Source organism: Apus apus, chromosome 3 (genome assembly GCF_020740795.1).
Source record: "Apus apus isolate bApuApu2 chromosome 3, bApuApu2.pri.cur, whole genome shotgun sequence".
NCBI lineage: Eukaryota > Metazoa > Chordata > Aves > Apodiformes > Apodidae > Apus > Apus apus.
The window spans coordinates 33,815,574-33,959,752 of NC_067284.1; the positions used below are offsets into that span (position 1 = coordinate 33,815,574).

A 144,179-nucleotide genomic window follows, 5' to 3' on the forward strand; every position below is an offset into this window, starting at 1 on the left:
TCGGAGCGGGGGGCGATCCTCCTTCCCCGCCACCCCTCGTACACGCCGGGTGGGGAGGGCTAGTCCCGCTGTGGGGCAGCGCGACCCTCCCCCCCCCCCCCCCGGGGGCACCGGCGACCACCACCGGCCCGCGTAGGAGCCCCCCGCAGAGGTGGGGGTGACCCTTCGCGGGTGCACCTGCTCCGCTGCCTGCGTGGCGTGCGGGTGCAGCGGTGGCAGCCCTCGGGGGGCGAGCAACCTCCAACCCTCCCACCCCCACACCTCAGGAAATTTAAAATAAAAGGGACAGCGGGCGGTCGGGGGACTCCGGGGGAGGGAAGGGGGGACTCCGGCGTCGGGAGCTGCCCGGTGCCTGACTGCGGCTGCCGCGCCGCGGGGGATTTTTGCTTTGGTTCCCCTTGCTGCTGCCAGGCTGTGCATGGTGCCTGCCGCCGCCGCGGCGGGAGAGGCGGTGGGTGTCCGATGAGCTCCAGAGAACACGTTTTTTTATACAGAAATGAGTCAGGACGTGAAAAATGGCGAAACATGCAAAGCTCCCAGGCTGCGCTGCTGTTTGAAAAAACCGGGGCTTTGCAGCGGTTTCGGCGCACTCGCCCTGTCCTCAAAGGGCCGCGGCTCATCAATGAGCCGCCGACGGGGCGGGCCGGGGCGGGGCGGGGCCGTGGGGCCGCTCCCGAAGGGCCGGGGCGGGCTCTGTGCCCGCTGCCCCCCCATGCAGAGCGGCCCGCGGGGCCGGGGGCCACGCGTGGGGCGCGGTGCAGCCCTCGAGCAGCCGGCGTTACGGCCCCGCCGTGTCTCCCGGGTCCCTTAGTCTCGGTCCTGTGAGGGGCAGTCCCCAGTGCTGGCAGCGCGGGTGTGACAGGCAGCTGGGGCTGCCTCCCCGAGCTCTGCGGATGCACGGCTTCTTGGGATCCGCATTAGCCAGAGGATGTATGTCATTCCTGCTTTCCTCCCCTGACATCTCCGACGGAACTGCTGTCCCTCCTGGCCTCTGTTTCCCTACCTGTAAAGTGGGTCTGCTGCACCCACCGGGGGACCAGCGGCAACGCGGGGTGGAGGTGCTTGGCACAGGGGCATCCTGGCATCTTTGCAAAGCATTTCTCTGCTAGCAAAGATGGGGGTCTTTAGTCCCACTGACGGCAGTGGGAGAACTGGAATACCAACGACTAACTCATCTCTAGTTTTCACCGTCAGCTTCATGTGAAGCGCTTACTGGTGTAATCAGAGAACAAGGCTACTCAAATCAGAGTTTTGATGGGGTTTTTGTGTTGTTGTGTTTTGTTTTGTTTTTCTCCTGGTATTTGGGGAATGAAGGAAACCAGAAGGCCAGCAAAACCATGGGGAGACACCTTGGTGTCCACACTGTAGCTAGCCACAGTTGCTGGGTGTTGGGGACATTACATTTCATCCCTTTGGAAAAGAAACTGATGCAGATTCAAAGCTGGGAATAGTCCACAAGAGTATAATCTTGTGTGTGTGTGTGTAAAATGTTGCTTTCATTACTGGTAATGGGAACAATACCTCTATAGCTCAGTCCTGATCCTGAATCCGTTACAGAAAGCTATTCAAAAGGAAGAGACATTTCTGAATGTGCTCTGCCAGTGAGTATTGCTTAAGGAGGCCTGAAGCTAGGTCTGCAGTAAATGGCAGCTGTGAGGCTGGGACAGAATTCCCTAGATCTGCTGGTAAGGGTCGGTACTGCTTACCCTGGGACAGAAATTGTTCCTGTCACTGAAACAGTGTGGTCATGTTGCCTGTAGTTTCCCACAGAAGCACAAACAAAACTGTGCACGGTTATCTCTTCCTGCTTCTGCGGGGAACACTTTCCCTTGTTGATTTTTGCGAATATTTCAGTGTTAACTGAGACAAATCCAACATCTTCCCCATTTGGCTGTAAATTTGCTAAATAAATGCAAAGAATGCCTATTACTGCTCTCAAGAGAACTGTTAATATGCACCATTTTCTTCTGAAGGTTTTGTGTAAAACTACATTTCTTCTCCAGTGACTCTGAATAAATGCTTTTTTTCTTCCTGATTGAAAAAAAAAAAACAAACCCAAAACAAAACAAATTTGATTTATAAGAATATTTAAAATTGCAAATAAAACACATTTTACTGTGTTCAAAATAAAAAGGGAAATGACACTTCTACTGCAGTTTTAAAGATCAGTCTTCCCCAACTCTGCATGTAGAAAAACCCACTAAAATCAGTAAGGTGTGTGCATACACTCCACTGGTGTTTGTTCATTCTTACTATTTAAAATTAGCTAAAAATGAGCCACAACTCTGCTATTTTCTTTTCTTTCCTGAGCTTCTGTAGCCAGAGGTAGTTTGGGGTGTGATGGTTCTTTATAAAATATCCTTGCCAAATCCTTAAAGAAAAAGACATCACCCTTCTGCATGTGAACTTAGAGACCATATGCCCTAGATGTGGAGTAGCAGACTTCTTATTACACTACCCTTCCAATTTCATTAATAAGTGATGTGTCTGAACCTATTCATAGTCATTGCATCAACTGACTGAGTAATTGTAAACAGTGTAACTGCATGTTCTGGTGATCTTTTACTTACAGAAATTATATGAGCAATTTACTAGAAGTAATTAGATAAATGGTAAATATACAGGGAATTACTTGATTTCCTGCACCTCCACTACAAACACAAACCTCAATATGGAGTTAAAAGCATGTGAAGGAAGTTTCAAGAATCCTAGTTAAACATCAAATCCAAGACAGGTTGTCTTCATCTCTAATGGTTTTCTGTTGTGATCTGCTGGTTAGCTGGCATGACTTGGGCTGAATATTGCCAACATCAGTTAACCAGGCATAACCAAGTAGAAAAGGAGCCGTGAAGGAAATTTAGCTGGGAGAAGAACAGTAAGCCTGAACTCTGGGATTTTCCAAATGAATAAGAAGGAGTTGCATAAATTCTTCTTAGACCTTGGAAAATGCCAGCAGCAGTCCCTACCTAGGTGTTGTTCCTGCTTTTGCTGAGCTTGTCAGAGAATCCTGGAAGGACTACGGTGAAATCAGTGTCTAATTACTTACATGATCACACACACATTTTGTTTTCTATCACAAGTGTTATAAATAGCCACCTTTCTTTCCCTTCAGTCTGAAGGCATTTTAGAATGCCAGAAGCATTTTTATAAATGCATGTTAATATGTGCTTTTTTTGTTGTTTACTTTCTGCATTTCTCTCAGCTTGTGCAGCAAAAAAAAAAAACAAGCAACTTTCACTTTTTTAGTTTCACTTTTAGACTGTAGTTACTGTAAAGTTTCAAATGCAGTTGTGGTAGTTTTATCATTGAAAATCAGATGGGTTTTTTAAATATTTTGGCCAGAAATGTTTCCAATAAATATTGTTAATGCATTTGAAGCAAAATATAAATGAGTGTTTTCCTTTAGTGTGGACTTCCTAACCTAAGTTCCTTGTAAAAGATAAGAAGCTTGATTAAAAACTCTGGGGAAGGAGGCAGGAGGACTGGGGTTTAATGCCACTTGTATCACAACCCAAGTCACTTAAAGCCACAAGTTTAGCCAGATTCCCCTGCCCATGGATATAAATTATGTCAAAAAATATGCAGGGGCATTTTTGTTCCAGTGAGCTGTAGTGTGTGGGCACCAGGCTGGGGCTGCACTGCTGCACCCTGAGGGGTACCTGCTTCCAAGACAGCTGGATGTGTCACACGTGTGTGGGGACTCCAGAAACAGCAAACATGTGGGTGTGAGTGGCACCCACCTGCCCTACTGAAAATGGACATAGCTTGGACCTGGTTAGGCCAAAAAAGATGGCAAACTGATGCAGCGGGAGATGTGGCTGCCTCCACACCATCATATCCATGTCTTCTTGCAGCCAGGCTGAAAAGACAGAGAAAGGATAATGAGCTGAGAGGAAAAAAAACATTTCAGCAGCTGGAAACAAGACACCCCTTAGGCTAGGCAGAGCCCCTCCTGGCCGAACACAGAGACAACAATGGCATGGGCTGTGATCCCCCTGCGCCGGCTGCAGGACCAGACTGCTGATCCCTGTCAGACTTGGCAGCACATCCATGTGTTAGAGACATGAGGAGGTGCTCTGTTGGCTCCTACTCCAGCTGTGTAGATGGCATAGCCTACATCTTCAGCTTTGCACATCTGGTTTCACCACATGCAGTTGTAGAGCTCACTAAACCACTGTTATCTTGTAATTTTGCTGGAGTCCCTGCACTGAAAATCTGCAGTGTGTCTGGAATAAGACAGCAACAATTCAGACTTACCAGTTGACTGCATTATTTATTTTTGTTTATTTATTTTTAAAGTGTAACTGGCCATGGCCCAGGTCTGGTAGGAGTAAGAATCCAGTGATAAGGTTAGACTGAATAAATTGACATTTTCTTTAATGTGAGGGTGGTGAGACACAGGAACAGGTTGCCCAGAGAAGCTGTGGATGCCCCATCCCTGGAAGTGTTCAAGGCCAGATTAGATGGGGCTCTGAGCAACCTGATCTAGTGGGAGGTGTCTCTTCCCATGCAGGGGGTTTGGAACTAGATTATCTTTAAGGACCTTTCCAACCCAAACCATTCTATGATTCTAAGATTTATGTGAAAGGGACTAGCAACAGGATAAGAGATCTATTCCCTTTCTAGTGTAAATCTAGAATTTCCTGATGGCAAAGTCTTGGATTACCCTGCTGGTTTAAACAGTAAGGGAAAATCAGGAGAGACTTGTGTTGCTGCTGGGAGAAAGCTGGAAGTTATAGCTATATAATTCAGAATTAAAGGAAGGGGCATAACTGGATGAAATTAGGATCTTGAGTGAGGGAGCAAAGGTAAACCCTACACTCTTCAGCAGAGGCTCTTTTCTTGTGGTAAACCCTTTTTGTTTGTGTATGGCTTGGAAGGAAAGCAATGCCTGAGGCCTTCCAACTGCAAAAACAGAGTGCTACAGGAACTAAACATATGTTGTACAAAAGCTGTTATTTCATTTGTTCTGAAATGGCACTGTAGAGTAGGTTCAAAATGAGGCTTGGGGCAGGTGGCACCAGCTCCTGAGACACCAGCAGAACCACCCATTGAGTGGGCTGCCCAAACACGGGGGACTCAGTGGTGTTCTGAGTGCACTGCCCCCCATGGAAAATAGCCCCTTTCCATGGAAAAACCTGCAGCATCACACAGAACTTATTTTTCCTTTTTCAAGCAGAGTACTAACAGTACAAAGCATTTGTTTCATATGCAGCTCTGTCTTTTTAACCTGTAGCAGGGCACTGACATTGAAAGCAACATGTGTAGTATTGACATTGTATGTTATCAGCACACCTGGGGCAAAACATCCTTTCCACCTACTGCCATCACACAGGATATTTCTTGTGGGATTTCTTGCCTTTATTTTATTGATAGCAACTAGCATTTCAAAGGCAACTGTGGTGTTTATTTATTTATTTTAAAGACAATGTGATAAGAATATTAGACAAATTTGATTAATAACAGAGGACAGAACAAATAAATGTAAACATAGGCAAATAAGTTTATTTTCTGAAGTGATTCATTTAAGCACGCTAATATGTCAAGAAATAGCAATATGCCTTTCAAAATGATGAAGTAAACCCTATTCACAAAAGAAGTGATTTGCTCTATGTACATGGTTTACCTAGAAGGGTGTGGTTACTATAATGTATGCCTGGCTGGCAAGCAGAGAGGCTTTTGTTCTGTAGCTGCTGTTAAAAGTGTCCTCTGAGGGAGGTGCACCTTTGCACCCATTTAACAAGATTTTGGCCTGCTGCTGTTTTTTTGGTCCCATTTTTGCTTTTGTAAATGAAAAGCAACTCCAGTGACGTTTCTTGAGGTCCCATTGATATACATGGAATCGTCATAGGATCACAGAATAGGTTGGGTTGGAAGGGACCTTAAAGATCATCTAGTTCCAACCCCTCTGCATGGACAGGGACACCTCCCACTGGATCAGGTTGCTCCAAGCCCCAGCCAACCTGCCCTTGAACACTTCCAGGATGGGGGCACAGGCAAGGGGCTAAGCACGTGTCCCTGAAAAGAGAGCTTAATCCATAATCCACAGTAGTTTAGCTGAGGGCAAACACGTGTTTAGCCCCTTGCCTGTGCGATGCAGAACAGCAATGTCCCATAGACACCAACTGTCTAAGTTCACCCTTTTTTCAGGGTCATGCCACTGGGGAGGCTTCATTCCTCCTTACAGCAGTCTTCTTCCCCTCTCATTATATTGACTTGGTACATTAGAAGGAAATATATTTGATTTACACCAGTTTAAATAAAAGGGTGGGCAGACTCAGTCTTGTGAAGCCCATTATCTGTAAAATGCATTAATTTCTCCTTCTACTGGAAGATATGTAGAGAAGATGTCTTGTCTTCTGTGACCTTAACTCAGTGTTTGCAGTAAGTTAATCCCATCTTGTAGATTTGTCATGGGCTTCTCAGTGGCATGGGCTCTTATGCTTCACACACAAACTCTATTTCTCACTTAGTCCATTACCATCTTATTAAAATCCAATATTTCACAGTGTCTTGGCCCATGCAAGGAGGTTGGAACTAGATGATCTTTAAGGTCCCTTCCAACTCAACCTATTCTATGATTCTGTGATTCTATAGGCTCTTAACCATCCCCCTCCCAAACCTTCTCCCAACATCGGACTACGTGAGTACTGTGAAGTCAAATCAGTCCCTCCTTTCCTTTTTTCATGTTTCTTCACACCTACCCTATCTCTGTGGAAGCCTAATATAGGCTGGATGGTAAAGCTTTAAATTTCTCACTATATTTACTTTGCATCCTCAGGCCCTACATCACCCCTTTCTGTATTAGTCAGTAGGAGGTGCCAAAAGATTGGCAAGAAAAGTAATTTTTTCAGGCCAAGACAGAATTAATCACCTCCATTTTATAACCTGCAACCCACTGCTGTGCAGGAGCTAGTCAAATTATGTTTGCAGTAAGGTTGTGTATACAAAGAATGCCATGCTCCTTCCTGTCTGCCTTGTGCCCATAGGTGCTGCCATTTAATTCAGTTCATTTACTGCTACATCACACCATTAGTTTTTAAATACATTTGTTGGGTCCTAACTAGAAGAAGGCTAAGTGATTAAACAGATGATTGATGTCACTAAGACAACTCTGAAGAAATCACTATGTTATTACTGAGCATTTGTGTCCAACAAACTTTGTGTATCCTGTTTGAAAATGCATTCACCAAAGGTTTTTTAGCAATAACTCTTCCAATTATATGTAACATTGCATCTGCATTCATTTACATGCACTGGTTTTCCAGGGTTGGAAGTGCTTTGGAGACCTGCAAAAATATTTCCTTGTAGGTATCAATTGACAATATTTGGAAGCCTGTGGCTTGAGAGCTCAAGAGATAGGAAAAGGACAGTCCAAAGTATTGAAAAGGCTTATTATGCTCAGCTTCCTGAGTAGGTAGCACCTCATCAAGGGCCGGTGCTTGGTTTTCTTTAGGGATTTGAGCCTGTGTTTGATTTCTATGGCAAGGTTAGCCTGAAAATTAACCCTGGTGGCTAATTATAAAAAGGAGTTGATCCAGTGGACCCATGACATTAACAAGCAGAAAACCAGGTCTGTGGCCAGTGACTTGCTGACAGTGCTCGGCTCTGGGAGCTCTGCAGTGCAGGAACTACAAAGAGAAACCGTGAAAATGAAAACAACTTTAAAAGACAGGTGTCAAACTGGAATTTTTTGTGCTTTCCTTTACTTCTCCCTTTAGCGAAGGCTGGTGAGTTATATAGAAAATGATACTTGGAAGACTCTTTCATACATTTCTTATTTAGATACCCTGGTCTTTTGCCATGTACACTCTCATACGTGTAAAATAAACCATTAACATTTGCATTCACAATTCCAGTGCTTTCATTATGTTCATGACTAATGACTGCACTTTCTGGACACACTGGTGTTTGTACCTCTGTTCTTTAATGTTTTATTACTTCTGTTTTGTGCTTCCCATATGTTTCAGGGGAGAATTCCCTTCTTTCTTTCACTGGTCTTGTTTCTGCTTGCTCTATGTATGCCAATTAAAAATGAAGGCTATGCCTCTGCTTCCCCTCCCTATGGCATAATGTGGTTTTCTCTAGCTCTCACTTTTTGTGAAAAGTAGGCCATCTACTGTTGCTTTCTAGTATGGATTAAACATAGCCCAGCAAATGACCATACATATACCTTCAAAGGTGGACTTTCCAAGTGCCTGTTCTGTTTATAGGCACTTCTTATTTTACAGACATGTTGGGATGCAAAAATCTCCATAGCCAACTGAAATCTTATTTCTTTTTTTCCTTCTTTTGAACAGTAAACAACATATTTGGGTCATGTGTTCAGCTGCCATAACCTTTCAGTTTTCCATTTTGTAAAGTAGTTGGTGTTTAGATTTATGAAGCTAAGAGTTTTTCCTAGATGGATGCTTTTCATAGTTATATATCAAGCACCTTTCCCTTTTTCCATCCTCACTGAAGTTGGAGGGCAGGAGATGACAAGCTAATGATTTAGACAACTATTTAGTGACAGTTTTTGTCAGTTTAACACATTTATGTTGTATGGTGGTTGTTCTTTTTTTTTTTTTTTTTTTTTTTTTTCAGTGTGGTTATGAACAGAAAAGTAACTTTAAAAATTGAATCTTGGTAGTACCCATATCTATTCTCCATATGTCTTCTGAGTCATATCTGGATAGTGTGCTGACGAACACAAGCTCCAGTGTTGTCATCAGTGTAAAACACAAAGAGCTGTGAAAAGGGAGCTGGCCCATCATCTGCCTGTTGTACCACCAGGTCAGCAGCTGGGTTCTGATTCCTCAGTTATTTTTGGAGGTGCTACAGAAAGTGAGCATCAAGAGTGCTTAACTTCATGTCGAAGGGGAACTTGCTGTGGGGGCAATTATTTGGACTTCAGTTTGATGGGGATATTATTGATAGATTAGAATCAGATGCAGCCAAAGACAGCTTTTCTGGTCTGTACCTTTAGGTCAAAGGTAGATATTTCTTCTTTTCTTCCCTTGAAAACTGGCTCAGGGACTTGTCATGCAACATTATTATTGGAAAAAATTTCCTTTATATAGTCACCTATTAGTCATAAGTCTGTAATAAAATATTTACTACTTGGTTCATTAAGAATAAAACATTAGTATAACCACTTTATTATGCTCAGTCCATTTTTTGTTCATTTGCAGTCATATGTGATTTCTTAGCGCCTTGCCTCTATGTTTCCATATGGAACTTCAATTGCATTTTTTTATTCCTGTCATAGGGAAATTGCAATTTTCAGGGATACTCTGTTTTCTCAGTTAGAAATACATATATGACCACAATTCCTCTGGTGAGTGATTTCTTTAAATACACCTACTTTACATAAGCAAAATTACAGAACAATTCCATCTTTTTCAGTATCTGACTCTTTAAATCAGTCACTAAAAGAGAGGCAGTCATACACTGGGTGTGATTGCTGTGCAAAGGAAAAGGAAAAAGAAAGTAGGTAGAAGTAGCTTTAGTAACTCTGAGAATGATAAAACGAGATGGATCTTTAGTGCTCTGTGGGTAGAAATATAAGACAAGTAGAGGCAACTCACTTTTCTTCAGCTGGACAATTAGGGAACCAGCTAAATTGCTGGGGGATGTGTATGAATAAGTAAAGAATCCATCCTGACTGATCTATCACTTGTCAGATGTTGTTTTAATTTGATGAGGAGGCCAATGTCTGCTTACACCCCCACTCTCTGCCCAAATGTAATTGGAGAGCAGGTCTCAACTTTTAGAGTGAGGTACTAGAAGTCAACAGTGGCAACACAGCAGCTAAGGGCCTTTATGGAGCTACGAAAAATGTCTTCTTCACAGAAGTGAAGGAGCTATCTGATTACATGGGAAAAGGCATTAAAATTAACCTTGGGTGCCCTAAATATCAATGTAGTAAGTTAAAAGACACACACACACACAGAAATTCTCTCCTCTGAGGTGCCAGTGCCTTCTAGAGGTCAAGAATGAAGCTGAAGGCATTTGGTCTGGGTTAGTAGAAATATAATTCTGGAGAATATAAGAAAAAACTGAGAAATAGAAATAATGAAATAGAAATAACGATATCCAAATGGCCCATCTCTAGTTTTAAGACTTAGCCAAAGGAATGTCATGAGCTGATTACAGGAGCTGCTTCTTCAGGCTGCTTAAACATGGGCATAAATCCTGTACCAGTTCATACTCCACAAGTTCCTTTGACTATGCAACCACAGGGGATAAAAACATTCAGCTGAAGTAGATATGTATTAAACCTTTTTCACATTACCAGAGGCTGCTTCTGCTGCAAATAATCTGATTTTTTAACCTCAGATACCTCCCAGCTTCACAAACAATAGAGGCAACATTGCTGTCTCTGTTTAAATGTACAGCTTTAGGTACTCCTGATAGTATTTCAGCACCTTTTGTAGAAAAGAAGTCACATGATTTTGCTGAGACAAATTTTCCTGTGATTTTGCACAGTGTTCACCTTTGCTCCTCACCTAAATCTCCATCCAAATCTAAACATTACAGAGATGGCTGGACATTGTAGTAATACAGTCTGTACAACCGCTATCTTCTGCCAGTATATATGCAGACAGACAAACAGACAGACAGAGCTGCTTCTAGCATCAGTCTCTAAGATGACATTTGCTTTTCTGTGAAGTCTGTTTTATTTAGCTGACATATCAGGAGATGATCTGTAAGTAACTGTGACAAGGAAGGATCATCTTGTCTGAACATTTCTTCCATTCTCTGCCCTTGCTTGAAGATATTGAGGGCTGGTGATAATGTGGGAGAAATTATATCTTGCCAAAAAAGCTTTGAAACCTTGCCCTAAAAACCATGGTCTTTTTTTTTTTTTTCTTTTCATAATAGCTCCTCTGGAATTCCCCAATAAGAAAACATACTCTTAACCTTCCCAGTGACATTTTAGTTGTACTTGGCAATCATAGAGTTCATAAATATTTTGGCTAATATTCTAGCCCAGCTGGCTATTTCTCTCCCTCTAGCACGCAAAGATTGATAGCCACTCTTCTGGTCTTCCTCAGACAAAGCTGGTATTATCAGAAAATCACCCTTTTTTTTTACTGCTTTACTAAAGTGTCAGAATTCAGGGATTCTCTGGCTTTTTTACATGCTTTAGGCTACTCTTGAGATAGTGGGGTTTTTTTTCAGCAGTTTCTAAAGGCCTCAGGGACATCCTGTCTTCTATTTTCAGTTTCCTCTCCAGGTTTTAGGGATTACCCTAAACCTACAAAAGCTTGTAGCTAGTGATTCACTATTGCTTGAAAAGGCAGGGAGTATTTTGTGACTATTTACTCTACTCTGTCCCATTCCAGTCAGGCAAATGCAGTTTTGTTGGATTTGACTTGCCCAAAGAGCACTGGCCTGTAGATTTCCCTGACCCTGTGGTGACTATGCTTTCTTCCTCAGGATAAATATCTTGGGATTTCTGTAGCTGCATGACAGGTTGGAATATTGATTGTTTTCAAAACAATCCTTGTCCTTTGCTTTCATAGGACAAGGTCATGGTTGGCTTTGGAGTCATTTACCCCAATACGCTATTAGCAGAAATCTTGTGTAAAGAACGAGTCATACAAGCTTCACATGGTTTCATGTAAGAGATAAAGAAAGATGTCTGTTTTACGTGGAAAGTAGCAATACTAAGAATATTATTTTTTTCTTTTTTTTTATATGAGTGTTGGAAAAGCCCTGTTACTCTGTATTCCTTTCCTTTCTGTGAGAGATGAGCTGACTGTGGAGCATGACCTTCAAGGTTACTATAGGCAACAGTGAAACTCACAAAAGATTCATTTATAGAATAAGTGTCTTCCACTGGTCTCATTTCACAGGGGAGCAGCACAAAACACACCAGCTACTTCCCTTTGCCTGAGGAAGATGCTCTCCACTTGCAATTATCTCCTGTGCTCTCTGAATTAGTAATGCTGATGTAGGTCCTGAGTCAGGGAAACTCTTGTACACTTATGAACCTTAAAGAATACTCTAACCTGAGGCTTTCAAGGCTTTTTTTTGTTTGTTTTCTTCCCCTCCATCAGGAAAGCTGTGATGGGCAAACCAATGTTCTCCCCTTCCTACCCTATTGAAATTAAGGGATCTCTCCCCTACCTTTAACTGTCCTTTGTTAGAATTCCTTCTATTCTGGTCTTCTGTACGTCCATCAGCATCTAATGGCTTTGCAGTACTAAGGCCAGACTTAGGTTTTCATCTTTACCAAAATTAAAGTTGTTTAGCTTGAAAACTCACTGGAAAGCCAGTTAAGGAAAACAGTGCAAAACATGGTATAAATTATATTATTTTTGCTCAGTCTGACTCACATTAATTTAGCTTTAATTACCCATTTGGGATAAAACTTATATGAACCACACATTTGAATTTATTTTACTGTATCAGTTTAACTGAAAATATAATTTTTAAACTAAACTTTTAATAAAGACAAACTTCACCGGTGATACATAAATAATACTATTTACATTAATTTAAACTCCCCAGTAACATACAATTCTCAATGTACTGAGTTAGAAAAACAGGCCAAAGTACATGAAGAAGTTACTAGATGCTTCTTAGAGATAAGAAGTGGCTGACTCAAGTGTTGCTTCATTCCTGTATTGAGGTTTGAGTATACAAACTACAATTTTAAAGGCTCTCTTAAACTTTAGAGTGGCAGAGATGGTGCTTGAAGGTATGTAACAAATCAGGGAGAGGAAGTAAGAGAGTAAAGTGGTGTAAGAAACAGGTTGTAAGATACTGATGGAAGAAGATGTACACACCTGTATATATAAGTATAAATGTCAGTTTAGACAGAATTCAGACTCGGAATCTTGAATTGAGCTGTTAGTTCTTGAACAGGCTCCTCGCATGATGTTGTAGGCCTGCTCTTTGCAGCAGAATCAAAAGGATTATTCTAGTAATCTATCTGAGAGTAGGACAAAGCCCAGAACACCACTCATGAAGCTCAGACTTCAAGAGCAACAGTCAGCAGCAGATCATGCAGATACAACTTCCCTGAGAGCTCAAGCGTGATCTTGGAGTTGCTGAGCTTACATGTCAGATGGAGAGCTTAAGAGGACGACATGCTGCCATTGGTCTGTTGCATGACCCAAAGCATATCCTCTATCTCCAGCAGGTTCAGCTTAAGGACTGTTACAAGAAGTAATAACATTTCTGTTCCTTGGAGGACACTGCAAAAGTTAACCATTAAAGTTCATGAGAATCACTGAAATGATCGTGATATAAATCAAATGGAAAGTTACTGAAGCAAAAAACTCTGAGAAATATCTTTCTTTAAGAACAGTTTCTCATGTTCCACTTCCTTCTTTCCACACAGTGGAGGTAAACAGGAGCAGAAACAGCCCTATTAATTTTTCTGATCTCTACAGATTCTTATTCCATAGTATTTAGGTAATGTTCTAAAAGGGGAGCTGTATTTGTGAGTTTTTTTAAGCCTTCAACATCTCTGACCTGAGAAAGTTCAGCTTGGGCTTTATATCAGATGTTTAGGTCTGTTTCTTCCTGGAATACAATGCAACATGAAGGATAATGGTATCAGTGTCACCCATACAAGTAAGACCCCATTAAATAAGCTGGGCCTTCTTTCATTTGAATTAATCCAAAGTCTTTTTTTTCTTTAACACTTAATCACCATGAATACATAAACTATTTGTGAGAAAATCTTCCTTGTTGATTTTTAATTTTCTTATCTTTCTGTTGAGGCTTGAGAGATCTCAAAAAACATGGAGAGCCTCTAACAAGGGAACATATGTTATATAAAAGCAGCAAAGAAGACAAAACAAGCAAAAATTTGAGCAACCTGGTCTTGTGGGAGGTGTCCCTGCCCATGCAGGGGAGTTGGAACTAGAAGATCTTTAAGGTCTCTTCCAACCCAAACCATTCTATGATTCTATGAAAAATTCACATGAAATTAATATTCTTCTCAAACAGCAGAGAGAAACATACCACCCCATATTTGTTTCTTATTCTTTCAAAACATATTGTACTGCAATGCTCAGAACCTCCGTTACAAATGATAATGGTAATAATATTAATGTGGGTCCTTATCTGAGACCTGCTGAAGTCAGTTAAAGGCCTTCCATTGATTGCAGGGGATATTAGATCAGGCTCTTTCAGAACATATTTTGGTCAACTCTTGTCCAACCGTTATTTCATATAGGAGAAAGGGCTTTTATCTCCCTTCTGCACTCTGGGCTTCTATCAGCAGAGTGACATCCAAGTGTGTGATCCAAACATGAGAAAAGCCCAGGCTGTCCCCACAGTGAAGCACAGAGGGTGTGGCAGTTTCTAAAGACCCTTGACACAACTGTACATGGGAGAGAAAGACAGAGTGAGGGAAAATAAATCACAGAACAAGACTGGAAGGTAAAGAAGTAGAGAGGTATAAAAGCAATTCTTCAGTTTTTCTAAACCAAAAATAGTCCAGTCATGTTAAGACGTGAGCAGGTGGGAAAGTACAGCTTTGCAGTTTTAAAATTGTGTATTGTTTTTCAGCTGTAACACAAAAGAGAGTTTGAAAAAAGGGAAAAATGTTCCAGCAGGTTTGGAAGCAGGAAGGAGGCTATGCCAAATTATTGCTGATGTTCAGTCTTTACAGGTGTGCTTTCTCCTTCACCTTGGTGGGAAATCCCCTCATTTAATCTCTGAAAATGGAGCGGAATGATTGGAAGCAACTTCCTACCTGGTGTCTGCTTTTCAAGGCACAGTGAGGTGACAGGAATTAAGACCCTGCAGGTTTCAGCACATGGATGAACCCATCTCCAGCTGGCACAGCATGGCTGGCAGTGGGGTCTGGGGGGACACAACAGCCCTGCCTAAGGAAATGTTTAGCAGAGCAGGGGCCAGCACAAGCTGTTTGCAGTGGCTTGCTCTTCCTCTGAGTACTTTCTCTCACGCTTCCCAAGAAACCTTGCTTTACTCTTAAAGTATGACCCATGTCCCATGTGTTAGCAGGAAGGGCTGACTGTAAGTGGAATGGGCATTTGCTTCACAATATAAAGAATAAAGGGGATTCATGGGGAAAAATGCCTTTGAAACTGTATCCTATCATTTCCCTATTATACAAAAAGAACTAGATACTAATAGCTCTAGTTGCCCATTTTACTGCCTGAAAATCAAAATAGCCCCCAAAATTGAAAGAACAAGCACAATCCTAATGTATTACTTATTTATGATCTTAATTAGCAAATTATTTCAAAATATTGGAAAAATGTTATCATGAAATGTCACCTGCTGTCAAAATACAAATACTTTACAATGTATTTATTTATTTTAATATTTTGAACTTTACTAGCACTGTCAACTTCTATGTGTTATTTTAGTTTTCTTCTGCCTTTTCACTTTTAATTCATTCATATCTTTATTTTTTAAAACCTTCACATCAATGGAAATATGGTGTCTGTATTATGTTTAGCATTAGAAAGAACAGTAACTTTGTACTGCCAAGCTGACATCATGAAGCAGAAACATTCCAATATTTAGTATTTCAATACAGTTGTTTTGATGTTTCCCCAGAAACCTTTTGGAAATTGACGTATACAGCAAATCTCAATATTTTGACTCTTTCCCCCAAATTTGGAAATGCAGTTTCTTCTTACCTGGCATTAAGCTAATTATCAGCACTATTTTCTTCTTAGTTTTTGTGGGCTATGTAAGAGATTAGACATTCTTCTTGTATTGTGTTTTCATTCCTCTTACTCCATTCATTCTCATCCCAATGCTATAGCCATAAACCCAATACTAGTTCTCTTCCTGGTGTATTCTTTCCATTAATTTTATGTATTTATTTTTACTATTATTGTTTTTCACTGTTTTTTACATCCACTAAATAAAGTAAAAGAAATGAAACATTTGACTAAAGTGAACTAAACAAGTTAGAACAAGCCTTAAGAAAAAAAATCTATTAAATCTCTTTGATTAATTTCCATCTATTTAGATTTTTACTGTGATGAAAGATATAATTAAAGATTTTTCACCAAAGGCCTGATCCAAAGCTTGTGAAAGGTAATAGGTGCTATCACAGTTTCATTAAAACTAATTAGCAAGGCTCCTGTATGAGGAGGAGTGAGATTTTGAGCATGGTAACTTGTCTGAGTTTTGCAAATTCAAGCTTTGTGTTTTGAAATTAAAATTCCTGTTCATGCAAGTAGAGCCTGTAAGAAGTAATGAAGAGAAAGCGGAGTAGAAATCTTGAAATGTTTGTTCAATTAAATTATTTTCATGTGAATGTACTGATTTTTTAAAAGATTTTGCAAGAAATTGCCAAAATGGTCTATAATTTCAATTTTCATGTTATTTTTATCGATGTGCTAAATATATGGGACATTCTGTACTTAATATTTTAGCTTTCTTATCATAGCATTAGCCAGAACTTCAAGGCCTTAAATAAATGTTGTGACTTAAAACAAAAAAAAAACTATATTCAGAGCATATTTCAATCTGAAAAAATAAATCTAATATTTAAATTTTTCTGCTGATTTGGGATGAAACAAAGTGTTGGCACCTTGGAGCCTCACAGGGCGTGACAGTTCCAAGCTGCACATGGGTGGCCCACTTTCTTTAGTCCCTCGCACAGCTTGTCACAGCCAGCTGTCTTGCTGAAGTCGGTGGAAATTTTGCCATTGAGTGAAACAGAAAGATAGATAAGAACTTTATTTTCTTTTAAATAAATGCACATCTTTTTTAGCTTGTCATTTTACCTCACCACCCCCTCTGCCCTTGCATCTCCTCAGTCATCTCTCATTTTGTACCGCTGTGACCACACCTGACAGACCACCATGGGCTCTGTGCAGCTTGCTGTGTGCTATGGGTTTTTTTCTCTTGGGCTCAGTGTGTCTCTCTTTCAGTAAGAAATGCCTTATGGCTATGCCCCTCAAGGGCCTATCTCTCTCTGATCAAAGTATGTTCCTGTTATGTGAATTTAAGCTGATTCTGAGCAGCCAGCAGGAAGGAGAAAAGAGGAAGGACGCTGGTGTGGTTATGGTGTTAGCCAGAGCCTCTGGGGATGAAGGTGTGTTTCCCTGTTCTGCCACAAATGGCTGTGGTGGCCTCAGGCAAATTACCTAAAGTACTATACAGGTCCCTAAAATGTTACTTGGGCAGCAAAATAATGCATTGAAAAACATGGACCTAAAACTGTGGCCTGAAATTCATCAGACTCCTAAGGTTTTGTTTCTCTCTGCACATATCGGAAATGCTTCAGTGTGGACATGACGGAACAGCTCAGTGCCTCGCTCCTGCCTGAGCTTGCCTGGCCAAAACTCCTTGGCACTTCTCCACCTACCTCCTGCTGGGGACAGGATCTGGCCAGCAGGCTCACCTGCTGCTTTCCACCCAGCTGGGTCCCAGGCGAGGGGACAGCCGATGTCCTCAGTGCAGGTTGTGGTGGCTCTGTTAAGGCGAATCCCCTGATCACCCTGCCCCACTAGGAGCATACCCAGTGCGCATCAGCCCTCAGTGCTTGGTGCCAGGCTACGGCTCTTCTCAATTAATGGGGCTGGATATGGGATCCTCAACGTCAACCATGTAATGCAGTGAATCTATGCCTGTTGGGCTGCTCTGCTTGCTAATGCAGACACCAAGTGGGAATTAAGCATGGAGATGCTCAGCTATGTCCCTTTTGTACCCAACCATCTGCTGCTCTGCAGCTCAGGTCCCCACCCAGGACTGAGAAGGTCAGTGCTCTTCTACCTGTCCTATGTGTACTTACTGGATTTTACCCCGTGGTTGTGGGTCAAGTGTTAATCTTGCTTGACTCAAGATTACATGAAAAGATAAATTCTCTCTTACAAAGATAAATGTTAGGCCAAATTCTGTGCTTAGGTAAATACATCTAATAATAAAGATCTTGAAATCTTCTTTCTCTACTGAAACCTTTGTAAAGAGTCAGAAAACCTATTAATCTGCCCCAATTTTCTTTTCTTTCTAAAAGACAGGCAAATACTGTTCTGTTTCTTCCAGCAAGTAGGCTGGGAAAGGATGTGAGCTCCACAATCTGTTTTCAACGTCTTACGGATTTTACATTTTCCTGTTTTTCTTAAATGAACTCTTCTCCACACATACTTTCTCACAGGTGTATTTAACTGATGTACATTTGACCTCCCTTCTCACCCCTGTGTGCACCCTGCCACTGTCAGGTGGTTAGTCTAACTTCTCCAAAACTGTCTTTCTGTCTATATTGTTAAAATATTTTATTTTCATATCCTGACTCTCCTGATGGTAACTTGGAAAAAATAAGAAACACAGCCTTTCTTTTATTAAGAAAAGGTATGCCTTTTGAGCCATGCTAACTAATCTTTGATAAAATCTTGAGGAAGACAAGACAACTGGAGATTTTAAGTCTTGTTAGCCAGTGAGGGGGAGCTAAAGAATGGAGCAGAGCTGTAAATAAAGAAAAAAAGTTAAGATGTTCTGAATTTTTAAATCTTATGCAGTAAGTCTTTCAGGGAAATGAAAACTGAGGTAGAAATCTGGCATCATAATGGTTGAATGGCTGGTATCCAAGTGACACTGATTTTCCAGATTTGTTTTTAGCTCCAGGAAGTACAAGAAAACTTCAAAAAGGTAGGTACCCTTTCTAAATACCAGTCAAAATGACTATAGTATATTCCCTGGGCATTCCTTGACTAACTGTGTAAGAGTAAAGATTGTTTTTTTCTTAGTTCCAGGATTGTAGCACAGATCATGAATGAACTGGATTAAAACCAGCCTTCACTTTTTTTTTACCTTCTCCCTTTTAGAGAAGAAAGATCTGTATACCAAGTATCTAAACAGGTGCATAGAAAAGCAATATATAGTTTCAATATGAAAATGACCACCTCTCTGCCTCAGAGTCCTGTAACATATACACACTATACTACACAATCTGTCATATGTTGTGATTGCCACTTCCAGAGATGCGAGAGTCATACAAGGTGCCCATGACCTTCAGGCAATTTTGGATCAGGCTCTTGGTTGCCTTTTCTGAGTTGAGCATTGGCTCACTCTAAATCCTTGAATAAGTCACTTGGGGAAATCTTTTCTAAAAGTCCCCCACATTTTGGGTTCTTCTTTTTTTAGATAGCCTAATTTAGACACCTGCTGGTAAGTGTTTGAAGCCAGACAACCGTAAACAGAGGCATGCAAAGTCAGTGAATACTTTTTGAGCCCTTTCAGCCTTTACCTCTGTATGGCTGATTAGTTTCTGGTGTGATTTGGGAGGCCCAGATGAGTTACATCAGGGCCAAATTGTGAAATGTAAGTTTTATGTGTAGTTTGTTGAGATTTGTTTTATTTTGATTTTTTTTAGTTTGTTTGTGTTTGCTTTTTTCAGAAAAGCTGATCAAGATCTTCAAACTATAAGGGATAAAGGTAAATCCTCAATCTACTCGTTGTCTATTAAATATGGCCTGCTTTGATGAGGTCTTGTGTCTCTTGACAACAGATGAAAAACGTGTATTTGTTACCTTCCATACCTTTCAAGAACTTAAGATTGATGTCAACTGCTCACTTCAGAATGTTAGTAGCAACAAGAACTCCTGAATTACAATTTAGTTAAAAAATTACAAAATCATAGGATTGTTAAGGTTGTAAGGGACTTTAAAGATCATCAGGTTCCAACCTCCCTGCTATAAGCAGGGACACCTCACACTAGACCAGGCTGCACAAGCCTCATCCAGCCTGGCCTTGAACACCTCCAGGGAGGGGGCATCCACAACCTCCGTGGACAACCTATTTCAGCACCTTACTACCCTCATGGTGAAGAATTTCTTCTTAATATCTAACCTAAATCTATACTCTTTCTGTTTAAAATCATTATCCCTTGTCCTGTCACTATACTCCCTGGTGAAAAGACTCTCCCCATCTTTCCTGTAGAAAGACAGGATAAGGAGAAAATACATTTGGTGGTCACCTTTTTACTGCTAAGCTTATCTTTGTCAGAGGGATTTGAACGCAAAATCAACAAAATATTGAAAACAGAAAAATCCACAAGAAAGAAATAATCTGACTCATGAAAGGGATGCCCTTACTCTCCCTATTGGTAAAAATGAATCACTTATGCGTGTGAGAGCTAGGTGAAAAAAAGACCAACTGTTAATATTGCTTGCTTTTTCCTCCCTTTTATCCTCTTCTTGCACCTACAGGCTGTGGTTGCTATGAAAAATAAATAACATTTTCTGAAGTGATACCCACAGAGGCAGAGTCCCCACAACACTCAGCCAGCTAACCTGGAAGTCTGTCTAGATTCACTTATTTTGTTCATTTGTCCAGGCTTTGGACCAAAACCCATGAGACTAATTTTCAAGATTCATCTGATCTGATCTTCCTGTCTACTTAAAGCCAGGATCTTGCTGTTTAGGAAATTCTTGTGCAGAGCTAAGGTGTGGTGGTGGTGTTTTGCCTGAGCAGGCCTTCCAATCTTTGATACAGAAACTTTGTGCTGGCCATTTTAGTTTGCCATGCTTGATCAAACCTTCTTGTGCTTTTTTGCCTGTGCATATACCTTGTCTTTTTTCTGTGCCATCTGTGATAGTAAAATAGAGATGGAGAACTAAAGGTGAGTTGGCTCTCAAGTTAAAAAGTATAGATATGATTCAGTGACTAAAGGAAATCCTGCCCCAAAGCTTGATTTTGGTGGCTGTTGGCCTATGATATGAAGGGCTAAGAATCTGATATCTACCAATGTTTGGTAAAAACATAAGCAAACACAACTCTATTGATTAGATATTTTTTTCAATAAAAGTTGTCATATAAACCAGTAATGTAAATGTAATTTTCTTTCTTAAGAGACTGCTGTAAAACTGAAATATACTCCCAAATAAAATAGGGCCAATTCACTCACATAATACAGACTGACATACTAACATTTCAACAGTTGGGGCCAGATCCACGACCTCTTATAAATCAGGCAAACTTCCCTTTTCCAAGCAGAGCTGTACCCAGTTTTCCTTCACTGAGCATCTGGACTAATGTTTTTAAATACCTGAATGTAAATTAATGATGGAAGTGTGGAGCCATCCCCAAAATGCTATTGACACTGAAGTAATTGCAAATGCAATTGTCAGATTATTGTCCAACCTTTTCTTTAAATACTTCAGTTACTCTGCTGGGGAAGTGAGTAAAATCTTCCCGAATCTGCACAAAAGGCTTTATCACCCATCTGGCTACCGTTATCACTTGCATTAACTGAAGTGGTCTTTCAGTCAGATCCATAGATCCATGTATCCTCTTCACAATCCAACATGCCTCTTCAAAACTCCCTAGCACAAGCAATATCCTTCAACATCTTATTTAACAGGAGAACCAAGATGGCTGCCAGGGTTTGCAGGAGGGTTGAGAAGCAGAATGCACCTACTATGCAATATGGATGTGACTGGGATACTTTTGGGGCCCACAGTATCAGCACAGATAGGGAGGACACCATCAGAAATCTACCCAGCACAGTTGAAACCAATATTTAATTTTTTTTCCAAGCCTTGTTGTTGCCTCTCATCCAGTTTTTGAGGCACTCCAGTTATGGGTCTGCTGCACTGCCCAGGTCATTCCTCCTTTTCTGTGTTTGTGGCGTTCTGCTCCTGTGAGGAGCATTGTGCAGGTCTCTTCTTTGATTTTCAGTGCACTACATCTTGACCATTCTTCCCATTTAAAAAGATTAGTGTGAACTGTGATCCTTTTCACCAAAGTATTTGTGGCTGCCCACAAGTTTTTAAAGTATGATTTATATTGTACTGTGCGGAAACATTAAATAGAACTGGGTTCAGAAGGCCCATGGCAGAATCACATCCACTTGAGATACTTTCTTTGTGTGGTAGGAAATAACTGGTAAGTAGATTTGAAACAATTTTTTTCAGCCAGCACTATCTACCTGATGGTGACTAGATATGCAATATTCTGCTCCTTCCTTCTGTGCTATGACTATTACCTATCAAAGAAATAAATGTTTGGTTTGAATTGAGCTGTTCTCGACACACCCTTGTTGCATGTTTTTATCACTTTATTATCTTATAGGCACTTGACACGGATTGTTCAGTAATTCGTTCCAGGATTTTTACAGACTGGTAAGTTTATGATGCTCGGCATCTTTACATCTTCTTTTCTCCCTCTTTAACAGGCCTCTGTCCTTTTTTATTTTCTGGAGTCTCCCTTGTCCTCCCCAGGTTCACACAGGCAATCACAAATATTTGGGAAAGCATCTTGGTTACTTTCATAATCAGCTAGTCTGGCTTCTTCCAAGTTTTTCTCATTTTGTCTACAGTAAATTCTAGCTCTGCTAGCTAGAACCTTATTCAATTATCTAAGCAGGTTCTTTAATCTGCTTTTTCTGTCCTCCATTTGCTACTCTTCTGTCCTTGATAAAATACATTTTCTTCCAAGTGGCTAATTGTAACTTACATTTTATGTTTGTATGTGTCTGAACTCATGCTTGCTTTCTTCCTACACTATACAATGGATCTCTACATTATTTCACTCTTCTTTCTAATAAATTCATAGCTACTTTTTTCTTGCCTTTTATGCCTCATGATAATTTAAACCTGTTCTCCATCTGAGGTCTTCTGATTTTCCCCACTTGATCATGGAAATAATGCTTATAAAATAATATGCCTTTCAAGAGTGCTTGCTGTAGCAGTGGAAACCCTAACCTGAAGGCCAGGAAATACAAGTTTAAGTACTACTTTACTTGCAGAACAAAGTTTCAAAAGCAGTGGAAATTAAAGTGAATGGGAAACAGACTGAAATCATTGTTCAAAAAGAAAGTGACCTCTTCATCTCACTCCAAGCTGAAATGCAGTAGCTGTATCTTATATGGCATTATGAACTAACTCCAAAATATTGGATAAAATACTTCTGTTTTTTAGTCTTTGTCTTTTAGTATAAGGAATTACAGAACAAATAGTGACTGATTATATTATGAAAACAATGTTAAGATTACAACATAAAAAATGTATAATTTAAAAAAAAATATTGTACTGTAGGTTTGACATAGAAATATCATAGCCGTATCATGAGATGGGTTGAGCTGATCATGCAGCTGACCTAAAATGTTTGAAAAGTGTTATATGTACTTCACAAATAGCTCCTATGAATTCTTATTGTCCCTTGTACGATAATGCACCTTTCTCTTTTCTTTTCAGAAGCCTAGGCTTTTCTAAAGAGCCTGTGTTTTCTTTTAAAAGCTGCCTTGATATGCCTTTGAGCATGTTTCATTTGCTGTTTTGACTGGCTTGACTTCTCACTTCAACAATGCAGCTGAATTACAAGTCTTGCATTAATTTTAATTCATCCTTTTGATAACATTAATAATAAAGAAGTCAGTCTTATCAGGGGTGAGGATCAAGGAGGATTATGAAGCTGAAGCATGTGGGATAGAATAGAGCATGAATCAGGTCTGCCAGATGGAAAATGAAGAGATGAAGAGAGAGGAGTAGGGGGTGGGTCATGAAATAGAGGAGGAGGATGAAACTGGAGAGTATACTGTTACTATGGAACTTCAAACTTTGTGAGAATTCACAAGCTACTGGACTTGCCCTCAAATGTCCCAGGCTTCTCTTAGAGACATAGTGAGCATAGGCACTGCACTTCTGGTATTGATTACAATAGAGAAAGGTGGCTAACGTCATTACTGCAAAGCATGAAATTGGGAGCAGGTCACATGTGGCTGCTGTGGGGAGATCATAGCATGAGTTTGTGCTGGAGTTTGAATTCCTAAGTACTCCAGGATGCCTAGAATAAAAAGAAGAGGAGGTTCAGACACAGGATTCCTCATGACCTAGCTCAAAACCCTTTCCACAGGGAAGTGGTGGGATAGCTGAAGGAAAAGATGCTTCACCTCCCACCTGTCACCACATCCTCCCTCAGGACACTTCTTTCTTTTCTCTGTAGATATGTACTGAGCTTCTTGCCCTTGGTCACATGTAAATTACTTTAAATGGCCTGAAGGAGCAGGAGAATTTGCTGCAGTAGATGGGTATCATACAAACCAGGTCGAAGACTAGCTATGAATTTCTGGATGCTGTTGGGGACACATGAACTTGAAATAGAGACTAAGTTATTAGCATGTCACTATTCGTAAGGGCATTTTCAAAACACTGCAGGGCAGTTAGTGGCCAATTCCCTGGGAACATCAATGAGAGCTGGACACCTGACTCTCAGCTGTACCTCCCTTCTGAATCATTTACACAGTTGACAGAAAATTCAATTAGGGAAGAGGTAGATTAAGGAGTGTTGCAGGGCCAAGTAGGAATAAAAGAGGGGGAGGACAGGAACAGCAAAACCTACCCAGATCTTGGGTTTAAAGGAGTGGCACTGGCAGGGGTTGGCAGTCAGCAATGGGAAGTGTGGGAGTCAGGAAAACACTTCTGCATGCATCTGTGGATAGAAGTGATTTTTTTTAAATGAAGGAATATTTCATGCAATTGCAAGTTTCATGCATTAAAATGAGTTTTTGCTTCATTAAAGCATTTGCAGTGTGGCTGGTCAATCAGTATATATATAGAGGTATATATATATATAGGTATTCTTTGGAGTCCAAGCAGGTTTTCTCCAACTTCTAGTGTCATGTTTAAAATAGCATGATGGCTGTTACTATAACACAGCTTTATCGTGTGCACTATTTAAGTCTGCCAAAATAAATGGGGATGTAAAGGAAAGAGAGGGACGGTGGCTGACTGAGTAATGTTCAAACTGTCAAATTCCTTATGAACAAATTAGCTGATCGTAATCTAGTTGACATTGGGAAATCATCCAGGATTATTTTTTTTAATATGAGATGACTTTTTATTGGAACTGAAACAACTGTTTCCTTGGCTCTGATTACATCCTTCCTCTCCACAGAGTTCTTGGTATGGCTAGCAGAGATGTCTAATTCCTTGTCTTAAGCATCCTGCCCATGCACCAATACAAAGAGTTGGGGAAGGGGTTAAGGAAAAGCTCTTTGCTGAGGGCAGCCCAGAAAGGAAAGCCTACAGTAGGCTGTTGTGGATGTGTGAATGCTAAAGTGTTGCTAGAAGGCTAAGCTAGAGCTGGGCCATCCCACCATACAACACCATGCAGGATATTGTCGTGATCTTTCTGAAATGATGTCTGTCCCTTCCCATCTACTTGGAATAATTATGTGCTCATATTTTGTCCTCCTTGAACCTGTTAGCATCCAACACTTGACAACAAATGCCTAGAAGATAACTTCTGATGTGGAAGACTTTTGTTGTTGAATTACGTGGGTGAGCTGTGCCAGTTTTCAGTCGTCATGGGAAATCTCTCATGTGCATATGATGTGCTTAAATGTAGCGCTTGGGAGAGCTCTTCGGAAGTCTGCTCTTAAGTTTTGTTCCAGTTCCAGCAGGCTGGTCCACCAGCTCAGCTTTCTGGTTGAAGAATGAACAATTTGTTATTTCAAATACCTTTGGGTTATAGATTAAAAGTGAGGTTTGGCTAAGTATCAGTGGATGGTTGCTGGATGCTGGGGAACTAAGAGGTCACAACCAGAGGGAAGAGAAGGAATCTCACGTCTTCTGCTCAGAAACAAAGAGAAAAAAGAAAACCCTTGAAAGGGGAAAATTAAGAGTTACAGCAGCCACATATTAGAGCTAATTGCCGGGACACTTTACGAAATTTGATTTCAGTGTGGGGGGAACTTAATCTGCTCTTGGCAACAGGGTAGAATGCTTAACTCAACTTAACAAAAATACGTTTTTCGAAAGAGGAAACAAGACTGACAGAATTTTGGCATGTCAACAAAAGGCAAGAATACAAAAAGAAAAGGATTAGTGAAAATGAAGATCAAGAAAGGATCAAAAATATATTGGCTTGGGTCCAGGAAACATTTGTTACATTTTATAAGCAACGCTATTCTTCCCAAGTGTGTAGAACAGAGGAACTAGCTGATCTCTACCTAAAGCAATCTTGGCCACCCTGCGTGCTAATGAACAGATGTCCCCACAGGAATCAGAGGAGCGTTGATCTCCGTACTGTAACTGAAATGGCATAAACTGCCAAGTCCACATGCACTAAAAACAAATGGAGAATTTAGTAAGGACTTGCACGATTATATTGATTTTAAGTAAACAAAAAATGCCTAATACATTAAATATAACACAATAAACTGGTTTTACATTTAGTAAAAGCTTTTATCTTCTGTTTCTTGCAACTCAAGGACTTGAGCCATTCCGTAAAATGACCAGACAACAGGCGTAAGAGAACGGCGATATTTTTTTCCATGTGATGCCCAAGGGTATTGTGACAAAACCAATGCTGTAGGCTATCAAGAAGGCAAAAATACAGATTAATTAGAAAAGATCATTCAAATTAGTGTAGGATGGGTGTATAAGGAGGTTTCAGATTGAGAGACCCCTAAACTGCTGTTTATAGATTGTTGATACATACCAGAATCACATCAGACTTGTTCCTTATATTTTCCCCTTAACATTTTAGCTTGTGACCAATGCAGATGTTGAATACTGAGATAGATCAGTCTTAGGTCTGACCCAATATGAATATTTTTACACTCTACTTTTGCATTCCTATGACCTGATTGTATTTCTGGCATCTTTTTCTAACAAACAACTTAGAAAAAAAACTACTCGTAGCTTCTATTCCCAGCTGAGACTTGATAACTAAATATATAAGCATTCCTTTATGATCAAACAGATTAGCTCCAACCAGGCTCAGAGTGATTTAGCTGGCAGTTAACCTCTTGAGTATTGCACTGAAATTGACTAGGAGTGTACACATAATCAACAATGACACAAGCAACAAATAACCCAAGACCATTTTTTTTTTTTTTTTGAGTAGAATAAAAATTTGGAGCAGAATTACTGGAAAAAATTATCTCACAATTGGTGTTTCCCATCCAAAATTTTCATATTACCTATGTGTAATAAGATGCTGAATTAATAGACTGAAGAAATTCTTCTTGCAGCCTAAACTAGGAAGTATGTAATTTATTTTATTCAAATAATTTAAATGCAAAGCAGATTAAACTTGAATAACTTTCCAAAACTATTCAAAGCTGTTACAAAACTGTATAATGTCAACTTTCAAAAGTGTTGCCTGCAAAATTTGTCTGGATACCTTGAGACTGCTGGGACATTTTTTTTTCATGTCTAAATTCAGATCAAGTGAGGAAAGAAAGGTTTAGGACAGAAGACTGGTAATTACAGAGCTGAGTTTTTCACAGCTTAAACTCTGTCCACATGGACACTGCTGAATGTGTCAAATTACTTTGCTTTAGCTCAACTCAAGCAACACACAACTGTCTTTTTCTGATATGGAAATACATTTTTTTTTTTTTTTTTCAGTTTATATTTTGTCATTTGGAAAGGGATTCATGCTTGACTGGGAGGAACGTTCTCATACCTGACAGAACGTCCACTGAGCTATTTTTATCTGACCAATGATATTGGTGTAAGCAAGTGACTAACCATTCCTGCATAAGTAAGGCACAAGTCACTACCCAGAGGTCATGTTAGTAACTCAAAGACGTAATCTGGTGGCATTCCAGTGGTCTTCTAGCATGAGCTCTGTTCCTTTGGTCCAGTTGCTGGGAGATGACTGCCACCACTGGAATTAGAAGCAATTTACAGTCTGAGGTGGTGTAGTCGAGATCTTGATGCTCTGTACTAGAAATCAGCTTCTAAGATACAATAAAGAAGAAATAAAAGCAATCTTAGCCTCCTACAGACCACTAATACAGCTGTGTAGAGGCTTAAAAGAAGAAAACTAAATTGCAGGGTTTTACATGAAAAGCTGCTCAAGACATTTATTTGGGGGGAAAAAAAAGTTTTGGAAACAACTAGAGATTGTTTGCAGAGTTTTAAACAACGGCAGTGAATCATAAGAAGTCACTTTCAGTGACTCATAGTGTGGTCAGAGTTTTCATACGTCAAGCAGGTATTTTTTCTCAAATACCTTCTGGTGTTTTGCTTTTTATTTTCAGTTATTCAGGATATTACTCTGACTTTAGTCTTCTACATCAGTCAATGTCATAAGCACATGTGGTTCAGTCTGTCAGACTATCTAATCGTGCAAGGCTGTGTTCTGTCCCCCTCTCAGGTCAGGTATTACAAGCTTTGAATAGTCAAAACAAAGAGAGCTGAACTCACCATTGGATTTCAGTGTTTTGAGAGAGAAATCTATGTGTAGGTGCCCAAGAAGCACTCTCTTGCTGTTTGCTATAGGTTGTGTTGGCTTCTTCCCTTCCCAGACCCTGAGTTCAGCTTCTCTACCTCATGGACCCTGGGCCTAACTCCATACCCACTGAACCACCCTCATGTTTGACTTCACTGAGCTTTGGATCCGGATTCTCATGTAGAGTGTAGCAGCAATATTTTTCATAGTCTTTACCACCTATAACATTGCCAGGATGATGTTAACTGTCTGCTGGAGCAATGCTAAAACTCTTGACCAGAGGGATGCAGTTGTGCTCCAGACTTCCTTCTTAGTTCATAGACCACCTGTACATTGACAGTTCTTAGAGGTTCAATAACAGTATGGTGGGTAGGATTTAATTTTCCTGTAATGCATGATTTAGTGTGGTACTACTTCCTTCAGGATATAAGCCTAAAACCACTCCACCCCATGTTTGATAACACCTGTTAATTATTTGGTAGAATTTTTTATTTTGACTGTACTCAGTCTCTGGGGAAGAGTCTTGCTGCTATTTTAAAGATGATGTTCCATTTGGCTTGTTTTTTAATCTTCTTTTCTATATTGTATGTGATATGCTTATCTTTGGATTTTTTCATTTTTTTAACTATTAGGGCTCAATTGTACCTAATAAATGTGATATCAGTGTTATTTCTTATATCTACAGATACATCTGGAAAATGTGAACATACGTAAGAAAAGTGCTAGAGAGTGTTTCTGAACATTTATTTCTTTAGAACTTATAAAGTTTAAAAATAATTGTTTAAGTTGCTGTAGATCTTTTTAAAGAACTTAATTGTTTGTAAATTTTAAGGTACTGACTTCATTTTAGAGTAATTCATTGCTGGTTTGTTGATGTGGGGAGAAATACTCTTACCAGTACAATACAGTCTTTTACCTATAGGGCCTGACCCTTTATGCATGATTTAAATTTTCAATTTAAAATCAGTAAGATTAAAACTGTAGTGCAGTTTTGCCAGCAGTTGCCCCCACGCTTCTCCCTCCTGGCATTCTGGGAGTAAAATCCAAGGGTTTGATGTAGGTGGAATAAGGAGGTCTTGGGGCACAGCTCCTGGGGCACCAAGGTGTCTCTGCTCTGTGGAGCTGCCGGGAGCAGGAGCCAACCTGCAGCAGAGCCCAGGAGGGCTCCTCACTGCCCTGGTTAATGCTGATCTTGTGCACAGACACTATTGCCATCCTGTCCGACTCCCCACGCTTGCACGGAGTGACATGTGGCTGGACTGGAGGCAGCAGTCATTTTGAGTCTACTCTTCTGGCATATTAGAGTAAAGCTGTGGAGGTACATATGAAACAGAGCAGTCTACAGATGTGTTATCTCTTTTCTGTTGTTTTACAGACTTTTGATCCCCCGCTGACTCATAAAAAAAAAGAGTTGGCAGAGAAGCCACGATGGACCGTGTGCCCCACTGGTGATAGCAATGAAAAAACAATGGTCTTGGACTGGAAGTTTGTTTCAGCCTTGTTTCAGAAGATACCTTTCTTTATCAGTCCTGCCTTTGAAACATATATTCTTACAATTAATGTTGTTCCATTTTTGTCTTGCTCGAATTTTGAAAGTCTTACTTTGGTAAATATACATATATACACACAGAATATTAAAATACTACTGGGACAGTCATTCTTTTTTAAATTTGACTTCAGATTTTTTTTTTGTCAGTAGCTTGGAGAAAATTTATAATGCTAATCAAACTGAAATTATAATGAAATTTTCTGGGTGCCTATATTACGAGTGGTGTAATTCTACATTGTATTTGCATATGCAAGTAAGCATTTGAATGTTTAGAATTGCTGCATAAGCATATCAACATATTCCTTAGCTATTTTGTACACATACTTAACTGCACTTAAAAATGCATTTGGGATACTTCTTCATGCATACGCTTATAGAAGAGCCAACTCCAAGCTGAATATTTCTGGTGATTGCAGAGAGGTTTTGTATGCGTAACTAATAGGTGGTTCCATAAGCAGAGGAATTGCTGGCATCCCACAGATTTGAACCCTTAACCATTTTCACAACAATAGCCCCTGCCCAACAGTCATTCCCTCAAAATCTCCCTTGTGAAGTAGGTGTTGACACAGTGTCTGACCTTTAGGTACTGATGTCCTTGCTGGCCTGCCACTACATGCAGGTTCCTTGGCAAACAAGACAAGTATTTTTTGTAATGGCTGAGTTCTGCTTACTTTTCCTTTACTGCAGTATTAATGTAGGATGGTGGTCCACCTAAGATTGCATTCCATGAAACACTTAGGATCATGATTATCATCGAGATACGTGCCACACTGAAACTGATAGAACCTGGCCAATGAAATCAGAAGGTATGGGGCAGGAGACCTATAGATGAAGAGATAGACCTCTGTTCAGAAGGTACAATCAAATCCTCATTTCCTTAGGAAATCAAGCTAAAAAATGAAAAGAAAATGTATGACATTTGACTTACAGTATCTACTCAAACTTTTCAACAACTGTAGGACTGAGTTTGCCCCCAGCTCTGTGATGGCTCTGGAAACCATGTCCTGATACTAAGTTTTCACTGAAAAAGCAGCTGCAAGCAACAGCACTCCAAATAAAGAGCAGTAAATATAGGGGTTTTTTTTCTACTTAGTATTAGAGAAAGTCTGATGTAACAGAATAGGGAAATCTTACAATCACACAAAGCTACGGGCTATAAATACATTGTTTTCATATAGTGTTTCTTCAGGTCTAGCCAGAATGACCTATAATTCTCTTGGCTTGGGTTCTTTTTACCTTGAAAATAATTGTGAAAACTTTTGTTGCTTTTGTATCTCCTCGGCCTAACTTTAGTCTTTCTTTTTTTTTCTTTTGTCTTTTCTTGCTTCTAGTATTCAAGGTCTCTTAGCACCTGTTGACTGTCTCATTTCCCACACTTTGTGTCATCATGTGATAACACCAGCTGAAGGGTTTCTTCTAAAACAACAACCACAAAGGCAGACTGTGGTTTTGAGAAAGGCACATCTTGCAGAGGGTGACATCCAACACTATTGTGATGCCACCTGCAACTATGTTTGAAGTGGTCTCAAAAGTAGCATGAATCATGACTGACTTTGTCTGAGTGTCAGAGGTCCAGTGTAGGATGCAGAAAAGAAAATTAGCTGGCCTGAAAGAAGTTAGTTACTAGCCAGCCAAAAGGAACACATTTTATGCGTTGAAGTCAGTTGCCTCCATTAAGGTAACATGAAGCCCTAGCCTTATCTTCACATGCCATGACACCTATTCCTTAGCTCTTTCCCACAAACTACAGCACAAACTCTGTACCACATTCCCATCCTACCTTGGGATCCTAGTAGAATCTGTATCCACAGAAAGTCTTATTGCTTGGAGCTGCCCCTCATTCAAGTACTGTGAATGTCTTCCTTCCTAAAACCTCATCCCCTGCCTTCAAACATATTCAGTGAAGAAGGAACTGACATCTTCTGCCTACCTGAGAAGAAAACTCACTATCATCATGACAAAGCTATGACTGGGCAGTCACAGTCAAGAACTTCCTCATTCCTTCCCAAACAGCCAGATAAAACTGAGATGGTAACAGTAGGTGACTCTCAGTGTTCAAGTACCTCAGCCTTGAAGGGCTGGGCCTTCTCACATAATGACATTTATCCTCCTCAAATGAAGGGAGACAATGGTTGGTCCCCTCTGTGTACCTGAATCTGTGAAGAAAATTCAGTGCTGTGAAAATCGACTCTATACTTGAATTCATACTGAAATGTCATCTCCATAGCAAATCTTGATCTTCCCCCCTCACAGTCCACAAATAAGTTTTAGACAGCTCCAGAAGACAGCTGTTTAGATTTGTGATCACTTAGTCTCCTTCAAAATTATTAATCTTCTACTAAATGCTCAAGATTTTAAATTCTTAAAATGCTACTTTGTCATGTCACTACATTTACTGTGATCTCACAGTTGTATGCACCAAAGCTGTGACTGTTCCCTCACACATTGTTCTCACTTGGAGTAAAACCAACCTACTGTCAGTCAGGATGGCCACCAGCTCTCCATCTTCTCATCCCATACATACAGCTCAGCCAGCTGTTAGCCAGCTTTTAAGGATAGCTACCACATCACATATTTACTTGGGGGAACAAACAGGAAACCAAATACTCAAGAACTGGGATGCAGGTTGGAACTGTAAGAGCACACATCTCAGAGATCCTGAGGCCCCAGACTGCAGTAGGGTGTACTAGATAAGTTTATTAGACACACAGTAGTTGAGACAAATACCAGGGAGAAGTGAAGGGAGGAGGCACACAGGGAAAGTTGCTTGAGTGACAGAGGAGTAATTGCAGATGAAGAAACCTAAGAGAATGTCAGCAACCTAGATAATGGTCACTGAGCTTTTCTTACGCTTGTAAATAAAAAAGGTCAATAAAACAAGGTCAGAGCTCAGACTCATGCATCCTTCTGCAGTTGCTGATACTTTTGCAGCTGTATGTAGCACTCTGCCCATCATGGTTTTGCTCCTTGTGAACTAGCACTCCCAGCTGGAAAATGTAAGGACAGCCTGTTACATGAATCTTTTCCATGAGGAGGTTTGGATGAAGTTAATCTGTTTGAGATGGGGTGGTGCAGATTTTTGGACCTGGATTCAAGCCATGCTTTTTGTCTTCTGGGACAAAGCACAGCCTCCAGTCTGTTTTACAGAATCACAGAATTGCTGGAGTTGGAAGGAATCTCTAGAGATCATGTAGTCCAACTCTCCCACTCAAGCAGGATAACCCAGAGCACTGTACACAGAACCACATCCCCGGCGGATTTTGAATATCTCCAGAGATGGAGACTCCACAGCCTCCCTGGGCAGCTTATTCCAGTGCTCCATCACCCTCACTGTAAAGAAGTTTTTTCTTATATTTAAATGGAACTTCCTATGTTCCAACTTGTACCTGTTGCCCCTCGTTCTGACACTGGGAACTACTTAGTAGTATACATGCAGCCCAAAATGCCTGTCATAGAAAGGGAGGCAGAACAGAGAGGCCAGGGGTTTTTGCATGCAGTTCTCAACATTTTTTTCCTGGCTTTGAAGCATTGAACTCATGAACAATACATCTAAATACATCATGTGCCAATTCAAATAAAAACTGATTTGGATAGTTTGTGTAGGAGGTCAGATTATGTGATAACATTAGTCTTTTATTGATTTATGATCTGTAAAATGATCGGTATTCCTGGACAAGACAGAAAAGGAAGTTTGTCAGAAAGGAATAATAAAATTGCAGGGAAACCATGTACAGGTAAGTTTAATTAGTGTGAAGATGATAGCTGCCTCAAGGTTAAAAGGAATTCCATTATTACTGAATGTGGGAGCTAAGGAGAAAATCAGCAGGAACCTGTGGGGGGGGTCATAAATGAACATAAAGTATTGTCTTCCAGCACTCACTGGTGCCACCAGGAAAAGCCTCACTGTCTTCACTGGCTGTTGAATGAAACATAAAGAAGTGCAATGTTTCTAGTTAAACAAATCACACACTATTATTCTTGATAGATTGGTTTTTGTCTTTGCACACAGACCAGAGTTTTCATTAATCTTTTTGTAAATGTTTTCTTGCTTTTGTGGAGATCACTGTTTCACGCGCGGATTTTTTGAGGGAAGAGATTTTGCTTTTTCAGAATCAGGTGGGTTGTGAGAGCAGAGATGGAAACACTGAAATCACCTCATTTTTGTTTCTTAGTGGGAGGCCTGTAGGGAAGAGCAAAAACAAGTTTCCTCAACCCAGACAAGTTTAGCAAGATAATGTGAGGTGATGGCTGAAACATATTCTCTGATCATCTGCAGGCCATGCATTTGGTAAGTATAGAGCCCTTAGTGTAGATAGTGCATTAATGTTCCAGGAATCATCCCACTAAAATTGCATAACCGATCACACAGTATTCAGGAGAAAAACTTTACACTACCGTTTGGGGACACCATTTGAGAAATACTGTGATGTGAATTCTCACATCCATGAATCAAAGAACGAAAAAAAAAATTATTGCACATAGCTAATTATTTTGATGGATGGTGGCTTAGCTATAGTCCTTTATCAGAAAGTACTGTCATAGGTCATGATTGCACTGTTACAACGTACACAGCTGCCTGCAGATCACCCACCCAGGCTGTCCCACCCCTCACAGGCAGACATCTCAAGGCCAGTGTCCTTTTTCTTCTTGTGATCCTGCCTGACTCTTGTTCCAGTGAGTCATGGCAACACTGTTGTTATATCTCCAACCACCTCCCCACTTGAAAGGCTGGGTGCTGGCTTCACTTCCTGGTTTTCTGGGACAAGTTTAGTTTATGAGAGGTTGCTGAACTACAAACTGCTAAGATGGAGCTGGGGTTCCCTGCAGCCAGTAAGGGTGAAGCCAAGGCCACTGACAAACAGCAGGAAATCATCAGCTGAAGGCACAGCAAAATCTGTTAATGTAAGAGCTCTGCAATGTTTGCGAATATACCTGTAGCTGTTTATACTCACAGAGGATGGAAGGAAGGAAGGAAGGAAGGAAGGAAGGAAGGAAGGAAGGAAGGAAGGAAGGAAGGAAGGAAGGAAGGAAGGAAGGAAGGAAGGAAGGAAGGAAGGAAGGAAGGAAGGAAGGAAGGAAGGAAGGAAGGAAGGAAGGAAGGAAGGAAGGAAGGAATTTGGAAGAAATTCTTTACCCACGAGGGTAGTAAGGCACTGGAATAGGTTGGCCAGGGAGGTTGTGGATGCCCTCCTCCTGGGGGTGTTTAAGGCCAGATTGGATGAGGCGTTGTGCAGTCTCACCTAGTGTGAATTGTTCTTGCTCATAGCAGGGAGGTTGTAACCTGATGATCTTTAAGGTCTCTTCCAACCTTAACCATTCTATGATTAGATGGATAGATGGATGGATGGATGGATGGATGGATGGATGGATGGAGGGGTGGACGTACAATGTGCTCTCCAGAACAAGCATGGCAGTCCAGCCTCCCTTGCTGCTCATGCCTTCCCAGCCCCTGCAGAGGACCCCTGACTCCTACCAGCAGAAAGCCCAACAACAAGTAATTATAAGCTAATATTGGCACACCCTGACAACTGAGATCTACATTTTGAAGCCCACACTCACTTTTTTCCACTCGCCTGCTGAGATGTGCTTGTCTTTCTGTACTTTGTTTTTCATTAGACCTTTAACACTCAAGTCAAGAAGGGAAAAAGTAATTGTAAACAACTACATGTGTACTGCATAGAACTGGTAGAAATTACTGATTTTTAAGTAGTGATTTAATCAGTTGGCTTTTAAAAGGTGGCTATTTAAAGATTTTGAATTCCTATTATTACAAATGCCCCTTTTCCTTGAAGATTCAGTCATGGAGAAAATGAGTATAGTAGAATCCATTATTCCCTCCTTCCCTGGGGCTGCAATTATAATGTTAGACCAGATAGTACCTATTACCTGCCTGCTTCCTGTTATTTTTGGAACAATCTTAAACATGGTGAAAGTGCTTATTCAGGGTGTGGGAATAGAAAGGTTTTATTTCACCTTCCTCTATACTGAGCCAGTATTTTGCATGACAAGCTAAGGACCAAAATCCATTGAATTTTGCATGTGTCTTACAATAATGTCAAATAAATTTGGAAGAGACCCTGAAATAACAAGAATACACATCCTGTGGGGATCTGGAGGAGATACTGCATTATCATTTTCAGCAAATGCTGTACACCATGTGGCAGTGCTTGCAAACAGCACTTTTTTCACTTACCCCCACAAAGTATTTACTGTTCACACAGTTAAGTATGTTAGGTCTGTATTAGGCTCAGACTATAAATAATCACATTGCTTATACCCTGAACAGATTGTTTGTCTGAGCTTTTTCATGGAATAAAACTTGTTACATCGAAGCAAAACGTTCATCCATTCAACAGCTAAAATAGTATAACATTCTCCTTGCTGGTGCAGAGATCACATTTAAACTATATTGAAAGTGTCTATATTTTACTTTTTGCTACTGATATAAAGCACAATTTTAGCTTCCAGTCAGAAGGACAGGGCAGCATAGAGTCTAGCAATGTGGGTAAAACTCAATTTTATTGACTCAAAATGTAGTTTTACAGATTTTGCCCCTTCTGAGGGAAATATATGCAACCATTTTGACCTCCCTCAAGTATTATTTTCCTTTCTTCCTGTATACAGCTTCCTCACAGCTAAAATTTAGTCTTCCATTCTCATTTGTTTGCTTCCCCCTGTTTATTTTCAGTAGAAACACATCCCCCAAAGATTTTGAGTCTTGGAATAGCTTGTAACCATGTGACTAATTAGGGCTTCCTCAACTTACATGGGTGAGTAATAGCTTGTTTTCTACTATTTTACACATAGCCTTGGATTCTTCTCAGAATGAGTGTGTGGTGTAAAAGACAGGAAAATCAGCTTGGTGTAAATACAGGAAAGTCAGTTCCCCTGGGTCTACATCTGGAGAAAATTTACTTTAAAAAAACACCCAAACCTGCTACTTGCATCTAACTTATGAAGCGGAAGTTTTAAATCCTACAAACTTTATGTGCAGCCACATTATAGGTAACTACAGATTCATGAAATTATTCTCATTTCAACAACATTAATTTATTTCATGAACCTACAGAAGTAATATAACTTATACAAATGCAAGACTGCTATAAGTTTAAAACTGGACTTTCAATACACTGACAGTCTTTTAGTTGGTCATAAATATTCCTGCTCTAGTGGTAGGTGTCCCTGCCCATGGCAGGGGGGTTGTAACTAGATCATACTTAAGGCCCCTTCCAGCCCAAAACCGTTCTATGATTCTGTGATTCTATGTGTTTATATCCATATTTGAGATACCACTGCTTTCCTGCTCTTGCTATTGTGTGGCAGTCTTGGAGAAGAACCATGCAGTACTCAGTAGGGCACAAATATAGAAAAAATAAAGATGAACTTTTTTTCCAGAGAGCTTATAACCTGAAACAAGTATTTTTTTCTGGTTGAGAAGTAGCTACCTTTCAACCTACAAGAAGTTTTTTTTCAAAAAAATTCAAATAAATGGATCACAAATAATTACTTTTTCTTCTTCTTTTTGAGGGATGATAATTTTTCTTGATATGCACTCAAAGCTAATGTGTCAAGTCTGCTTTAAAATACTGGAAAGCATCATGTCTTTATTCCAAGGTGAAGGAAGTCTTGTACAAGCACATAGTATTTGCTAAGCCCTTAAACTTTTGTATATTGGCAGGCTCCCTCACCAGCCAGGGAAAAAAATCCGGTACCACACCCAATCCTCTTAAGGCCCTTCCCTCGGGCAGAGTTTATTATCAGAAATGCAAACTTTACCAAGCAGCACAGCACACGGTTATTTCCCCTGACTAAAGCTACCCCGAAGGGCCCCTACAACCAGGAGTCCATGGATCCAGCTGAGTTGCTTCATCCTTAGCAGAGCTCACTTGATCCCTTCCCTTTTGGTCAAATAAAGGCTCAGGACTGTCTGGTTCCAGGGCTCCTCTCCCACCTCCTCAGGCTCATAGGAGCAGCCTCAGTTATTTGCCTCCTCTTTGCTGTGTTTTAGTTTTTCTTTTTTTTTTTTTTTTAGTCAATCTTGTGTTTTCACAGATAACATCCATTGACATTTTCTCACTGCTTGAGAACATAGATAAGACATTTTTTATACCTATTATTATCTTTTGTTGCTCAGCTCATGTCTCCTCTAGCAGTAACAGAGTGTCTCTCTAAAACAATTTATTCCACGGGAATTCAATGTACCATTTTGCAGTTTTGTTCTACCAAAATCCTCTCCTTTATATATTTTGTTGTTCTGGTTAGTGTCAAACTGATTCATGAAAGCCAATGCAATTATCTCTATTGACTTTCATGAGAATTGGACCAGGCCCCAAATGAATTTCTATAAAAAGATTACCAGAATCTTTCAGTTGGAGACTATTAGTAGAATTCTGCTGTAGCACTTACTGCAAAAGAAGTGTGGATTTCCACATGAGCACAGCTGAATTAAAATGCAGTAGAAATGTTGTTTCTGTTGGTAATAATGCTTATATAGATTCTGCTTGTAACATTTCCAACCATTCCAAATTTTCTTTTAACAAAGTTAAGTGACCAATGCAGAGTGGTGGCATTGCATCAGAGCTGTAAATTATTATTTCAAATTTATGAAATCCAGCAAAGCACTAATGCATCTATCTCATGTTCTGCCAGCATAAGGTTTCTGAATGGCAGGTAGATACTAAAAATTATTGCTCTGGGGTTAAATTCATTCCTGAATAAATTTCATTGAAGTTACTTTTACTTGCCTTGCCAAAGAAATTCTACGGATTTAATTAATCCACTCTTAATACTGCTGAGTATCAATTATAAAACACTGAATAGAAGTAATTTCATTATCTCCTGAACAACCTACCCTCAACTTCAGTAATGTGGGTAGACTATGACTATTTACATTAAGTCCTTCAGACTCCAGGAATAGCTTCTGCCAAATAAAACCAGCTGTACCACAAACAGCAAAAGGTTTCTTCTACATTCTACCTGTTGTCTTGCAACTACCCTTCATAGCAGAAACCAGAGCTGTGATTGCACCATTTGATTCCATTGCATCTCTGTGGCACCACCATTGGGCCCATACTGTGGCTAATGCGAAACTCTGCATACCTGCAGAACATGTAACAGTTCCATTTTAGCTGTTTTTCTGTCTGAGGGAGCACGAGTTTGAGTCTCTTGGTTTCATTTACTGAATTGAATGGAGATGGAAGGAATACATGTAAACTGTTCTTCCTTACTACAGAAGTTTGGGAAAACCCCACTCATATTACTGACATAGCAGGTAAATTAACTTAGCTCTTGACTTCCATGAGTGCAGAGCAAGGAGAGACTTCATTGCAGCAGGGAGAGCGCCGTTCACAGGCAATGTAGCTATTACTGTAACTCAGATGTCTTGGCCTCCTCAGAAGTCTGCAGGAATGAATAATGCAAGGCACAAGTGATTCACTATGAACTCCTGAGGGAAATGATTTTTATCCATAGCAGAGGGATAGAAAGAACCATTGCTTTTCATGGCGTCCATGCATGATTTGGGAAAATTTGCTTTAATGACAACTGAATTTGACTTACACTGTAACCTTGTGTCTTTCAGGGGATTCATTGCATAATACATTTGATAATTATTTTTGGATACAAACATAAAAAAATACGTGGACTTCAATGCAGAGATGACAGTGCATTATATGTCTAATCAGCAATAAAATAACATAAAAATATAATTTCAAGCATATTAAGAAAAATTTAATCTAGTTAACCTGTTCTCAATGAGAGCTTAAAAAGTGAGACAAGTCCCCTTTTAAGAAGGAGGTACTTTGGAGGTAGAATAATGTTTAAATACAAGAGCTACATCAGTTAAGCTTTTGACACCATTATTAAAATATTGATTCATAAGGCCTAAGCCGTATTTGTTTTTATAAATAGTGCAGATATGAAAACTGGGGACATGAGTAAAATATCTCCAGTTAAACCGAAAGCCTGTCATCACCCAGGAGGCAGCTGCTGCAGCAGCATAAGACCAAAAGCTTACACGTTCCTTTTCATAATATACGGTGTGCAGACTAGGGAACTTTGGGCTGGTACTGCTGTGTTGTTGCTTTTTTAATTGGTGTTTCTCCTTTACACTTTGTGGCTAATGTTTTCCTATTATCAAGGTCTCGCATATTTTCAGCACCCACCCAACTCTGTGGTATTATATGTATTTTTTGAAGGTCTGAGTGACAAGTACATTGATATAAGTGAATCATCATTTTGCAGGCATAAAATTTTATCAGATTGGTTTTCAAGTAGATTTATACATTTAAGACAGTGCATCTGCCATACCAGATTAGCTCATGGAAGATAGGACATTTGTTCTAATAGCAAGTGATAGAATTTTATACTTTAAACATGTGAAGCAAACTAGATAGTAACTGAGCATCTTGTTAAGTAGTTCCTGGTTATCAGATAAAGTAAACAAAGCTGAACTAAAAGGATGTTATTGTGCCAGATTAGGCCAAGTTTCCATTCGCTGCTAGTGTCACTGCATTATGCTCCAGGACTACTTTTGACTCTAGGATATACAAAATATAATCAGATGATAAAGCAAGGAAAGCAAAATAAGAGAACATCTGACGTGCCATATAACCTGTGATTGCAGGATGAGTTAACAATACATACTGTGGGATTCTTCACTCGGCAGTACATGAGAATTAATTGACACATAAAGAGGGACTTGAGAATTTAATGTAGAATGACATATGTTTGAAGTGCTCCAGGCCCCACGGTATGAAGGGCAGTAGGCTGTGCGCACTGCCAGTAAGGCTGGCCTTGAAATAAGCCTCATAAACATCACATAGCTGAGGTTACTCTTTCAGGATACCCCACAATTTGCCCAGACCCCCTGTGTGAGTCTGTATTTCAAATACAATGGATACACATTCACTCAGTTTTCCACAGTCACAATTAATGTATGAAAATCAAATGGTAATTCTTCTGGACGTCTTCTGGAATTTGGAATTAATTCTTCTGCTGGAAGACTTTGTTGTGTTTTCTATGTGATTCCATGTGTTAGGAATTTATTTATCTTTTCCAAAAAGTAAGTCTCTGCAAGACTAGCCTGTGGAGTTTTCTCAACAACATATTCAGTCTGTTCTGCCCAATGTATACAGTTGGGTTTGCCAGAAGCAGGTCTCAAAAATTTAGAAGTGCAGAACACCAAAACCAGAGTAATTGTAAGATAATGCTAAGACTTTAAAAAGCTGCCTTCCCAACAAACCAACCAGACTTGTGCTTCCCACAAGCACAAATGTGTCAGCATTTGGCTTTAATTTAAAGTCTATATGAAGAGATCAGTAGTGGAATGTCCCGGTTAGATTTTTATCACTAATGATTTTATCCAGAAAAGTGAGGGATTTTTTCAAACTGTATTTGACCTGCTTTGATTTGGATTTGTGGATGTTTGTGTAATGCTTCTTAAAAATATTTTCCAGAACCTAAGCTTTTCTTTTTTCTGCTGAGGCAGTAAAAAAAGATCCCGCTGGTATTACTGGAAGCTTGACTGCATCCTCATGTTCAATAAATACATCTCACCACAGATGGACTGGTGAAGATGTAGGTTATGGCAGTAGCTAGGATCCATGACAAACTTCTCATAGTGCTTGCTAAATTGATGTATATGATCATATACAACAGACTGCTGCCACTGTGAGTCATTACAATGAGAATATTCAACCTATTCATAATGACAGCCTTCTGTTTTCTCTCTTCCTTCTGTCTGTAGCTCCCATTAATTTATCCTGTCAGTCACCTGTAACAATTAGAAGTAGATTAAAACACTAACATGAAGAAAACTTGCAGAACTGCTACACAGATTTAAAATATTTACTGTGATCATGTTTAAGTGTTCTTGACATTACACAAGTATCTAAATTGTTTGAATCCTGATAAGTTTTTTGCCTTGATCATTTCTTCTGGCAGTGAATGTCTAATTCTGTGCTGAATGAAAATTTTTTACTTTTATCATTTTAAAATTTGCCTTCTTTCAGTCTCAAGAAATTTCCTGTTTTACTATAAGGGGAAAAAAACCAACAATGGCTACTTATGAGCCATTCCCTAGGGTACCCTTTGGTCATATCCCATTTTATACATCTCTTCTGTAACACAAATTATTAATCCTTCTAATCTTTCTTCATGTAAGAAATGTCCCATGCCCCTGATGATCCTCATTAGTCACTACAAAATGTTTTGAGGAGTACAGACATAGCCAAAGTCACTGGATTATTTTATCCCTTATTGTAACAGTAACTTTACATACTTGTGAGAAACACAAATGGCTCATGGTAACCATCCCAACAGGCAAGAGTTTCAGATCAAATTGCAATTACATTACCTATTCATCTAATTTAGCTAGTTCCTATTGAAATTATATAAGGTCTTGACTAAGATAAATCACTAACTCACATGCGAAACTTGTTGTTCTGCAGACTGGTCCATTCTCAAAGAAATAATGAACATATGTAACAAGCTCATTCATACTATGGAAAATTGGAGATGCTTGCTATTTACCATATGTACAAAATGATTATTTATTAATACTCTTCAATTTCTGACTCCTAAATCAGCTTCTGATCTGGGTGTTGTAATTCTAAACAAAACCAGACATGTATTTATTGGCTGCAGTTCTTTTGATGTAATTGGATCATTTATCAGCTGGAAAAGTGCTTATTGACATTGCCAAAACCTATATTTTAAAATTTAACACCCACACTACATAGTGTGGTATAACATCTGGAATTATGCTGGTTTTTCCCTGGTCCATGTCTTGCTTAACTTTGGTTTGAAAGGAAGCAATATCAAAATAGACTGAACATTTTTTAACTGAAAACTTTAAAGCTATTAAAAAGACAAGTAACTTCACTTTAAGAAGAAATAATATAATTCAAAAGACTTTCTGCTTACATAAAAGAATAATTAAATTTTCTATCAATTGATTTGTAGTGTTTAAAACAAACCTCTAGTGGTTCTGGGGCTGGGGTTGCCCAGGAGACATGAAAGTCTACATAGATTCAATAATCTTCATATTTCCACAACTTTAATATATCTATCTATCTATTTATTTATTTATTTATGCTGATTTTGAAAACAATGTTACATTTGGATATCAAGCAAATGAATTGTGGACAATACCTGTCAAGGTCGCAGTCACTGAAAACCAAGAGAAATAACATAATAAATGTGAACATAAAATTCAAACATGAAAAAACTATTGTTTGACAAGCAGCTGGTAATTTGTGTAAAAGGCATAAATAGGAAGAATAAAAGAAACATCTTTGCAGTAGGATGGTCAGGTGTGAAATGAGAAATGTCACTACTTGAAGGAAAAAATGCTAAATTTACATAATTAAAATTTACTGGAGTTTTTAACATTTGCAGGCTGGCAAGAGTGCCATTTCCAAGGTACAGCTGTTGGAGGCAGACTGGCAGGACTCCGTGAGGGTTGTAGTGCTACTCTATCCTAAGTTACTTCACTAAAGGTTCAGGACATGCTGAGATCAGGTTTTGAATTTAGAAGTGTGTCACCTTGGCTGTGTGATATTAAATTATAATGTACGATAGCAATTCTTCCCTTTTGTCTCTTTGACCCATATCAAGAGACTGGGACAGGTAAGGATCAACACAACTTCTGTCACACCTCTGCTGTAGAGAACATTTGGGTTGCTGAAGGTCAACAGGACTCCAATATTCATTAGAAATCTTTGTTTCCAAATCCATTTTAACCTTAGTACCATATGAAAGACATTATATAGATACTAAGTTTGTGCAGCTGCATGTCCTGTTCTGTACAAATTTGTTAGAAATATGCAAATAACCTAAGGAAAAATATGCACATTTGCATAGAATTTGTATACGAACACAAACTTTGACTTGTGTTTAACACATCCTGCCTCTGGCAGTGACCAAGAAGGATGTAGAGTGGCAGATAGTGACAGTTTTGGCATGTGGATGAGGATGAGACAATAGTTAGGTGGCAGTAACAAAACCAGGGTATGAGTTTTTGTAGGGATGTGTGGCTACATGGTGGGATACCAGGGGACAGCTGGGGCATGCATGTCGTTGGAGGAGGTGGAATTTCTGGCATTGACAAGACCAGATAAAAAGATGGTCAACAAGATACTAAAGGTCTTGCAGATGGAGACATCTGACTTGAGAAATATTAATGGGATCTCTCTCCCATCTCCCTCTGTCACCAGACCTTAGAGTCTTCTCATCTTGCTGTTTTCTCTCTGACCCAGCAAGAGGAGCAGCTGTAGGGACATCCCTTGAACACCTGATCCCGTGGCACTGCAACAGCACTTCCAGACTAAACCTCATTTTTTAGACAATGCCTACAGTAATGTGTCAATTAAGTCAAATAAGGTCCTCCATGAAGCCTAATGCTTTGACATCTTGCTGATTAACACTGTCAATAGCAATGCTAACTAATACAGTTTGCATTTACCTACAGCCAGCTCACTTAATCCCGACCACTGGTCAGTCACTGGATTGTAATGGCTTTGGTCACCAACAAGTCAGGTCACTTTGAGCTGTTTCAGATTCAGAATTGAAAAAACTTGTAGTTCATTTCAAAACCTTTCAGCTGCTGCTCCTATGCTGGTACAGAAACAGTATTTTGAGGGTGTTTATTTGAACAAACACTTCAGTGAACTTCAGCCAACCCAGAAAGCTACGTTGTCATCAATGATGTAACTGTTCTGAATAATCCTAAATATGCTTGCATCTGTGCCTATATGCCTATGTGCACATACGGTTGCAACAGTTTGCCACGTTTTAAGTTTGAGGAGCGAATGATCACGTAGCAGGGAGGGCTACACTACAAACACCATGACTGCACTGGGCTGCAGGATCAGGCTGATGGCAGCGTTGGCAGGATGGTTGGGTACCGACCCTCAGCGTCGGGCAGGCGAGGCGCCCAGGTGGCCCCCCGGTCGCAGCCTCCCCTGCTCCTCGCGGGGCTGACCACAACGCCGCCGGAGGGCTCAGCTCTGCGGCCAGTTTTGTTCAAAGCCTGTTATCAACGGTCCGGACGAGGGGACCGAGCGCACCCTTGGCGCGTGTGCGGATGACACCAAATTGGGCGGGAGCGTTGATCTGCTCGAGGGGAGGAAGGTTCCGCAGAGGAACCGGGGCAGGCTGGATCGAGGGGCCAAGGCCAAGCGTGTGAGCCTCAACAAGGCCCAGCGCCAGGTTCTGCACCTGGGTCACAACAGCTCCCAGCAGTGCTCTAGGCTTGGGAGAGCGGCTGGGGCGTGCCCAGCGGGAACGGGCCCGGGGCTGCCGGGGGGCAGCGGGCTGCAGGCGAGCCCGCCTGTGCCCGGGCGGCCAGCAAGGCCAGCGGCGTCCTGGCCCGCGCCAGGAGCAGCGCGGCCAGCAAGAGCAGGGACGGGATCGAGCCCCTCTGCTCTGCGCCTCCAGCGCCGCCTTCGCCTCTGGGCCCCTCGCCACGAGGAGGGCCCTGGGGCGCTGCAGCGTGTCCAGAGAGGGGCAGCCGGGCCGGAGCGCAGGGCGTACAGGGAGCAGCTGAGGGAGACCTCACACAGCCACCTGAGCGGCGGCTGTACGGAGGTGGGTGCGGCCTCCTCTCCCACGCCAGCCACAGCGGGACCCGAGGGAAGGGCCTGGCGCCGCGGCCCGGCACGCGCAGGCTGCGCCCTTCCCGTGAAGATCCGGGCACCTCCCGGGACGGGAGACCCGCCCCGCAGCCCGGCCGGGCGGGAGGAGCCGCTGCGCATGCGCGGCGGCGCGAAGCGGGCGGAAGCGCGCGCGGCGCGCCTGCGCAGGAGCACTCCGCCAGGGCTGCCGGACACCAAGATGGCGCCCTAAGGCTGCCGCGCCAGCGCCACCGCGGGCCCGGGAGGCGGCCTCCCCCGCCGCCATCATGTCCCGCCACAGGAACGTCCGAGGCTATAACTACGACGAAGGTAGTAGCGAGCAGGAGCTGGCGACAGAGCTGCGGGGACCGCCCCGGACGCCGTCCCAGCCGCTGGTCCCTTCGCGTCTCCCCCCCCCCGTCCCGTCCCGTCCCGCACCCCTTCGCCCAGCCCTTTCCCCGGCGGGCCCGTCCGCGGACGCGCAGGCGGGAGGGTGTGGCGGGGCCCGCACGGCGGAGGCGAGGGCGCGGGGGGCTGTCAAGGCAAGGGCGGTGGGAGGGCAGAAGCAGCCCCCTCCCCTCGGCTTCGCGGGGGTTGGCCGAGGCTGCGGGGCAGGCCGCGCCCTCTGCCCCCCGCTCCGTTCCCGCCCGGGGGGCGGCCGGTTCGAGCGCACGTGGCGGGGCAGTCGCTGCCCCCGGGGGTCTCTGCCTGCTGCCCGTGTGTCCCGGGAGCTCCGGCACAGAGAAGAGCGGCCCTGGCCCGTCGGCCAGGCCATTGCAGGGCTTACCCTCGTTGCCTTAGACTGCCGAGGTTGACCGCTTTTCAGGCGGCTGTGAGCGACTCGGAAACCAGCTTCAGTACAGTTGAACCCGCCCTTCTTCAGACTTGTACGAGTTTGTCTAACTCCAGCAAGTTGTTGCTGATGCTCACCGATAGTATAGATAAAGCCGTTTCTCAGTGAAAAAATGTAGTTCTTGAAGACGGAGTTGAGCACCCTTAGGTGTTAGAACCTGTTTTTCAGACACCTTTCTGTCATATTTTACATAAGAGCTTGTTCATTCCATGCAAGCTCGTGGTAACAGCTCGTACCTGCCATGCTGCAGCTCTCTTAGTGCCCTGTCCCATTAATTTAGGGAGACTGTCAATTGCAGGTTTTTTTTTCTCGGTGGTTTGGTTTGTGTTGGCTTGGGTTGTGGAAAAATGGACATACTTCCAGCTGATACTGATATTTTAAAGAACCCTTTGGTATGGGAGCAGCTCTTTTGTGGCCTCACATTGTATACAAAAATTGCAGGAAATACTTTTGCCTGTCTTGTGATCTGGTGTTGAGTGGACAGGTGCAATGTGTGTATGTATTATAATAGCAGAAATTGTTTTTTTCGCTGTGATCTTGGAATTTTGGGGGAAGTTATGTAAATCCATGTGAACCATGACATCTCTGTGGCCTACCTTGCAGGTGTTACTAGTGCAAATTTAACTAATACAGACAGAATCTTAGACTGAATAGGGGATTTTACTGCTCAATTATTTCATCCTCTAGAGATTTTCTTCATCACGTATTGGTTGAAATGGTGATTTCAACTGAATCTGTAATCATGGAGATGGATGTCCGGTCTGTAGAATTCATTTCAGTGTTTGTACACTCATTAGAATCTCTTTTAATAAGGTAGCTGAGTTACATAGTAATTTGCTGTAGCCGTATGAGGCTTAAGTTGCTGTTAATGTTTAAATTGTTACTGTTGCATTGCACAGCAGGTTTAATTACAGCTGCGTGTGTGTGGCTTTATGCTGTGTACTATTGTTTTTTTCTATATACTGTATACTGCTTTACACTATATACTACTTTTGTCATCATGTATAAGGATTTCTGTTCTAAATGAAGTCTTTTAATTTACTGTAATGCCATATGTTCTCTTAATGCCACAATTCTGTATTGCTTTGTCTGTCCCAATTATTTGTCTCCTTTATAAAGTAAATATTTGCAGCATTTTTTTGGTTTCCTTTTCTAGGAAGGCTTCCAAAGTCTTAGATCTTGTGGCCTTTGTTTGACCATATTCTATTTCTGCTCCCTCCTTTTTGAAGTACTGTGACCAGAACTGAAGGTGATATTCCAGCTGAGAGTATGTTGGTGAAACAGCAGTTGATACTGTGGAATGCTTCTGTGGCTTCTACACTGTTCTCTGTAATTTCTGTCATTTTTAAATGATTATTTTAATGGTCAATGCAAGCTGAGCCATTTTCACTGAGGTTTCTTTTTCCTAGTCTGGAAGTTTAGCTAGTCTGGGCTATACAAGTGAGTCACGTAATGCCCACTGATAAGATTTGCCTTGATTTCACTTGCTGCTAGCTAAGAATGTTTACTGTTCAGAGAAGTCATCTTGGAGTTCTCCTTGACACTCTTCAAGTGTTGGCCAAACTACAAAAAGTGTTCTTACTGTGAAAAAAATGTATAGCTCTTTTCTAGACTTTTTATAGATTTATTGGTCCTAACATGGAACCAGGAGACAATGTGTTCTTTTGAACATGTTGAGAAGGTAGATAACAGCATGCGCTTTTATTTTAAAGACAATCAAAACAAACCTATAGTATGTTTTATTTATCCCTTGATACTTAATTTCCAGAGTACCTTCCTGGGGCTTTCACTAAATTTTTCATACACTTGTGACAGTCCTTTTAGCTATTGTTTTTGGTTGGGTTTTCTATTTATTATTATTTAAATTTTTATTACAGTGGATGATAGAGTTAAGTTTATTTTGATTTTTCTTGTTCCATGTTGAGAGATAAATTTCATGCCCCAAATTCTGAACATTTTATCGGTGGATACAGTGTTGCTAATGTCCCAGTTCTGTGGCTTTTTGGCTGAATCAGTTTTGCATTATCAAAGGGAATTGTGAATTGTGTTTTTGCCTTGCTGAACTTGAATTGAAAGGTAGATGGCTGTGAGAACAGACCAGAGAAGAAAGGTGAGGAACGGGTAGCTATGGAGTAGAAATGCTGATCCTGAATTGTTGGTTTAGAGATTGTAGTTGAACTGTTTGTGCTTAAGACTCTAGAGAGTTCAAGCAGGAATATGCAGAGAAGTGCCATGGGTAAAGATTTGTGGAACTATAGAAAGTTGGGTTTGCGCTATGGGGGTAGCCTTCCACAGGAGATGCTGAAGATGGACGTATAAGGCATGGCAGCTATGCAAAATTTCCAGTTTTCCTAATGAATAGAGCATTAAATGTTAAATTTCTATTATTGTAAGTTAGAATTTCTTACCTAGGTAAGTAAAGAGTACTTCACTTCTGGAATACTAGAGATGCATAATTTCTTAAAACCTTGTGTAAAAACTACCCTTTGAATTATAATATGAAGTATTTAGAAATTGTGCCGCCTAACCTTACTGTTTTTGCTTCCTAGATTTTGAAGATGATGATGTGTATGGCCAGTCAGTAGAAGATGATTATTGTATTTCTCCTTCAACAGGTTAGTTCAAGTGATTGCATATAAGCATTGTCCATTGATTCCTACTCTAATAATTATATCTGGAATAAAACAACAATATTTAAACGCTAGTGAAACATTGAAAAGTGCCTGGTGGCCATAATCCTGTTAAAGTCAGGTAGTGTTAGGCATTCTTGCACTTTTAGAAGTCACATTAGAGAACTGGGCACATCTTCAGTTGTACAATATATTATCTTGGGTGATCAGAATGTACTTGATAATGTAAAAATCCGGTTTATGGAAATGGGTTAGCAATCCTGAAACATTTGGTGTTTTTTTAAAATTGTTAGTAGGATCTAGCTGAGCTTAACAGTTGTGATTCTGCATGTGATAGTTCATGTCTTTTACACAACTGTGAGTAACTTGGGGTAGGAGTCTTATTGTGGGATACAGCACTGGTCCTCACTCACTTCTGTTCTCATACAAGATCATGTGGAGCTAATAAACCTTCTGGCATTTGTAATGTTGCTGAGTAGGTCTAGAAAGAGTGCTGTGTGTGCTCAGGTAAGACAGAATTGGAGGGGCCCAGCCCAACTGAATTAATCCCGACTGTTGTGTTCTCCAATCAAACCTCTGGCAATCCTATCAGTTCTGGGTTTCCCCAGATTTGGTGGCAGTGTTTCTAGAGATGGGTAGGCCCTGAGAATAGTATGGCTGGTGTTGGTGTGAGGCTGTGCCATTGCAGGTAGCTAGGCTGGATCTAAACCCACTGCGACAGTGATGTAGTCTGTGACATCTGGCCACAGATACTTGAGTCAATTGGCTCTTTAAAAATCTGTTCCTCTGTCATCCTTTTGATTTTAGATCAGTGAATCTATGTGTGTATTTTTTATCATTTGTAGTCACATTATCAGATTTAAATTCTGATTATCTTGTATTCAGTTTCTAAGTTTAATGGATAGAATTGTTCAGACCTTTTCTAAGAATTAAGGTAGCTTTGAATTTTGTTATGATAATGTGCGACGTGTTTACTTTCTAATCAAGTATAAACTGCTGAATTGCAAAACTAATTCTTGTTTGTGCAGAGTAATTTTCCTAAGAGTTATTTTTACATACACTTCATTTATAAAATAATCTGGTCTAGATTGTGTAGCAATCTTTTAATAGTTGCTTCAGTTACAGTGATTGAATATCAAATGGTATGTGTTAGGGGAACATTTGCTAAGGCTACACTACTTGACTTCTGGATGTACATAGGCTTTCAGTATGTATTTCAGAGCTGGGGAAGAATATTACATAACATAAATTTGTTTTCATTATACTTCATACATTTGTGATAGTTAGTAATGACTGGGACTCATGTTCAGCAAGAAGTGCTATTATATACCTTAATGTGTTTCTAAATCAGAGTGGCATTATGCACTTTTTGGAAGTTTTTTGTGAATACGCATTTTAACTCATGGCCTGCATTTCTAAAGAAATTCCAAGAAGAGAGAATGTGTTCAACTTTATTAAATTGTTATAAGTTGTTTGACAGTGCCATACTGTAAAAGCAATGTTATTTCCATGCTTTTTTGTGGTTTGTTGTTGGTTTTTTTTTACTGGTATCTGAGGTACAAAAAAAATTATTGTGGAGTCAGATTCTGAAGACATTAGGCCATAGATAGTAATTAAGTACAAAAAAACCACTGTCGTCCAAACCTAGACTGTTTTCTTTTGTTTGTATACTGAACTTTGCAGAATTACTGCATTACCTGGGTACAAGGATCATGCCCAGCCTGTGGTTTTACTGTGATGATGGCTTATTTATATCCTAGTGTGAACTGCTGTATGCTCTGTACAGTCTTCAGGTAGTGGTCATTGTACAGTAGTGTCCCATCCTCCCCCTGAAACCACTGCAACAGGTCAGCATCCTAACTTTTTTCCTTTTGGGTATGTTTTGTTTTTAAAAGTGGAAAAAAGTTTTTCCTTTTCTTTTAATACTTTGCTTTTTGTCTAATGCAGCAGCTCAGTTTATCTACTCAAGACGAGACAAACCTGCAACATTTGCTGAGCCACTAGAAGAAGAATATGGCTATGAAGGTACAGATGATACTGCTGGTTATTTTGCATTCAGTCATCAGTTGACTGAAGTTGATAGAGGTAAGTATCGAAAATAAGTCTCATAACCATCTCTTCTATTAATTAAGGATTTACTGATACAGTCTTAAATTAATGGTAGTTGACTGGCACTGCTGATGATCTTGCAATGTTTTCTAGAGCAGGACCCTTCATGAGCACAGCTTGAGTGGTGACTCTTCAAGGTCATACTACCTTTTGTATACTAGTTGTAACTTAGTTGCATACAGTGAAATATGTTCTTAGTTTCTTATTATAAATAATGAGATTTGCTGTGTAATTCAGACATAAGAACAGCAGTACTGACTCAGGTCGGGCATTCATGTAGCTCAAGGTCTTGACTCTGCAAATGGATGCTTAGGGAAGAATATTAGAATGTTTGTAGAATGATCTTTTGCTTGTATTTCATTCCAAATTATGTTAATTAGCCGTATTTGAGAAGTTTTCAAAGTCATACATTTCCTTGAAATGGTAGCTAATATCTTGAGATATCTGTATCCACTGCACTCTTTTCTTACCCTGTTTTGAGTTCATTAGACTTTTGGTTTCCATTCAGTCCTACAGCCGAGAATTCTGTGCTACAAGCTGAGTTCTGAGCTGAGTGGCTGGGAAAAAAAAAACTTGCTTATGGTTTTTAAGCTTTCTGCCTGATAGTTAATTATGTGCTTTGTGGAAGAGATTCACAAAGTCTCTTTTCTAAGTAGTAATAGTTAACTTATTTTTTAATGTTTTGGAAATAATCAGAGTTATTTTTAAAATGTTGCCAAGTTCAGAGTGAAGTGTGTTGGTGCATTAATAAAGTGGGTGAATGAAATTTGGTATTTAAAACAAGTTGCAGAAAACTCAGAAATAATACATGGAATAGAAACAATCTAGATTCTATGTCAAGTAAACTAGTAGAAGCTATGCGAATTTGTAGACATGGGTAAATATTATAAATTGGGTTGTAATATACATATATTTACAGCAGGAAGCAATGCTGTAAAGGGCAATTTGAAAGAATCAGCCAATCAGAAATAATCCAATGTATGTGGACACAGGTGATCTAGACAATATGGTACCCTGGCTTTTCAGAATGGTTTTGACAGACATAAATCACTGAAGAATTGATGTTGGAAAAAGAAGGAAAATAAAAAACTATGTAAAGCAAACATAGAAGTAACCATTTATACTGCAAAAACAGCAGTGGTCCTACAAGACCTGTTGTTTGGTTCAGTGTGAAGGTTGGGCATTAAACAAGCTTATTGACTGCAGTCAATCTGGCTGCAGAGAGTTCGGCAAGGTTGTCCTGGTTGAGTGTTGGATAATGAAACGGCCAACCAGCACATCATGCAGGGCTCTGTTGGTGCTTGTTTTGCAGAGCAAATTTCTAGGGAACATTGACTTGCTGTTTGGATTACGAATTGAGGGTGATGATGTAAGTAACCCAGAGGAAGTTGGAATTTTGTGGTGTTTAATTCCCTTAGCAAAGTTGTTAAACATCACCATCTTTGAGGAGAGATGTTCAAATAAACTATCTGTGGTTGTCGTCCTGGTGTTCAGTTCCTTTTTACTGAAACCTGAACTGGCAGAAACTGTTCCTGAAAGATACTCAGGAAGATTGGCTTCTGCTGTCTTGTGTTTGTGTCTGATCAGCACACTACTTCCAGTGAGTGGCAACCTGGTGAATTGTCGGTTCCTTGTGCAAGTCAAGATTTAAGAAACTTCACTTAACTTAAGGCTTAAACTCATTGCAGAAATATACACCAAAGAAAATTGATTTTATCAGCCAAAAAATGTATTACAGCTTTAGGAAAGGTAGACATTATAGATAGTTTCAAACCCCAAATGTCCCTGAAAATGCTGTTTTACTTCGGGTGTTAGTTTTAGCATTAGTAAACTCTTGAAATGTACCCTTCAATGGGATTCCACGTTGACTAACTAAATGACTTTGGATAGTTTTAAGGTGATTTTTTTGTATTTCTTCTCTACAGTGGAGATAGTTAATTTTACAATGTCAAAGTATTTCAATATTGAGACTTCACAGGCTAATAAGTAGTAGTCAGTGATACGTTCCTTATAGCAGTATTTGAAATTAGACACATATTCTGCAGGTTTTGGGGGCAGTGTATCATGGCAATAAGTGAGATTGAAATTAATTTCCAAAGGTTTTATATCATACTGTGGTATTTTTCTCTTGTTCATCAGATCTGTGGTGCTGGTGGTTAGGCCACTTAAGCTGCTTTTTTGTGTAGCTTATAACAGTAATATGTCTATTTTAGCCCGTCTTAATTCATGCCTTGATCAAATGAGAGAAGTTTTGGCAGAGTCCATACCAGAAGAAACAATGGTGCAAGCAGTACTGGATAGTAAATTTGATGTACAGAAGGCTTTGGATCTTGTGCTTTCACAAGACAGTAAGCACAATGTGAAGACCAAGAATGAAGAGACTGCAATTGTAGGAAAGACAACAAAAGGTATACTTCTAATTAATTGTTTACATTCAAGATGGTTCATTTCTATGTACAGTTTAATTTTGGCTTCACAGGCTGTGAAGATGTTTGTTATTGCATTAGTCATTTATTAGAAATTTTTAAAGACCAGTTTTTCTCTTTCTGTGTTCTAAGAACATTTAAAGGAAGCAGTTGCTTTTCTTGAGCTCGAAGTCAAAATAAAACCTTAGTGTCAGCTTAAAATCAAACTGCAACCACCTGCATTTCACGGTGAATTTTTGGTATCTAATATATGACTTAACTGAATGAACACGTGTCCTAAAAGTTGGACATCTTTAAGGTCTATGCCCTTCCATTATTTGTTTGGTGAACTAACATCTCCCATCCTCAATACTTCCTTTTTTTGGTGATGCCTATTAAACAACTTTCTTATTTTGACCTATGCTGAAGTCTTTGTAATCTTTATTGGCATTCTTTGCTGATTCTAGAAGTTTCTTAGATATTTCAGTAGATACTGTAATTTAATTGTATAACACTGCATGTCTTTGGTTAACACTTAGTAAATAAATGCCTTTTCATGTTTCTTCTTGATTTTTATTGCTGCTGTCAACTTTATAAAATCGGATATTTCGTTGTGACTGCACTTCCATCTGAAAATTATTGGCTATTGTAAGGTAAGGAGACTTACTTCATTGCCCAGAAATGTGTACTGATACAGACAGTTTCTCTTGTGCAGTGGGAAATGTTACTGACAACACCAGTAAACCTGGGCTTGGAAACTTGGCAGCCCAAAGTGGTTCAGCTTGCCACTCTTTAATTACAAATGACAAAATGATTCTTAATGCTGAAAAATCCAATATACATTCACTTGAAAGGCAAGGATTGAAATCCTCTTCACTTGTTCTGTCATCTTCTTTCAGTGATGATTTGTGTAAAGGATCGTTTTGTGAATCTATGAATAAACAGGCAGAGAATCAACTACCAGAAAGTGCTAATGCAGTAAGTTTGATTCCTGGCAATAAAGATGTTTACTTTAGCATAGGAAGTAACCCATCTGGAAATTCTTCCCTTAAGAACTTGGAATGCAAGGCAACACAGGACTTGAAATCCTTGCTGATGCAGAGTTCCATTTGTGATTCCCTGGGTCCTGAAGACAGCATTCCTCTTGTTTCACCAAATACTTTTGATTGTAATAGTAATGCAAATTTTTACAGTCCTCCTTGTTTAACAAGTGCTTTAGGAAAGTTGGCTCTTGATAAAGAAGTCAGTCATACTGTAAATAGAAAGAATGAACTTGCAAATTTTTCTTCACTTGTGCAAAGTACAAAACAAGAAAGCCCCTCTTCAGGGGTGGCTGCTTTGCCCGTGGTAAGGTCTGGAAGTACATCATTGGCCGACTTACTTCAGGAGCACCAGAAAAGCAGTGCTGGCCACAGTTATTCTTTGGCTGACCTTTATACCCAGTCAACAGTAAGTCTCTCTGATAGGAAGTTGGGAACGTCACCATTATCGCAACTAGTAAGTCAACCCCAAACATCAGGTGGGATGTCAGAGCTAACAGGATCTTTGTCTTCTCTAGCCCTCTCTAAAGTTTCTCCATTAAAGGAGGTTGAGAATTTATCACTCTTGGATTTAATAGCAGAGACTATTGAAATAGATGAAACTCAACAAAGGACAAACTCCCCCATGCTCAGTGTAACTGAATTGAGGCCCTCTAAAGGAACCAACATTGATTTAAGTGTCCTTGTAAAAAATGCAGATGTACCTGCAGAACAAAATGTGGTAGGACAGACAAGTATCTTAAGCCCTGAAACTAAACTTTTAAAAGAAAAACAAGGAAAGTGTTCCGGTTTTGTCAAAACAAATAAAAAACCCAAAAGAGGGCTTACTCCTAAGAAGCAGGATTTGTCCCTCTCATGGATGAAGGCACTGCGTGCAAGACCTTCAGCTTTTGCTTTAACCTTGTGTCTCCGTTACCCTCCACGAGGTTACAAGCGGCACACACTTGGTGTCCATAAAGCTTTCCTCTACAGCAGACAAGTGCGAGATGTCAAACCCAAGGAAGCTGTTCCTGTAGTAGCCATCACACCCTTTGATTTCAAATCAGCATCTCCTGATGATATTGTGAAAGCTAACCAGAAAAAAGCTTTTACAAGGGAGTAGTGCAAAAAAACTGAAGAAGCCAGTGTTGCTATCTTGGTATATTAAAAAAATAGGACCTGTTTATAACCCAGAATTGACTTATTTAATTTTTTTTAATTGACATATTACAGTTCTCACTGTTTGGTAGCAAATTTGTATGTGAAATTTTAAGCTGTTGCACTGAATATCTTTATTTTTGCCTGACTTTCACTGACAATTTAACTTTTTTAACTTTTGCAAAGTCATGAACTTTGGTATATAGGTTTTGCATGTACAAAATTCTATAAACACAATTGGACTTCTTGAAAACGTCTCTCTAGGTGTTGAAGATAACAGTTCATTGGGAAGAACACTGAATTATTATTTTGTAAAATAATTTAGTTTTGCTATATGGTGTAGAGCTTGGGGAGCATGAATCTCAGTTTATATGATGACTGTTTTATTAAATGTTCTTAAAGTTAGATTTTCTGGTAAGGTATGTTATTAAATTGCCAGTCTTGTAATTGATATTTCCAGTCAATGTCACTGTTTTGTATCTTTATACTGATTTCAATATTACAACAGAAATACCTTTAGTTTTTAAAAGCCTCAGTAACCTCATGTTTTGACAGTGTTAGTTTTGGTAGGACATGTACAGTTTTTGATAGGACCAAATTTGTAGGGGGGTGAGCAGTTAAAATGGTGTGCCCCCTTCCAATCTGTCAAAATGTGATATCCAGCATTTTCAAAGTTACTTTGTAGTTATATACATGTGGCACATCATGAGAAGTTTTAGTAGGATTCTGTGGTTTTTATTCTCAGATCTTTCAGAGAAATATTGGAATAAATTCTTTCAACTTTAGCCTGAGAGTCTTTGCTTAATGGAAAAAAATTCAGGCAAAGCATAAGTGCTTTTTGTGTCTGCCTCCTGTCTGTTTTGAAGAAACCTTCCTTTAGTAATGGAAACATATTCTGTTGTTTGCACCCATTGCGAATCCTTAGATGGAAGATTAGAATTGGGACAGTCTGGACTTACTTTTTTAGCTGATAATTACCAGATTCTGTTTCTGGTGTTAGTCAAATTAGTACCTGCATGTATGTTTCAACTTTCTTTTTAATACACATTACTGCTTTTAATATATTTCCAGTATCAGTGTCAGATTTTCATGTACTGCCATGCAATTATTCATGCTAAATTTGGCAGCTGATATGGAACATTAGATATAATTTCCATCTAGTTTTAAACTTTGTTGAGCGTGTCACATCAAAAAGGAGACAAAAACTTTAGGTTTATTCCTGACTTCAGGTTGCCCTGAAGTTTTATTTCTGAATAAAAATAAAACACGTTCCAGTGCTCTCAGGTACAAATTTCATATTCTGTATATTTTGCTTGTTTGCCTAGTTGATTCTATTGTTATTTAGGACTATGAGCAGTGTGACCTGACCTCTTGAATGAAATTAATGTTTCTTACCCTTGCTAATAAAAGTTTTTTATGATGACAGTGCTGTAGTGTTTATGTTCTCGTTGACATGTTAATCCAGCAATCTGTATCCTTGCCTATTTGAGTGCCTTAAAGCACATTACAGTGTAAATAATGCAATCCAGTGCACATACTGCTATCTGATAAGGTCATGTGCAGGAGTATAATTTAGTTATTTCCTCATAAAACTTCCTATAGAAGTCTGCTCTTACCAATTGCATACTGCTTGTTTTATTCATCAGTCTTATTAGCAAATTCTGCCTTTTGAGCAATATTAAATGCTTTTCAGCACTCCGTTTCTCTGATTTTTAACTTCCCACTACTTAAAAGTCCACTGCTGTTTTTCCCACTGAGGCAAAATATCCTCTTTGGAGAGTTTATAATTGAAGTTCAGGTTTTCCAAAATTGTGCATATTCTTCTAGTAGAGAAATTCTAATTTTTAAAAGTAAAATATTAGTGGAATTGTCACGCCTGCTATATTGTTAGGTGGTTTTACCTTCTTATGTTCCAAATACTCTTGAGGCCCTAGTTGATGTAGGCTGAGTTTTCCAATACATGTGGGTTTTTTTATATTTTCACTTAATAGCTTCATTTTTCCCTCTAAATATTTTCTCTTATTCTTGTTGAAGTTCTCTTTGGTATTTGTCAGTTTTCTCATTCTCCTAGCTGCACTTATTTGCATAAAACTTCTTAGTATTTTTGGTAGTTTTAGGGCCTGAAGTGGACGTACACCTGAGTGTATGTCCTATGGATTCCATTGGAAAAGATGTACAAGCCATAGGTGACAATGTGTGGTAGTACTTGGACCTCGGTTTGAGCCATAGGATTAAAGTCTGAAGAAATGACTGAAGCCAGAGGGCATCAGCATGGTGTGTTTTATCATGGATCTTACTGTGGGATTGGGACCTTAGTGAACAACTGTGGATCTCATTAGGTGGCTAAATTTTCATATATAAATGCTTCTTCATTTGCATTTGTCTCTGTTGGTAGTGTTCTAGAAGAAGCAACACATGCTGTTTGGTGTTTAAGGAGTATGAGAGTGATTTTCAGTTTGCAATCCTGAATCCTGAAGTGAGCCTTGAATTAGTACAAACCTGCAGTCTGAACACTGCAGAGGTGCCTCAGTGGTGGATAAACTGAATTCAAATTAATTTTCAGTAGCAGTTATTTATTTCCATGCTTGAAAAATTTTAGTTTTGTTCTTAAAAACAAGGTAATGTGTTTGGTTTTTAAGTGTATCAAGTGTCTTAATAATTTCCTTCAATATTCCTTAATTTTCTTACTGAGAATTTGGTTTATGTCATTAGTGACAGGCTTAATTGTCTTTGAATATTGCAGGATACTATAGTATATTGCATTTTTATATAAGAAGTATGGGTTTGGCCTTTACACTCAAGTTTCTGCCTAATGGATGTTAGAATTCTTGTTAACTAAATCTGATTATTTTATACTTAACAGAATGAGCTATTTTAATTGATGTATGTATAAACCCCTCACCTTCCCTCTCCTCCCCGTGCCATTTTGCTGCTAGTGAGTAGTATCTTTGTCTAATATGGGTAATTGTGTTATTTGTTTTGGAATTCACATATTAGCATTGCAAAGTACTTGTGTGTGTGTTTGCATATGGACATAAAAAGGATAATAAACTACATAGACATACTGCTTGTGGTATTCTGACTGTGTATTCCTAAGTTATTTTGTACATTAAATTTGTTTTGTACATAGTTTTTAATTGGCTGCTGAGTATTTTTAATAAAAAATTACCTTGCGGACATGGCTTTATATACCAAAATAAAACGCATATTCTTAATGGACTGAAATAATTAGAATTTCTTGTTAACTTGCCTGATAGAAGTAGAGTTGTGATGGAGTGTTCTATAGTGATTGTATCTATTGTGGGTACAGGTGCCAGTTCTTGTCAGGGTTTGTATGGGCATATTTCTTTCCATGGAATATTCCTTTGGAGAAAGTAAAGCAAAGGCTGTCATCTACTAGTGTGTCTTTAGATACAGTATTGAGGCTCCAGTTTGCTTTTGGCTAGAAATGGGTTTGTAAAGGGTTTTTTTAATAACATTTTTATACCTTTTTTGTATCTTAAATAGGGAATAATATCTATGAAATAAGAAGGAAGCGACTGTCTGAAGTTAGTTCTCAAGCTTTCTCTTACAGTAGAAATTAGAGTTTCTGTAGCTTATTTCTTGAAACCAACATTCCTAACGTATCTCTAAATACCTGATTTATTTTTCCTTTTAGGTTTCCTTTTTCTAGCGGATTTCCATCTGAACTTCTGAAAATGAGACCAAATTCAAAGTCAAAGTATGAGAGGTTAGGAAAATAAAAACCCACACTGGGGTCTCAAAAAATGATCGGTGCTTTGTAGCCTTTGGGATGTGATATAATGTTTTAATTACAGCAGAAAACACTTTTGTTCTGATAGAATGTTAGGAGTATAAGCATTAAAAAAAACCCCATGGGATTAAAAGTTTACATAACTTGGTTTTATTTTTTTATTCAGAAATAACTATATGAGTAATTTCTAATTGTTCAGACAGTTCTCAGCATCTTAAGCTTCAGAGGCAGGAAGCTACTTGAATTTCTGGAACTGTTGCACAATAATATTTCAAAATCTTATTTGTAAGAGAGTAAGTGGTGTAGTGAGGTAGTCTTTTCAATTTTGTTTTACCCTTTTCCTCTCATCATGTAATTTGAACACATTTTTCAGTTAATCAACTGCTTCTGAAAATCTACACTTCTGCAAAATGTTAAGGAGCAACTGCTACTAATGCAAAAATGAATAGCTATACAAAATACTTGTATGAAGAGAGGATATAAGTTGTCTCTATGAAATGTATGTAGCTTATTACAGTACCTTTTTACAAGAGCAGTACCTTTGTACAATGTTATACCCAGAGTAATTCACATCTCTCTCAAAGCTATAGTGCTCAACTTTTCAAAGTTGCTAGTGTTTTTATTCTAAACATTGATGATTATTTATGGGTGTGTGGAAGGAAAAAAAAAAACAAACAACAAACACAAACCAAAGCAGAAATTCCATCACATTGTAATTAATGCAGTAAAAACAAACTTCCTGAAGTGCTCCACAGGGATGCTTCTCAGCTTTTTTCTTTCTTTGGAAATTTAATTGAATTTTTATGGGTACCTTGTATCTTAATTTGGTTCATGTGAAGTGTAGACAGATGATCAACTCTTGAGTAGATTTTATGTTGAATTCACTGTGTCCAAATTGTTTAGATTATAAGGAAATGACATTAATCAACCTTACCTGTACCTATGTGTGTGCTAATGGTTTTGACCTTAGAGTAGTTTCTATTGGAAATTAAGAGAAGCTTCTTTTGTGAAACTGGTGTGTTTGCTCAGCACTTGAAAACAATGTGATGAAGCAAAAATCAAAGCCAGTGGTGATTTATTTATTTCTTGAAGCAGGCTGGTTTTGTCTTTCCAAGTGGCTGTCTTTATGTGGTTTTCTGAGAGTGGGTCTCTGTTTTAATACTGATGTACCCAGCTGTACAGCCAGTTGCTCCTTTATGCAGACTGTAGAACTTCATGTTTTTAACAAAAGCTAATTGCAGTTTGTGATTTTAGGTGGTTGTTGAGATGAATGATTCTTGTGAAACAGTTCATGGGTTTCTGGTATCTGTGTCGTCATGGAAGTGTTCTGTATCTGGTTTGATACATACTTAAAACTTGCATACTTAAAAAAATACCCCATTAAAACCAATTGTTAGTGACTTGTGACGTATGTCAGTGGTTTGTTGGTCAAATAATTGATCTAGATGTTTAGTGTTGGTAGGATCCCTTTAGAAAATAACCCATTGTCCCTCTCTACAACTTTCTGGTAATAAAATGACCAGAAGATGACTACAACCCATGAAGTGGTTGTAGATTGCAGAGATGAAAATGATACATTTTGAAAGAATTCATGAGCAATTTAAGAATTACAGATTTAGGAAGCCATGGTGAAAATCGTCTTACTCTTTTTATAATGAGAATATTGAGACTTTAGGGAGAGTTCTCTGTGAAGTATTTACTCATTGTCATGATAATGTGTGGAGATAATAGCTGATGAAGACAGACATTATTTTAGTATTTCAGTTGGCTATTTTCAGTAATTTTTGTCTATAAAATCAAAGATCGAGATCTTAATCTACGTTTATTCTTAATTGGTGTCACATGTTGACATATGTAGCATTTCACAGGTGTCCTTTGCTTGATCTCAGCAGTGGGTATTGGAGGTGTTCAGAGATTGTAATTTGAATTGCACTATTCTAGTAAGTCTGCTGTCATAATAGTCAGTAGAAGCAAGAATTTTTGCTTGATATTTATGGGTTCTCTGAGAAACCTTTCTTAAAGTCAAATTTCTAAAAAATGTTTATGTAAAAATGGTACCCTCTTACTCAAAAGGATCTGCATTCTGTGCATATTTGTTTCATTTCTGCTTGCTTTTTCTGGCTAAACTACATTTTCATTTCTTCTTGCCTCTTTAAGTATTGCAGAACAAATACAGATAGTGGTGAGTGAGCTAGATTCTTCTGCATTTCAGGCAGCATCAACGGAATTGTTAACCACTTTATGACACTAGGATTTTTGGTTTTAGTGATGTATGAGCAATGAGGAGGTCAGATGTCTGTAAATGTGCAGTCCTTGCAGGAAATGAAAATACTGTGAACTGAGCATGTTTAGTTTGGCTCTTGTTGGGGTAGCAAAGAATATAGTCTTTTTTAAAATGAATTCATTCCTGTAGTTGAGCTACAAGAGTGGGGGCACTGGCTGTTTTGTATTATGGCAATTCCTCAGGAATAGCACCATGAACTGCTTTTGTAGGGCCATATGTATAAATATTTAAGAAGAAACATGCTTCACAGTAAAGAGTCAACATTGAAAGTAAGGCACAGGAAGTTGAAATGCCTTACTCATGATATGCCAGATAATCTAGGAATGGAGTGCAGGTCTCAAGCTCAAGTCTAGTTTTCGAAATACTTGAGTATACTGCTTAGCCTGCAGCTGTTAATAGAGAAGAAGCAGGTATTTCTTCACTGGCATTTATTTAGGATTTTTATTGATACCATATGTATTCAGCAGGTATTTCTCCACTAGCTTATTTATGATTTTTATTAACAAGGCATGTTTTCACGTTTTTGATGCAGCTATTTAGACAGTGTGGACAGTTTCAAGCCACAAGTACAATAAGTAGTTGGTTAGCTTGCTTTTTGTTAAAGTTTCTCTTTCAGTTTTCTAGAATTCTTTATTTTTGCCTCTCCAGTATGAAGATCTTCCTTTATTTTTGCTTTACAGCAGTAACAAATTAAACAAAAATCCCTCAAATATTTTCACAAAATGTCTTAATATAATTAACTTTTTCTTGGTTGAATGCAGCAAGATTTGTTTCTGGTTCAGAATAGTGTGCATTTCTCAGTCCACGGACAAATACTTCTCTTCCATCTTTTTATGCTACAGATGGAGATTGTGATAGCAGTTGCTTCCTGCTACAGCATGTCAGAATGCAGATGATTGTGCTTTAGTAGATAACTTTTATCATGTCTGTTCTGTAGCTAATGGAAAGGGAAGTTGGGAGTCTTAAATGAAAAAACAAACTGATACTTTGGATTTTATTTATAGGCAGAATTCCAAATAAATCCTGGAAGAGCAAACATTCTGAAGTTTAATGGTGATGTACAATATATTTTCATTAGGTTAAAGTCTCTCAGGTTTTACTTCCATTTATCATACTAGACTGCAATGCTTTGATTTTGCACATTTTAGAATCCGTTATTTATACCCAGGTAGCTCAGAAGAAATTTTTGTCCTCAACTTCAATTCACTGTGGTAATTTTCTGGTAACATGGCAGTTCCCAAATGTCTGCTGTAGTGATGAGAGCCCATTGTACTTAATGATCCTCAGATAAGGCATGTGTTCAGTCTGTGGCAAAGAGAATGTGTTCTTTGCTGAATGGAAATGTTTGAAATCTGACATGACTGATGGTTTATCTTAAATCATGGAAAGTAATGAGAATTTAAGACTTTAGTGTTTTGTGTAAGAAAAATATGTATACAGACTTTGAGAAGTTACTGAATCTTGACACTGAGATACTCTGTGGGTTTTAGAAAGGAAGTGGCTTATTTCAGGGAAAAATGTGTCATCAGCAATGAAAAGCTTTAAAATCCTTTGAGATACCTTTTTGAGATCCTCCTCATACATACTGTACACCTACACTGGAAAAAGTGACACTCCAGGCTTTTTCTGAGTTTCTTTTATGGTCCTTTAGCACTGGTTTACTTTATTTCGGACAAAGTGTAAACCAATATCAAGTCAGTAATTTTCGTAGTTGTCTGTATCATGTATGAAAGTTGGGTGTTTTGCTTGGATGCTAAGAGAGTTTAGATAAAACTAAAAAGAATTGTGTCCTTTGTAGAACTTTGGGATTCCAGAAGAACCAGAGATCCTGGGGAAACAATACCTCCACTTGTTCTTACAGTGACCTTTTATCTCACTCCCTTCAGGTCATAGTAAAGATCAACCATCAGTTGTTTTTCTCTGTGTCTTTAGAAAGTAAATTGAAGAATTTACTAAGTTCTCAGATGTGATTGCTAGAGTACCAGAAAAATATGGTTGGAGTCACATTTTTTCAAAATCCTGTTAAGTTTTAAGGGCGAATGATCGCTGCTGTAGTGCTGTTGTATATCCATTTAAACGTTTTAAGTCCTCCCTGAAGTTTACACTTAAGTACTCAAAACTGGGCAGTTGGCAAGGCTGAGGCAGTGGTGTTTCGCAGTTGTAAACCAATGCATTTCCGCTCTAGAAGCTACTAAGATGTCTAAACATTAGAATTGTAGGCATATCAAGTTCAAAATTTTGGTAACAAAAGTAACTGTTTATATCAGTTACTGATTAAAAGCTTGAATGGTAATAGGAAAAACATGTAGAAGTTCAGAAATGAAGTTAAAAGCCAGGAAGGTTTAAAAATGCAAGCTTAAAACACAATGTCTGTTTATGCTAGGTGTATTTCACTACAGATACTGTTGTTCCTTCCCTGTGAAAATAGTGTTATCCATACCTACCTTATCTCTGTACTGTCTTCTGGATGTGCTTCTGCAGTATCATACTTTTTAATTCTGTGTGATTCAATATTGTTAGAAAACATATTAGTTGCATAGTCGAGTGTATTATGCCACATAGATACCAACAGAGGTGCCGCACAGCCACTACTTCTGCACCTTTATTTGCACCCAGACTGGTTTGTTCTTAGGTGACAAAATGTTATCTGTGTTTCATTGTCTCAGTTTCTGTATTCCTTCATAAAACTAGCATTTTGGTCTTCAGAGTGGACAGTTACAAATGCTTGAAGTACCAGATTCCTCCCTTCTGTTGTATTTGTGACACTTGAATAGCCATTCAACTAAATACTGTCAGAATCCCTGGTAGAAAGTCATGCTTAATTGGAAAACTAAACTTCGTCTGCAGAAGCTGTGATGTGCAATTGGCAGAAACATGGAAGAGCTTGTTGTTTCAGTTCTCCTTCCGTATTTTTACTGCATATAAAAAGTCAGTCTAAATGGAAATGTTATATCTAATTAATTCCAAAATATGAGTTGAAGTTGTTTTGAGTACTCTTTTTTTTTTTTTTTTGAGTCCTTCTTACCACTTTCTGTGGTTTTAGAAACACATTTTCCTATTTTTAATGTTTTCCCTATTGCTGGCCCACCAAACAGGAAAATGACTAACTTTGCTTGTCAACTAGGCAAGATGGTGAAACTGCTTGTACATCAGGTCCTACTGAATGCTTAAGTTGTAAAAAGGCAGAGAAGTGCCACCTAAAGATTTAAAACGTTTTTCAAGGCAAAAGGATGATTTGAATTTTATTTTTTTAATGTATGTATATGAACAAACTGTTGTGGGGTTGTGGATGCTATCTGTGTGCTCACAAGTACTACTGTAAATGTGCAGTCTTTTCCTTACTTCTCTCTCACTGCCTAAAGGAAGAGGAAAACCTTAAGCAATGAACTTCAGTCCATGCAAGTTCCGCTCTGAAGTTATAGTAGAGTAAAATGCACTGCTTCAGACTGGCAAATGAACTTTCCTTCTGCATTCATCTCCATCTGATAAATCTTGTAGTGCTCATTTAAAGCTACAGGTTATATTTTACTATATTTAGAAGAAAAACTGAACTCTGATACGCAGCTTTTTATAAAACAGGTTGTGTCTCTGCATGATTTGGGCAATGAAGAGCAGAGCCTCCTGTGCTGTATTTCATATCACATCTCTACATAGGTGGTTGTTTTCCAAATACAGCTTATTCAGATTATGGCAATGTTCAGTCCCCATTTTTTCTACACTTAATAAAACACGTTAGTCTTTGATAACTCTTGAATTCAGATATATTTGGCTGGCACCGGAGGAGTTAGTAAGAAAATGTGGAATAAAGAAATTTGCAGAGTAATAATATACAGAAATAATACAAGTGCAGCTAAGTAATGCAGATGATGTAAAACATGCTGCATTTAAAGAGAAAATAACTGTGTAAGTGCATACATTTTAATCCTGAAAGGTGGGCAGTTTTTATAAACTTTTCCTAAATTTTAATGAAGAATAGGTATTTTAAAAAGTTTTTTTTTTGCTTCTCAAATGTATGTTGCTGTGTATGTCAAATAGCTTGTTTTATCTTGCTTACTTCAGTTTGGCCAGTATCAACACTTGTCCGTGCAATGGTGTCCCTGATAAATACAGTTGAAGCTTAATACTGGTTAACTACTGAAAACCCTACTGTCAGCTTAATAATTTAATTAATATTAGATTCACTAAATCCCTAGTAATGTCTGTTGTTTCTGGTATCATCCATAGTGTGTTTCTTACGGAATGATGTCTTCCTTGTGTATAATCTGTTGTAGCTAAGTGTTTGTGCTAACAGTTCGGTGTACAGAGGTGGTCCAGCAAAATTGCCTTCATGGCTTTTTGGATAGCTTAAGATTTGTCTCTAAAATTGTAGTAATAGATGTGTGAATAGATGTGTTTGCCTTTTATTCCTGCCAATACATATTTTTTTTAATACTGTGGGAGTTCTGGACTGCAGATAAATTGGATATGCTCAATCAAGTGTACTGCATTGATGCAGCTTGCCTTTGTTTTGCAAGTTACATTCAGAGATCTTTAGCAGTTTCACACTTAGGTTTCAAAGATTCTTTGTAAATGTGTTGCCACTAACACATTTAAATAACAAAGAATGCCAGAGCTTTTCTTTCTCCATATATTTTTTTAAAGTGGTAGCTTCCTTTGTTTTTTTACCCTTCCTCAAATGTACTCAGTATAGGCATAAGGCAAGATAGCAGTGTGGCAAACTAATTCTGTGTATTTAGGAAAGAGCAGTGTGCCTTCAATTAGAATTAAAGGGTTCAGCAAAAGCAGATATGGAAGCCTGTTCATACTAAAGAGAAGACAAGCAGAAAATTTGACATAGAATCATAGAATCCTAGGGGTTGGAAGGGACCTCAAAAGATCATCTAGTCCAACCCCCGTGCCAGAGCAGGGTCATCTAGAGCACATCACACAGGAACGCATCCAGGTAGGTTTTGAATGTCTCCAGAGGAGGAGACTCCACAACCTCTCTGGGCAGCCTGTTCCAGTGCTCTGTCACTCTCACAGTAAAAAAATTTTTCCAAATATTCACCTTGAACCTCCTATGCTCCAATTTGATCCCATTACCCGTTGTCCTATCACTGGTCATCACTGAGAAAAGCTTAACTCCATCTCCCTGACACTCACCCCTTACATATCTGTAAACATTGATGAGGTCACCCCTCAGTCTCCTTTTCTCCAAGCTAAAGAGACCCAGCTCCCTCAGCCTTTCCTCATAAGGGAGATGATCCACTCCCTTAATCATCTTTGTAGCTCTGCGCTGGACTCTTTCAAGCAGTTCCCTGTCCTTCTTGAATTGAGGGGCCCAGAACTGGACACAATACTCCAGATGCGGCCTCACCAATGCAGAATAGAGGGGGAGGAGAAGCTCTCTTGACCTACTAACCACACCCTTTCTAATGCACCCCAGGATGCCGTTGGCCTTCTTGGCTACAAGGGCACATTGCTGGCTCATGGTCATCCCCCTGTCCACCAGGACCCCCAGGTCCCTTTCCCCTACACTGCTCTCCAGCAGGTCAGCCCCCAACCTGTACTAGTACATGGGGTTTCTCTTCCCCAAATGCAAAACTCTACACTTGCCCTTGTTGAACTTCATCAGATTTCTCCCCGCCCAAGTCTCCAGCCTGTCTAAGTCCCTCTGAATGGCAGCACAGCCTTCTGGTGTGTGCTCCTCCCAGCTTTGTGTCATCAGCAAACTTGCTGAGAGTACATTCTATACCCTCATCCAGGTCGTTGATGAAGATGTTGAACAACACCAGTCCCAGTACCGACCCCTGGGGGACTCCACTAGTCACACACCTCCAACCAGATTTCGCCCCATTGACTACAACTCTCTGCCTCCTTCCTTTCAACCAGTTCTTGATCCACCTCACTACCTGATCACCAAACCCATTCTTGATCAACTTATCTACAAGGATGCTGTGGGAGATGGTGTCAAATGCCTTACTGAAATCAAGATATACCACATCTACCGCTCTACCATCATCCATCCACCTAGTAATTTCCTCATAGAAGGCTATGAGGTTAGTCAAACATGATTTACCGTTGATAAAACCATGTTGACCGCTCCTGATGACCCCCATGTCCTCGATATGCCTAGAGATAGCGACAAGAACACGTTGTTCCATCACCTTTCCAGGGATGGAGGTGAGGCTGACCGGTCTATAGTTACCCAGGTCCTCCTTCTTGCCCTTCTTGTAGACTGGAGTGACATTTGCTATCCTCCAGTCCTCAGGCACCTCTCCTGTTACCCATGACTTACCGAAGATGATGGAGAGTGGCCTAGCAATGACCTCCGCCAGCTCCCTCAGCACCCTTGGATGCATTCCATCTGGACCCATCGATTTAAATGGACTGAAGAAAATTATGTGGCAGTAAAGTATGCCTTGGTAGTTTCAAACTGCTTTATCTAACAGCTTGCATCTCAAGCTATGCTTTGAGAATGTGTTCTTCATCTCCTAGGGATGTATTTAGTTATTTGTCTTTTGTCAAAAACAGCTAGTGTTGAGTATGTTTGTATGTGATCTATTGAACTTTCATCTGTAGCACTGAGGAAAAAACTGCAATTGTATTCTTGTTTTCTGACTGGCAGGAGTTGCTCAAGTTTTGGAGGTACATACAGAAAAAATGTCCATTACAGCACAGGAATATCTGGAAAGTGTACCAGCAAGAGCTGCTGGTGGGGAGATAGCTGTATCAGAAAAGGTGAGCATTGGGTCCCAGTGGTAGGATCGAACAAGATGCTGGTTTTCTAGAATAATTCTGACCAGTCAAAATCTCTTCTAGTAGAGAGCAGTCACATATGGAATAACACATCTTCATGTACCCCAATATTGCAGACTTAACACCCAAAACTGGTAGGTAAGGATGTGACCAGGCTTAAACCTCATTTCTCATCTGATGTTACACCGTGAGTGGGACATAACATTGAGGAGTAGGGCTTTGGATGATGATAGAAGGATATTCTGATTTTAAATGGCATCTAATATAAAAAAGAGGGAGAGCACACTGCTAAATAGCAGCACATTGTAAAATGTAGTCTTTAGTATTGAATTGGTAGGTCGTGAGTATATTGTAAAAATATCTTGTTTGATGGTGCACCTATATCCTTTGGTTTCATGATGTAAGAACACATTGAAAATTAAAGACAGCTAGAAGGAGGAAATCTTAAATATTTTCTCCTGGTATTCATTTAAAATTGATGTTGAATGTCTACAGAATACTTGAATAGGAATAAATTATATATCTCATTTTTTTTTAATTATCCTAATATTAATTGAATATAAGAAAGAGTGTTAAAACTTTATATAGCATTTCTGAAAATTCTATTGCAGAATTGTGATCCTGCAGTTAAATTGATTTTAAAAGCTTTTAAATATTTTTGTAATTGAGGAGTAATGGAAAATTGATCTAATTGCATAAAACACCACCCCTTAATCTCAAATATTGGAGTAGCTAAGGAGGGAAAGAGCATGTACTTGATCAATATTAGTCTCTAATTTGGTTGAAAAAAAAACAACAAAGGAAAACCAGTGCTGTGTTAATTATTTTGATAAGTGTATGTGTTTTGCTTCATTGTTTTACATTTAGTCTTAGTAAAACAAGTACGATAAATGGTGTATGTTCACTCAGCAAATTTCCTTTGAGCAGATTGTGTGAATTGTTTAACTTTTATCTAATTTACATGTGCAAAGGAGAACAATGCATTTTTAATGCCTGTTGTTTCTAACTTGTCCTTTGTTAACATTTATTCTTTCTGATACGAGAATTATAAAAATGTGAACTTCTTTAACATTTTTCTGTTAATTGTTAAGGGGGATTTTAAATGGATGCATTAAACTATTTAAGATTCACAGCTTTTTAAAATAAACTCAGTTAATGTATCATTTAACTTTTTACAGGGTTGTACATTTCCAGTAACTGCTTTAGTTATGGATATTAAGAGACAGGTTGGAATAGCAAAAGAGGTAGGATTTTCAAGTTACGTGACCTTTGAGCTATGCTTTTCTTTAAAACCCTGCAAAATACCGTATCTTCTGCTCTACTTTCCATCTTTTAATACAACTCTTTCATAATCTGGGGTTATCAGCTGCTAAGTCTGGAAGTTATTACATAGTTTGGGCTTGTCAGCTTTCAGAAATATCTTTTGCATCATTCCATCGGTATTACTAATTCATGTGAGCAGACATTTTATTTGCAATAGTTAGCTACTTATCTTAAGTAAAGGCATCCCTGTGTTCAGCTACAAATACTTGCTTTGAAAAAAAAATCCCATTGCCTTGGGGGCACCCAGGAAGACATTGTTCTGCTAGACTGCCTTAAAAGGTGAGAGCACCTATTACAGGTAGCATGCTAGTTCCTATTTCACAGCTTAGTCTTGTTTCTTCTGTAGCTTTTTTCCATCCAGAGCACAAGGTTGCCTGTTCACTGAGCTGGAGGCCTTGCATAGAACAACCATTTCTGCAGAGCCGGCAAGTTTGCAGAAAGTCAGTCTTGTGTTTTCCTGGTTTAGTCTTCATCGGAGCCTGCCTTCCAGCCTTCTTACTTCTGTTCTGGTGAATACCATCAGCTGTTTCCTTATCAGTTTCCTCAATTTGTTAGAATTGCTTATGATCAAGAAACATAAGCACTAAACATAGTTTTGTGACAATTCCAAAAATGACCATGTCTAATTTCTTTGGTCAAAATACTATCTCTCAATGACTTGTGGCTGGAGTTTTATAATAGCACAATAGTTATCACCATATCACAGGAGATTTTTGTTGGCAACAACATTTTGTGTTCTTGTATCTAATAAATATAGAGAGTTGCTGTACTCTTTGGTATGTTTATTCTAAGAATTAGTTACAGTTTATGAAGAAAAAGTTCTAACTTTATACCTTAGTATGTTTTTCTTCAATGGCAGTTTTCTGTCTTCATGGAAGCAGAGCAATGGCCTGAAGCAGCTCTTGTTGAGTTCAAGTCTCCACTATGGCTGTGGACTGTAGAATCTAACAACCATTGAAGTATTTGTATTAAAAATGTGAGATAGATCTGCTTTGAATTTACATATGTGAACAAATACTGAACATTCCACCCAAATATGGTTGTTTTTCCAACTGAGGCTCATGCCCAGTTCAACTAATGGTTAGTAGTTTATAGTGAAATAATTTTTAATTGGAAGATTGTAAGTTGTCAAGGTGCAAAAATAACCCCCAAACCAACCCCCCCAAAACGGTGAAGAGTCTGTACATTTACTGTGCTGTGGTGGATACACACATCTACAGTCTCTCAGTTACAGTAAGGACTTTGTACCTTGTTTCAGGAGATCCCAGAAAAGTGCCTCAAATATTGTCTTGGGAAGCTGTCACCATATCTGCTGAGTTGGTAGGGTTGGTGGGCATGCTGAGGTTAATCAAGAAGTCAGTTTTGTCATGATGCAAAGTAAAAACCCTTGAAATACGAACTGTGCCACATACTGTGTTCCGTTTTTTTTAGTCCCATTTTTGTTGACATTCCCATAACAATGTTCCTACAGTCTTTAATGAGATTCTAATGCATACTGTCATTTCCTTTCATCTTCATTATAAGTAAAGCTTTCAAAATTGGAGGAATTGGAGTATTTGGCTGACTTTTTGTAAAATTGTAAGTAGAGTATGTAAATTTATTTATCTTTTTTTTGTTTGTTTTTAAGGAAAAAAACCCCACAAGCTAGAAGGGGACGTCTCTGAGGTTTTGCTATTTAATTACCATAACCTTGCAAGCAGAAATGCAGAAGTCAGTGTCCATCAGTGAGTCCGTCCCCTTGTACTCATAAGCAATCCCTATTTTTTGTTATTAAATGAATTTGTCTCTCAGTTTACAGCAATGGGGATGAGTATGTCCACGAAGAGTGTTTTCAATAATTGCTGTATTGCTGGACCTTGATTTTTTATTATTTTTTTTTTAGATCATACTCCATCTGTTGAACTTTTTTGATTCTTTGAAATCATGTCTTACAAAAGTTCCTAAACTGCTTTTTACCCATAGTTGATAAATTCTTGGTACATGATTAGGTTATTCAAAAGAATAATCTCTGAATGTTATTCCTCTGAAGTCACAAATCTTCCACTCTGAAATGTGCCCTATGCTGTGACATTACAACCTGCACTGCCATCCCTGAAGTCATGGAGGGGCATCATCAAGTAAATGTGTTTTTCTTATATAGGGCTAACTTTGCAGAGAAATAATAATAAAAAAACAGACCAATGTGTGGACAAGTAAAAACTTGCAAATTTGACTGACTTTCTGCCCCACTTAGGGTCTGGTGTGGTTGTAATGTCAGCAGCAGAGTGGGAGAGTTAGTAATTTAGCTAAAACCTTATTTATTTAGGTTTTCTGATCTTAACCTTGAACTTCCCACTGTGCTAGAAGTTTGCAAAATACAATTTTCTGACACTTATAAGAGCTCTACAGGGCTAGTAAATACTTTTTTTTTTTTTCCTACTGCAACTTTAAAAGGCAACCTCATTAAGTTTCTGGAGAAAGTTTGCAGAATGATTGTGAGGAGTTCAACAGTTGTAAGATTATTTTGATTTTTATATACTGTTAGTTGGCTGGTATGCTTTTCTTGTTCACTGTTATTCTTACATTTAACTTCTGTTTCATACTCAGGTAATTTTGTTGCATGAAAAGAAGTGTTTGTGGGTTTTTTGCCTTTTTTTTTTTTTTTTGTAAAATGCCTTGCACTCCTACAATCAACAAGAATGTATTTGCATAGATAACATACATGTGCAAGAGGCATGATGTTTTCTGCAAATTAACTGGTTGGTGTGCAGGGAAATAGCACCATCCTCTGGCATTATACTACTTATTAAGAATTAAACCTGAAATTGCTGTCTGTTATTTTTGGAAATTCAATGTAATTGTAATAGAATGTACATATTGTACTTTCAGTTTTACATACTCATTTTGGGCTAAGGTTTTAACAGAAATTCTGGTAATTTGCATGGACTCTGTGTATTCTGTTTGATTGGGGGACTGGCTAAAGGGGCTATCTTTTTATGGTTATCCTGCTCATAGTGCTGACTCTGCTCTTTACATGCCCATTTATGGTAGGAAGTGGCACTTCAGAAATATCAGGCTGAGCTTTTTCTACATCTCGGTGAAAGACAATTACAGTCATTTAAGAAAAAAATCGTTAAATCAGAAAACACCACCAACGACTTAAGGTTGTGTATGTCTGGGACAGTAAAGGTGCTGTTAACAGAACAACTGCAAATGTCTAATAATTATATTTTTTTTACAGCAGATTGTGGCTTCAGTTACGGATTGAGAAAGGGCATCATTGGCATTGCTAGAGTTCAAAGAAATACACCTCCCACAGAGAGGGTTTCAGTAGTTACAAGTTGAGTTGTACTGAGTTACGTTGATGGGAAGGACGGGATTTTAGTCCATGTAATTTTAAGCAGTAGAGGTAAGAAATACCGCAGGGACATCCCTTTCAAAAACTTGACAGTTGAGAAAGTTGCTGTTTTTGTTGTTGTGAATTTCTATTGGACCTTTATGTGTTTACGTACCAGAAACATCAGAAGGAGGCAGCTGGTGTTTATGTCATCTCTAGCAGAAAGCAGACATCCCCTCCCAGTCTGCCTTCTGCATGGCACATCTCCGTTCTTTTATGCGGGAAGTGCTGGTTAAGTGAAACTGGAAATCTTGAGAGCTCTGCTGCAGTGACAGTGCCTTTCTTTCCCTAATACATTAACTGTGAATGTAAACTAGACCAATTATCCATGTTTCTGGAAAGACCATACCAACAGTCTACATACAGAGCTAAACATAACTGATTGGAATGTCGTATTCAGCATCCAGTTATTGAGGCATACAAGTTTAATTTGCTTAAACACTGAATGCTTATAATTATAAGAGGTCAGTAAAAAGTTTTATCTAAAAAAGTATGCCATTCTCTGAGAAATAAGGTTTCTGTGGGACATAAGATATACTAAATGAATGTAACACCATTCAATGAAATTAATACAATAAAGGGTCACAGATAAAAAAAGTTGTTAGTTTGGATAAGCCCTGATGGCCAGAGGAGTTCCATGAGAAGGTGTTTGTTTCAGGTGAGAAGCGTAAGAGAACGCAGCAGTGGCTGACTGCTGTATTCTCTATCATTTGACTTCAGTGAGGGAGGGTCAGCTGATGGTAAGAGAAACTGTGAGATTCCAGAAATTTTGGCTAAGTTCCAGGCAGGAAAGAAAAGGTGTTACTGCCTTGTAATAACACATTCCACCCCATCTACTTCGTCCTATTCTACTGTCAGTGTCCTTCTCATCCTTTCATTTATTAGTCATGTTGGATTTTTTAAAATTCCTGTTTGTGCCTTAAACACAGTATTTCCTAATGTCATTCCAAGTTTTTAATTGTAGTTCTGTTTTTCCACTTTTATCATTCCAAACCCCTTATCTAGACATTCCCAGTTTCCTACTTATTTTCCAGTCATTTGCCGTGACTATTTTCTACATTCACTTATTTTTCATCCATAGTTTGCATTATTCAGTTCTGATCCTCCTCTTCTTCCTTTGTTCATGTTAAGCTCTGCATGTAACTTGTCACTGAGTATGTGGCCTCCTACTTTCTCTACGTGCAGTTTTCCCCCAAGTTAGGTTGTTAACTAATGTCAAATTTTTCATGGTCATTGTAGCTCTCATGTAATCTTCTCTGCTTTATTGATTTTCATTCTTTTCATCCTTGTCTGTCCTTGATAATCTGCCTGTCTTACTGCTTACCAATGCTCACTATTTTGTTTTTTCTCTTGCCCCCAGTTTTGTTCACTTTTTATGATTATCTGAAGCAGATTCATGCCTCACGTTTACTTATGTGGTAGGAAACTGCAGAGACCCCAGGAGAAGTAGAATGAATATTTGCTCTCAGGTGACACAAACAAGTCTAGCCTGGTCACAAATTGACACAGCAGCTACATATTGAATGGTGATAAAGTATTTTAAAACTTAAAAGTGTAAAAGCACGTAAAAACTGTTTTCTAATTTTCTAAATTGAGTGGATTTTCAGAAGGAGGAAAGATCACTTGAATGATTCAATTTTTGCAAATAATATTTTCTTCAGGTGCCATTTTTGAAAAGGAACCATTCTGTCTAATTTCTCTTCCAGTTTCCCTCTTCCTCCCTCAGGTACCTCACTTGAACAAATTAATTTTTCAGCTAAGGCTTCAACATGCTGAAAGTTGCAGGCATTGAATATAAAGCCTTGAGCAGCGAGAAGTGCCAGCTAACTGTAAGAGGTGAGGCTGCCAGCCCTGCTGGCTTTGCCTGCTGCACATCCAGTGCCAGATAGATGTAGCAAAGCAAACTGTTCCTGGAACTTCTCTTTTGGGGTAGCAAGTTGTGCTGTTTGTGTGTTGTGTGCCACAGAGAACTGGTCCATATTGGACATACGCATGAATATCACTCAGTAGCCTGCTGTATCCTATCTCCTGCCTGCTGTGTCAAACCTTAAAAACATTTTCATCTTTTTTCAGTGAAAATGCCTGCTCCCAGTTTCATGAAAAGAAAAAACAATTGTCATATTCACTATCTGAAGCTTAGCAGAGAAGGTAATAGTTATAACAACAAGACAAAGTTGCCTGGAAAACCCCTGACTGTGGTTTCTATTAGGAAATAACCTTTCTTTTAAAAAGAAAAAGTTCAGTGTTCTTGTTTGGAGAATTGTTTCAGTAGTATCTTTAGAATGGCTGTGTCTCAGCACTGGGGAGTGACTTGGCAAATTGTCTTTTCTGTTATTTTGGACTGGATATGCAGTAGCATCCATTAGTATATTGTGGTCCATGGCAGTGTATTGTCATGTGTTTTCCTAAAAAGTAGTGTTTTGAAGTGGTATAATTTAAACACTAAACATTTTGAAATGTTTTCACATGTGGCATTTTTATTAGAGCTATGTGGTGTTTGTTATCAGAGGTTCTCTTTGGAGGGCTGCTGATGTTTCTGGGAGTGGGGGAGACTTTTCTAAATAATTTAAATTATTTTTTTCTCAATTATCCTTTACTCCTTTATATATTTGCATAATAAAGGATTCTGTGTGTTAAGCTTCTCACATGTGCAGCAGACTCAGGCACTGATCTGTTAGATCCAAAGAAATGTAAATGCTGGGCTATAGGGATGAGTGCATGGCAAATTATATGCGGGCAGAATGTTTTAAAGGTTAGGGAACTCTAAATTTAGGAAATCTGGAATGTTCTAAGTTCAGTGGTCATATTCTGTACTGGTAGGACCTGGTTGAGACAGCTGGACTTCTGGTATTATTCCCAGCACTGTGATGAGTTGATAATACTATTCCTCAGTACTGCTGCCACTGAAGATCCAGTGTGCTCTATAGCAAGCTGAACTAAACTGCTTCAAGTTGCTGCCATATCGTGCAGCATTTTGTAGAATTTACTAATGTCAGATCATTCAGTTTAATTATTTAAAATATGTTTTCAGTAGTGTAGCCTTTTATTTGACAACTTTTTATATTTCCTTATGTTACTCTTTTCCCTATGTCGTGCTGTGAAATTTAAGGGAGAAAAATAAAAATACACTGGTTTTAGGGCAAATTAAGGGTTTTAATTAAGGGTTTTAATTAAGGGCTAGGAGCTCCCAAATTTTATGGTATAAATAGAGGGATGTAAACAGTTTGAAACTTGATAGCTGGAATATGTTACAGTCCACATTCTTAAACAGCTGATGAATGCATGTATTAGAGGTTAATATAAACCCATATACATGTGGGTAAACAGGTGATACGTGCTCTGAGCATGAAATTGTATATAATCAGGCTGCATCTCATTGTCCTGTCTAGTCAATAGTTGGAATATTTTAACAATTATAGAGCCTTAAAATTAATTTTAAATTATAGTAGATCATATAGGAAGGGAGGTATTATCTTGATTGAGGCCTCAGTTACTAAATCTGCTTTTCAAACAGAACTGTGTCTTCGCTGTGCTTCTATTAGAATCATGGAATGGTTTGGGTTGGAAGGGGCCTTCAAGATCATCTCACAGAGTTATAGTCACAGAATGGTCAGGGTTGGGAGGGACCTCTAAAGATCATCCAGCCCAACTCTTTTGCTAGAGCAGGACCACCTACAGTAGATCACACAGGAACATGTCCAGGCGGGATTTGAATATCTCCAGCGAAGGAGACTTCACATCTTCTCTGGGCAGCCTGTTCCAGTGCTCTGTCACTCACAGTAAACAAGTTTTTTCTGGTGTTTACATGGAACCTCCTGTGTTCCAGTTTGCACCCATTGCCCCTTGTCCTATCACTGGACATCACTGAAAAAAGCCTGGCTCCATCCTCCAGACACTCGCCCATATCATATTTGTAAACATTGATGAGGTCACCCCTCAGTCTCCTTTTCTCCAAGCTAAAGAGACCCAGCTCCCTCAGCCTTTCCTCGTAAGGGAGATGTTCCACTCCCTTCATCATCTTTGTGGCTCTGTGCTGGACTCTTTCAAGCAGTTCCTTGTCCTTCTTGAACTGAGGAACCCAGAACTGGACACAATATTCCAGCCGTGGCCTCACCAAGGCAGAATAGAGGGGAAGGAGAACCTCCCTTGACCTACTAACCACACCCTTTCTAATACACCCCAGGATGCCGTTGGCCTTCTTGGCCACAAGGGCACATTGCTGGCTCATGGTCATCCCCCTGTCCACCAGGACCCCCAGGTCCCTTTCCCCTACACTGCTCTCCAGCAGGTCAGCCCCCAACCTGTACTGGTACATGGGGTTGTTCTTCCCCAGATGCAAGACTCTACACTTGCCCTTGTTGAATTTCATCAAGTTTCTCCCTGACCAACTCTCCAATGGTACAGTTGATCTTAAAGTTTCAGTGCCATTGTAGAATTAGATGAGGGGAAGACAAATTGGGAGGAGAAGTCTGTGCATAGGAATTGAAAACCGTGGCATTTTGGTTCTATTGCTGAAAAGGTATGGCCATCTGAATGAAGTCAGTGTGGATTTAAATACCCAGTGCTAGTGTGCATTTCTCAAAAAAAGCCAGTAGATATTTGGCTCATCCTATTTTAGTATCTAGACAAGGTGCATCAAGGCATGTTTTATGATAGTGTTTGGCTCCTAGCTACATTATGCCTTAGACAAGGTACTCTGATGTTGGTGCAGTCTGAATACCAAGTATCTGTCTGAAAACCAATTTGCTTAAAATATGCTAAAAGTTTTTATTTTTAAACATTCTGAATAGAGAACTACCAGGCTGACAAGCCTTTATATTGTTATAATTTATGAATATATACTTTCTGGTTTCATGGAAGGAAAATTTCTTAATTTTTCCTCTTGTTGTAGGGAACTGCTAAAAAGTTAATTGAGAGTCTTCAGTAAAATCACTTGCTCTGCATTTTGACATTGTTGACTAATCACTGCATATACTTTCATGTGATCCACACTTATTTTTGCTTTTTCTAATGCTAGAGTAAGTGAAATGTGGCAATAAGATATTGGAACTTCTTTAGGAGTTTATGAAAGTTGTATCTGTCTGATTTTATTTAATGTATACTCTAGATTTAGGAAATGCTTTGTTGTTGAATTACTTAGGTATGTGTTTAAGAATATCTAAATGGCAGAAGGCATGAAGAACATTAATGAAGCCTTTCTTACCAAAATCTTAAAAATCCATTATATCCTTTCCCTTCAGAGGTTGATTTTTGTCAAAGCTGCTTTTGTCATAGCCAGGTTGGGATTACTGCTCCCAAACTTCTTCCAGGCACTTCAGTTGCCGTAGGATACTTGGCTTATTGATTACATGTTTCTTTTAGGAATTCTATCAGCATTGTGCATGGACTTCCTTTTAGGTCCAAGGTGCACTTTGAGGATTTGCATATGATCTGTTAAGTGCTGAATGGCTTTTGCTTTGCCTGCTAAAGCAGATAAGAATTTATCATAGAGTTTTCTCCGGTGCCCTATAGATTAGATAGCGTATACTCCTTTCCCAGCCTTGTGTCCTTTGTAAGGAAGCCCGTAATTATTAATCTGTAATGGCGGCTGCAGTGCACAAAAGGCAGACTTGGTCCTTATCTCAAATGCGCCGCTTGATTTTATGGTACTTGGTTATAAAAATATTGAAGTCAGAAAATTGTATTTGGTGCTTTGGTCAGTACTGTTACTAGTAATTCTTGCATTGTCTTTGTATCTATTTGAATGTCACCATTCACAGCTTATCTTCTATAGTTTGGTTTGTCTTTATACGATCCTAGTCTGCTTCCTCACTCTACCTAGACTGACGTATTAGTGCTTTATAAAAAGTAAATAAAAACAACATCCAACTGTCACAGCTGTCTATGAACGATTACTTTCTCTTGCTCTTTGTAATTTTATTTTGTGTCTTCTTTCAACTTCTGGTGTTTCCTAATCTCTAGGTTTAGATTTCTGTGTTTTCTGTGTCAAATAGTTGATTTGTTGAACGTATGTTGTCTCCTTGTACATTTAGCTTTGGATCACTGTCAGACACCCAAACAGTATTTGCATGTGTTTTGGAGTGAAGTTTAATTTCTGCATTAATTATGAAGATGTATTTTGTAAAACCTCTGACTTTTGATTTTTTGATCATGTATGTATCACATACTGCTAATAGATTGCAAGTTATTTGAGAGTTATAGGATATGAATTGTTGTCTTGGTTTCTTTCAACTAACCTCATTTCAATTTCATGGTGATTTCTGTAATTATTAGTTCCTAGCAACCAGATTTCAAACATGTTATTTTCAGAGAATCAACTGTAATTCAGCTTTCAAGTGACACGTAAAACATTCTTGTTTGACTGGCCCTTGAAGGTGGTGACTGTTTGAAAATTGTTAGAATCGAATTGGAAAAAAACATACCAAGTTGGCAACAAATATAATGTCTACTGTAACTCAAGTGTTTAACTGCTTACTAAAAACCATACTCTAGGTGATCTATATAGGAGATTGCAGATGAAACAAAATCTTTGTACTTAACTAGTTGTCCTTGTCCAGTGATCTGAGAATTGTATATTCTGAATCTTTAGTGTTTGTCAGTTACATGATTTTTGCTGTTGTCTTTATTTCTTTTACTGGTTTTCCTTATTTAAAGTGTACTTGGTATGCAACTATTAATAATACACATACAGAGTACTTCTTCCAGAGATCTCCAAGTGGCATGTAAATAAGATCAGTATCGGCAGATAAGACAAATGTGGAAATGAAGACCAAGTCAGCAGTTAAATAAGAATGCCTTAATCTATAGTGTGATTATTTAGAAAAAGTTGCACAACAGCCTTTTTGATATGCTGTCTATTCTAGACATGTCTGTGGTATGGTATTGTTTCCTTACCTGAAATCTTCAGCAGCCTTGACCACAACTTTACCTATAACCTGCAGAGCAGGATGATTCTGTGGATTTAGAGGAGTAGCCATCATAGTTCAGACTGCGATGAAGTGTTAACATAAATGAGTAGGACCAAATTACTCAAACAGTTCATATTACAGTAGTAATCTAAAATACCTAGAAGATTAACTTGTTATTCAGAATAAGTATTCACTTGACTTTGTCTGAATTGGTCTATCACTGGAAGAGTAGCACCAATTTACTAGTTTTCAGATACATCTGAAGGTAAAGTTCTTTTGAAACTTGAGACTTAATTCTGAATTCAGGATATTGTTTTGCTATGCTGTGTGTGTAACATCCTTCAGAACACAAGGTATAGCTTCTGTCACTCATGCTGTAGAGCTGGAAGTCTTTTTCCTTGAAGGTAGTAGGAATCCTAACATATGAAAGAAGAAATTGCTGAAAGAGCTAGTTTACTTCTTTTCTTTAAACTGTCCCTCCCCAGAGTAATTAATTTATTGTTTTAAAATCTTGACAAGAAACTATTAGCACTGTAGTGCTATTAGTTGTGAAACTGCAGTTTCACAAAATTCAGAATGAGTCTTACTATAATTGTGTTTTCATTTAAGTTATGGTAAAATTGGATACCTTTAAAGTAATTAAGTTACTCAACTCTGGTAATTACTTCTAAATAACCTTTAAGCAAACTAGCTTGGGTATTGTTTGGCTTCTTCAGTGTAATTAAGTACAAGACAACTCTATTTAAAGGTTTTAGGAAAGGCCTGGTAGCCCACACATACCTTGTTCTGCTGCTAGCAGTACCTGAGGCTCCACAATGTAAAGGCAAAAGAAAAACTAAATAACAATTAACCTAAACACCTTGTGAGCAGCTGCAAAGCATTTCTTCATCCTCACATTACATGAAATGCTTCTGGCATCTTGCAGAACTGCTGCAAGTAAAGCTCTTGAGTGTCATAGGTGTCATGTGAATGTTTGGAGATACAGATGGGATTTTCACAGTAAATAGAACTGTTTGTAGTTTATTTTGAATAAACATGTAATATGTGCAAGAAAGACACTGTAGTGTGGGAAGTCATTATCACAGACTGTTATCTTTGGGTTGAAGAGAAGTAATGTAACTTGTTAAACTTTATATTTAATACCTGTTAGTCACAACCTTAAGTTCAAACTTACTTTTTGTCTATTACTAGGAAAAACAAGGGATTCCCAGTCAGCCAGAATGGAATCTGAAATTGTGCCAAAAGTTACCAAAATGACAGTGTCTGGAAAGAAACAATCTATGGGATTTGAAGTTCCATGGTAAGCCAAGCCCATGTACATCAAGGTACATCAGCAGCTCTTCCTTCAGGCTGATGCACCTGTAGCAAGTTTGCTGCTTCTTTTTTTTTTTTCTCTATTTTTTTTACAGCAGTTTTAGTGTCACTCTCCAGAACTAACCATCTCAGCTTCTCGTTTGACTCACAATTACTTTCAGAAGATGGTACCTCACGTTTTGAGTTTAACAAATCCTTTCACTATGAATAGTGCAGAGAGATATCAGCTAGTCAGATTATTTAAACATCCGCTTCATAGAATACTGAACTTTCTTGGGGTTCGTTTATTTTAAATTTAGTTCTCTAAGTGGAATTATGAAATCAATAAATCTTAACTGTAATTGCTTGTTCTTCAAAGGAAGTAATACATTTAAGAATAATTTAAGGGGAAAACAACAACTTAGGGCTAAACTTTGCCTTCCTCTTTTATTAACTTTAACAGGTGTCCAGGGTGCAACTGTTGTAGAGAAGAAGCTGGTCCTCCTTACACTTTAGCTAAATTAGAGTGGTTGAGCAGTAGTTCTAATTTTATCCTGACTTGGAACTGTTGGAGGGATGTCTTGTGAGAGAATGGAAACAGACATCTGGATCAGCCTGCCTACAACAGCAGCCAGCAGTGAATACTTAAAGAAATGTGCAAGGACAGGGCATGTGTGTTGGGAATACAGCCTGTGAAATGTAATTATGTGTAGCATTCTTTGGCTCCCCATCATTTATTTTTTTTATTAGGCTGTTTCTATTAAGAATGGTTAATAGATTTTTCTTACTTGGATACACTTGTTCTGTTTTTCATGGAATCATGGAATTGTCAGAGTTGGAAGGGACCTCTAGATATCATCTAATCCAACTCCCCTGCTAAAGCAGGATCCCCTAGAGCACATTACTCAGGACTGCATCCAGGCAGGTCTTGAATATCTCCAGAGAAGGAAGCTCCACAATCTCCCTGGGCAACCTGTTCCAATGCTCTGTCACTCTTATCATAAAGAAGTTTTCCCTCATATTTAAATGGAACTTCTTATGTTACAGCTTGTGCCCATTTTCCCTTGTCCTGTTTGAACCTGATCTTACAATAGCCACCGAGTCTGTGGCAAGAAATGCCATAATTCTTCCTCAGGAAAAAAATTTGCAAGGGCAAGCTGTGCCAACATCCCACCTCATCCTGCAGTGTTTGTGGTTCTGATCTGGAAATATTTTTTGTGAGTAAGAGAGCAGCGTGGTCTTTATTTTACAGTGTCTTGTGTGTGTTTGATAACTGAGCAGAAAGCAAGCAGTTGCATCTGCTTAGTCTCTTAAGCACACTTATTACAAGTTGTGAAGCTAATGCCATTATTCCCTTTATACTGCTAAATGCCATTGGCTGAGAGACATCACTTCCATTCAACTACTTGGACGCAGTAAGATCCAAATGAAGAACTTATAGGCTTTTCAAAACCCTCTTTCTGTGCTGTTTGAGAATTGCAATATGTAAAAGGAAACATTATTTTTTTTCCCCTTGCCTCTACTGCACAGCCTGGGTGTGACAGCTGGACTTGATCACAAAATTCTCATCAGTGTCATGGCACCTTCATCTTTGGTGTTTCTGCTACAGTTCTTTATAAACCAGAGTTTTTCATGGGGACTTTTGTGGATTTAATGACTGCCACCCCTTGTGTATGTGTGCCTGCTCCACAGGGAAGGAGGACATAAGGAGAATGCTTCCTCATCTGTAGGCTGGATAGGCTCAGTCTCTGAGGGAAGATGGTTGAGTCTAATATGCTTCTCAGCCACTCTGTTTCTCTTCAGGGACCCTGAAGTAGTTGGTATAATGCTTACTTCCAGTTTAGTAACATACTGGGTTTTTGTGACTGAAAAAATAGTCTTCAGTACCTGGTGATTCCTTTAGATAGATCCTCAATATTGTAAAGGTATTTTTAAATTCACCTCACTTGTTTAGTGGTACTGCTGAAATATGAATCAAGAGCAAGCCTCTTCTGCTGTAGAAGCTGGATGCATGTTAGGCATTTAGCTTTAAGTGGGAGGTAAGACGTGTAAAAGGTTTGTAAAAGACAATGAGATTTGGAGCACAGCCACTCAATGAATATGGAAGAAAACACAATTTAAATTGTTATCTTTGTGCCTGAAGACTCCTGCTTCAAAGAGTCTGTGATGGCCTCCTTTAATCTTTTGTACTGCAATCCACTGTGGAGGCTCTGCCAAAGCTTCAGGACCTTGACATGAGGAATAGGCGAAGAAGATCAACTGTAGCCTCAACTCTATCAGAGTGACTCCCAGAGTTGGACTGTTATTTCTGCAGTTGTCTTCTGGATTATTGACAGCATAAGGATGAGTTGTCAGGAAAGAGAATGAATCTGTGTTTAGTAACATCTAAGACAGACGAGTTCTTTTGACTCTTTTCAGACCATTTTTATGTTATTGTTGCATTGATAAATATACTGCAGAGGGTTTAAAATAATACAGATTTCTAAGTACATCGTTTCTATCGCTGACCAAAAGCACAGTGTTGTAAATCATTCATAGCAGTTTGGATTTGATAACACCTGTGACTGTGCCCTCTACTCTCACCCTCAAATATTTGTGTGGTGTTGGTGCAGACATCATTAGAAGGGGATTGTATAGTATGTATGAACCAGTTTGTCTGTCATTTTTATGGAATCTTAAAGGTAACGTGTGAACCATGGGTTTAAAACCAGTGGCCTAACATGAGCAAAAATAAGTATTCCTTGACTAGATATTCAGTCTTTACAATTCATTCTTGTTATGAGATTTGGCCTCATAATAATAAATGAATTTTATTAAAAATGAATGGGTTATTAAGTGTCATGTATTGCTTTGAGCATTGATTGCCTTTGTTGCTGGGTATTCTTAGCTGGGTTGTCTACAGAAAATGGAGTTTGCTCACTTCTGATAAATTGTTTTTCTGATGTTCTAGCAAACCTATTTACCAGGCTTTCTCTTCTTGTTAAGTCATGAAAAAAACCAGTAGAAGTTGTGAGAAAAAAAAAGTGATTATTTTAACCAGCCTGACCAATATTGTGTAATTAATAATTTTGAAAGGGGAAATAAATTTAGACAGTCCTGTAATGACTGTTAGTACTCCGAAAGAGTCAGTTGTGTAAAAATAATTCACTAAGTGTCCAGACCAGAAGATTGAAAATAATGTTTAAAAACTAAATTATGCAGAGTTAATTTTCAACAGATAAGCTTTCAGATTTTTCTTTGAAGGCACTGTAGTGTGAACCTTTCAACAGTTGTGTGAGATTTAGTGTCTTCTAATATGTCTTAAATCAACATGTGTTGTATTTCTTAATTTTTCCCCAGAAAATGGTGATATAACTGTAACATTTTACCCAGCTTACTCTTATGTCCTTGTTGGCAAGGCAACATAGGCAGTTTCTGACCTGGCAGTTTTAATTTTTGATAAATGCTCGTCCTTGCCTGGCTTCTGGTTGTCTGCTAATAAAATCCTGTGTAAGCTCTTTTGACATTTTTACCTGAATATCTCATGGTCAGGCTTTCTTGAGTAGATGACGTCACTGCACCTACAAGGTGCTTAATGGTTCTGTCCTTTTGAAGAAGTCAAGAGTTGGTTAATTAATGGCTCTGTGGTAGCCACTCAAAGGGATCTGGCAAACAGGTATAGATGTTGGCTGAGACTGCTGTTGGTAGTTCCATCAGGTTCTCATACTAAGAAGCAATTGGTTAGGAAGTGTTCTCTCTCCAAATATAATTTTTTCTTGGTGTGCTGGTTCAACATAACTCAGACTGAGTTGGAACTTGTCAACTGCATTAGCAAGGATCTTCAGTAGCATTGTTTATACCCTCCACTGCCTGGGTTAGCAAAACGGTAGGTATTAGTATGCTGTTCCTATAGGCTATGTCTTCCAACAGAAATTTCCATTCAGTTACTTTGAAAAATCTTAGTGGAGGAGGTTTACTGAAAAGCATTTTCAATGTCATTCTTTTTTTTTTCATTGACTGTTAGAAATAAAGCTCCGTAGTGTTTTTCTCTGCTGTTTTCAAGCTTTCAAGAACTGCTCAACTCATTCCTGTGAGGAATAACTAACTGTCAGGATCTTGGTACTCCATTTCTCTTCATGTGCTTCCATGAGACCAGAATTGTGCATTTCACCAGCCTGTCTTCCTGTTCTGGTACATGAGCAATAAACTGAGCAATAAACTCACTCTCCCTTTCCCCAGTATTGGTCAGCAAGAAGCTAAACTATTTCCCCAGATGCTGTCTTAGTAGATAGATACACTCTATCCATTCTGGTGTTCTGCCTCTGAAAGAGCAAGTTTTGGTTTTTCATGGCACAGCTTGTTTTCAGGTTTCCAAAACCTGATAATATCTGAAATCTGTCAAACACTAAATGGAGCCATGCACTGACTATTCAAGTATTGCACCCCTTTAAAAGTAGCAATGCCTGATGTTATGATGGCAGGAGTCATGTTTCACTCATTGTTTCACTTCTGTCTAGCACTTTTTCTTTGCACCACCCAAAATAAAAACTATTTGGCAGCCTTAGGCAGTGGTAGTCACAATAAAAGCTACTTAGAATTGAGAGAGTAGTTATTTTATCTGGCAATAACTGTGATTCTTTCAGGTGCTGGAGTTAGTTTGAATTCTACCATTCAGTATCCATCAGGTTTTTTGGAATCTTTATTGACTCAGGCTTTGGCCTGCAAGAAGATCTGAGCATCTGGAATTAGAATCCCAGATCATTACCTAGCTAAACTAAATAAAATTGGGAAGCTTACTAATAACCTTTCAAAATACATTTTTGTTTTTTAATAGGGTTGATGTGATAGTCTTTGAATGCAGAGTAGACTAGCATGCTGGGGCGATGTTCTTTACTGAGAATATATGCAATGGAAAGGGACTAATTTGATGCAAATACCCCTGTGCAGACAGAATATGAGAAGTAATGTAAAGTAAAAGCAGAGATGTCACAATGTGGTATTCTGAAGTACCAAAATAAGTAGTTTTGTTTATAGAATTTGAAAAGAGTAGAACTGGGCAGCTGATTGTGGTACATAAACAGAAAGTGGGGGATAAAAAAAACCTCACGCTGGATGTGGAGACATTTGAACATGGGAGCCATGAATCCGTTCCATGGAAAGCAGTTCACAGCATGGTGGTACTGCATTAGATTTTCAGTTTTCCAGGGGAAGAAGCCTCTTTTGCTTGAATAAAGTTTTAAATGCAGTATTTTGTAGGTATTTTCAATATACTGTGATGGTCAGTAGTTTGTATATTGAAGTTTGCTGTGATATAATGTTGCCAGTCCTGTAACAACTACTTCTGTTCCTGTCTCGCTAATTACTGCCTCACCAAGGAGCTCTTGTCAGGCAGTAGGAAAGCTGTTGCTCTCTTGGAAATGTTTCTTAGTGTCTGCTTTTAGTGGTCATCTTTTCCGTAACAGGTAAAGAATTGTATATTCTCGGAATGCCTGTGTAAATTAGGAAAATATCCTCATTTAGACATCAGAAGAATTTAGGCTTATTTACTGTTAGGATTAGTATGGTGATCTGTGGAAGAACAGTGTTACAGAAGAGGACTTGGGGAATCCAAATCTCCTTAGTTGTAGAATCCTTGTTTTATGCATGTAACAGATTTTCTCAGTATTGATAAATGTAAATTGTCTTACATAGCTCTGTATAAACATTGCACCTTAAATTGCATCTCAGGTATGTTTCCTGTCTGCTCTTCATGCTGTATAGCTCTTCTCACTGCCAAATATTGCTCCGTTGAGCTGCAGTACTTGTAGTGGATGTGGAAGCTGTTGTAGAATTGATGCTTCAAAGTTAACTTGGGCTCTTCAGGTACAACTCTCTGTAGTTGCTCTGCACAACTGTCCTTTCCCTCCCTGTCAAAAGAACTGGCTGAGGGAAGCTTTTGTTTATCTATTTCATGTATTTTACAAGATTATTTCTTATCTTGCTTTTGTACACAGTTCTTTTCAGAAAAGATGTTCAGAGCTGGTATCTGTGCGGTTTGTATCCAGCTGCTAATCGCTTCCACTTTAATGGGCTTATCATGTACTCTTTTTTCTGGGGCTTACAAGATAGTGAAGGGAAAACTCAATTTATCTCCTGCATTTCTATGGCTTCTTTGTCACTTGCATTCCTTGTGTTGGTTTTTTTTTTCCCCATAGTGTTGCTGAAGAAAATGGACACACTAACACACCTCAGAAAGGACTGTTAACTGAAGACACCAGTGCAGCTTCTGGGGTACCTGAGGCAGTCTCAAAATCTACTCTTTCACCCCAAGTAGTGCAGGTTTCAGAAGAGCAGAATACAGTGCCTACTCCACTAAAAAAGTCAAGCAAAACAAAACCACAAATAGATGTGAAAGCAGAGTTGGAGAAGAGACAAGGAGGAAAGCAACTGCTCAATATGGTGGTAATAGGTAATACTGTTAAATTTATATTTTTGACAAACACAGAGATTAAAAGCTGCTGATTGAATCTGGAAGTGACACAGAAGCGAAACTGGGAGAAGGGACATCTTGTACTGTTTTCAGTCCCACTGCTTGACCATTATTCTTTGGAGCTAATACATTTAGATGTCCTTGACTAGGACAGTGAGGTTGACTTAGCTTCCTTTTCACAGTGTAGTAAAATATGCTTTGGTTTGAATTCATTCTTGCAGCCTGTTCTTTTTAATATTAATTTGGAGGTCCTATAGAGCTGTCATGTTGACTGCTTCAAAAACTATCTCTCTGTAGGTCTGTCTTACAGGATTGTGAAATTCTATGGATTGCATAAGCATTATTAGTGCATGTGATTTTCATGTTTCAGTGTATTTCTTCTTGTGCTATATTTAAAGTGTGTAATAAAAATTGATGTAATATTTATTTCCCTCCATAGGACATGTTGATGCAGGTAAAAGTACTTTAATGGGTCACCTGCTCTACCTTTTGGGAAATGTGAACAAAAGGACTATGCACAAATATGAACAGGAATCTAAGAAGGCTGGCAAAGCTTCATTTGCCTATGCATGGGTCTTGGATGAAACTGGTGAAGAAAGAGAAAGGTAGAAATCTCTTTTAATGGGAATTACCTTTTTTTTCCTGAAAGAACAACCATTCTCAGCATCAGTTAGGCTGATGCTGAAGAACATGGAGTAAGGCAGCCCCTATTGAATGTGCAACTACTGTTGTTTTTAAAGGAGGATACTTTTGCAGCATTCCAGTATGTAGCTAAACTTTAAATAGAATCATAGGATGGTTTGGGTTGGAAGGGATTGTAGAGATCATCTAGTTCCAACTACCAGTTTTACTGATGCGAGGCCTTTCATTTATGAAGTGCACATACAAATCTGTGTAGGGATGTGTGTGTTGTGGGGGTGTAAGTATGGGGAAGGAGGGAGCAATCCCAAAGTGACCAAACAGAAATTTTAAAAGTAGCCTGACATCAGTTAAGGCTGGTGATAATGTAGTGGTAGTGTTGTTGTGACATTATAGTCTAAAGATGTAAACCAGGAAAAGCTGATGGGGGAAAGGTCTTTTTCTTAATCCTCATAGTGTAGCTAGGTGTAAAACAGACAAACTTTGGACATCAGTTCTTTTCACAGGTCTGTAATAGAATAAATAAACACTCTGTTAACTCTATTCTATTAAAACAAGCTACATTTGATAGGATGTAATTAACATGTGAAACCAGAAATAGAGATAAGTATTTATTGCCTGTGAAGAGTAAAATGTTAACAGAAAGTAAAGTTTGTGGAATAATTGTCCTGAGCCTTGAAAATAATACCTCTTGGTCTGTGATTTCTTTTTGTATCCAACAGTTGTGCATTCAGGTATCAAATTCCTCTTCTGAAGATAAATTTTAATTATTAAGGGAAAAGTTTTCTGAGTTGGTATTTTTAGTTTATTCTGTTTTCTCTTTGAGTTTGATGTTTTTAAAGAAAAACTTTGTGGAGCCATCTGTAAATGTTTGGTGTTTTGGGGTTGTTATTTTGTTGGGTATTTTGTCATTGGAACTAGCATAGTTTAAATATCTGTACTAATGTGAGAAGGTTTGTCCCTTGAAATTGCCTGTCTGTCTTCATTGTCTGTAAAGGGAGATGCAGATGACTAACCCAGATACAGACATGTGCATGATAGCTGCTTGCATCTGATCAGATGAATCCTGTCCTGTGCAGAGCATGTGGTTATTACTGAGATGTGGAACTGTTCCCTCCTTGATAAACAGTAGCTCTGCATGTGGATCTTTGCAAATGTGTAACTGTAATCCTGTGCCCTCTACTTTTTTATTCTTGCCCAAGTTTCTGCTACTCTGTGGTGTATTTTCCTAAAAAGCTAAAAATTAAAAGTAGAATTAGTGGTTGAAATACGCAGGACACTTTTCATGTTCTCACTGTGCTTGTTCAGACATAATCTATGGGTGCATACATTTAGTACTATGAATTCTTGATGTTTGTTTCTATGTGTCTAGAGCTACTGAAAGGCAGCTCTAGAGGTCTGTTTTTCCATCAAGAAGATTTTTCTTTTTGTGCAAGCTAAATAAAATGAAAGCTATGAAGTGTATAATTAGCTTACTTTATATTGTGCAGCTTTCAAAGTGGTTTTAATGGTGCATTGCATGTATGCTTTGTTTAAGGGGAGTGACAATGGATGTGGGTATGACCAAATTCGAGACAAAGTCTAAAGTAATTACACTGATGGATGCTCCAGGCCACAAAGACTTCATTCCAAATATGATCACAGGAGCTGCACAGGTAGAGATGGTCTAAAACTTTTTCCTATAGCATTATTATTTATAACTTTTTCTTATAGGGATTTCCTTCTTCTAAAATCTAAGATGAAATGAATAATTGATGGTGCTAAGATATCTTTGAGGTTTTTCATGTGTTTTCTAAACTTAAATAAGAATGTGTTTCTTTAAAGGCATTTGCTTTTTTTAGAGGGGACATGAACTTGTTGGAGCAGAATTTTATTAGAGAAGTAATTTGAATACTAAGTTGCAGTTCGATAAAAACAGAGTTGCGCTTTGAAAGTTATTCAAATGTAGCATGTGTCTATTTAGCAACAAGTTCTGTGAAAGTGGTCTTGTAGGTAAAAATTTTAAGTGGTTTCGATCTTAAAGAAAAAAGATTTGGAGAGATCAAACAAAAGGCATCCTTCTCTTTAACAATATCTCCTGTATGGGATGAAAAAACATAACATAGATAACAAAGTTTATGCAGAATGCATCTGTGTTGTCAGGAGGACCTCTGCAGAGCCTGCCTGCCACTTGCTTCAGGAGCAGTAGGTAAAGTCAGCAGTATTGGGCACTACCCACTGAATCCAGTATGGCACTTGGCATTCTTGTATAGGTTAGTTATTTAGCCTATGGAAATAATAAATCAGAGGAAGGAAGAATAATGTAGTTACATAGCATAAAATGTGTGAATATTTTTCCATTTAAGGACTCCCTTTTTAAAATCATAGAATCATAGAATGGTTACAGTTGGAAGGGACCTTAAAGGTCATCAGGTTCCAACCTCCCTACTATGAGCAAGGACACCTCACACTAGACCAGACTGCACAAAGCCTTAAGCACCTCCAGGGAGGGGACTTCCACAACCTCCCTGGGCAAGCTATTCCAGTGCCTTACTACCCTCATGGTGAAGAATGTCTTCCTGATGTCTAACCTTAATCTACCCTCTTATTGTTTAAAACCATTACCTCTTGTCCTGTCACTAGCCTTGCTGGTGAAAAGCCCCTCCCTAGCTTTCCTGTAGCCCCTTCAGGCACTGGAAGGCCACTATAAGGTCTCCCTGGAGCCTTCTCTTCTCCAGGCTGAATAACCCCAATTCTCTCAAATACTGGAATTGAATCTCCAAAGTAGAGGTGTAATCAAAGATTACTTTTTTTCCAAAGCTACTGTGCAGAGGTCTTAGCATTGCACATATCATACAGTCTGAAATCTAGGTTTTATCTTAAGATCTCAGTAAGGATGGGCACTGTTAGTATGCTTTTACAGATAGAGAACTATACTGTCGGAAGCCTGGTTTGCCACAAGCAGAGTCTGGATAAGAATGCAGACCTTGTGACCAAGTGGTTAGGCTGCAGAATAGTCAGAAGTTAGTAAATAATTGTGTAGAGCTTGTGCAGTCATCTATATTGTGGAGCATATTTTGTCAGAAGTTCAGGAGTTTGAAAATAAGAAATGATCTTTTGGAACAATCAAAAATGTTGTCTCAGACATGCAGTTTTCTTTACAAATTTAATTTAATTTAATTTGGTTTTTTTGCGGGAAAAGTAATACAGAGAAGAGTGTTAAGAGAAGACTTTCAGATGCCTCAGCAGTTGTATCAGTTCAGCAGTAGCTGAGGCTGCCCAAATAAGACTTGATATCTCTGTGTTCCCTCAGCTCTCAGGATGGTGAGGGACTGGTCTGTTCTGGAGCCTATTAAGAAATTGCTGAAACTTTGCAAGCTTCTGTTGCCTATTTGAGTAGGCTGAGCACTGAAGCAATGGGTAGAAAACAGCAAACATGGAAATGGCTCTGATGCCATTTTATCATGGAGAATTCTGTTAGGAGGTGAATCCCCAACTGCTTTTATGCAAGACGCAAATCAGCCTTATCAGGGTCAGGATCTGGTCTTTGATACATGTAGTTAATTCATGTAAGTCTGGAGGTACAGTTTTTATACTTTAGAAAATACAGGATGTCTTTTTTGTGGGACAATTTCACCGCAATGCAATGCTGAGGCTGAGAGCTGTGGGGAAATTCAGCCCTCCTCTTTTTGCCATTCCCATACATGCAACCTCTGTATGAGTTGTGGGGATTTCATGCCCAGGACAAGGCGAGGGGAATTTAGAGCTAGGGCAGTGTGCTGTCTCTGTTCCTGCTCCTGGCATCCTGAAGCATAAACATGTAAGAAAAGGGAGAAAGTACCACTTTTTCCTCCTCTGTCTTTCTGTTAGGTCCATCTTGTCAGTCCTATGACATTGTCTTACACCTGCTTCTTGTCAGCAGTTCAAGTCTGTTGCTGTTGTTCAGTACACGATGGTGGTCTAATTGGCTGTTCCTTACCAAAGCAGGGAAAGAAGAAGAAATATTAGCAGCATTTAAAACTAATAGCAAAATTTGTTGCTTTTTCCTGTGCTTTCCTGTGACTTTTGTGCAGTACTGTAGACTGTGTGATACCTACTTGCTTTTAGTACTGCTGCAGAGAGTTTGCCTAGATGATAAAATAGGCTACTTCATCTTTTCCGTCTTGTTATGTTGGCATGTTCCAGTGTGGAGTGCACTGTGAAGCATCCACGTGCAACATGCTGTCAATCAGCTGTCCCAGATGTATAGTGAGGTGATTTGTCTGTAGTTCTTGCAGCTGCTCCCTATGAAGGTGTACATGCTGAGGCAGGGAGAACTGGATATTGTGTACATACCTGTTCTTAAGCTTCTGGAACACGGGTCATTTTTGTTTAGTTGAGGTCTGTGCAAAACATTAATCACAGGTAGTTTGAAGAACACAGATTCCCAAAACCAAGAGTTGGCTTGTGTTTAACAGAAAATGGTGGTTTATGACATGGGATGACATAATGCCATAATAGCTCACCAAAGTGCACAAGACAGATAGGACTGAGCAGTTCCCATCACATCAGAAGCACATCAGGCTTCTCCCTGTGTAAAGCACATTTTGTGTGAAATGTTGCTTCTTGACTTATTAATGTGATTATTTACCCTGATTATTTCCACTTCTTAACCACTGTACTTTTTTATCTAGGCTGATGTGGCTATTTTGGTTGTGGATGCTAGCAGAGGAGAGTTTGAAGCAGGGTTTGAGACGGGTGGACAAACTCGAGAACATGGATTATTAGTGCGCTCTCTCGGAGTGACACAACTAGCAGTTGCAGTCAATAAAATGGACCAGGTACATGCTTAATTTTTTTGTTTAGTTGAAGGACTTCCATCTAGGATTGTGGACCCTAAGTTTAAGGGTCAGCATTATGAAACTAATAGTATTTTTTTTTTCTTTCTTTTGATTCTCAGCTCTGTCTCTTCCATTTAGACTTTACAATACATTTATTTTTATTTATGGGTGTTTTTTCAAAGTACACAGAAGGATAGTTTTGGTTCTAAAATGAGTAGGGGTCCCTCTCATACTTGCAAAAATCTCAGTGAAGCAGTTAATCCGGTGGCATCTGCAAGGGCATCTTGGTGGCCATTCAGGTCAAGACCCCTACAGCTTTATTTAAACCTGTAAAACGTGTTATGTATTACTAGCTGTGTTTTAGATTCTTACTGTGTTCTATGTATTTTTGCTTAATCTGAATTAGGTGTAAACTTCAAAAAGAAAAGAGGTGCTGTCCTGGGACTAATCACACTAAAGGGGCTTGCAAGTTCAGGGGTGTGTTTTTACTCTCAGTACTTATTAGGTGTATGCTTTTAGGTATTCAACTGTGAATCCACCTGGAAGTCTCATATGTATAAATTCATTTGGTGCTTTGTGAGGAGAGCCTCTACCTATACTGCAAGAGTTGATGACATGCCAGCTATAGGTTCAAGTCATAGTTAAAAATCTAACAATTTTATTATCATAATCTGTTCTCTCTTTTAGGTCAATTGGCAACAGGAAAGATTTCAGGAAATCACGAGTAAGCTTGGCCAGTTTCTTAAACAAGCTGGTTTTAAGGTAATGTAAATTTCAGAGATCTTTTTTGCTTTGTTCAGGCATTTGAGTAGGATGAGCTTTTTTCACAGGTTATTTTGTGTCACTTTCCTACAACTACTCTGTGCACATAGTATAGCAGATTGCTTTTCTTAATGGTAGGGTGTACACTGAGCCCTTGGCAGGTTTATTAAGTTCTCTAGTACGCTTTCTGTCATCATCTTTGTGTAAGTCTGTTGAACCTTTGGGGCTCTCATCTCACATGTAATTTCTTGGGATTGTTGTCTACAAAGCAAAACAGACCAAGGGTCATCTGTCTTAATGTTCAGGATTGCCTAAGTGACAGTAGAGAGTTTTATACCAGAGCAGGTGTCAGGGTAGATTCTGAACTCAAAAAAGCACTCTCTGTTTGCCATTTCTGACTGCTCCTCTCACGTTTCCTCAGTTCTAAGTGCTATCCATTTGGACTGGCTGTGGCCATCCTGAAATCCCTATGCATATAACAGCAATTCAATCCAAAGCTTTGGCTGTCAGATATGGAATTGGAGTTTGTTTTACCTGAACTCAGTTTCTAGTTGCTAATGTTGCTATCATTATGTTTAAATATCCCCAACTCTTTGTTGAAGCACTGTGATCAGGCAAGAGGTAAACAGAAAGGAAGTGGATCCACCAAGTAATCTGCCTCCTCCAGGGGAATGATAAGTGTGCCTACTATTCTTTTATAGCCTAGATGTGTAATATTGAATATATTGCTTCTGCTAGAAGATTCTGTTGTTAAGGTATATTTAACTTCTGTTTGTTTTCCTAATTAGGAGTCAGATGTGGCTTATATCCCAACGAGTGGCCTTGGTGGTGAAAATCTGGTCACAAGGGGTCAGTCAAGTGACCTCACACAGTGGTATAAAGGAAAGTGTTTGTTAGAACAAATTGGTGAGTACAATTTTCCTCATTTAAATACTAATATATCTTAGTCCTGTGTATGTCAAAACTTTTACTTTGGGGGAAATGTAGGACAAAGTCTTTGGAATGCAATATAGTTGATTTGAATCTTAATTGAGAAGCGCTGAGACACTTACTGAATACAGATATTCTAAAAGGTCTTATCAATTTATTTGCAGATTCTTTCAAGCCACCACAGAGATCAGTGGATAAACCATTTAGGTTGTGTGTTGCTGATGTTTTTAAAGGTTGGTTGTTTTTATAGTATTTTCACTGTCTTTTCACTGATGTTTAATACAAGTGTTGAGAAGTCATGTAAAAGTAAGACGTAAAGTAGCACCTTTAAGTGTATCAGTAGTCTTGAACAGGATTAGTAAGTTTTCAAGCACTGTTCTTTGTTCAATTTTAGATAGTACCATTAGAGAAGAAACACACTGAAAAAGAAATTGAGGAAGAAAATCTGCATGACCAGCTAATTAGCCATGTATTGATTCTGTAGGCCAGAATTTGGGAGTTTCTCTTTCCCAAACTAGTTGTTGCCTAAATGAATGTTTCTCAAACTTTTTACATGTGTGGCTTTGGACTCTTTTACCTTCCTCTTCCAGATTTTGAAGAAGTTTGACTTGTTCCTTTTATGTTTGCTGTTGTAAATAAAGATAAAATTCCTTAATTTTCTTATAAAAATCTGGGAGGTGAGGTGGGAGAATAGGGTGGTGGTACTAAAACTGTTATAACCAGCCAAAGGATTTAATGAAAGGCAGTTAGCTGTTGCTTAGCACTAATAGAGATATGGACAAGTATCTATCACTAGTTCTTATTCCCATTGTCCGGAGAAAATAGACTGCCTTGAGGTTTTCATAGTAAAATTAATATTTTTGTTCAGTTAAATGTCCTTATATTTACAGGTTATTTAAAAGAAATAAAGTTAGTAACGCTCATCCCGTTTGAAGCATTCAGGAGGTTCCTGGAGAAATGTTGCACACTAAATGACAGCAGGATTTGAAAGATTGTAAATATTTGTAATCAAATGTTATTAATGAAATTAATATTTTAAAAGAAATTTTGCTTTATATATAGGATGTTTATAGGGGAAGTACAAACAAGCCAGATCAAAATATTAATTGTAATTAGAAAAAGTTTTGTGCAGTTTTCATGTGGGTCTGAGAAAACACTAGATGCTCTACATGCCCTGGCTTAGCTGACTTCAGGTACTGAAGCTGTAATGTTAAATATTGAAACCTTGCATGAGATTTTACCCCAGTGTGTTACCACTAGTTTAGTCATCTATGCCATCACTGTGTTTTTTTGTGTTTTTTTTTTTAAATGTTGTGAGCTGTGGGAAAGTGTGTTAGGATTATTGATTGAGATCTTTCAAAATATTATCACAAGTTTTTGTTGCAGTAATCATTCTTGTGTTGAGCTACATTTCACAAAACAAGCAGTTTTGAATAAATCTGTTTTATGGTAAAGTCTGACTTTTTGCTAAAGTATGCAAAAAATTAATGGCTGTGTAAGGGACTCAATTTACATGTACAGGGTTTATCACTAAATGTGGCCTTTTAGGTGTTTTTCAGGCTGTTTTTTTCCTATTTTGTGATCTCAAAACTTAATTAACTTGGATGCCAAGTAGCTACAGGTACAAGTAGATGAAGCAACAGTTTTTCTCAGCTCTATTCCAGTGCCTGTGTCAGCTGTCCATAGAAGTATGTAAAAAGTGAGAGTGCTGAGTGTACTCTTATGTAGTTTGGAAAACCCCTTTCTTTAAGGTTACCCACATATGTGATTCATGTACCTCAGACTGATTTTAGCTGTTGTTCTCCATAGCCCTAATATTCTCTCCAGGTAAACAAGAGGTCCCTGTAAATTCCTTCACTGCTGCATCAGTCTCCACTTCCCATATCATAATGCTGTCTAGGGTATGACTGGGCCTGACTATAGAAAAGCCTCGTCCAGCAGTCAGACCTTGAGGATAAGCTACATGTCCTGTTAGAGCCAGAGTACCATGGTACATGAAATCAGGCCATTTGTTATGCCCTGATTCTGTCCCCCACTGTCTTATTTTGTACTTGTGTTGATTTCTTTGAGAGCTGAAGGAACTTGACACTTAGCAGGAAGCAATCAGCATGGGAGAGGGCAAAGCTTCAAACATCGCACTGGTTTACCAAGCCAGAGCTGATGATGATGTGAAAAAAAGAGAAATGGTTCTTGATTGTGCTTCAGGGTGGTTGGGAACGTGGAGCCAGTTCATGTTTCTGGTTGCCTGCAAGTGCTTGCAGAGCCACCTTCATGTTTTTTGTGTACCATAGTGCCATGGTATATGTATCCTGACTTGGGGATTCTTTTCCGAGCAAGTATCTGCTTCTCCAGTTTTCTGTTCTTTTGACATCTGATGTAATCTGTTAATTGTCTGCATTCATCTCATTTGCTGGAATGAACAGAGGAGAAATAGTTCGTTGACATACTGGTAGTATTATTCCAGCTAGATAGATGGAAGCTTTCATCAATAACAGTGATGAATGCAAAAGAGCAAGTTGGTAGTATATGACCTCCAGATTCGAGGTCAACTTGTTCTTTTGAATTCAGGTTTAAATTAAGTTTCTAATCTAATGTGACACACAAAATACTAAGATGCTTGCTTATCACTGAATTCTCATGTTCAGCAAAAGGTACAGTTGTTTTATGTATGGATACTGAAAATACTATTGTAGAATCACTTCTAGGGATTTTTTTTTAAACACACCTCTAAACACATGCTGAGGAGATGAGGCATTTCTTAAGGTGTGTGTGCATAAATGAGGACATCATGAGGACAGTCAAACATTGGAATAGTCTCCCAAGGGAAGTGGTAGATTCCCCCACACTGGACAGTTTTAAGTCTCAGCTTGACAGGGTGCTGAACCATTTCATATGAACTATAGTAGTACCTAGAAAGGCTGGACCAGAAGATCCTTGAGGTCCCTTCCGACCTGGCTTTCCATAATTCTATGATTCTTAGAAACGTGCACACGTAGCAAATCTTTTGAAAATAACTGACATATCATTGAAATAATGAACAGAGTATTAGGACATTGAAGAAGAAAAACTTAGTAGCTATTTTGTTCAGAAATACATCCACAATCAGAATAGCTCTTCATATTAAATAGATCTGAATCAATCTTTGACTTTCCAGGAGTAAAAGTCGTATGCAGACAGAGCATGTAGGATGCTGGCTCACTTAAACAGTAAAAGGCATAGGAATTTGCACTGGTATGCATAAGAGTTTTTATGAGAAGTCTATGGCTGTTTGTTTTTTTTTTATTGTAGTGAGAAAGTGATGAATTAAATAAAATTTCAAAAAATTAAGAAACTTAATCTAATATTGAAAAACTGAAAAATATTTCTTTATGTTCTTACATTTGTTTTAAGAAGGATATTTCTCTCTTAGTTCTGAAAAACGTAAGACCTAGAGTTTTTGAATCTGATGTTTTCATTTTCATTATGATGCATAGCTGGCTAACTTGCAAGTGCTGAACACTTTACTGGGAAAAAAAAAAACACATTCATTATATTAAAAACTTATCTATGCATTGCTGAAGAGCTGACTTGTGATGGCAAATTGACCTTACTATGATGTTTATTGAAATTGTTTCTGTGTTTATTACAGACCAAGGATCAGGTTTTTGTGTGACTGGTAAAATAGAAGCAGGCTATATTCAAGTTGGAGAACGACTTCTGGCAATGCCTCCCAATGAAACTTGCACTGCAAAAGGTACAGGCTTTGTTTACTTTCAGGTCAATACTGGGCTAGAAGCAGTTACTGAGATGGTAACAGACTGTCAAACTGATACTAACTGTCAAACATAAAATGTGAAAGCATAAAACGAATTTCTTTAGATGTGACTGTCTCTTGTATAAATATGTCTATGAAGAGTATGTGAAATCTTGCTTTTTTTTTTTTACCTCTTCTTACCATATCAGATACTCTAAGTGCTATGGCCTCATGACTTCTGCCATTGCTTTATGAAGAACCTGTAAAAGCATCTGAGTTCCAGCAATGTCTATAAAAATATGCAGTACAGGAGTCATCAATATTCAGCTTTGCTGTGGAGTGTTAAAGCTATTAGGAAGTGTGAGGATGTTGAACAACCTTTATTCTTACATATTAGGTGTGAAAAAGCTTGAGAATTAAATCTCTGCTGTTTGGTGTTGATGACATATGTCACTGATCCTATTGTAATACATAAACTTTCAGGATATCATAGTCCTGAGCAACTGCAAAAGAGAAGACAGTTTGATTTAAATGTCAATAATTTGATTTATGAAAAGAGGACTAGCTTAGTCAAGACATTAAATGCTTAGCTATTTCTTGATTAAGCTTACTGTCTTTGTACTGCAAAGTTGGTTTTGTTTCATAGGCAAACAGAAAGATAAAATATATTTTTCCTACATTAACCAATGAATAAAAAACTAAACCCTCAAAATAAATGAATAGGCTTCTGTATCTAACTGTTTAGCCTGATTTCAGCACTATGCTGGTTTGACTGTCCTGTTCTGTTCCAGAACCAGCTCGTTTGGTGGTAATTTCTGAAGCCCTTCAGTGTGTCTGTTTACACAGTTGTATGCACATTGTTTGCATGCCCAGGAATCTTACAATAACATGGGTGAATATGGTATCAGACCACCGCAGCCACTCCTCTCTTTTGGGAAAGGAGGAAGTAGCATGGAAAAAATATTTATTTTGTCTGAGTATCCCCAGTGGTACAGTTCTATGATTTCTCTTTTGTACTGCCTCTCATATGATGGAAATGCAGATGAAATTTTGGGGTATTATTTCATTAAACATGTATTACTTATATTTAGTATAAAGAAGAGGTAATTTAATTTATCAGGCAATATTTACTAAAGGTAGAGTGCACATTTGCATTCCAGTTTTTCATTTCAAGAGGCTGAGTTTCACTTATTTTGTGAGAATGACGTGTATATCTGAAATAATTATCAACACTGCTTAAAAAACAGTACTCAACATGCTTGTAGTTGAATGATGCTTTCTGGCATGTTTTGGACAAGTGGTTTTGAGAACAGATTTGCAAAAAAGTAAATACAATCTGCATAGAAATAGAACTAGATCTTATAAATGTGTGCAGTATTTATAAAAAGTGGTTTGTTTGTTTTTTCTTTCCTTCTTGATGTCTACTACAAACCTCAGAATGTTAAGTCAGGTGCTATTAGTTTTGTCCTCGCCCACCAGCCAGGTTGTCTTCTGAAGCAATTAAAATACATCAAAATCAGAAAAAAATTACTTTTAAGGATACTTTCTGATAGAGACGATGCTGTGAGCGGAAGGCATCGGTTACTCTTTTTTATGAAAGAGTCAGCAAACCCACTTGAAGTGAATGAAAGTTGACATAGTACCATTAAAGTATCTGAAAGATGCGGTCTAGGGTGTGCATGTGCCTCAAAGGATGGGTGGGGCAGATATGGAGATATTAGTACCACAGTATTTTCAGGACTGCGTCATCAGCGCACTGTGACAAGTGCCAGGTTCTCTCCTCTGGCTGAAATAAAGCCATGTTATTCTGCAGGGTGGGGTGGGTCCTCACCAAGGGGAAAAAAAACGCTTCCTCAGTCTTCTCAGTTAATAAGCTTTTACTCTTAACCCATTCATACTGAAAATTGATGAGTAATGGTTGATGAAGCACAAATGGCCCAAACAGAGCTGTTTGTTTGTAGCTCAGAACCTAGGTACTTCACTGAGAGGTTCTGTTCTTACTCATTTCCAGGAATCACACTGCACGACGAACCAGTTGATTGGGCTGCAGCAGGAGATCACGTTAGTCTCACTCTGACCGGCATGGATATCATCAAAATCAAGTGAGCAGAACTGGGTTTCAGTCTAAGTAACGGTTTGTTTTTAATGAAAAGCTTTATAACTATTACACTTAACAATCAGCGGTTTACTTGAAGAATGATGTGGCTACCAGGATATTTAAAACCAAAGTGATGCATATCACCTGGCTTGCATGTACAAACGTTGGAAACATCTGCTACATGTACAACGGCAACCTCAGAAGAGAACTGTTAGTTTTTATATTTTGCCATGCTGCAGACACTTCAAAAACTTTTTCATTAAGGCTTGTCTTTGGCCATTTTAATTGCTGGATTAAGTAAATCCCTACTGCTAAATAAAGCAATTTTTGAGAGCTTATTGGATCATAAGTAATTCTAAGAAACACATCCAAACAACTACCATTGCATACCAATAAGGTAAATCTGGACAAGTGGAATTGATGGAAACTATACTGAACACATTTAGCTGCTTGTAACATTTGTTTTGGTAAATGTTCTTCTGACCCTTTTTTGAGGGGGTCTGCAACATTTAGTGAGACACAGCAAATCTCTCTCTGTCTGCTTCAGCCTATAGGTTTCATGCTAAGGATTAGCCTCCAGCTTTTAGATATGTGTCAGTTGCTGTTCAGGCTAGAAAATTGGATCCATAATTTGTTCAACTTCTTTACATTCCAGCTGGACTTCAGATAGTAAACTTTCAAGCTACCGTTTGAAAAACTCCTTGCATGGATAGTTTTGCAGGTTTATGCTCTGCTTTTAAGGGAAAAATACAGGCTTTTCAGTTTGGCCATTTCATAATGCAGTGTGATTCTCTGTGGTAAATGGGGGTGAAAAAAAGTCTTATTCCACTTGCTGAATGAAGGCTTGAATCAATTTGTTACCTTGTTGTCATTCATCTTTTGGAGAGATGTTAGATTTGTCAAGAAAAGGTATGAAGTTTTAAGTCCTCTTGATATTGATGAAATCTGATTACATGTGATATATAGGTTTAATCATGCTGCTTGTTCTCTTCAGTCATGTTTTTCTGGGTGGGATTAATTTTCCTTTCATTTTAGACAGCTAAAACTAGCCCTTGTGAAAAAGCTGTGTTTAGTCGACTTCATTGACTTGTAACAAGCAGCAGCTTTCTTGTGACTCCATGTAGAGCTTTTTGGAAATGAGTGCTGCTGAGAGCTGAGATTTTAGGAGTCCTGATCGCAGTGTTCCTTTATCTATAAAATAGTTGAGTTACAGGCAGCAGCAATGCAGTTTTGGGCACCCTGCAGTATTTTATGCTATTGATCTGGAACAATTAATCTGTGAATGAAAGTCTGATTCTTCAAAGTACCTACGCACAGGAAACAGTGACATTTTTAGAAACTGATTAGCAATGGACGTAAGCGTTCACTAAACGAGACAGAGCTCTTCATGCATACCCACAAAATACTGTAAACATTGTCTAGGAATTAATTCTGTTACAGTTTTAATACAGTCTTCCAGACATCTCCCCCTTTTCTGCCCCCCCATGTTATATTAAAGTGATGTCTTTGCTTTTGTTGACTTAAAATATTTATCTTTTTCTTTTCTGCAGTGATTAACATTTGAATGTCCAATTTTGTTCTGCTCTCTTGTAGTGTTGGCTGTGTATTTTGTGATCCCAAGGAACCCATTAAAGTTTGCACTCGTTTCAGAGCTCGGGTTCTCATCTTCAATATTGAGGTTCCAATCACTAAAGGATTTCCTGTAAGTCTCTGGAAGTTCCTGTGTTCATTACAGGTTGCTCAGGGCTTTTCCTCCCTGTGTTCGACCCCCTAGGTATAAGAGACATTTGACATCTAGAAATGGTTCTGTCTTTCCAGAGGAAATGGGTTCTTCTGTAATTTGAAGAGGCTGTAAGGGGCTACCTTGGCTGCTTATGCATATTCTTACTGGCTTCTAATACATAGCCAAGCCATTTCAGAGAGCAGGAGTTCCACCACAGTCAGGCTCATCTGTTCTTTAGAATGCTCACGCCTTGTAGGACTATAATGATGCACTTAGTTGTAAGATACCTTTTAAAATAAACAAAATATCAGTTCATGCTGGAGAACTGCACTAATGTGGCAAAAGCAAAGCACTTAACAATGAAAAATGTATTCATGATTAATTAATACATTACCTTTGTGTCGTGGCTGTAGAGATCACAGAGTTTAGGAACTGGGGAATAGTTACTGAATGTGAGGCAGAGACTTCTGTGAGAGAAGCTTTATAAACATTTGTTTAAAAAATTAGCCTTAAAAGAAGTTGATGTTTTTAAGTATTAACACCTAGCATTTCTGATTGTTGTAGAATGTTTAATAACTGAAAGAAAAAATATTTTTAGGTGCTTTTACACTATCAAACTGTGAGTGAGCCTGCTACTATTAAAAGACTCTTGAGTGTCCTGCACAAAAGCACTGGTGAAGTGACAAAGAAAAAACCTAAGTAAGTGTTTTGAATCATCAATCATTACTCAAGAAATAAGCTGACTTTTGATTAATATACTGTATATCAAACAAGTTCTATTTTGAAGCAATAATGTGTTTTTAAGAATATGCTTTGTTTTAGAAGGTTTCATGTTTAGATTTCAGAGTGCTGTACAAAGTGAAAAACTGCCCACTTAATAAATACTGAGCACCTGATAAGTAAAATGACTTGCCTAAGGTCACTTGCAAAATTGGGAGTGAATCTTAGATCACTAGCCCTGCACTTAAGGGTTTATTTATTTATTTATTTATTTACATTATCTCTCTTCTTCCTGCAATAGTATGGAATCCTTAGTATAATTCTGCAGATGGGTTACTGTCTAAAATAAATCCAACTAGAGAGTGCATCAGAGAAAGAGATTTAAGGAGTATTCCCATACAAGTTTAAACCATGGGAACATCTCTTTAGTTATTTAAACCTGTATTTGGGTACAAATGCTATTTGATACAAAAACATATTCTTAGAATAATGCTTCTCAGGAAATTGCATGGCTGAAACTGCTGCTGAAAGGTAATGGGAAGAAAAATTGTGATTTCTACAGGGCAGTGAATTGGCTCTGTAGTCATTGGGTTTGAAAAAAGACTCCATTTCTACTAGAGAAAAAAAAATATATTAATGAGATAGTTAACTTCAAAACAATTTGCTAAATGTGGAGATGGATGCTTCTCTAGAAGTTTTTAAAGAAAACTAGGGTGCCTTTTTAAAAGTGTGCTTCATGCAAATGAGTTTTCAGTCTGGTGGCTTGGGTTATACTTGAAATCAAGCATGAACATTATACTTTTGGCTTTTTAAGCTCTTTTGTCCCGTTTATTCACGGTTTGCTTTTTCATTTATGCATGCATATATTTTATATGAGTTTTCTGCTTATTTACCTGCAGGTTCTTGACTAAAGGTCAGAATGCTCTAATAGAACTACAGACTCAAAGACCTGTTGCTCTAGAGTTATATAAAGATTTTAAAGAGCTTGGGAGGTTTATGTTACGCTACAGTGGTTCCACTATTGCTGCAGGAGTTGTCACAGAGGTATGGCATTTTTGTAAAGGCCTTTATATACTGTAAAGGAACAGTGTTTATTTTCACATGGCATTTAGTTTTTATAATTAAGACTTGGTTTACATCCTTTGGCATTAAAAAGGTTAACTTATTCTGATGAAAAATAGTGCTTCAGCAAGATGTGAGGAAATCTTGCTGTGGTTCTGTTCAATTTATTAGGAGCAAAAATCACTCTATTTAGAATTTTTGAATGTTGTACATTTTTCTCCCTGTCTCAAGCTAAAAAATAACCATTATTTTAACATACATCAGTATTTCTGAAATCTAATTGTCTGTATAAGTATACCAGAAGTAATTTATAAATAAGAAGAGCTGGCCATTTTTCCTGTGGCTTGTTTGGGTCCCAGATTTTTTCTGTTAGCATTAAAGACAGTTGTACATTTGATTCTTGCCAGTGTCCACAGACATTTTCTGATCTTGTGTAAGCGAGAGGAGGCAAAGGCTGTGGGGCTACATAGAATGTTTTACCTTCTATTAGGAGCAAAAAATATCTCTGTCGCTTTAAAAAATATTGCCTTGATTTTTGGATTAGAATTTGAGTCCTAATTCTAGGCCTGTGAGAGAGCAATTTAGTCACATTAACCAAGTTCTGATACTGAGACTTAAAGCTGAGTCATTTAATGTCAAAACTTGGAATTAGAATGTGAGAATTTCTGGCTTTTCCCTGTGTGCATAGGAATGATGTGCTAGGTCTGTCAGAGACTCTGGACCTTATGGGAGCTTTAATGCTCTTAACAATCTGTCTTGTCTTAAAAAGGATCCAGAATTAGGTCTTTAATATTGCACCCGTTTTTAATGAATTTTAACTTGAAGGGAATGTTGTCCTATTTAGATCTACGATGCCCAGTGTTTGTAGAACTAGGGACTAAATAACTCTTGATTGTAATTTGGGAATTACTATTTTAATACTTACTGTCTCGTTACAGAGAATCTCAGAGCACAATTATTTTTTCCACAGCCAACTGTATCACATTAACAAAAGCTGTGATCGTTTTACATTTTGTACTTCATTTTTCACCATAGGATTTTTCCTGTTTGCTTATGTTTTTAGATTAAAGAATGACAGTGGTGCCAGAACTTCTACCGTCCAACCAAAATGCAATCAAATGTCCAAACTTCTGTTTAAGAATTCAGTTGCTTCAGTTGAAGGAACAAGTGCAATTATTTGGGGAGAAGATGATGATGACAAAAGTTAACTCTTTTGAAATGTCTGGGGAGCCCTACATCAGTCTCTCCCACTGCAGAACAAGATGCCAACTGACAAGGAACTACTAACGTTGCACTTCTCAATCTCAAGAATCCCATGTGTTTATTCATGTGGAATTTAGCCCTTAGGGAGCTCAATGGAAGAATCTTAGAAAGTTAAATTAGAGAAAAAGATGATGTGTCGTCATGAAACAAACTCCTTACTTCCAGACATAAATTGTTTACATATTTTCTTTTATTTGCTTTTTTTGCTGCACATTAATTCAGTAAAATAACTTTATTGGTCTAATATATTTTTAGGTCTGAATTGAATGCATATTCAGGGAAAAAAAGAGCTATTTACTTTGGTTTCAAGAGAATGGCATGTAGTATTATCCCAGGATTGTTTTCCCTGTACCAAAATTTATTTAAAAAGAGAAGTTTTCTTTTGCTGTGTAGTGGAAGCTGTGCCAACATTGGCTAATTTTATTTTTTAAACTGTAAGAATAATAAAATAACTTTGTCTGTGCATAATTTTTGTCTCCTTCATCTTTTGTTATTTGAACACGTGTAAAATGTGTTAAATTATTCTTTACTTTTCACAGCTAGGAAGTTTCAGAGTAAACTTATGAGTTAGAATGCGAAACTGGCACATGACTTGTCTTTCTGTTGAAATAATTTCAGTTTTTCTCATGTTACTCAGTGCAGCTAGTACACAAACACATCTCTTTCATCTAGACTTAGTGCTCTTTTGAACAAAAGCTGGCAGTTTAATCTTGGTGTGTATGCTAAAGCCAGGATGTTGTGCTCACTCAAGCCTGTAACCCCTTCTCACTTTTCAGTAACAGGTGAAACCTCCCAACTGAGAAGAGGGTCCTTTTGCTACCTCCAGCACAAGCTCAGGACAGACACACTTTATTACAACTTGGAAGATGTTTTTTCTGTAGGAAATGTGAAAACAACTCTCCTTTGACCATCGTTAGTAATATGAGGAAGGAGCTGAAGTACACACTGCAGAGCATGAGATGCTGGGGTTAGCTGAGGTAAAGCTCTGCCCTGTGTAATGAAGGACACAAAAAGCCTGTGGTTGTTACAAAGTTTAAAGTTATGTAGGGTCCATTCCTGCTCTTCCCACATGCTTTTTGTGGTAGGTAACTTTTTTTTGCACTTACATGCTTTAGCCCCAGTTCAGCAGATGTCTGCAGATGACCACATCAATTAATTGTACTATGGACTATATGCACAGTTGCACAAGTATCAGCAATGGTTTATATGGAAATGAGTTTTGTGAAATCTTATTAATCTGAAATATCTGAAAGCTGTTATTGTCAAAATCAAAGCTTATCACTCCTTTTTATGTCTTTTTTTTAGGCCAAAAATGGCATTTAAATACTTAGCAGTTTCACTGTGCCAGCTGTGCAGGTTGCAGTGTGCTTGTTGGATTCCATAGATCCATCCTGCCATGCTCCTGCATTGAACCTATTCCACTGGAATTTGCCTTCAAAACTTGAAAATGTTTAGGTTGCTGTTAAGTCAAGCTGAAGTGCTACAGGCAGAAGAATGTGTCCTCAGTGTTAAGATTTCAGGAAATTCCTTGCTCTTTGTGGACAAGGGAGTGTGATACGGGAAGAACCTCCGGTAAACCTTCTCATATGTGGTTGCATTAAGTTTTGAGACTCAGGATTCGGTGACAACAGAAAAGCTACTGCATGCTTTCCCAGTGTGTACCCTGGGAGAGCCAGAGGTATTACTTAACCCAGTTTCAACATGACTGCACTGCCTTTCAGCAGCCATTTGAACTCTGCCCAGAGGTGCCAGTTGGTTGATGCATAAATGATCTGTTGAGCAACAAAAACATACCACCTTTACTTGATCTAAATATGTTTGTATGTTGATCCACAAGAAATGTGATGGCTTAGCAGTGGTCTCAGGTGCACAAAACTTTATAAACTGCTGATTGAGATGTTCACATATGCCCTAGTGACAGCAGACTGCTCTCCGATATGGATGTTTTTAGTATCTCTGGAGTGCAAGGAGGTGGACATGTTGATCTATTGATAGATAGAAATTTGATCATCTCAGCAATCTCTCTTGGAGAACAATGTTGTTCACACAGCTTTTACTAGGCAGTTTAAGTTCTTTGGAAGTTAAAGAAGAACCTAGTTATATGTAACAGTCTTCTCTGTAGAAAGGTGGCTTCCAATGGAGTATCTATGGAAGGGAAAGCATGTTAGCTTGGTATCTTGCTTCTTTTTCAAAAGCTGAAAACATACCACAGAGTGTACCAGGAATGACTGTGTTAATCAGCTTTTTTTAATCAAGGAGCCACTCAGCTTCTTTTATTTTTAAATGTTTGGGGATATTGGCAGGAAAAAAAAAGAAAAAGAAAAATCATAGAATCATAGAATCCTAGGGGTTGGAAGGGACCTCGAAAGATCATCTAGTCCAAGCCCCCTGCCAGAGCAGGATCACCTAGAGTCATGTTTAAAATCTTTTGTTTTGGCAGAACCATTGTTTTGGGGGTAACAAGGAAAAGTATTTATGATGACAAAGCTAGTCCAGTGTCTTTTCTGTGTCTGCTGACAGTAAGGAGCAGATCCCTGGTAGGTGGTTGGCTCTTGAATTATTTTGTATAGTTGTTGGTAAATGTCTTTCTTCAGACTGAGTTTGAAAAACAGGTATAGGGACACATTTCCCATGTCAAACCATTCTTTTCCTCCCCTTCTCCAGTATTTTATTTCCTACAGACAGAGAGAAACTGTTTACTAACATCTTAGCTGATCCTGCCTCCCTGCTTCAACTCTTACATAAGATCCAAGTGTCAGAGAAATAGTAATTTTTTTGCCTTTTCCTCTTTTCTGCTGTTGCTGCCAGGGTTTGTTCCCACTTGTGAGCGAGCGGCGCAGGGAGGACAGAGAGGGAGGGGGAGGAGTTCGACTTGCTGAGCAAATACATCCAGACCTATTAATCTAAACTGATACCTGGTAGAAAAAAATCACAGATGAAGCAAGCAGCTAACAATGGCTCACTCAAAGACTCTCTTAGTGCTGGAAAACTTTATAGCTGGTAAATTTGTTCCTTCTTCTTCCTACATAGACTCCTATAATCCGTCCACTGGAGAGGTCTATTGCAGGGTGCCAGACAGTGGCAAAGAAGAGGTGAGTACTATCCAAACGTACAAAGAAATGGAAGCATGAAATGCACATAACATTAACATTTTGAATGGGAGAGGCTGAAGGTGAGAGAACAGAAAAACAGTGAAGACTTTAATGCCTAAATGAGTAAGTTCTTGATTGTATTGCAACATTGTGTCATCTACTGCTGTGGTAGTGAATACTGTTGTTTTTTTCACATTTTGCTGTTTGAAAGTCACAGGCTGGATCCTAGGCTAGTATCAATCAACCAAGCTTCAGTAACTGCAGTAGAGCTCCTCCGCCTCAAGTGGGATAGTACAGACAGAAGATAACTTCTGTCTTGTACAGAAGTTAACAATAGTGCTCAGATTGGCAGTCTGGTAGAGAGACAAGAGTTCTTGATCTCCTATGTGAATAAACCTACAGACAGTGTATACAACTAAATGTGTTCTCTCTTGGTGTCTTGATGATTTTCAGCTGTCATTTAAAAAGATTTTTGGCTTGCTGATTCTTCCATGAAGATGGTAAGAAGCTTCCAGACCTCCCTGGTTTTGGTATTAGCAGTTGGATATTAGGTGGAGGGGATGAAGTGGGTGTGATGAGTGTACATTACCTTGTAACATAGTCTGTTCCCTGCAGCACTGTAGTGTTTCCCAGTATAATCAGTGTTTCCTGGTACCTTGTGTGTGTTCAGGATGTGTGTGGATGGGCAATGGGGCTTTCATCTGGGGAGCTGCATTTTGATTGATGCTTCTTCATAAGGGACCTACAAGTGTGTGTCTAACATAATGCTTCAGATTTACTGAAGAGAGAAGCGACTAGAAAAGCTTGGATAACACAAAGGGCTTGAAGATGAGTAGTGTACAGTATTTTCAAAAGGCTTTTTAAAACCAACTGCCACTGTGTATAGCTGTTCACTTGCATGTCACTCCTGTTGACATCTTTTCTCTTTGCTTCTCTCAGCAGAAACCTTTGCACTGTAATCTCAACTAGGTAAATATTTACTAGATGCTGATGACCAAGGGTTAAAGAGTAACAGGTTGCATTTTCTAGAACACATCTTAGTTCATTCCAACCCTAACTGTGCCTTAAAAGACTTCTCTTTGATGTGCAGGTACAAATATTGCTGTTCATTCATTTACAAAAGGATTAAAACCAGAGAGATGTGAGAATGAGCGGCCTAACAAAAATAGGCTGCTGGCCATTCTGGAGCTGTATTTCAAATATACATTAAGAGCAATGGCTTTTCTTGTTCAGCTTTCTGAGGTAGTGGTTGTGTGTAGCAGTGGGAATCTAGTGAGAACACCCATAAAACCTGCAAGTTTTTTATTTCTGCTTTTGGACAACTACACAAGGTGAGGCTCTGCAAAGCTGGCACCCCTGGTGACTGATGGAGTATGCTACCAGAGAAAGGGCAATCACATACAATTTAGAGGGTATCTGGGGATTTCAAAATAAGCTTCTGGACCCAGGTTCAACAGAGATCTTGAGGTGCTGGTTTCTAGCAAGGCTCAACATCCTGTTGGATTTTTTTCTTCTTTAATTTTAATGGAGGGTTTCAAGGCAGAATGGGGACAGACATGGATTCTGTTGGTGACACGGGAATTTAACACTAGGTCAGCTGAAGGGGCCATTTCAGCCAGTTTCTGCCAAAAACAGAAAATGTTCTTTTCAGGGGTTAATTTGTCCCCTAGCTAGATGTCTTAAATTCCAAATAGCATCACCAAAGCAGGCTGAACAGGTGCCCTGTATCTTCAAAAGACAAGCTGGTGAGGACTAATCATTTCTGGCAAACATCTTCCTAAAAATTTTTTTTAAAAAATTCTTTCTTTAAAGAACCTCAATCCAGTGCATCATGCACTGAGAAACCAAACGTCAAGTTATGAGGGCATTTTGGAGTATTTTGGTATCAACCTTTTACAATAGTTCTGGATTGTATGTTCTTTCTCTGTCTTGTGTAGAAGAGGAAAGCAGAAGGAAGTGTTTCAGACATACGAGTTCATAGTTGAATTCCTATGCATGTTTTCTTTATGGCTCAACTTTCTTTGCTGCTTTTTGGTAGTCAAACTAAGTAACTGTTTAACCTTTGCATGCCCTCTTCCTTCTGCTGTGCAAATCTGCCTCCTTTTTTTTCCTCTTGCTTTTCTTTAGATCAATCTACTACCACTTCATTCCTTCCCTTGCTTATTTTCTTTTCTGTTGTCTGTGAAAATGTGACATCTTCCTTATTCTAAACTCACCAGATGGTTAAAAATGCAGATAGCCTGAATGGCACACTAGCCCTCTCTTGATGCATCCAGCACCTGGTGGAAAAGGCTGATGAAGAGAGCACAGATGAGAAGCAGCACCACAATGGCACCTAATGACTGAAGGGTGGAAGAGCAAGTTAATTAATCAGGGTGGTATGGTTTCACAGAAGGTGAACCTTTTCAGGGTAGGGTGCCATCTGCACCTGGCTTGCTCAAGAAGCTGCAGTTCCCCTTTCCCAGGGCTGCTTTGGCCTTGCTCCAATAGGTCAGTAGGCTTACAACCTGCTGAGTAGTAGGTTGTTGAGCTACAGTCGAAAGAGTCTGAGCTTGGCTAGTCATCTATGTGACCTTGTGAGAATTGTCTGTTCCCACCATGGCCTCCATACCACTATCGTTCTGGCCCTCAAACTCTGGTCCTGATATTTAGGGACACTTTTTATATGCATGAGGGAAAAAAAAAAGGACTTCCACATGCTTCAACTTTTGTGCTCTCATTATTAAACATCATTGGAGTGTCTCTAAATTATTTTGTGATGGTTTTTATAACACCCATTACAATCTGAGCAAATAATATGGGAAACTAACTAAGACAGCTTTTGCTCAAAGCTCACCTTGATCCCTGTGTTAAATGTTGGAAGCCATTATGAAATGATACATAGGAAGCATAAAAAAGGACATAAGGCTGTAAATTAAAAAATGGAAGGAAGCTGGTAAACGACTTTAGACTGGTAAAAAACATTGAGAAGGAACTGCTTATAAATCAACAAATGCAGATAATTTTCATTTAAGAGCCCAGACGAGAAGACTGATGGACATTTTGGTGAATTTTAATCCTTGAAAGCCTAGTCTGCTTCAGAAAGTGCTGGTATTTTGCTACTATTCAGAAAGGTCAAGCTGAAGGACCATTCAGTAGTTACCTACAGCTCAGGCAAAATTCTAGCAAGACTGGTATGCGTCTGTATGAAATGCATATAATGATCTTTCATATCTGCAGACTTTGTTGGGTATCTGATAAGAGAACTGACCAAACCCTGAGAGTTTTAGAAAGGAGCAAATTTTTATTTTTATTTCATGTGAGGTCCTTAATGAGTTTCTAGCCATGATCAAGTAATACTAAACATTTTCTTTAAGTGTCTAGGCCAAGTGCTGGGTCCTGCACTTTGATAATGACAATCCCAGGCAGTGCTCCAGTCTTGGGGAAGTGTGGCTGGAAAGCTGCTCAGTGGAAAAGGATCTGGGGGTGCTGGCTGACAAGTGGCTGAACATGAGCCAGCAGTGTGCTCAGGTGGCCAAGAAGGCCAACAGCATCCTGGCCTGCATCAGGAATAGTGTGGCCAGCAGGAGTAGGAAAGTGATTGTGCCCCTGTACTCTGCACTGGTGAGACTGCACCTCAAGTACTATGTTCAGTTCTGGGTCCCTCACTACAAGAAGGACACTGAGGTGCTGGAGTAAGTCCAGAGAAAGCCAGCCAAGCTGGTGAAGGCGCTGGATGGTAAGTCCTGTGAGGAGCAGCTGAGGGAACTGGGATTGTTTAGTTTGGAGAAGAGAAGGCTGAGAGAAGACCTTCCTGCTCTCAACAGCTCCCTGAACATCATTGCCTGGTGTGGCTGAAGTTGCAAAAATTGTAGATATTTAGATTGAGGCTGCATTTGCTCTGAGAGATTTCCCCCACTTGCTGGTGCCAGCTGACAAATCCGGCATTTCCTCCAGGCCTGGAGGTTTGCACACAACTTGCTGGACAGTAGAGAAAAATCATGAGTTACAGTGAAATAGGTGTCAAGCAAATAAACTGTCTGAAGTTACAGGATAGCAAATTGAGAAACTAAACATGGAGAAGCTATCAATAGCCACAAGTCTAAAGAGATGCAGTCTTCCTAACAACGTGATCTGGATTATTAGCCTCCTAAATATGAGCTCATCTGCTGATCCTTCAATATTCTTTCTCAGGCTTTCCATTAGAATTCACCACCCCTCTTTGGTGTTTTTTAGGTGGAAGCTGCTGTCAAAGCTGCCAAAGCTGCCTTCCCAATTTGGTCCTCAAAAAGCCCATTGGAAAGATCTCAGATCTTGAACAAATTGGCTGACCTGATTGAACATGACCTGGAAGCATTTGCTCAAGCCGAGTCAAAGGATCAGGGTAAAAATTTGAACTGCTGATTTCAAATGTAGAGTGTGTTGCTGAACATTCAAATGGAGGATGTGGTCCAAATTTTTAGTATGATATGAGCTGGTGGTGCAAATTGGAACTGATGTGCATGAACTTTGCAGAAATCTCTAATTTTGGATTCCTAGGGCATTCTGGCTTTACAGAATTGCTGACTTCAATTGTTAGATACTTGGAGTGCAATCACACGGGGGAGCTGTCGTCATTGACTGTGGTTGCACTGTGCTAGGGATCACTTGGGTGCAGGATAAAAAAGATTTCCCAAAAACCGTGCAAAGCAGCTGTCACAGTAAAGTTGAAAGCACTGTTTCTGCCCGTGATAACACAGCAGTGTGTTTGTTTTGGTTTCAGGAAAAACAATTACGTTTGCTAGAACCGTGGACATCCCTCGGGCCGTGTACAACTTCCGATTCTTTGCCTCTTCCATCCTTCATCACACGACAGAGTGCACTGAGATGGCAGCCATGGGCTGTGTGCACTACACCTCGAGGGCACCTGTGGGAGTTGGTACGGGGCTCCTAAAACACTGGAAAGCTTGGCAGAGTGTCTGCCTCAGCAGTGGCTCAACAAAGAAAGAGGATGTTTCAAAAGCATTTGTTGATCATGTGCTAAGCACAAGTAGTCTGCTAAAGCACAAGCAACTTTATGTAAAATCAGTTGTGCTACTCAATGGTAAAAAGAGTGCTCATAGGCCTTAAAAAGCATCTTTTTTAACCTGGTAGCTTTCACCCTCAAGATATTTCTAGTGTTTTGCATGTGGGTCTGATTGTGTAAGTATTACTGCTATGGATCAGTGAGGCGTTCAGAAGAAGCACTGAGCTGCTGCTCCTGCGGGGAGAGCTGGATTGTCCTCACCTTTGGCCGAGCAGGAGTAGCTTGCAACGTGTCCTCTCAGCCTGTGACTGCGGTGCACAGAGGCGCCTAAATCGCTTTTAGCTGGGAACTGCTGAACGCAGCCACAAGGTGCTGCTGATGCTGCAGAAATAAATGGCTGGGCTGAGCTGACGAGTGATGGAGCCCTAATGATGCCATTATCGGGGTGTTTTAACTAAATATAAACGAGTGGTTCACGTTCACGCTTGAATTATTTAAAAATTAAAATTAACTAACCTAGAGAACCTATTTAAATGATTTGATGAGCAGTGGAGAACATGCATACTTCTTTTAAAATTACTCTCAAAAGGAAAAGTCACTCACTGCATCCGCTCTGTCACACAGTGAGAAATCCTGTGGCTTTTGTGAGCAATCCCACCCAATAATTACAGATTATTTTCCACTATTTCCATAAAATATGTAGGGTGAAAGTGTATGCCCAAATGCAGTTACTGAAAAAATTCTGATCATTCACCGATTTCTGGAAACAGCAGTTTGAACACTGATAAACTTTGGCACTCTTCAGTTAGACTAAAATTTATCAGGAAAAGATGCACTGTATATTATGCATGCTCTTGTTTGTATTAAAATTTGAAAAAAAACCCAACTCCAAAGAGCAAGAGAAAGCACATGTGGTCTGAGCTAACTCACATTGCCTTAATTAGCTGTTGGCTGACACAGGATGTTACCACAGACCAGTTGATTACAGTTTTTTTTGTGGCTAACCTTGCACTAATGTTCCTAGAAAACACAAAAAGTGGCTGTGAAGATAAGATTCTGCCTTGAAGAAGCAGCAAAACTTACTCAGAGAGTTCCGCTGGTCACCTTCAGAATAAATTGCACAAATCTTTTAAATTTGTCAGCCTCTGAAAAATGTTTCTAGCTGCAAATGTATTGTACAGGTGTTTGGAAAGAAAAGCCATAGCCAAATTCCCTTAAGAAATCTGAATTGGTGAATAACTGCTTAAGGTTAGGGAATCAAGTTTTGTCTCCCACTGGCCTGAACTCCTTGTCTTTTGCTTTGTAGCGGGTTTAATCAGTCCCTGGAATTTGCCACTATATTTGTTGACCTGGAAGATAGCTCCTGCCATTGCATGTGGGAATACTGTGGTTGCCAAGCCAAGTGAGATGACATCAGTCACAGCTTGGATGATGTGCAAACTTTTGGAGAAAGCAGGTAAGTCCTGTAGCATGCTAGGAGGGGGAATGTGGTGGGAACACCACACACGTTGTCTGTGCAACGTTTTGTTGCAGAAATCAGAAGGTGCTCAAAGAATTTGGGAAGGACTTTGCTGTAGCTAAATGTGGCACTGGAGAGTAAAAAGCTCTCCTGACCTCATACTATTCCATCTCCCCACTTCAGTGGGGAGACACATTGCCCAGTTTTTCCCACTATTCTCTCACGAAAAGTCTTTCTGTGCCTCCATCCCCCCCCTGCAATCCACTTAAGGGTGTCCTAAGTCTGTGATGCCAGCAGAGGAACCATGAGGGCATGAGCAGGTGAGAAGCAGCTCTTGGTGGCTGTGTTGTGGCTGTGTTTGGGGAACTACTAAGGAAAACTTGGAGGACAACTGCTTTTTCCCTTACTGACTGAAAACTGAGTCTCTGATGAATGGAGGTCAGGCAAGCTTGAATGATCAGTGGAACTGGTTTTCTCTTTTACCTTGTGACCCCCAGAATTATTAAACATGATACATTTCAGGTACTGAGGGTCAGTTTTGTCACCCTAAAGCTGCTGGTAATTTTCTAACTTCAGAGACCAAACACAGCCAAGTGGAACCTGCAGGGCAAGGGGGGGAGGGTACCACGACTGTGTGCCTTTCTTCCCATCAGGAGTGCCCCAGGGGGTGGTGAACGTGGTGTTTGGAAGAGGCTCCGAGGCGGGAGAAGCCCTGGTTTGCCACCCCGAGGTGCCACTGATCTCCTTCACGGGCAGCACGCTGACAGCCCAGCGGATCACGGAGAGAAGCGCTCCCCACTGCAAGCGGCTGTCGCTGGAGCTGGGCGGCAAAAACCCCGCCATCGTCTTCGACGATGCCGACTTGACTCAGTGCATCCCCACCACCCTCAGGTCCAGCTTTGCCAACCAGGTGCCTCCCACCTCTGTAGCGTGTAACCCCTGTTTGCAGGAGGAGCCATGTGTGTGTGTCTGGTGTGGGTGTGTATGTGTGTGTGCACGTGTGCACGTGCCTTTGGATCCAGATCCTCAGTTGTCAAGGTCTGTTGCAAGATTTGGTGTTGTAGGCAAACTATAAATAGAAAAATATGCAAAATGTTAATAATTCCACAAGCAGGGAAACAAAATAATAAAGTGCTCTCCCTACTACTCTCCACTGGACAATTACAAGGTGTCATTATCACTCTCAAAATAGATAAATTGCTTATCCTTCCAGAAAGCAGCTGTTTCAAATACCATCCTGCAAGTAAGTGGGAAGTCTGCTGATTTGCTGGAGTTAAATTAGGAGACCCCCCCCCAGAATTCTCTAAATGTTCCCCTTCCCTCATCACTACCCTCAAGAGGGATCACCAAAGCCATGAAACTGTATCAGGGCAAATGTTCAGAAAAATAGCTTAGTATCAAAAATGGATTATCAGGAAATTAAGACAGAGGTTTTTCAGCATTGGAAATCACATTTCCTATGAAAAATGCTGGAAAAGAAAACATGTAATGAAGGAAAAATCACATTTATTTGCATCAGTGACTGTACAATCCTGTTATTGCTGTTTTGTCCTTTCCCTTTTAATCTGGAAAAAATCCTACTTTGCTGTGTTGGCAAATGTAGTTTGCACTCCTTGGGATGCACAGGCACAAGTCTTGTTATGGGATGTGACTCTCAATACTTGTCAAACGTAAGATGTAACATGCACTAGTATTGCTGGTTTTCTTTGTTTCTTTCTGGCAGGGAGAGATCTGTCTATGCACCTCCAGGATCTTTGTTCAGAGGGGTATATACAGTGAGTTTCTGAAGAGGTTTGTGGCAGAAGCAAAGAAATGGAAGGTTGGGAACCCCTCAGATCCTACAGTTGACGTTGGAGCACTAATAAGTAAAGAGCATCTAGAAAAGGTGATGTTACCTGGAGTTTACCTTATCTCATCTCATCTCCTAGAGGGCTGTGATAGGTAACTTCAGAGATGTATCAAAAGGACCAAGTCTTCTCCAGGATTAGCTCTGAGGGATGATGATTTAAAGCCATTATAAGGAATCTTTCTGATAAAGTTTCTTTTTCCTGTGGCCTGGGATCATGTGATTACTCCAGAAAAACCAACTCCATGGGAAAAATAATTTAAAATTACAAACAGTATTTTTTTTTTCCCATTTGAATGGAAATAATTAAAAAAATGTAAATCTAAATTCTGAATTTATATTCTGAATATTAGACTTCAGCAACATTTTCATGGATTTTAATACTGCATTTGCTGAGATCAATTATTTGCCTAACAAGGTAGTTAGCAAGGTAGAAGTTTTATTTTTATACCACTCTTTGTCAAATACTGGGGAGTATAAGACAGTTCCCTAGGACTGCTTGCAGCAATTTGGAGTTGTGTATGTGTAGAGGGAAGCTGAGATGGTGCACGGTTAAACAGAGTCTGCTTTAGTGGCTTACATGAAGTGAATTTTTATTATGTCAGACAGAATTCAGGAGAGCAGATGCTCACATCTCAGAACTATCTGACACTACAAGCAAAGAGCAGACTGAAAACTAGAGTGAAAGGCAAATGTTTTCATGGTTCTCTAGGCCTGTTCAGAAGTCCAGTGGCAGAAACACCCACTTTCCCGGGTCCTTGGTCTGTGGCACCACAGAGGACTTCCAAGTCTAACCTACCCAGGTAGTTAAAAGAATAAAGAAAAAGAAACCCGATGGTATCTCTGTGGTGTTTCTATAGGGAGAGAAACCAGGCAATGATAACAGAGCAGTAGAAATAGATCAATAGCATATTATGTGTGTTCAAGGTAGCATGTGATAGTAGCAGCCATGGGAACAGCTTTAATTATTTATTGATGAGATTTTCTATAGCATTCACGGCTTCATCATCCCAGTGGCATGTTAACATTTAAAAACCCTGTTTGTGGGGTGGGAAAATATTACTGATCCCTTCAAGTAAATGAGTGAACTGCAGTGTGGAATATGTGTCAAACTGCCAAGGCTCCTGAAGGAAGGAAGAGAGCCTCTGGGACCACTTGTGTTTTCACCAGAGGCCCTGCCCTTTTGAGAATACTTAGTGAGAGGGCCCAGTGATGTTGCCTTCTAGGCTAGTGAGTGGAGAAAGAGAAAGATTATTTTACAGCAAGAAATAGCCAGGTTTACTTTCACGGAAACATAACAAAAAACCCCCTAAGGAATGGCCTCTGTAAGGAGGGAAGTAAAGGCAGTGTGGTCCATTTTTGAGACACTCAGGAGCTCCAGTTGGTGTGCTCAGACTGGAGAGTTGGACCCTCAGAATTTGGTATCCTTTAGCAGTCTTTTTTTTTTCTTGCTGCTTCCTCAGGTAAGGAGCTATGTGAAGAAAGCACAAGCCGAAGGAGCCAGGGTCCTCTGCGGAGAGGGAGTGGATTCCTTGGCTCTCCCAGCTGACAACCAGAAAGGCTATTTCATGTTGCCCACAGTTATTGCTGAAGTTAAGGATGAATCTTGTTGCATGCAAGAAGAGATCTTTGGGCCTGTGACATGTGTGGTAGCATTTGATACAGAAGAAGAAGTGATTGAAAGAGCCAACGGTGTGAAATATGGCTTGGCAGCCACTGTGTGGTCCAGCAACGTGGGACGTGTTCATCGGGTGGCACAAAAGCTACAGTCTGGATTGGTGTGGACCAACTGCTGGCTTGTTAGAGATCTGAACTTGCCATTTGGTGGGATGAAAGCCTCAGGCATAGGAAGGGAGGGAGCAAAGGATTCCTATGAGTTCTTCACTGAGGTCAAAACCATCACAATAAAGCACTGAGATGGCAATGGAAGTATGTTAGGGTAAAATAAATGACAGCAATTTGTGTTACAGTAGATCCTGGAACACAGGCTGCTATTACAGCTGTCTTTTTCTTGAATTCTCATTGAGTAGTATGATGACAGCTGAAAATAGTAATCCCAAATGCTAATGTTGAATTCAGCCTTTCATGTTAAATGATAAGTTCAGTGCGGACTCCAAGAGTGATCCAACCCAAGCCAAGTGATTTGCATATCTTAAGGATCCTGAAGCTTTTTGAGTATTCCTGTCTCAAAAATCTCTCCCTCTAAAGCAGACTGGAGAAGGGACAACATATGATTGTACCTTGAGGGACAAAATGGCAAGCACATTGTGAGGCTGGTAGTGTAATGGGAATCAGCCTGTTTCCACTACAAGCAGGCTGTTCCATGTACCAGTCCATATTGCACTTCACTGCTATCAGGCAAGGACTAATGCTGTTGCACAGTAAATGCCCAAGGCAGTACCTTTAATCTTTGGAGTCATGAAATTCTCATGGTACACATGGACAATAAATGTTTTAATGATGACCTGTCTTGTGGTATGCAGCAGAACCATCCTGAGACTTGATGTCTAACTGTTTTGAAAGCAGCCTTTCATCTCTTCTAGGCCTCAGTAAAGGTGCTTTTCACATCCATGCACAAAGATTTGATTACATCATCATAAGCAGTGTCGTTCTTTATTAACAGAGATGGAAAGTGACTCCTAGGAGAACTAACTGTTGGAAATGTTTGTCACCAAAATGTAAAACCACTGGCAACTTTACCTGACTCATTTACAGAGCTTTCTTTTTTTTTTCAATCACGTATCTCACAAACTTATTCACATTGTACAAAAAGAGAAATAAATGGCTACACTGCTATTGAATTTTGACAGCAGCCCTTCTTGATTTGTTTCCTAAGTTTTGAGCTGAATTTCACAGTAAACAAAGATACATGGAGTTTCATAAATGCCTGTATTATGAGGAGAGCTAATGAGTCATTGGGATATTTTTTTCAGAGCTGTTGGGCAAAAAAAAAAGGTACCTCTAAAATACTAAAAAAGCTGATGAAAAATTATTACTGATGGGACTTGAAAGAATGGAGTAGCAAATGGCTCTTCTGCTGCTCTGCACACCAAAAATACAGGGAGAGGAAAGTTTATAGAAAATAGAATTTATTTTCTGTACAGTTTATAACATATTTAGGGGTGTGGAGCAATGATACACAGGGCTGTATTACCTTATAAAACTATTGTAGACAGTCTTAGAGAAGTCTTTAGCCATTGAATACTAATCAATACCTTTATTAATTTCTAATTAAGACAAGCTTTTTGCATAGTGTACCTTTCAAGAGTATACTTTTCAGAGAGGATTTACTATTTCTTTCCAGAGTTTGGCCAGCCTAATGCTGCCATTTGCACTTCTCTTAGTAAAAATAAAAATGCCAATGGGGTGTTTTAAATTACAGTTGCAGAAAGGCAGTCTTTTCTCTAAGTGCTTTTTGGTGAAAGCAGACACTGGAATAAATAGTGGCAGTATTGTCCTCACCTTGGTTGAGTCATGCTGGGTCCTTGAGGTCTGGGAGTGGGAGATGCATCCCACCTCCCCCTTCCCAGATGTCACTCTAGTGTGAGTTGTGCACCAGGAGCATTTGATTCGTGTGTCCTCTGTTGGCTGAAAAGCTGAATTTCTCTTTCAGGAGGCTTTTTGAAAACAATTTGTACCCCAGAGCTGAGGCCCAAGTGTGTGATGAACCTTGAAATCTCTGGATCCAATCCAGCTGCAGGGCAGACCTAGCAGGGCAGGCAGGCTGGCTAAATGGTCATCTGATGGATTTGAAACAACTACCCCCAACTGGAGATGAGTTAAGGAAGTACACAAAAATTTTAAGCTTAGTGAATCGATCTATTCTGAAGAAGCACAAACATTTTATTGTATTTTAAAACTCTGTCTAGGTCTATTCACGACCATGTGGTGGCAGCAGAACACCCGTGTTGTTTTTTTTCATCCCCCAGTCAATCATTTTGCTGGGAGGGGAATGGATGTCTATATCAGTGCATGTTTCATTCTGCCAATTTATTTTATTTAAAAATTATATATATTTTTTTTTTCACAAATCCTATTTGTAAGAGCAAAATAACCTAAAAGCTGTGACATGCTTCATTAATTTGGAGAGCAGGCATTTTCAGCAACAGCAGATGTGATATTGCACAATTAGTAGATTTGGATGGATTCTTTCCTCCACCTGGATCTGGTCTAGGTTCAGTTTTAATGAGCTGAATTTTCTTTCAGATGTTGATTTTGGCTTGGTGTTAGATGCGATGGGAGACTTCTCTGTATATTTTATGTACACGATATAAAGGCCTGCGTCTCATTTATGCATTTCTGGCCCAAGATATCCAAGGTATTTTATAGAGAGGTGGAATGGTAGGTGGGGAGGGGACAGAGCTCTGCAGCACCCCCAGATGAAGGGTATGGAGATGATGAACCCAGGTCCAGCATAGCTCTGGGGGTTTCTCCCTGTGTCCAGCACATCAGAGGGGTGAGTTAGGTCTGCTGGTGCTAATGTTGATGCTTACTTTTTGGGCTGGAGGAGAGCCTGTGTGGAGATAGAAAATACTGTTCCACTCTGCATTTTCCATCTGTGACAGACTCTTTCCCTCTCCAGTTAAGGTGCAGCTCAAGTGCCTTGCTTATTCTGCTATTTCTTCCCCTTTCAGACCAGGAGAGATTCACATCTGGGTTGCTGGGTGGGTGTTACCTACTGGGGAGATTTCTTTTCCTGCCTGTAGCAACAATGATTCTTGCATTTCACACACCCACCTCCAGGCTCAAGTCCTAGTCCACAAGAGAGCTACTGGTGCTCATAGCTGAGAAGGAGGTGACAGGAGAGAGGTTACCTGCTTGTACCAGGGGCTCTGTGTGAGGACACTGAACTCTCCTACTTACCAAATGCTACCAACTTTCCCATATCGTCTTGACTCAGACTGACTTGTAGTATAGCAGTGTGCCTGGATAACTGTCTCTCATCTTAGAAATGAAGTAGTACAAGAACTTCTTCCTGCAGAGGATGAAGGTGCTGCTGCAGCTGCTTTGTTTCTGGATGTTCCGCTCTGGGTCCCAGTGAGCAGTGAGGAGGATGTCCTGGAGGATGAAGCAGGCTGATCCAAGGCACCAGGCTGACAGCTCTCATGATGCTCCCTGGACTACATGACCTGGAATTTTCCAACCCAGCAGCAAAGCTTTTTTTTGGTAGACTACCCTGGCTTGTGCATGAAATCATGTGGCCATTGTGAGGATTTGTTTAATTACTGTTACATAAAGCCTGAAGAGTTGCTCCATCTGTTAATACTTACAGATGAAGCAAGTACAGTTCTGTTTAGCACCAGAAGATTATCTCACTGGTGTGAGATGATTACATGGGTAGGTAGTAAAATATTTGCCATACTTTACAGCTCTCAATAAGCACTGAGTTGTTTTTGTTCTCTTTCAGATCTTTTCTCAGCATACTATTATCTGTATCCAGCTATTGTATAATGCTTGAAAGCAGCTTTGCCTAGGGAGGCTCTGGGCATACTTTGGAGAAAAGACACATCAGTTCCAATGTTTGTATTCAAATCAAGCTATGTGCCTATTCCCTGTGTGTTTGTATCTTAAGCAAAACTAGAAGTATTTGTAAAACTCCTAGGGATGAAAACAGACTTGACTTTTTAGATCAAAGAATGTTTCATGTCTAAGTTAACTTAAATGGGTAGAACTAGAATGTATGCTAGGCTAATGTTCAAACTTTTGATTTGAATTTCCAAACTTCAGAAAACTCTGCCTTAAGATTCGTCTCCACAGGTAGAGTCTGATCTCATATCCCTAACACTTTTCTCTTACATCACCACCAAACAAGAAAGGAAAGGAAAGGAAAAGGAAAAGGAAAAGGAAAAGGAAAAGGAAAAGGAAAAGGAAAAGGAAAAGGAAAAGGAGTGGGATCCCGAGGGAATTGTGAGGACTTACCTGTCAGGTTGTCATATAAGTTGGTATAAGTTTTTGCTCAGTCTGGAGTGATGTTAGCTCAACATCTCTCTCAGCTCTAGAATGGATGCCATCTGAAGCATCCAGGTACTTGACTTCAAGCTTCTTGCCAAGTCTATGGATTTTCTGTGTGGTGAGAGAGTGAAAAATGAAAATGGAATGAGATTTTCCTAGGCTAGAGGAAGATCTGGGTCCCATTCTTCACCCTAGTTAGTAGTTAAGTATGCTGCAGAAAGCTAAATGTAATGGAGGAGACCCAGAAGAGTCATAGGAATTCCTGGTGACTGGGACACTTTCTTCAGGGAATGCTGTTCCCCTCCTTTCCAAGCATTTGGTTTTACACCTGGATGCTTGTACTTTGGAGACCTCAATGTACTAGTGTACTCTAGGTGAAGAGTGGTGTACAATGAGAAAAAGAGGGAAGTCCTGTAGTGTTGTAACTGGATAAACTGAATGGATTTGAATGCAGCTAAGAGCTAGTTATGCAACCAGGAACTTTATCTGTATGGTGCTGCCTCGTGAAAAAGAACAGTTGAACAGGATTTGGGAAAGCACAATCAGTATGAGAATACCAGCTCAGCCAAATTAGCCTAATGGAGTAGAATTCAGCATGAGCTCTGCTACGTCATTACAATCAGCAGGACATTCAGCATGATCCTGGAGAGGATAAGCAGGAGTCAGCTGAAACTGCAAATAATCTTTACCTTTGTATGTAGTATTACTGTCATGTTCTACATCTATTTCTGATGTCTTTTAAAGGATATGGAAGGAAGAAAAGAATTCAAAATTTTGTAAAAAGTCCTTCTAATGTGGGACTTAGACCTTGGAAGTTGTGTTGGACCTTGCAACTCAGCTCAGGTGAGGGCAGGAATGCTTGGTCCAAGGAGCCTACTGGGACATGATTAGGTGAGGGGGAGATGCTAAACACTGGTCAAGACCAAGGCACAAGTGCTTGTGCAGTGTCAGTGTAGGCATGTGGAGCCTTTGCACAGGTATGTGCCAGATGAAGTAAGTGCAGTTCCATGTTTATGAGAGGTGTTGTGGAGTGATTAGATGCAATAATGATGGGACATATGGAAGTCCCCAAAAGAGCAGGAGGTTCCTTCAGAGTCATGTTCATGAGAGCTATTGCCTGGCTTCAGAGAAATGGAAACAATTACAGACCATTTACTGGGGAGAAGTGAGGACACAGGGTGCTAAACTTGTCCAATTAACTCGGAGCTCCTGAAATAATAATGAAAAGATTATGCTGTCATTTCAGTAATTGAATTTTCTCCTCCTTTGTGAACAGTGCATATAAAAGTGAAGGTTTACCCTCGGTCACGGAGAGACTTCTTGTTTTTTTCAAGTCTGGCTGACCCAATACAAAAGTCAGGCAAATGTAAGTAATATTTTCTGCAGCTGTAAAATAGCATTGTCAAGGGTAGATTTATTTATTTATTAAAAAACCAAAAACAAACAACCCCCCCCCAAAAAAAAACAACAAAGGAAAGAAAAGGAACATTTCCTAATCTTGCCTTAATTTTTTGAAATGCATTTGTTTACACTTGCTTGGCTTCAGTGAATTAACTGTGTGTGCCTGCTGAAAATGCAAGCTTTTGTCCTCAGGAAGAATGCCAAAATGTTTTGTTGGTAGAAATAGAAGAACATCAGACTGGGATTCTGTTTGGGATTCTTCTGCTAAAATATCCTTGTTAGCTGAAAACAGATAAATTCAGTCCTGCTTAATGGCTGTACTTCAGTCACCCTTTTCCAAGGAGACACTGGAGCCTGTTTTCCATGTAGAGGACATTGAGCAGCTTTAATATGATAGTCTTAGAAGTTTGATAAGGAAACTACCTCTTGCCTGTGCTATTTTGCAGGTCTTCACTGAGCTTTTTGAGCACGGAAATGATATTTTTGTAGCTCATAACAATATTCATACAGTTATTAATTTACTTATTTTTTTTCAGAGCTGTCAGTTTTGCCTCTTCAAATGCACAGTGGTTTTTTTGGTCATCCAATGTGTCTCTGGACTTTGCAGCTTGGAGTCATATGCTACAAGGGGTGAAAACCAGCACCTTGCAACAGCCACCTGCACAAGAGTTGTTGGTGATTCAAAGAGACATTTGCTGTCACGGTGCTGTGGGATTCTTCTAAATCAGTTGAACCCCACAAGGAGCTTCAGGCTGCTTCCTCTGTTGGTGATATGTTTTGAAACCTCTGATTTGTGTTTAAAAAGTAAAAGTGTATGTCCATAACTCTTCAGATATGTATTTTCCACAGTGCAGTGCCCCAGTAAGAAAAGCAAGCTGAGCTATTGATCCATGTGCTTCTAAGGAAAGTCTCACTGAGGTCTGAGATCTTACCTTCCTGTTCATGTTTTTTCATTCAGCAGCCTAAAAGAAAAACTGTTTTTCAGATTATCTTTATAGCACAACCTGTTATCTGTAGTGCTTAACACCAGACACTAATCTAAATAACAGAATTCCTTTATTTTAAGAACAAGGAATGAGGGGACATCATGTTTGTTTCAGCTGATGGTTTGGTCACAGCGGGTGGTTTGGTCACAGTTTTGCTGTTTTCCTGCCCAGGACTCATTTTTCTTTTCCTTCCACTGTCTGATTGATACCACTTTTCCCTAGTGAAGTTAGAACATTGTTTACCAAAGCACATCAGAATTTCTTGCCTGAGAGGTGTGGCTTTTCACTGCTGGGGAACAAAAGTAATTCCTCTAGTCATTCGTCCTGAGGTTTGGCTTGGTTATTGCAGTTTATGGAGTTTGGCCATGAAGAATATAATTTTCTGTCCAAGGACAAAATTCAGTGAGAGGTGCATTTCTGTCTGATTTTTAAATATGCTTAATCTTTCTTTCCTGCTGGAAGTTAGCTTTCATGCACTCAGATTAACTTATTGTTTTTCTGTTCTTGGTACCATTTCTCATTAGTGTTAGTCCATGATATGAATTATTTAATGCACATTCTATGCTTCAGAAACAGTATTTTTAGCTGGGCTGCTATGCATTTGGACAGAAACAAAAAACATTTTTTGAGGAAGATGTCAGAAATCTCCTGTACTTTAAACATCAAAACTGTGAGCCCTGAATATTGAAGAAAATGTCATAGTATCCTAGCAATATTTACGCTAATGTCCCATTTGAGTCGCCTGTCAAAAATAGGTAGTGAACTGAGATACAGCTTGGAAATACCAGTATCTAAACAATCCCTGAGGCTCCAAGTAGAACTTTGATTAACAATCCTATGATTGGGCAATTTTTCTGACATACGTATTCTGTGCAACATCAATCTGCTTTGTATGTTCTTTATCCCAGAACAAATGGATTCTGGTTGTCTGTTCTTAGCACTTCATTCAGAGGTCTTCCCATCTTCAAAGCAGCATATGAACTTCAGCTAATTAAGCCTCTTTTGCACATCTTACATCTGGACGTGTGAAGCATTTTTCATTTTGTTGCTGAGGCAATTTGTGGACAGAATATACTCTAATACCTGCAAGATATTTTCTTCAAAGAGAGCTGAGGGTGTTGTGTTTTTTTTTCCCTAGTGCAGTCATATCCTGAAGGGCTTGAATAACCTTGCTAGAGAAGAAAGTCACTTTGGAGGAGGGAGGCAGAAGGTTCCTGGCTGAAGGTTTCTTGCTTATTCATTTCTTTGGCTGTAACGTGGTTTATGTGATTTCCAAGCATCCTTGAGAACACACACTACTGGAATTCAAGTAAAAAGGTTTTGGCTGATATGTACTCTGGCTGCTAGGTATCTGGTAATGATGAGTTGGAGCAGAGCTGAGGTAGGAAAAGTAAGAATGAAAGCTTTCAGTATGCACTAGCGGGAGGTCAGTCTGCTTTACTTCAGGCAGTCTGTCTGGGTAGTTCTTATTTCACTGCATGTGACTCTTGTAAATTCATTGATATCCCTCAAAATTACACAGAAACCTCCAAGTAACAGCAGATGGTATTTATACCACAAGAGAATTCATAGATGTAAAGAAGCTAGAATATAAGTAAGAACTAGACTCAGGTGAAGCTCAAAAAAGAAAAAAAAATCAAAGGTTTTACAGGTGTTGTTGACTTTTGCCTTTGAGAACACTAAAATCCTGAACACAGGAGAAAAAAAAAAACAACACCAAAAACTGCTGGTGCTCATTCCTATGCAGGACAGGAAAATCACAAATCTACAGCAATATTCTGAGCAATACCACATTTTCATTTGGATTTCACAGCCATTAGCAGCAGAGAAGCTTAACTTATTTTGGTTTAAGGAAGCAGTCATTAAGGGCTGAACTTGCACTACATGGAACAGCCATCGGGAAGCTGTCAGGTCTCGGTAGCTCTTGCAAGAGCTCTGTTCCTTGAAGATAAGCCAGGTAATTTTTTGTGATTAATTTATGTTGTGAGCTGATGCCAGGGGGTCTATTGGCTGTCAGGATGCTTCCATGACTTCCCCCCCCACCCCAAATTTGGAGGGGTTGTTAAATAAGACTGAGGGTTCACACATGGCATTTGCCTCTCACAGAGGAACAGCTGCTGCAGGACTGTATTTTAGAGTGTAAGTTAGATACACCCCCACCACGCTCAAAAATTACTACTGAGACCAATGTTTAGTTTATGAATTAACCAGTTTATTAAGGCTTAACACAAACTGAGGGATGAGGTTTAGGGAAAATGTAAAAATGGCAAATGGCTACCAGGGATATATCAGGGAAGTAATGTGTCCTTTAGGGAGGTAATGCAAAAAAGTACTGACCCTGCACAATTTGCCGTGTTTTCCACAGCTACAGATCTGTGTATGGAGAACCTGCAGATCTCCATTAAAAATGACTTGACATCTGAAACAGCAGGAATGGGAGGAACTCATTTCTCTGTAGGGTAAACTGGTCCATACTTTGTTAATGGAAAAGTGTGAGGAAACTGGTCTCTAGTCCCAGGGAGGGCTTTGAATGCAGCATTTTATTCTTCCGGTGTGAATGGATGCGTTCCTACTGCCAGAGTCAGATCTGCTCTGGATGGGGGAGCACGGCTATGGAGCTCAGGCCAGCCCTGCAGAGCTGGGGGTCTCAGCCCCTTCTCGTTACCTTGCTTGGGGTCATCCCAATAGGAAGTCTGGCCAAGCACAGTTTAAATCTGCAGTTCCAGCTCTGAACTTTCCACTTAGAGCTACAATTCTCTCTTGGAGTGGGATGGGGCCAAAGGGAAAGAGACAATCATTAGACTGTATTGTTTAAAGGTGACAGTATATTCCAGATCAGTGGGTGTCTCATTTTCCCCCTTTCCCTCTTCAAGCCCCCCACGAAGGTTACTAAAGTTCATGTTCTTCAGTCACGCAGGGCAGCACTGCACCCTTTCCTCAGGATGTGTCCCCTGCAGTCTAATCTTTATAAAGACCACGTCCTGAACCAAGAGGTTAAGGTCAGGTTGCCACACACAAGAAAACTTTCCCTACACTTCTCGTAAACGTCAAGATGAAGTGAAGAGCCCTGTGAAAAGGTGAGGGGAATCTCCCCATCCTGTCCATGAACCTTTTGTCACCGCAGTGTGCGGTATGAAGCAGGCTCAGCCTTGGGTGCTGAAAGGAGTGCTGCTACTCCTGCCTCTTGGCACAGCCAGCCCCTGCTGCAGGCTCAGGGTGCTGAGCAGGCTGTGAGCTGCTCCCACGGAGCAGCAACGGCAGCAGCTGCTCTTTTGGCCCTTGGTGGCAAGGCACACAGTGTTATGCGGGAATGAGGAGTGGCTCCTGGTGGAAGCAACCTATTCATGACACATCCCCGCCTATTCTGGATGAGAAATATGGGCAGGGTCACACACTCTTTCCTCAACAAACACCCTCATCACCTTTAAATTACAGTTTCCAAAGGGGCATTTCTCTGGCTCTGTGTATTTAAAATGATTGATCTGTGCTATTTTTAGGTTGGTGCTTTCTTTCTATTGTAAATCATTTGTATTGTGGTTATTTAAACTTGTTTCCTCCACCACCCCTAATTATGAAGAAACTGTAGGGAAATTCTGAAGAAATGTTGGTGGAATTAATAACCCAGGAGACCTAAATTTGCTCATCCGCAATTGCAGGCAGGTCAGGCAATAACTTCTGCAGTAGGATCTCAGCTCTGCCCTGCTGGAATTGAAAAGAAGCAGCTCAGTGTGCACAGAAACCACCAGCAAAGGTGCCAGCAGCCATGTTCTTGCCAAGAGTTGAATCCAGCTCATTCACTTGGTGCTTCTCATCAGCGGAGCATTGACTGGGCAGCACCAGCTTTTGAGCTATGGCACTGACTTGGTCCAGGACTGAACAAAAAGGTCATGCAGATTACGCCTAGCTCTGAGGTATCTGGGAAGGTACAATAAAAATGTTGTTGCTGCCAGGGCAAGCAGGTGAGTGTACACACATTTGTCCTGCATAATAGGATAGCACTAGGGTCTTTGTAGTCTCCCTTCTGACAATGAATATCTGCTAACCTCTGAAGTGGCAGCATATTTTTTGCTTGATACAGTGGTTAACCACCAGGGGCTGTATATAAACACATGTACTCTTCCTTAAATCCTATTATCTGGCAATTCTTCACAGTAGCCCAAACCTCATTTCATGATGCTTTTGCTCTTATTAGAGGTCAGAAAGAGCAAGTAAGCATGTAAATAAACTCTCCACTTCTTTTCCACCCCACTGAGGAGCTTCCTGAGAGCACAAGCCCGCCTCACAGGCACTCTTGTCTTGTAAGCCAGCTGTAATGCAGTAAATATAAATATAAATATAAATCAGTTCCCTATAAAACAAACATATTTTTTTTCTTATTCTCTCCCTGTACACCTGCAGTCACATTTGGGGTCATAAGAGTTTGATCCACAGCTGGTACACCTGGGCAGATCTTCACTGGTTTACACCAGTGACCAGTTTGACTCTGCTCCTTGGGCAAGTTCAAAAGGAATTCTACCAGGACAAAAAAATATGCTGCCATCTGTTTTAATGCCTTCGCAGAGTCACTTGTGTCTGCAAGTGCTTGTGAAACTGAGTAGACTGACAGGGCCAGATTTACCAAAGGCTTTAACTGGACAAGGCAAGTCTTTGGTGTTATCTAGACAGTTACCTCTCTTGTTGCAGTTTCCCAAGCTCCTGCATAGCCACCATGTAAACCTGCCATCCTCTCCACATTTAGTATCAAACTGTGCCAGGTGCCTCAATGCTCTCCAGAATGTGTCCAGAAGCAGCACTACCTGTGCCTCATACCAACTTTTCCAGCAACTGGGTGGGAGAGAGGCATCCATGGCCCTGATAAAGCTTTGTTTTTCATACCTTCACTAAAGGCAAAATGTGACAGAACGGGAGAGTTGGGTACATAAAACTCCTGGGTTTTTTGCTTCCAGAACAGCCCGTCCACTTTAGCTAATGAAACATAAAAGCAGTTTTTAGTAGAAATGTCAGCAGTCTTTGGAGTAGGAGGCTAGACTGGCTCTTTCCTGGAGCACCACTACAGATTTTGCTTTGCATCTAAAAATTTAGAGAGATTATGCTTAGAGTGCACCGGGGCTGTAGGTTTTCATATGGCTTCTTGAATCTTTTTTGAAGGTTAAAGCTGAGGGGAGAAAATGGTGCCATTATCAGAGGAAAGGAAGATCACACTTTTCCTATCAGTCTGTATCTGATTGCCTGCTCTCTCCTTCCTCTGCCCTGCCCAGGCTATGAATAGGGAGTTCGGAGGTGTTTCCTGCAGGCCAGCTGCAAGATCGCTGCTGGAAAGTTTCAGTTACAAGTGAAGAACATGGGCTGGATCAAAAGCGATGAGTTACTGGTGACTGAACTCAGCTGATGGGGGAAAAATGACTCCTCATTGAACTGGACTAGTTTCCAAAAAAAGAGTCCATCACTTTGGAAAAGAGATTAATGGAGTAGATCCAGCAGCTCTGCTGGCTGGTGGGCAGCAGTTGCGCTGCAGCCACCGGATGAGGCGTTTTGTTGTGTCATTGCCTTATTATTTATACCTTCCCTTGACTAGCACATTTGTTTCCCCAAAGCAGCGTGGGTGTATGATGGGCTGTTTTTTATTCTTTATTAAGTTCTAAATATAAACCAGCCCTGAAGGGTGTGTAGAGCTGTAGTGCTGATTGATTTGGATGGGATGGGAGGAGGCTGAGGAACTCTCCCTGTCTGTAGCGGTCTCCTGTTCTTCGCAGCATTCACAAACTTCTGAGCCAGCAGTGAATTTTCCTTTCTGCCTGATTGCTGTTTATTTGAGGAACAGTTTCCTTTAGTCTGCAGAATTAAGACCATTTGGTATTTCTTCTCTTGAGCACCACAAAGAATTTTACAAATGAAGTAATTTGCAGGGCTGTGTGTGTTCATGATTTTTGCTAGAGCAAGAATATGTTCTGGCAGTTACTAGCTTCTTTGGCAATACATGGCAAGGAGGACTAAGTTTATGGGGTGTTTTAGTAGTCTTGAGCTGCAAAGTGAAATCTTGAACCAAAACCAATGATAGCTTTAGAAAACTTATCTGACTGATCATTTATAGTAGTAGAGGAAAGTTCTTTCAGTTCTTTCCCTCTTTCTTCTGAGAAAGTGTTTTTGCAGTCTTGTATCAAGTTATATTTCAGTCTTGTAGTAATTTAAGATTTAGAAGTACAAAATGATTGGTTACATATGTATAAAAGCCAATGTTTATATACATGTAAAAGAGAATGGATGAAACAGTTCTGCTACTTCTGCAAAAGCTGATTGGTATCAAAACAAAAAGGAACATCAGGTTCTCATACTGGTTCCACATCAGAGCCTACTGATCTTTATCACAAAGGTCTGTGTCCACTACTAAAGACAGTGAGAGACTTAAAAAATGTTTTTAAAACATCAATAAGAATTTAAAAGAAGTATTTTCCCGAAGCTCACCAGCTTCTCAAAACAGATTTTGGTTCTGATATTCAAAACCTTTATTCTTGGCTTTTTATCCTGTTTTTATTCCTGTCTGTTTTACCTTTGCCTCTGCAAGTTTGAAATATCACACAACACAAGGGTAAAGCATGGAAAAGCTAGCAGAAAAGTTGCTCCTGAGAGAGACCCCTGTTCCTAAGATATTAGATTGCTGTTACAACAGATGTGGATGTGATGTACTTAGAAACATCAAATCTTTGGAAATTTGCCTGAAACTGATGTTAACCTGTCCCTGTCAAAATGTTCAGGCCACTCTCATGGCAGACTATAATTCTATAATGTTCTTTTATTTAGTTTCCACTGGTTATGCTGAGACTTAAACTAGTGTCTTTTAAGTGGAAAGACATATGATATTTACAGTTGTTGAAGACCTGACATTATGAATTGGACTCTAGACATCAGGCTTTCCAAAGCACAGTTTGGTTGGAGTGAGACAAGCTCAGTTCCTGTGCATGAAGAAGCACAGCAGTATGAAAGAAACGTGTGGGGAAAAGCAGTGAAGCTTTTGTCAGCTGAAAACTGGAAAAATCCAGGAGATATAATTGATTTTATGATAAACTGTTTTTGACAACTCCAAAAATAGGTAGCAAAGCCAGAAGAATTTTCCACCCATGTGTTCCCATTTCAGAGCCAGCTTAGTTAAGCAGAGTTAAAGTGCCGTTTTGGATCCACTGTAAGGTGGCACTTATCAACTCTATTCAGTCTTTTTTGAAAATTGATTTTCTTTTATTAATAAGTGACTATTCTTTTACATGAAAACTGTCAGAAATGTTAGCTACAGAACTCTGAGAAATTGGTTTATTAAGTAGAGTGATATAAAGAATGTACTGATCTCCAAACCTTCCGTCAGTGGATTTCAAACATGGTGCAGGGGCAACAAATCAGCTCATGTATCTCCTGGGTAATATGTTTTTCCACCCTGCTACACTACTCAGGTGCCAAAGTTATGAGGTGATGAGACTGTTGTTGGTACAAAACCCAGAATAGAACGGAACAAAGAAACTAGTACAGGTACAAAATTATCTTGAAATTGCCATATGTTACATTAAAATCTAGTAATTTACTGATGATGAATGCCATCTTTTTTAGCTTTACAGCATAATTCCACTGCCTTTATCTTTGTACCTCCTGATTAACACTAGTATTTGTGAAATTGAGCTGCACTTGTAATTTAATCCAATGTTTGCAGTTGGAAGGAAGCTCATTTTTTCTAGACTAGAATTTTAATATCTGAGGCTCACAGAGGATAGGGCTTGAGGAACCTCATGAACTTGTCTAGGCTTTGCATCTGCTTCAGGCCAAATTAATTATACCTGTTATTAAACCTGTCCTTAAAAATCTCTGATGGTGGATAGTCCACAACCTCTCAGGTACCCTATTAAAGTATTGCTACCTGCACTGCTAAAATGCTTTTTGCTAGTACCCAAGCCTGGACTCTCCTAACTGCAAATGAAAATCATTACATCTTCCTCCCGTCCATGTTGGACAGGAAGATCTCATTATGCCTCCCATCTTTCCACTAAGTTTTTATATATTAATAGGACATTTTACCCCATGCAAGTCTCCCTTGTGTCTCATGCCTTCTGGGTCCCTCTTGTTCTTCACTGCTTTCACTGGATTTCCTTATGTACTTTGACACTCAATCCTGGCTACTCTGTCCACATGGGAGCTTGGCAAGACAGAACAGGTGAAGGACTATTTCCTGTGCCTTACAGAATTTGAGAACTACGTGTTAGTGCTGAACAAAGCTCAGCTTTGAAATACTACTGTCCTCAGGTGCTGCCTGTATACCATTCAAGAAGCCTTTTCCCTACTGCTTCCAGTAGACCTTCTCAGACTCTGTATGACCATGATGTTATTACGGCCCAATGTGCAAACCAGAGTTTTCAAGAAAGTTTTTCCAGTTGAAGGAAAAAAATGTTAGCAATGGGAAAAGATAAATGCTGCATCAGTGAGAAAAAACTAGCTCAAACACAAATGTGCACATATTCCTATTTGGTTCAGCATCAGGAATTTGACTTCTGCTAGAATATATAGCAATTTATCACTGAAAGAATACGGGAGAACAGTTACTGGCAATCCTTTCACAAATATGTTCCTTTTCCCCCAGCACTCTCTTCACAGAGATGAAAAAGAAAAATCATGTCCCTGTGGGAGACCCTTCCCTCCTTAGCATTGGGTTAATCCTGAAGTCCTTGCACAGACTAACAATGCATCAACCTTGTTGGAACATTTTCCTCAGATGCAGGCTTTCTGGTTGTAAGGAGTCCTTCTTCCTCCATTTACCCTAGTGCTATATTAACCAGTCTTAACAATGCAGGAGTTCAGTGCTTTGGATGTCAACAGGAAATGTGGCTATGAAAGTGATAATGAATAGTACTGCTAGTATTCTTGAGTATTCTTAATGGTTTTAAAGACAACATTTATTGCTTAATGTTAATTATTTTAGAGGTCTCCAATTAATTTTTATCTCTCTTGTGTGAATCATAAAACTGTTGACACAGGTGTTACTTGTTCCTCTTCACATGAATTTTCAGTTTGCATTCAGTTGCCAGGAAATTTCTGTTACCCGTTTTTGTTTTTATAGTGCTATTAGGCCATGATAGAGACAGTGCTGTTTTGAACACCACATTCAGCACCAGTGAGGAAAAATAAAACAAACAATCCCATGCTGATCGTGATCACTTCCAACCTGGTTGCAGCCCGAGGAATGTCAGTGCCTCCTTTCACGTGCTGGTTGCATGCTGAGCACATCTTCACTGTGGGATGCTGTGACTGGCAGAACCAGTTCTCCTCAATATCTTCTGATATTTACAGCTAGAGACCCATAAGGAAGGTCTAGTTTGCTCTTTCTTGAATTCCAGGTAGGTTGGAACACCCTGGTTAAAGGTACGTACTTTACCCTAAGCTATTATTTTATATATATTAGATGTATCTGGCATATCTGGTTATCTATATATTATATGTATCAGGTAGCTACTCTGGATTTGCCGGTGGAACGCTTCCTTTGCCATAGGAGGCACATCTGTCTGCCAGTCTTTGAACTGCCTTTGGTTCTTCAGGTTCTCATTGCTATTTGTTTAGCTTATTCCCTTGGGTGACTGGCTTTTAATTCTGGTCCTTATTTTCCCTATCTGCAAAATAAGACAACATCCTTAACTTCCTTCATCTCAAAGGAAGAACCTCGCACCCTCTGTTCCCTTGCTCTGATTCCTCTTAGGCATCTGTGGGAGAATGAGGAGCAAGTGAAGAAGACAGGCAGGGGAAACAGAAGGAAATTATGTACATCTGGGTTATACCTCACAGCAAGGACTGGAAATGGCCAGGGAGTACATTTGGATCTGGGAGCCAAGCAGCACCCCTGTGTCCCGGGAAACACACTCCTAAATCCCAGGCTGGTGGGAACCGTTCCTCTTGCTCATCTTCCTCTCAGTAAAAAAGGAGATGAAACACAGATTTGCTAGGGAGGGAAAGGTAGTAGTCCCACATCAACACCTGCTGACACAGTGGATGCACAGGGTGGTCATGTGCTGGTCTTGAGACTGTGCATTTGCACCCCAGTCCCCACCCGAATGTGCTGCAGTCTCCTGACCTGGGGCAGCTACACTTCAATTCAAAAGGATGGTTTCTTTCAGGCCAGATGGAAGCAGAATCAGTGGGATTTCCTGGCACGCAGCCTGATGCCTAGCTCGTGGGAATTTGTGGCTCCTGAAAGGCACCCACACCCACACCTGAACCTCAGTGCACAAGGACTGGGGTAAATCAGCTTCTGAGTAACTACCAGCATCCAGAGATCACTGTGTGGTCATGAAGGTTTCTGTGCTAAGAAAACTTGTTTTCATGTTTCCTAAAAAAAACAACACCTAAAAGACCACAAAACAACAACAACAACAACTATTCCTTCCCATTTTTGTAGTTTTTCACACCTGAAAAATAAATACTTTGGGTTTAGCTGTATTTAGCTATATGTAGTCGTGACAGATAAGCTCCAGTATTGCAAAGCTTATGATAAAAAATCAGGATTAGCTGGCAACATTTGACATTTTTCTCTGGGATTTTGGAACTGGACTGTAATGTCTTAGTCACTGCTATTATTAAATAAAAAAAACCCAAAACCAAACCCAAAACACCCAAGCTTAAAGAAACAAAAAAACCCTGAGCAAACCTGTTCTCATGACTGGTCAGAAAAAACTTGAGCATATGAACAAATTGAACACCAAGGGACCAGGAGCCTAGAAATGAGAGCAAGAGCTTTCCCCACTCACGGGGAAAGTTTGCATTTTCACAAACCCAGGTGACAGCATGAGGGGCAGAGGGTGGGAGGTGGGAGAAAGAGGACCCTCTCAAACTACTTTGGGCCATGCAGCTTCTGGCACTGAGCTGCAGCTTGTCTTCAGGCTCGCTCAGGCACCAGCATCGCTGCCTCCCCTGAGCTGTTCTTCCGCGCAGCAGCAGCTAATTAAACCCTGGGAAGCCAAGCGCTGGTTAAGTGAACCTGCCGGACTCCCTCCCCTACCTCTAGCTGTAATTTTTTGTTTGTTTGGTGTTTGTTTGTTGTGTTTTTTTTTCCTTGAAGGAAGGGATCACTAGATGGCACTGCGTCACCACAGAACAAAGCCACCTCCCTCTGTCTCTAGGACGTATGAAAGGCATTGCCCACCTTTGTCTGCTTTCAATCTTTACCAGAGCAGAAAAAAATGAAGAAAAGAAAAAGAAAAAACCTGGGTCCGTGTAAATGAAATATACTCCAGCACCGTTTTTAGCTTCAGGAGTGCTATCCCTGAATCCTTTGCCAGCGGAACCTTCTGGTTAGGACAATACACTCAATGTAGCTTAATTTTTGCATTTTGTTCTTTTAGGCTCTTTACTTGTGGTCACCAATGCAACAGACTCAGAAGGCTCAGTGGAAAAATGTGGGATTCGGTGTTCAGTTTAAGACTAAACCCCCTTGAATGGCGGTGATGTTTGAGAATGCTGGTCCCCGGCTGGGCTTCTAGGTACTTAAGTGAAAAGAATAATAAATGGATGTGCTTAGCTACAGGCACATAAGTGGCTAATCGACAGCCATCCAATGACAAGAGTATAAATAGCATTGTTCACTGAGCCATAGTTTCAATAAATTACTGCCATTATGTGCTGCAAATATCCTTAATGAGAGGCTTGACAGAAATTACCTTCATCCACCAAGCCTGCAAAATGGTGATGTTTCGTGGTTACAGAGCTGATTGCAATAGTTTAACATTTCTATACCCAGTTGGGATCCATAAATTCACAGCTTGGCAGAAAAAGAGAATAAAGTAATGAAAAAAAAAAAAAAAGATCCAAAATGCATCCAACGTTTACTTTGGTCTGAAACCTGAATGAAAGGGTTTTGGTCACTTCTTATCTGCTCAATGAACTTTAATATACTAGTGTTTCTTGCTTCGAGAAATGTTGCCAAGTAGTAGCACTTGGAAGGAGTGGGTGTTTGAGCGCTTCTCTGCAGTTTCAGACAATTAGTCTTATCATCGTGCTGTTCTCATTAGTAGCTGCTGTAGCTGCAGCACAATTACTGAGGGCAGAAACCTCATTGTTGGGAAGGAGACTAACCTATTTACACAATCTGTGAGAATTTGCACTGTACAAAAAATGCTTCTTGACTTAATACTGCTTCAATCCATTTTTTGTGTTGCAAGACCGTTAAGATGAAAAGTGTTTGAGTTCTAAAAGTGAAAGCCTTAAAAGAAAAGGTGCCACAGCTGTGTCCAATTTCCTCTCTTTTCTTATTAAAGGAGTTGATTAGGCTAGAGTTGCAGCCTACTGATAATGAAGGATGACAGATTCGTTTTGTCAGATAATTAATGTTTGCCAGCAGTCACTGGACATAGATTTTCATAATTATTTTACTGCATTTCCCCTTTAAATTCACAAATAGATATTTATTTCTGAGAGATCTTGTTGCAGTTGGAGGGTGTGATACTTCTTTATGCTTCAGTCTCTCCATGGCAACTGTAAATGGGTCAAGCAAGGGTGCAGCTTGGCACCCAGCAGCTATGGGAAGGCAGCTGCAGGAGCCTGCCCTCACAGCACTCTGCATCATCCTCACCTGGATCTCCCATGCATGGTGTTTCCTGAGACAGGACTGAGCACTGCAGCCAAGAGATACTTGTGGACCCAGCATCCCCTGGATCTGCTATAGGTTTTGTTAGAAGCTACCCATTCAGGCACCTGGTGTCATTCAGACCCATCCTTCGTGTACAGGCGATTGTTACAGGTATGTTACACTGCTTTCCCATGCCAGTGCAGAGCTTGTTTCAAGCAACATTTCAGATCCATGACCAAGAGACCCTGGGCTAAGGCAGTCCTAGGACAGCCCTAGGGGGTGAAGAGAGGATGGCTGTGAGAATGTGGTGTGCAAGAGTGGGAGGAGAGCTACAAGCACAATGAATACAGGCTCTGCTCAGTTGCAAAGTAAACTCATTTTTACAACATTGGAATGCAGGGAAAACTCACTGAGTTTAGACACACAGAGAAGGGGCAGCAAGGAGGGGTGTCTGGGCACCTTGGTAGAGGGGCATCTTGGCATTAGGCAACCTCATTTGGATCTTACATTATATGGCTGTGAGGCTCCTTACCTTCCATGTGGGTAAGCAATTACTTGGTCTGAGGTTGACAAGATGAAACAAGAGTCGGAAATGATCCAGCTTTGAAATACTGCAAGAGTAATTCTAGACCCATTGCTGAGGGAGAAAACCCAGACATGTTTAGCCATAAAATTATAGTCGTGCTCGACAGATGAAATGGGGGCCTGCATTAGGATTTTGCAACAGGGATACTGAGGGAGATTCACAAGGCCAAAATGCAATTTACATTTCTGAGCATCTGCCTATGGAAACTGGGGTGGGGAAATATAATCCTATTCTCTGGTGCCTGCAAGTCCTGTTACAAGATCTTTTCATTCCCACAGCAGTCTTGATCATTCAGTGGTGGGAATGGAGTAGTCTTCTCTGCTGACCTGTGACATGAGGTGTTACATTTTCTGAGTAAAATCTCTCCTGCAATAGGATGATAAAATGCAAATAAATTCTTCTGAACAATCGTTTCAGTTGTTGGAGTAAGAAGCAGCCTTGACATTGTGATCTCTTTTAATATTGGAGTCTTCTAGGGAAGCTGGTGTCCTGTCAGTAGTCCACATTAGTTGGATTTTGATCAGGTATACATCTGCTAGGAAGAAAGGACTGATTGTAACTTTGCTGAGGTACAAGTGAGTTTCTATTCACCGTTGGAAAACAAACAAACAAACAATCCACACAAGAAAAACCAATGGGAGTCACAGACCTGAAGAAGCTTTTAATACACAGACTTCACCTGGAAAAATAATGTTTTTATCTATGTGGCCACATGTACCTAACCAAGTAATTCTGTGTAAAAGGAGCAGCTCAGTAGACTGGGGCAGATCTCATCTGCCGTCTAATATATAAAAATTGTTAATAGTTGGGGCATTTTACTCTGGACTAGTAACCTGATCCCTTGATATCCCTATCTTACACATGGTTTGAGGCTGTCTCCATAATCAGCTGGGGTGAGTTTGGTGTCTAGGTGGATGGATGAGAGCTTTTGAATGAGTTTTCTCCTGAGAGACTCTGGTCTGAATGTGCTAAAACCACCCTGCAAACCCAACTGACAGGTGATAAATGGGGATGCTCAAGGTATCACTTCAACACTGAACCAAATAAGCAGAAGATCCAACCTGGTGAACCCAGAAAGGGCACGCTTTTGGGGTCACAGACTTCTGGTGTATAAGCAGAGACTGTTTTGTTCTCAAGTCATTAAAAACTTAGCAGGGAACTAGCTCCTTTGTCTGTAAGGTTGTCGAAATAATCACTTAGCTCATCATGGCATTTAATCTTTTTTTCTTTCTAAAATACATGTCATGACACAATCGTTAGATCATTTGCCCTCAGGATGTTCTTCATACTGTTTTTCTAACCTGTTAGCACAAAGCTCCTTCTGAGTCTCTAAACATATAGAATTTACCTGAGTTAAACATGCTCTCTTGTTCTTCAGCAGCACACAGTGATTAGAGTTTTTCTTTAATTTAAGGTCAGCTAATGACCATTATTTCAAATGCATACAGCCTCTTAGGGTGCCAAACCTGAGAAACAGGGAAGCCGATTTTGGGGGGATATGCAGCAGTACCAAAGCCATTCAAATCACTGCAGCTGTACTGTTTTAGCTCTTTTGAGTATTGTTGACTACTCTAAATCGAGGATCCTTGTTCTTAAAGTATTAGATCTGCAAATGAAGAAATGTCTCTTGATTGTATTCAGCCAATCTCACTGCCACACTGCCTGTGGCTAGCCTAGTTTAATTAAATTAACTTGTGTCATTGTTAGTGGTGGAAAGGAGAAAATGAACAGCTGGTAAAGAGATCAGTGTTATTATTTTCAGTTCACGGTGGTCACCTTAGCCTAAGAGCTTCTTGTATCACTCTCCACATTCAAAGCTGTATGTCTGAGAGTTGCTTTAAAATGGCAATTACTTCACTACTTCCTCTTACCTAGCACAGCCTCTCCCAGCGTAGGATCAAACAACCTGGAACTTGGTGATTTTGATCCATTATATACCTAGTCTTGTCTCCAGTATAGTTTTGAGCGTCACAGAAGTGAACTCTGTGCTGTGTAGTCCAGGACAGCTTGTAGGGACCTAAAACTGGAACTGAGAGCATGGGTTAGATAGATGGGGTCTAATTGGGAGCTCTTGGTTTGCTGATTTCTACCCCTTGTTGCCACAGACCACCATGTTGTAATCATTTTCAAAGATGGTTTAGCCTTTATCTTAAGCCTAGCTAAATTTCTTCTCCCTAATTTCTGCTGCATTATTTGAGTTTTCCAGGACCTCAGTGCTCTGCTGATTAGATGCGTTCTGTTTTCCAGATTCTATTTATTCAAAGTCATTTCTCCTTTGGCAACACAATTTAATAGTTTAAATTTATTTTTTCCTAGCTTTATTTTGCTAGGCTACAATAAACTGAGTTCTCCTGGTCTCCATTCATGAAGGAGGTTTTTCATTCAACTAATTAATTTAGTCCCTTCCCTCCTCCCACAACCCTGAAATCCCTTTCAACGCAGAGCAGATTTTGTTGAATGCAGGTTGTTTGTTAGTTTTGTTTTGTGGTGGTTTTGGTTTTGGGGGTTTTTTTTGTGGGGGTTTTTTATGTTTGTTTGTTTGTTGTTTGTTTTTTTTCCTTCCAAACATCTTGATTTATGTTGCTCAGGACTGCTTTTTGTTTTGCATAAGTTTTAAGGTCACCCCATTGGTGTCAGCCAACTTTCTAGAAGTGTACTCAGTCTCATCATCCAGGTCGTTAATGAAGATCTCAACCAATGTTGGCCCAAGTCTCAAACACTGGGGTACACCACTAGTGACTGGCCTTCAGCTAGACTTTGTGCTGCTTATTACCAGCCTTAAACGTGGTAACTTTTCTCAGAGAAAAATGACCAGGTTAGTCTAGTTTCTTGTGTGCTTGCCAAATACAAGTTGCACTTCATGCTGATTTGGTTCCATGTCTCATCTTTAAGAGGTTTGTAATTAGAAATAAATTTGGAGACTGGTAACTTGGTAAGGCAAATACAGTGAGGTTCATAGGTGTGTTAGAAGAAGAAATCTGTGTTCATGGGTAGGAGGGAACTCTAGGAGGTACTGTTGCACCAGATCTGTGGAGTACAGTTCAGGCAATGATCTGTAGGACCTTTCTGGACATTTGTTTTGGTCAGTATATCAGCAATAATAAAATTTCAAACAAAAAGCTTTTTTTAGCCTACAACTTGGCTTGCTAATCCTTACCTTTGAAATCAGGACTGTTTCTGAGAAGGAGGAATATAGTTTCCATTATAGAAGGAATCTGCCATGTACAATACATACAATTGGAGTGCACGAGGATACAAAACCTTCCTCTAGCTTTTCTACACTTATTTCCATTCCACATAAAAGGATTTGCAATAGATATCAAGCAACCATAATACCTCTTGTATGCTTGGGGAAATTTAACATAAAAGCATTTGTAAGAAGGAAATGACATAAAAATGAGATGACAGGAGTAATGGAGATTTAGATGAGGAGAAAGCAGCTTTCATTATGAGATAATAAGATTGCTTATTTGACTGTGTATTAGAATGAAGTTCATCAATGACATTTCTGTTGGTGAAGATAGATAATGAAATGAACATAATTTTATTGGTTTTGAAGCTAGTAATTTTCTATCTTTTGTGAGTGTATTGCTCATGTGTTTCCAAACTTTATGTGTATCACAAATAATACACCTACAGAATTCAGCAAAGCAAGCATAATGGATTTGAACATAAAGAAAATGAAAGTTCTTTGATTTAATGAATTATTTCTTGACCAAAAAAGAAAACAGATGATGGGGATCAGACTGGGATTAGAAAAGCAAATCTTCATCAATAGTTTGTGGCAATGATATAGCCTGAGATGCAGGAATTACCAGCTAAATAGATTGGACCTACTGCAACAGTATTTTAAATATGATTCTCCAGCAGATTTGTGAACTGTATTGGAAAAGCTGACCATGGGAGCACAGTCTCTGATCCTGCAGAAGCTTACAGATGAGTTTGAATTTAAGCATTGATTTCTAATGAAGTCAGGGCTAAGAGCTGCCTGCTTAACAACCAACAATGCATCCAAGTATTTGTGGGGTGGAGGACCAGCTTTTCCTCAGTGACACCGAATCCTCATATTGCCCATTAGTGGTCAATGGAAAAAAAGTATAGACATTTTTGGTGACTTCTCTTCTTTGGCATAATTTCCAGTATATGCATCTGTTGGGTTTTTAATTTCCTTTTTATCACAAATGATGGCTCTGCATTTATAGCCTTGGAAGCTACCCTGCAGCACTTGCTTGGCAGTCCAGTCTCAGTGTAAAAGCATGCTGCCAGTAAAGAACATACCTGACAGGGAGCATGGGGCAGATTGCCTGCTCTTTCAGCTGCTCTGGCTCCTGCTGGTCCCGTGGAGGCACTTCAGGGTGTTGGTTCCGACGCTAAATTTGTTGGGAGTGGAGCAATGTTTTTCAAAGCTGAGCCCTTCTCTTGATTCCCCTTCTTATAACAGGGAGGGGAGAGTGTGCAGAGAGCTGTCTGCCATAATTCCTTTGTTCTGAAATTCACTTTCTACTGTTTGACCTAGTCTGGAAAATGGGGTTTCCAGGTTTGGTTGTTTAGGAACTACTACACAAGGCAGCAGCAGCTTCTAGCTTTCTAGATTGCACGTCCCTGCTTGCTCCCCAAACCAGGGCTCCAGTCCCACCCATCTTCCTTTCCCAACCTTAAGCTCTTTGATTCTTTCTGCACACCCTCCTAAAGATAACACCACTGCCTGGCTCCTATTTCCTCCCCTTCCTTTCCTACCTGCCAAAATGAGGCCTCCAATCCTACCCCTCTTCCTTTTTAATTGCTCTTCTTTCACCTCAGGGATAATAATGATCAAGCCTTTCTTGCATCCTAATCCAATGATCTCTACCTCATTCTGCCAAGTTCCTGCAGTTTGCATTGGAATTACAGGCATGGTTGTGTTTGATATTTATTGTATTGACTCCTGATTGCTCCTGTGGAAACCTTCATGGAGCCATTGTCAAGAACAGCTGCTGCCACCTGCCCCAAGTGTTCCCCTGGAGAGTTTTCTACACCCTTGTGCCATACTGGCCATGGATGGGGAAACTCAGATCTTGACATCAGTTATGTGGGACTGCCAAGAAAACAGAAAGACTGAGGTTTTTAGGTGTGACAGGTGTACGTTGTGGAGTGTCTGCAGATGCTAAGAAAGTATGTACACTTGGTTAGAGAAAAGGGAAAGAGGGTTTGTATATAAGTTGCAGAAACGTGATCTGGGCATCCATGGTATTCTAGTTTTGTCCCACAATTTCCAACATTATATGCATTTTATTCATGAAGCATGAATTTCCACTGACGAATAACAGCCTGGGAGCACAAAAAAAAACCCCAAACCTTGTCAACGCAAACAAGTTTAACTTTTAACAGGAATATGAATCAAATGCTTGATGTTAGCATTTTCTGTCAGTATCAAGCTTTACAACAGCTACTCCCTGATTTTCACAATACAGTTGTTTCTTTTTCCTTTCTGAAATATTTGAAGAATGGTGTTTCTAAAAGATACCAGGTAGCTGGCTCCTAATTTCAGCAGCAATTGTGCATCTAATTTACTTAGACTGATTTAAGAAAGTGTACTTGTACCCTGTTGAAGAAAAAAACCCCTAAGAATAAAGTGTCTAGGTGTTCAGTATGATCTCATCCACATATGAAAAACTTGCCATGCTTTGCATTGAGGCTGTGCTTAGAATGGGTCGATTCAATGATTAGTGAGCATTTAAATAAGCAGTTAATCGATTGTGAGATGCTTGTTGATTCTGTTGTGTTAATTTGCTCTTTATAGCCATTGCCTCTGCCCACGTGTAAAACTTCCTGTTAATGTGCTGCTGATGCTCAGGAGGAACACTCCTCTGATCAGTCAGTCTTTTATAAACAAAGCAGTGTGTGTCACGCAGAAAACATTGAAACCTGTGGCTTGCTGAGCATAAGATTCAATGCAAAAGCTTTCAGAGGTGCTAGTGAAGCATGCCCAAATAGCAGGG

At 39.5% G+C, this 144,179-nt stretch overlaps 2 protein-coding genes across 4 annotated transcripts; both read left to right on the forward strand.

Moving 5' to 3' along the window:
• Window positions 1-45,482: 45,482 nt before the first annotated feature.
• HBS1L (HBS1 like translational GTPase) lies at window positions 45,483-105,777 on the forward strand. Of its 2 annotated transcripts, XM_051616023.1 has the most exons (18): window positions 45,483-45,612; window positions 48,685-48,750; window positions 50,713-50,850; window positions 53,088-53,282; window positions 81,031-81,139; window positions 87,306-87,559; window positions 88,020-88,185; window positions 89,757-89,874; window positions 92,872-93,018; window positions 93,706-93,780; window positions 94,569-94,686; window positions 94,875-94,943; window positions 98,339-98,443; window positions 100,455-100,545; window positions 102,135-102,243; window positions 102,863-102,963; window positions 103,884-104,028; window positions 105,110-105,777. In XM_051616023.1, exons 1-18 carry the CDS (start codon window positions 45,570-45,572, stop codon window positions 105,119-105,121), a joined length of 2,061 nt encoding a protein of 686 aa, XP_051471983.1. In that variant the 5' UTR covers window positions 45,483-45,569; the 3' UTR covers window positions 105,122-105,777. The 2 variants fall into 2 exon arrangements, with proteins under 2 accessions (XP_051471983.1, XP_051471984.1); XM_051616024.1 differs by lacking the exon at window positions 53,088-53,282.
• A 2,407-nt stretch (window positions 105,778-108,184) lies between these two features.
• ALDH8A1 (aldehyde dehydrogenase 8 family member A1) lies at window positions 108,185-119,491 on the forward strand. Of its 2 annotated transcripts, XM_051615088.1 has the most exons (8): window positions 108,185-108,401; window positions 112,617-112,764; window positions 113,143-113,298; window positions 114,692-114,841; window positions 115,498-115,754; window positions 116,568-116,729; window positions 117,403-117,493; window positions 118,154-119,491. In XM_051615088.1, exons 1-8 carry the CDS (start codon window positions 108,264-108,266, stop codon window positions 118,237-118,239), a joined length of 1,188 nt encoding a protein of 395 aa, XP_051471048.1. In that variant the 5' UTR covers window positions 108,185-108,263; the 3' UTR covers window positions 118,240-119,491. The 2 variants fall into 2 exon arrangements, with proteins under 2 accessions (XP_051471048.1, XP_051471047.1); XM_051615087.1 differs by lacking the exon at window positions 117,403-117,493 and having other exon boundaries at window positions 108,202-108,401.
• Window positions 119,492-144,179: the final 24,688 nt, after the last annotated feature.

Coding starts and splice junctions, on each gene's coding strand:
- HBS1L (XM_051616023.1), top strand. CDS start 45,570: ATGTCCCGCCACAGGAACGTCCGAGGCTATAACTACGACGAAG. Junction 88,186..89,756: donor ACTGGTGAAGAAAGAGAAAG/GTAGAAATCTCT, acceptor GCTTTGTTTAAG/GGGAGTGACAATGGATGTGG. Junction 102,964..103,883: donor GTGACAAAGAAAAAACCTAA/GTAAGTGTTTTG, acceptor ATTTACCTGCAG/GTTCTTGACTAAAGGTCAGA.
- ALDH8A1 (XM_051615087.1), top strand. CDS start 108,264: ATGGCTCACTCAAAGACTCTCTTAGTGCTGGAAAACTTTATAGCTGGT. Junction 113,299..114,691: donor GAGGGCACCTGTGGGAGTTG/GTACGGGGCTCC, acceptor TTTGCTTTGTAG/CGGGTTTAATCAGTCCCTGG. Junction 116,730..118,153: donor GTAAAGAGCATCTAGAAAAG/GTGATGTTACCT, acceptor CTGCTTCCTCAG/GTAAGGAGCTATGTGAAGAA.